Source organism: Zalophus californianus, chromosome 16 (genome assembly GCF_009762305.2).
Source record: "Zalophus californianus isolate mZalCal1 chromosome 16, mZalCal1.pri.v2, whole genome shotgun sequence".
NCBI classification, from domain to species: Eukaryota; Metazoa; Chordata; class Mammalia; order Carnivora; family Otariidae; genus Zalophus; species Zalophus californianus.
This window is the reverse complement of record NC_045610.1, coordinates 28,431,147-28,572,617: the sequence shown is the minus strand read 5'-3', so window position 1 is coordinate 28,572,617 and position 141,471 is coordinate 28,431,147. Positions and strand designations below refer to the sequence as shown.

Sequence of the window (141,471 nt, the reverse complement as noted above, 5' to 3'; positions counted from 1 at the left end):
CAGTCCACAAAACCAAAAGACAACCGACAGAATGGGAGAAAATATTTGCAAATGACATATCAGATAAAGGGCTAGTATCCAAAATCTATAAAGAACTTATCAAACTCAACACCCAAAGAACAAATAATCCAATCAAGAAATGGGCAGAAAACATGAACAGACATTTTTCCAAAGAAGACATCCAAATGGCCAACAGACACATGAAAAACTGCTCAACATCGCTCGGCATCAGGGAAATCCAAATCAAAACCTCAATGGGATACCACCTCACACCCGTCAGAATGGCTAGAATTAACAAGTCAGGAAACGACAGATGTTGGCGGGGATGCGGAGAAAGGGGAACCCTCCTACACTGTTGGTGGGAACGCAAGTTGGTGCAACCACTCTGGAAAACAGTATGGAGGTTCCTCAAACAGTTGAAAATGGAGCTACCATATGATCCAGCAATTGCACTACTGGGTATTTACCCCAAAGATACAAATGTAGGGATCCGAAGGGGTACGTGAACCCCAATGTTTATAGCAGCAGTGTCCACAATAACCAAACTGTGGAAAGAGCCAAGATGTCCATCGACAGATGAATGGATAAAGAAGCTGTGGTATATATACACAATGGAATATTATGCAGCCATCCAAAGGAATGAGATCTTGCCATTTGCAACGATGTGGATAGAACTGGAGGGTGTTAGGCTGAGTGAAATAAGTCAATCAGAGAAAGACATGTATCATAGGACCTCACTGATATGAGGAATTCTTAATCTCAGGAAACAAACTGAGGGTTGCTGGAGTGGTGGGGGGGGGTGGGAGGGACGGGGTGGCTGGGTGATAGACATTGGGGAGGGTATGTGCTATGGTGAGCGCTGTGAATTGTGCAAGACTGTTGAATCACAGATCTGTACCTCTGAAACAAATAATGCAATATACGTTAAGAAAAAAGAAAAAGAAGAAGATAGCAGGAGGGGAAGAATGAAGGGGAGTAAGTCGGAGGGGGAGATGAACCATGAGAGACGATGGACTCTGAAAAACAAACTGAGGGTTCTAGAAGGGAGGGGGTGGGGGGATGGGTTAGCCTGGTGATGAGTATTAAAGAGGACACGTTCTGCGTGGAGCACTGGGTGTTATGCACAAACAATGAATCATGGAACACTACATTAAAAACTAATGATGTAATGTATGGTGATTAACATAACAATAAAAAATTTAAAGTAAAAAAATAAATAAATATAAAGAACAATTTGGTTAAAAGTAAAAGCATGGAAAAAGATACTAACACTAAACAAAAGAATGCAGGAGTTGCTATAAAATATCAGACAAATTTTAGAGCGGGAATATTACCAGGGGTAAGGGTCATTTCATAATAATAAAGGAACAAATTCATAATCATAAATATTGGTACAGCTAACAATAGAGCTTCAAAATACATAAAGCATATTGCCATTATTTCCAGGCAATAATACATAGAACCCCCCAAAAGATGTAAAGAAGAACTATTAGAATATGTAATATAAGTAATTTACCAAAGTCACTGGATATATAGTCAATATCTGATCTCTTCCATTTTAGCCATTCTGGTAGGTGTACAGTAGTATCACATTGTGGTTTTAATTTATATTTCCAGGATGACTTTTTTTTAAGATTTACTTATTTATTAGGGAGAGGGAGAGCGCATGCATGCACGCACAAACGTGGGAGGGGGAGGGGCAGAGAGAGAGGGAGACAAGCTGAGCAGGGAGCCCGACGCGGGGCTTGATCCCATGACCCTGATCATGACCTGAGCCGAAATCAAGAGTCAGACGCTTAACCGACTGAGCCACCAAGACACCTCTCCAGAATGACATTTTAATATACTTACTGACTATTGAGAAATTTTCTTCTGTAATGTACAAGTCTTTCGCCTATTTTCCTATTGGGTTGTCTTTTTCCTGTATTGATTTGTAGGAGTTCCTTTTGTATTCTGTATATGACTCCTTTGACAGCTTACATATGACAAATATTTTCTTCCACCCTCTGTGGCTTGCCTGTTCACTTTCGTTCCAGTTGTAAATTTACTACCTTTGCGATTGCTTTGCTCTGCTTGGTGATTCTGGAACTGGACTCTAAAGATGATATTTCTCCTTCGCCAGTTGGCTTGATGATATGTTTTGTCAGCAGAAGATACTGGAGGCTCATTGCAAGGCTGGAAGAGGAAGAATTATTTATTTTCTTCTGTTGTTATATTTTTGCATGGAACACCAAATGGAACAGTGTACAAAGGCCCTGGCATGTTTACCACGGGGGTGAGTACTTGCCAGCCATTCCCTTTGTTCCTGCAGTAGTGGACACGGTATTCTTGAAGCAGCCATGCCCCCTCTTCAGAGATCTGAATCTTAGCCTTGTGGGGCTCTCCGTCTAAGCTTTTTTTTTTTTTTAAGATTTATTTTATTTATTTGAGAGAGAGAGCGTGCGCATGAATCGGGGGCAGAGGGAGAGGGAGAAAAGCAGACTCCCCACTGAGCAAGGAGCCTGATGCAGGGCTTGAATTCATGACTCAGAGCTCAAGACCTGAGCTGAGATCAAGAGTCAGACACTTAAGGGACTGAGCCACCCAGGCAGCCCAAACACAAAATCTTAAAAAGAACAAAACTGGGGCACCTGGGTGGCTCAGTCGGTAAAGTGTCTGGCTCTTGATTTCTGCTCAGGTCATGATCTCAGGGTCGTGGGATTGAGCCATGCATGGGGCTCTATACTCAGCAGGGAGTCTGCTTCTCTCCTTCCCCCTCCCCCTCTGCCCCTTCACCTCCCACTCATGCTCTCACTCTCTCTCTCAAATAAATAAATCTTTATTTTATTTTTTTTAAGACTGTATTTATTTATTTGACAGAGAGAGAGAGACAGCAAGAGAGGGAACACAAGCAGGGGGAGTGGGAGAGGGAGAAGCAGGCTTCCCACTGAGCAGGGAGCCCGATGTGGGACTCGATCCCAGGACCCTGGGATCATGACCTGAGCCAAAGGCAGCCGCTCAACGACTGAGCCACCCAGGCGCCCCTAAATAAATCTTTAAAAATAAAAAAGATTTTACCTTTAAGTAATCTCCCCACCCAATGTGGGGCTCAAACCCACAACCCTGAGATCAAGAGTCACACGTTCCACTGACCGAGCCAGCCAGGTGCCCCGAAGAGTTTAGGCTCCTTCCTTGTTCCCTTTTCCCTCAGCCCTGAGGTCACAGCTGCTTCCTGCGCTGACAACCTTTCTTATATCTTAGTGCTCTCTTTTACCTTTTTAAACATTAGATCACCTTTTTCTTTTTCTTTACATTCTATTTCTTTATATTAAATATCCCTGCTCATATTATTAGTATCATTTCAGTCTCCTGACTGGATTCTGACTCACACTCTCTTGATAGTGGCATTTGGTGAATAAAAGTTCTTAATCTTAACATGCTTTGACAGCTTTGTTGGAAAATCAATTGGTCCCATATGTGTTGGTCTAGTTCTGGGCTTTCTATTTTGTTCCATTGATCTATACAGTCATCTTTACACCAGGAGCACACTGGCTTGATTACTGTAGCTGTATGATAAGGTCTTGAAATCATATAGTATAAGTTTTCCAACTTTGCTCTTTTCCCATGCCATTTTGGCTCACTAGGTCTTTTGAATTTTCATATAAATTTTAGAAACAGCTTGCCAATTTCTATAAAGATGTCTTCTGGTATTTTAATTGGAATTGTGTTGAATCTCTAGGTCAATCTGGGTTGAACTTTTTTTTTTTTTTAAGTAGGCTCTACACCCAGTGCGGGGCTTGAACTCACGACCCTGAGATCAAGAGCACATGCTTCACTGACTGAGCCAGCCAGGAGCACCAAACTGACATTTTAATACTATTGAATCTCCTGATCCATGAACATTGTGTTAGTCTGCTCAGGCTGCCATACCAAAATACCATCAACTGGGTGGCTTCAACAAAAGAAATTTCTTTCTCACAGTTCTGGAGGCTGGAAAGCCCAAGATCAAGGCACCAGCAAGGCAGGTTTCATTCTTTTTTTTTTTTTTTATTTTTTTAAGATTTTGTTTATTTATTTGAGAGAGAGAGAGAGATAGCACGAGCAGGGGCAGGGAAGGGCAGAGGGAGAGGGAGAAGCAGACTCTCCGCAGAGCAGGGAGCCCAATGCGGGGCTCGATCCCAGGACCCTGGGACCGTGACCTCAGCCAAAGGCTAATGCTTAACTGAGCCACCCAGGCACCCCAGCATTGTCATTTTAGAACATCTTTCAAAATGTTTTCCGTGAACATTATAATGTCCTTTTAAAACCAAATAATCATGAACATTTTTATGTCATTATTTTATTATTGTTGGACATTATTTTTAATGGTGATGTAATATTCCATTGTATGAATAACCACAATAAAATTAACTTCACATTACATTTACATTTATCTTTTTAATTTCAATCTTATAGCTATCCGTTCATTGGAATCTCCTTTCCAACTTTTTTTCCCTTTGTTCTATTACTTTTCCTCTCAGTTTAGGGTAATCCACGGATTTACTTGGATGAGCTCTCCATCAGCCTCCAAGATGTAGACATAAATGTTTTGCAACTCAGGCCCCAGATGGAGTCCTGGGGTCTGCTCCTGGAGCTATTCCTCCAAATAACAGCCACTCGTTCCATGTTCTTCTGAAATGTTTGTTCAACCAACTCTGCATCCACCTAAGTGTACTCTCACCTTTCTCCTCCAACACCGTTCTAAATACGTTGTGGGAAGCTAATTCATTTCACTGATTTCTTGTTGAGTTTGAGCCCTTAGAGAGCTGTCGGTATACCAGACTTGGCGTCTTCAATGGACTCCATCAAAACCCCTCCTGGATCCTCCAGGATCTGTTTCACCAGCTCCGCAGTCCCCCTCCCCACTGTGTGCACTTTGCTCCTAACAGCTTACACTGACGACTTTCAGAGGATTGACCCTGGGCACCAAAGCTGCTTCACTGTGGGAATTTAACACTTTCCCCTCGGTAGCCTATAGCCAATGACTGACTGATCTGAGAGCATAAACACCTGGTAACTTTGATTCAGGGTAGCAAGCTCTGAAGTGTAATTTGGACTCTGGAGCTCCCCATGGGATCAGGCTGAGGCTGGGATCTGAAACCTCACCGTTGCTTGGTTTCTTCCCTTCCCTATCCTGCTTCTGCTGTTGGCCTATAGGTCTCTTCTGACAGCCGTTCCTTTATAAGTCATTGCCGCCCAAATCCTTGGCCCAGGCTCTTCTTTTGGTAGAACCTCACCTTAAGACAGCACTCAAAAAGCACCTTAGGCATCACTCAGAGGAGGCTTCTCCCCGTCACCCACACTCCCATCTCCCACCTTCCAAACCCAAAGAAACTCGTTTGTCAAACTTCAAAACAACTTGACATCTGAACATCTATGCTCGCACTAAAAAAAATAATTGGTGTTTTTATCCACCTTACAAAAGAATTCACAACAGGGTTCTAAATATAGGGAACTCCACTTGCGCACTCACAATAAAATTACACAATTTTACCCCAAAAATTGACCCAAAGCAACTTTTCCAGAAATAATGTATTTAATATAAAGCATTGCCCTGTATAGCAGCCCCAAAATGGAGACTTTGAAATCCCTCTCTGTGAAAGTGGCTTTCTCCTGGGGCCCCCTGGTTAAGTTTCTGACTCTTTCCTTCAGCCCCCTCCTTCGTGCCCAGAAGGGAGTTGCCATGGTGACTGTTGGACATTGACCTGTGGAGTAGCTCTGGCTCAGAAGAAAGGGCTTCCTCCGGCCCGCGGCTAAGAAGCAGGGAGCTGAGATGCAAATGGCATTCTCCTTGGTCAACCACGCACATATTCAACTAGTTTAGCCTCAGAGATGTGAAGAAAGTACCCAAACAACTTCACAAGCGGGGAGCGGACACTGGGCTCACCCTGCTACTGCAGAGTAGAAGCATTAACAATACACCTTACCCTGAGTCCGATCCAGACAGACGCCTGCACGCAAAGAAAGGCCCTCCTCAGGGAGGCGGGTTGGGGCTGAATGGGTCTAATTAATTTATTATTGGAGTTCACTGATATAAAGAGAGGGTCACTACAAATGTAAATGATGCTGTTTTTATCCCAGGATCTAAAGCCACTTAACCAAGGAAATGAAAGCTATCTCACATTTGTTTAATTAGCTCATTTGAATAGAAGAGAGGCCGGGCAGGGACAAAAAAAGGTCTGAACTCAGGAGCTTGCCCACAGGAATCATTCCTCACCCCCATAACAGGGAAGCCCCGCTGAATGCCTTCCTCGGTACTTGTTTTTAAATGTTATTAATATTTGCAATTATAAAAGTAGTTTGTGCTCATTGTCACAAGGCAAACAATACAGAATTTATTTTAAGTTATTGTCTCCCCTCCGATTCCAGTCAGTTGAGGTAATCAGTGTTAACATTCTGGAGTATATAGCCTTCCATCGCTTTCTTTGTGACCATTTCAACGTACCTAACCATTCCCCATTATGGCCTCCCCCTCTGGCTCACCTGCTTTAATGTTGCTCTTGCTATTCAACATTATAACACGGTATCATGGAGACTTCTCCGCGTCAACATATATGGATCTAATTAACTCTTTAATACCTCCATAATCTTTTTTTTTTTTAAAGATTTTATTTATTTGACAGAGAGAGAGAGAGAGAGAGAGCACAAGTAGGCAGAGAGGCAGGCAGAGAGAGGGAGAAGTAGACTCTCCACTGAGCAGGGGGCCCGATGCGGGGCTCGATCCCAGGACCCTGGGATCATGACCCGAGCCGAAGGCAGCCACTTAATCGACTGAGCCACCCAGGCGCCCAATACCTCCATAACCTTCTATAAATACTATAATTTATTCAGCATTCCCCTGTTGATGGACAATTCTGATTATATCCAGCTTTTGCTACTATAAATAGGGTCCATCTTTTGTGTGTATATATACGTATCCTATTGTATATATACAATATTGTATGTCTCATTACCTACATTGAATATCTTATAAATATGTATATTGATGTTATTATTTCTATAAGATACAGTCTCAAAATTGGAATCAGATGATGTGTTCATTTTTATTTCTAAAAGTCACCTTGAGATTACCTTTTCAAAAAGGCTTAGCAATTCACATAGTTTCCCACGCACTTGACAGCACTAGATATTATCAATCTTTAATTTTTGCCAATCTGATGGGTGAAACCGGTACTAATTGTTGTTTTCTTTTGCATTTCCCTGACTACAAATAGAGTTGAGTGTCTTCTCATATGCTTCTTGGGCATTTGTATTCTTTCATCTGTAAAAATGCTTGTTCATATCCTTTGTCTATTTTTTTTTAAGTTTTGTCTTTTCCTTATCAGGTTATACATTCACAATATTATTTATTGTCTGTCACAAGTATTATCATTGTTAGTTTTGGGGCTTATAGAACTCGATCATTTTTGTCCCTTCCCTGTCAGTTTCACTTGTGAATGTCAGCTTTCACCACTTTTTCCAAGTTAATGGACGAAGGGCAGGACGGGGGAAAAGCATGCCATGACTATAGAACAGAACAGAGAGGAGGTTCATGATCAGAGCAGTGAGTTTGTGCTAGGAGGTGGGGAAAACCACGTTGGACAAAACTGAGCATCTATAATACTCATATGTGGCGGAGAGAGGTGAGTAGCTTTTCCAGAATTCAATCAATTTCTTTGTTTTGCTTTATTTTTTTTAAGATTTTATTTTATTTATTTGAGAGAGAGAGAGCACAAACAGGGGGAGCGGCAGAGGGAGAGGGAGAAGCAGACTCCCCGCTGAGCAGGGAGCCCTACGAGGGACTCAATCCCAGGACCCTGGGATCGTGACCTGAGCTGAAGGCAGACGCTTAACCAGCTGAGCCACCCAGGAGCCCCTGTGTTATTTTTTTTTAAAGATTTTATTTTTAAGTCATCTCTGCATCCAACATGGGGCTCGAACTTACAACCCTAAGATCAAGAGTTACATGCTCTACCTGCTGAGCCAGCCAGGCGCCCCTCTTTGTTCTGCTTTAAATGCTCCTCCTCCTCCTCCTCCTCTCAGAATAGAATCCTTCTCCCATACCCCTTTATCTAGCTCACTCCTATTCATTTCTCAAAACTCAGCTCAAACATCACCTCTTCTGAAAAGACTTCCTTCATCCACCCACTACTGACCTAGATGCCCCTCCTATGTATAGTTCTATTCTAGCTTTTGTCACATCATATCATAACCCCCTGGTCAGCTTGTCCGTCCCCCTCCACTCCAGGCTGATCGCCTTTAGAGCAGGACTCCCTTTGGAGCACCTGTCCATTCCCAGGAGCCAGCACCTTTGTGAGTGCTCTGTTTGTTCAGAGAATAGCTTGTACAAATTTAGCAAACTTTTCTTTAGCACCACTGTGCCAGGGGCTATGGGGGTGAGGGAAGAATTATAACACATGATCCCTGATATCAGAGTGGTTAAAATCTAGCTGAGACACAATTAACACACTAAAATGGAGATAGTAGCAATTATATTTCAGTAGAATAGTATGTAACCGAGAATAGAAATGGGATAGAAGCCCTGGTTGAGGGGGCCCAGGAGAAGAGTCATGGAGGATGTGGGATTTGCTCTGGATTGTGAGGGGTGGATGGGATTTGGGGAGGGAGTAAGAAGGAACCAGGGCAGCCAGGTAGGGGCAGCAATGGGCAAAGGTTGGGACTGGGAAAGAGTACATGGTGATTATGTAACGGCAGGGAGGCTCAAGTGACCAGAGCAGAATTTGTTTGAGGAGGAAGAAACCCACCTGGGACAACATCTAGCTTCCAGCAAGGAATTTCTGGATTACTATGAATGTGCATGTTGCCTCCCCAGATCTTGTTGGCTGATTATGGATGGCACTGCCACATCCTCTGAAGATGTGTTCACATGTCTCTATCACTAAATTGTAAGCTCCTGGTCTGGAGTGTGGTTTGCAGAATAATGTGTTCCCCCCCACACACACACGCACACAAAAAGATGTCCATATCCTAACAACCCCCAGAACCTGTGAATATTCTACATTATGTGGCATTATGTGGCAAAAGAGAATTAAGGTTGTTAGCTGACCTAAAAACCAGATTATCCTGGATTATCTGGGTGGGTCCAATATAATCACATGGGTCCTTAAAAATGGCACAAAGAAGCAGAAGAAGGGAGGCAGAGGGAGCTGTGACTCCTGGAAAAGGTCCGAGGGATGCAATGTGAGGATTCAGCTCACCTTCGGCTTTGAAGGTGGAGGAAGGAGCCAGCAAGCCAAGGTGCACAGGCAGGCTCTAAATGCTGGAAAAGGCAAGGGAAAAGATTCTCCCTAGAAGCCTCCTGAGAGGAAAAGAGCTGTGCAGGCATCTTGATGTTAGCCCAGGGAGACCCGTTTCAGACCTCTGACGTACAGGACTGTAAGGTAATAAACACGAATTGTTGAAGCCACGAAGTTGGAAGTAATTTGTTACAGCCGCAATCGGAAACTAACATAGGAGGGACCGTGTCTCGGTGAATTTACATACACAGGTAACCTGGCTCCGTCTATTTCAGTGCTCGATAAATGCTCCCTTGATGCAATTGCATTAAGAATTCCTGACTCAACATCCCTCCCAGAAAACATAAAGCAAACTCTATCAACATCCGTGGGCTTAGAGCCATGTGCTCTAGGTCATTGTGCTCTCAGCACAGATTTTGTTTTTGCTATTATAAAATAACACCAGAGCAAACATCATTCTTCTGTTTTTGAAACGGTTTGCTTATCCCAAGCAGATTTCCCGGGTGAAAGATAATGGACAATGTTTATGGCTCTTGACCCATTTAGCCAACTTACTTTTCCAGAGAGTGCGAGCTAATTCACGCCCTTACTTGTAACCAAGCACCACCCTCCACCACAACTGGGCCCAGCAGGGCCCTCATGCACAGCCTCCCCCCTGCCCATTAAAGATTTTCCTGCTCTGATATCAACTGTGTAAGTTTTGGCCCCTGAGACTCCTGGACATTTGGCTGCGGTGGCCTTCCTGGTGGCAAGAGCGACATTTCCACAGCTATAAGGAACATTCCTTAGGGATAATGCTGGTCCAGGAGGGAGCAACCTGACACATCCCTAGTTTATTTTTAGTCAGCAATTACAATGAGATAATTTTTTTTTTAAAGAGTTGCAAGAATGGATCTGCCTATGTGCAGGAAGCTGGTAATTTTCCAGTGTCCCCGAAGAGGTGGCCTGGGAATCGAGGAGAGATTGGCCCCAGAGGGAAAAGCTGGTTGATTTAAAGGTCTGATTCTTTTTTCCCCTTTGCAGTATCGTGGGTGGGGTGTTTTTGTTTTTGTTTTTAATGAATCTTTTGTTTACTATGCTAATAAGAGCATCATGGAAGCATTTTTGCACCTGCTTTGAGCCCACAGGACACAGACCTGCAGGCTTCATCTTCCCTTAGGAATGACTATCTTCCCGCTTTAGGAGAAAAATCACATGAATAAAACTTTGCTTGCCTCGACTTCTCACAGAAGCCTTACTGCACTTGGGTGTGGAGGCTGCTGTTCAAGCACGGGGAGGCAACCAGGTAGGGATGGGGCCAACGGGACCTTCCAGAGTGTTGGGAACTGGCAGCTCCTGGGAGAGTGGGCAGTTCCCATCTCAGGCTCTCGGAGTGGTCAGGCAGTCTGGTGGCTCTTCCCTCCCTTTTCTCTTTGGTCTCTGTTCTTTCCCCCTGCCCAGCCTCTACCTCTGATGTGTCCATGTGACATAAGGCCAATGAAGCCCAGCTCTTAGGAGGCCAGAGGAATGTCCCACTGCACCAGAGGCACATCCTGGGGCTCTGCCAGGCCCCAACGTACCTTGGTTTTGCCTGCAGATGCTTACTCTGAAAAATGGAAAAAGCCTTTGGACTCCAGAGATCGTCACTGTCGTCCTGCTCCTCCTCAGACCTTCCCTCATGACTTTGAGTCTCCGGTCTCCAGGGCTTCAGGTTCCCTCTCTGTGAAATGGCCAAACTACCTTGCTTCCCAGGGAGCGAGCACCCGGCGTGCCTTGGGAGAAAAGAGCAACAAATATTTATAACTCTATCACTGAGGTGGCAACTGAAACAGCTGACGGAGCAAAGCCCGACCTCAGTCAGGTCCCGGACCTCTTCGGGGCCTGTTTCTTCCTGCCGCCTCCCACCCACCCCCTGACAGAGCAGGGCTGACCTCCAGCCTCGCCTTGGGGCCCCAGGAAAATTCCCAGCCCATGAATTTCCTTTGGCACTTTGAGGCTCCCCCAGGAGGATTCCTGAGACCACAGCAGGAAATGAGGAACATATTTTTAAATCAGAAGGGGAAGCAATGTCTTTGTGTCAGATAAGTGGCCTGGATCCAGGGCTGAGAGACTGTGGCGCATTTCTCTTCACAGACAGCAGGTGCTCTTCTAGATGTGGTTATGGCAACAAAATAAATGATGGATAATTGCTTTTGTGACAACTTGCCAATTAAATTAGACTCAGCAGAATAACATAATGACAATTTGTTATGCTCCGGTGGGCACTAACATACCAATCATAATTAAATGCTATGACTGAAATAGAATACCGCTCAACGCAGGAATATATAACCCCAATTCCCTCTCCGTGAAACATTATAGGTTGAGGCTTGATTTTAATTTCGGAAAGATAATGGCATTAGTGCATATCCAAGTGGGCTTGTGGAGAAGCCTGTGGCGAGGGAGATGGGCCTGAGTGGGAAGACCAGGTCTGTGAGGAAATGCCCCCGGGGGCTGAACTCCAAGGTCATGGGGAAGAGCCGAGGAGCCCCTGGGTGTGAAGACAGTGCTTCACGGGCTACCGATGTGCCTGGGCCTGTCAGCCCAGCTGGGGAAGGAAAGGAGGAGGCCTTTGCCAACGGCGTCTGCTAACAGGGCCTGTGCTGTGGCAAATCCGAGGCCTCCACACCGGAATGTTCCAGGAGCAGGCACATCCTTGAATGAGAAGCCCCAGCTCATGCTTCCTGACAAAGGTGAAGGCCTACTTTATGCCCGGCAGGTATTCAGTACTCTTCATCCATAAGGCATTTTCTCCTCACAACCTTTAACTCAAGTAAGGAACCAGCCTCAGAGATGAGGGACCTACTGAAAGTCACAGTCAATTCAAACCCAGATCGTCTGCTTTTGAAGCCACTTCCCATTTCCAGGATGTTCTTCCTGGCTGATTGAGGCCGTTATGTCAATAAACATGAGGGAAGGAAACACCGGAGAGAAACACAGAAGCAGGCCCAGTGGAGGTGAAATGTCCACCCAGGTCCCCCCCGCAACACCTCCAATGACGCCACCCTCCCCCCTCACTGGGCCAGGAGGGAACAGCTGACCCAACGCGGGCCAATCAAAGTCTCCCTCTGGGAACTTGGCAATTGAGCCCCTGCAGTTCCATAAAATGGTAACAAATGTACACATCTGTCTCAGTCTGTTTGAGCTGCTATAACAGAACACCACAGACTGGGCCGTTTATAAACAACAAAAATTGATTTCTCACAGTTCTGAGGTCTGGGAAGTCCAAGATCAAGGTGCCTGTAGATTCAGTGTCTGGTGAGAACCACTTCCCTGTTCATAGACAGCTGTGTTCTCACTGTGGGTCTCTTTTATGAGGGCACTAATTCATGAGGGCTCCACTCTCATGATCTAATCAGTTCCCAGAGGCCCCCACTTCCAAATACCATTCGCACTGGGGATTGGGGATTGGGGATTTCAATAGATGAATGGGGGAGGGGACACAAACCTTCAGTCCATAGCAACATTGATTTTAAAAGAGCTTCTCTGGGGGGCACCTGAGTGGCTCAGTTGGTTAACCATCTGACTATTGGTCTCAGCTCAGGTCTTGATCTCAGGGTCATGAGTTCAAGCCCTGCATGGAGCCTACTTTAAAAAAGAAAAAAAAGAGCTTCTATTATAATATACACACTATACATGCAGCACAAAAAGGGCTACAACTCAACTATCAAAAACTTGACCAAAACTGGATACTCCGATAATAATAAATATTAATAATGTACTCAAGTTTTAATATCTTTATTGATGCATTAATCCCAAGCCATTCCATAAAAGATTTGAAGTGGCTTTTTTTTTTAAGATTTTATTTATTTATTTGACAGACACAGTGAGAGAGGGAACACAAGCAAGGGGAGTGGGAGAGGGAGAAGCAGGCTTCCCTCGGAGCAGGGAGCCCAATGCGGGGCTCGATCCCAGGACCCTGGGATCATGACCTGAGCCGAAGGCAGACACTTAACGACCGAGCCACCCAGGCACCCCTTGAAGTGGCTTTTAAAAAATCAAGTAACAGGGGCGCCTGGCTGGCTCTGTCGGTAGACCATGCTTGATCTCTGGGTCATGGGTTTTAAGGGGTCATGGTATAAGCCCCGCATTGGCCTAGAGCTTATTTAAAGGAAAAAAATCAAGTAACAATTACTTGTTTGCTTTTTTAAAATTTAGAAGGAGGTTCTGTAGAGGTAAAAGTGATGGTTGAGGTTTCTCAACCTGAGCTTCTTAAAAACTAAATAATGCAAAAATAAAACATGTAATACCAAAATGTTTATAATGAAACTCCACCCTCATCCGTCCCATTCCCCTACAATGACCACCGACATCAACTTCATGTGTATTCTTTGAGCCTTGCTTCCCTGCCTGCACCGTCCTTTGAATGTGGAAATGGACCTGAATATTATGGAGGCAATGATAGGCTATTTGGGATCTGCTTCAGATAATCCACAGGTGAAAAAAGCAAGGGAATGGGATGGAAAAAAAAAATAACCAAGAGTTAAAAGTGTTGCAACAAGGTGATGGGACTATAGAGGTTCATTGCACTATTGCTCTTCACTCTTTATGAACTTGACAATTTCTACAATAGGAACTTAAATTGTTAAATGCTGTTTATTTAACCGCTTAGAAAATGGACTCATGCTTTACGTAAAATTCAGTTTGCTTTTTTCTTTAACTAACAGCTTCTTGTGGACCTTGTTCCAAATCTATACAACATAGATCAGCCCTGTTCTTTCTAATGGCTTTCTATTGTATGGATATCCCATGATTTACCCAACCTCTCTTCCCCTGACGGACTATTCTCACTGTTGTCCTATAGCAAATGATGCCAAGTAAACCTACTTGCGCATACGTCTCTTCTCTCTCGAAGGCAGCTTCTGTATGATCAATTCTGAGAAGTATAATTTCTGGGTCAAAGGGTAAATATGTTTTAAGTTTGACTGATATTGCCAAATTATTCTTCAAAAACATTATTGCAAGTTTCAGTTCCAACTATATATCCCTTTTTATCTGTATCCTCCCAAACACTGAGTTCTAGCAATCGGGTTAACCTTTGCCAATTTCCATAGGGAGAATATATCTCATTTTCTGTTAATGTGTATTGTTCTAATTGTTGCTGAGGTTGCTCATCTTTTCACACTTTCTCTGCCACACGTATTTCCTCCTCGGCACATTGCCGGCTCATCGCCCTTGCTCGTTTGTCTATGGTATTTCTCTTTCTTATTGATTTGTAGCAGCTCTTTGTATATTATTGATGTTAACCTTTTATCTAGTATATATGTTTAAAACCTTTTCTTCCATTCTTTAATTGTTGTTTGTGGTATTTTTCATCATACAGACGTTGTTGTTGTTGGTTTGTTCATGTAGTCAGAACTGTCATTCTTTCCCTGCCATCTTCTGGGTTTTGTGTCATGCTCAAAAAGACCTTATATTTTCTTCTAGTACTTTCATAGTTTTACTTTTTATTTTTAGATCTTTAGTTCACTTGGGATTTATTTGAGGCATGGTATCAGATAGAGAATTAAATTAAAAATTCCCCTGAAATTCACAACCCATTCCCAGTACTATTTAACAACCTATCCTGTTCTCTCTGATGTCAAATGCTATCTTTGTCATATACTTAATGCCCATATATATATATATATATCAATTTTTTCTAGACTCTCTGTTGTATTCCCCTGGTCTAATTGCCTAATCCTATAACTCTATCATACTGTGTTAATTATTGTTGCTTTGTAATACCTCTGATAGTGAGTAGGTAATACTACATTCTGATATTTCAAAATTTTGTTAGCCATCCTCATGCATTTATTCTTCCAGGTGAACTTTATTATCAAGTTGTGAAGTTAAAAATAAAAACTACCATGGGATCTGATTAGAATTGCCTTGACTATATATATTAAGTTGGGAAGGATGGTCCAAGACTCTGTGTGAAAGGGAAGGACAAAAACTATGCATGGATTTCTCATATACCCAGGATGCCATAGCCAGAATCCAACAGGCTCAGTGTCAATTCTGGAATGATGCTGCCCCACACACCATGTCACCCTTCGCTCAGCCTGCTCTATAATCAACTCCTGCTTTTTCTTCCTGTTGGGCTCCAATTCTGATTCTTACTTGCGTATGAGTTATGTGTTTCTCTGGCCTTTCAACCACCTCTGATTCTCCTAGCATAGCATGGCTGGTCTTCTCTCCTGACCATTCTAGAATATGTTCCCTCATGCAGGGGAGTGGTCCCAGCCACTGAAGCTGGCCAGTAGGCTCAGGATTAGACAATGTCCTCAATGCCATGGTAACAAAAGGAAACTGAAGAATCTTCTAGTTCAAACTCCCTCCTCTGACTTCATTTCCATAACACAAAGATCATAAGGAAATGACCAGGGGCTTAGACAAACAAAGTTATAGAATAACTGGCTGGTTAGGAAAGGTGTTTTGAAATTTTTTTGGCAGTAATAAGAAGTAACACCTTTCCCTAGTGTCCACCTTTCCATTCTCTGAGGAGAAGTGGAAAGGAAATATTCTAGGACTATGTTGTCCAAGATTCCACCAGTTTCAGAAAAAGGCTGCCTTCATGGTAACTGGGAAGTTTATCCTGGTCAACCTGAAATGCCTACCATTTCTGATATTAGATTCCAATGAATGTCAGACAGGGCCCAGACTAGGGTGAGGCAAGTGCCAAATTTGCATTTGTATGATTTTGAGGATGAGTGATCCCTTAAATTTGAGCCTTACTCTGGACCCCGCCCTGGAGTTTGATCCCTTGAGTGGATACTGAGGTCCCCTGCCCAAACCTCCTCTGCACCCATTCTAGCTGCTGAGACTATCAGCTGATGATGACTCGTGGCTGCATCCCTCACTGGGGATCACTCTAGCCCCAGGGGATCACTCTAGCCCCAGGGAAAAAATTACATGCCTTCCAGGGGGCAGCCTATAGCCAAGGACTGACTCAGGTGGGGATGCAAATGCTTGGCCTCCTTTTCTCATTTGGAAGAGTTCTGAAGAGGTGTCCCAGCTCCAGAGTGCCAGGGCCTCAGCTCCCACCACCAATCAAGAAGCACAACACCTGGTAGGCCTCATCAAGTTCTGGAGGTAATCAAGGTCCACACTTTGGACATCTCCATAGAGAGGGAGCAAACTTACTGTGCGAAGCAAGTGAATCTGAACAGCTCAAAGGACAGTCTGCTATGGGTTCCATCTGCTGAGATCCCCCTCTTTGGGGCCACCCACTCATCCCCCAGGTGCTGAAAATATGGGCTGCTGATGGCTCAGAGCTTCATCCCTCTCTGGAAGTTGCTTTACCCAAGGTGCATCCTCTCCCAGGGGTGGCCCTAGCAATGACTAGCCGATGGAGGAGATGCAAAGGCCCAGCCCCAATACCTGGCAGGCCATCCTACTTGCAGAGTCCCTGTACAATTAGCTGAGGTCTCCATGGCAACCACAACAGGGGACATCTTCCCCCTCTGCCTGCTCCTGCCTGCCTTGCCCCCTCACAGGTGTATCTCCAGAGAATGCCCCTAACAAAGGTTTTACATGCAGCTCTCCATCTCAGAGTCTGCTTCCAGGGAACCCAACCCAAGACATCCTCAAACTCAAGCTAAGACATTGGGACACTCCAATGATGCTGACTTGGTTCCTTGACACAAGGAACCCCAACAGGTGTACAGTGACCTACTCATCAATAGTTAAGCCTTGGATCAATCTTCAGGTTGGTTGTTTCCAACCTGTCCCCTCTCACTGGGGTTCAAGGAGATTACCCAAAGAAAGGAGAATGCAGCCTAAGCCACACTTCATTGGTGAATTCCACTCATGTGCCCTTTTTCCTCACTTTAAACCATATGGCTCGAGAAAACTTTAAATAATAATAGTAAAGCCTTCAGCAAGACAAGGACAAACCCAGGGACATCTGCTAGGGAGCACAACCAAGCTTGTCCTTCTGAAAGGAAAGGAAGAGAGATTAGCATTTATGATGTCCACAGGGGGTTCAGTGTTATACAGGAATATTTTTAGTAAATGACAGAGAAAAACGTAGAAAACAGGCTGATTGATTGGCAGACCACCCAATTTTTTAATCTGGACATCTTTAATAAATTCTGCAATGCAGGATTATCAATCTTATCTCACCTGGATTTTTACCTTCACAAGGAGATGCCCTTGATTTTAGGGTGGCTAAATCAAGACCACCCTTTATTTATCAATAAAGAATAAATGCCTTCTTTATCAAAAGGTTTACAGTAAATGGCCAAGCCTGAGCAGCCCTGAGCTGGCCCCCAGGAGCCAAATCTCATCACCTTTTCATGGTAAAAGAGTTTTTCTGACTCGTAACACATAGGGAATCAATCTCCTTACATAAATCCTTCCTGGATTTAAACACAAGCAAAATGCAAATGCCAGCTTCACTTGGATGTGGTAATGCTGTTCCAAGAAGCTAAAGTCACAATGGCACGTTTCACGTGTCAGCAGAAAGTAAAGCTCTTTCCATCCAGGATCTTTCTTGGCTCCCTCAACCCTTTGATCAGGTGCAGTGCTATTATTATTTCCATTTTGCAGATGAGCAAACTGGAGCTCTGAGAAGTTAAGGAATTTGCCCACAATTACAAAATGTACGTGGCAAAGCTGGAACCCCAACCAGTCTATCTGAGGCAGAGCCTGTGTTTTTAACTATGATGTTTTAGTCCAACATCCTACAGATTTTTAGCAATGTCATCTATACCTCATAACATCATAGCCACCTACACTGCAGATTTTAACATTTACATATCAAATGTAATACATTTTCTATGATGATTTAAAAATGTGAGGTTGTATACTCCTCTTTCTTTTTGCAGGCTATGGGTGTGGTATATTGTCTGTTGTCTATTTTCAAGATGTTTCAGTCAACTTGCCTAAAAGTATTTACTTCCGTCTTCCATGTTAATCATAAATTTCAAATTGTAATTTTTTCAAGGCGCAAATAAAGGTCAAAAGGAAGTTCTGTGCTTGACATTCTTTGTTGAAAATAAGCATATTGAGACAGAACAATGCCTCTTCTCGTTTGCTTATTAATAAACCAAGTGAGCTTTCCATATTGAATTCTGCAGCTCAGAATTTCTTTCTTCTTTGGGGGATGGAGTGGGAGGGAAGAACAGTGGATAGATAGCTGCATATTTATCCTGTAACAACTTCTTGTTTTCTGCTCTCCGAAGATATCTTCAAACTTATCTTTTATTTATTTAAACATAGTAAGGAGGCAAAGTTATTTATTGTCTGTAGTCTGATGGCTTCAATATTGAAAGGCTTTATAGATCTGCTTTTATTGTCTGTTTTTGCTGGTTCTCACTCATGGAGTCAGGTTTCCTTGTGTGCCTGGTTATCACTGACCACGGTCCAATATATATAGGAATAATATAAGGCCTAAAGGTAAAGTTCCTATGCCCAGAAATCTGCTTCTCTAATGTATTAGAGCCATACCAGGCTGGGCCCAAATTAGATCAAGTGCAAGGCCTGCGATTTCCTGGACCAGGACAATCTGGTAATTGGAACCTCACGTTGTGATTCTGGGTGACAGTTGCCCCACTTCCAGATTGCCCTCCCCCAGCTTCCTGTGGAGAGAGACCTTCCTTGGGCTGTCTCCTGGCTCTCTCTTCCCGGTAGGCTGCGAGGCCACTGAGGATCAGTAACCCTCAAGGCAAAAACAACCTCTGTGCCCACTCGCCCCTTTGGCTCCTACTCTTCCCGTCCGTTGACCTCATCATTTCTTACTGTTTATCAGCAATTTAATACTATTTAAGAAGATGTCACAAGTTATTTTATGCTTTTATAGTTGTCTCTAATGGGAGAGTTGGTCCAAATCGTTTAGCCTCATCTTACGAGTTTCTCAAGAAATAACCAACTCAGAATACATTTGGGACCCAACAAATACCTGAGGTTTGACTCATGTGTCTTAAAACAAAATAATCAAATTTTCAACAAAGCATCTTTAATGGCACTCACTGAGGCTTGCAGTTCACAAAAGTGCTGGTTTAGGGTCCTCAAAGGAAGGGGGTGTGGGGGTGGGAAGGGAAGATTATAGGAGTCACCTGCAGCATCAGCCCCACTGGATCTGCCACCAAGCCCCTGTCCAACCTGGGCCAGTGATGCCTGCTCTTGCTGGTTTTCTCAGTTGGAAAATGAGGAGGCAGAGGAGGAGAAGGAGGGGGAGGAGGAAGAGGAGAAAGAGGAGGAAGCAAAAGAAGAAGAAAAAGAATGCCTGTTTGACAATGTTGTCATACAAACCAAATGAGATTAAATAATACATGCAACGTCTGTAGCACAATGTCAAATGTCTGAAAAACATGATTATTACTATTGTCCCCAAGACGCTGATGTCCTCAGACACACACACACACACACACACACACAAACACACACTCAGCAGACCCCCCCACAATCTTCCCCGCATGTGCACACGAGTCTAGTCAAGAACCACTGCCTTAGTTAATGATGATTTGAATAAATCACTCAATTCCCGTGGTCTGGTTGCTAAGGACAACATTCTGACGGCCTTAAAGCCAGGCCTCCTGGATTTTATCTCCTTTAACTCATTCTGTGACCTACAAATGGAAAAGATGACAGTAATTCAGACGTGGGAAGGGCCTGGAGGGCCCCCCGATGGACGGTACCCCTGCCACCACGTGGCCGGTTGTGCTGTTGTGATGGAGCGGAAGGCTGTTTGGAAATAATCAAAAATTCTCTCAGGAAGCCCAATTATATTTTTACATCAAGAATCAAAATGCTAGGGCTGCAGACTTCAGCCTATCATTCACAAACCTTTTATCCTGTAATTAAGCCAGATCTGCTGCTGGGCTAATTCTTCCCTGAATGACACCACCCTTTGAGCCAGCCCGTATGTCGGCATAAGACTTCACTCTGATGATCTATTACACCAATACATCACCGCGGTGAGCTGCCTCCTTAATGATTTATCCATAACACATCATCGGAGTGAGCCACACTCATAATATATTGCTCAATAAGTCTGCGGTGGCCAAGGGGGAAAGCCACGAACAGCGGCTGAGTGCATGCCCTTACACGGTTGGTGTCAGTGTGCAGGGCCCATGCTGGGCTCCCCCTTCCTAAACAAATGTTTATATAGGTAGGAGGGCTCTCGTGCCAATAGGCTTTTAAAACATGAAGAGCCATGACCTTAAGGAAGTCCTATAAATCCTGAGCAGCAAAGCCCCTCAGTGGGTAGTGGGGGTTGCCCTTCTAAGCCTGTCAAGCAGGTAGGAAACATTTGCTTTAAGCTCTTACTTGGAAGGCCGGGGCTAATGCACTGCACAACTCCAGCGGGCGCCATTCACATCGCCGTCTGTGCAAATGGTGGCCCCGCGAGTTGTGCAATGTGCAGCCTGAGCCCCCTCACACCACAGCCCTGTAGGAGGCCCTGGGTAAGAGTATAGATTCTGGCATCAGACTGCCTCATTGGAGTCAAGGTTCTGCTACTAATGGTCCTATTCACTGCATTGCTATGAGATGGAACAGGACGATGTATGCAGAGCACCTATTAGTAAGCACTCCACATGAGCACGACTGGTAGCAATCTTAATGAGCCCTGAAAGCCAGGAATCCTGGAGGTCCACAGTAGGCAGCAGGCAGTCCCTGAGGATTGTGCTCTTCATTCTGCGGGACCCTCTCTCATTTTTATGTATTTATATCCTGCATCATTCCAAAGAAAAAGGAGGAAGGGCGGAGAAGGCTCACAGAAGTCCATACTAGGATAAAAATAAGTAGATGGGGACATTCGGGCAAAAGGAAGAAAGATTTAGCCAAGTTTAAGCAAAAGTAGTGCACCAAAACAACACCAAGGACGGGCCAGGGCGAGGATCGTGCTGGAGAGCACATTCACATTGCCCAGAAAAGGAAAGATGGGCACACCATATGGCCCAGCAGTCCACTCCCACATGTGTGCCCTGGACCAGAGAAACTCTCTGGCACACATGCACAAAGAAACAGATAGAATAATGTTCTCTGCAACATCTGGAGACAGGGAAAAACTGGAAACATCCACCAGTAGAAAAATAAACATGCAACAGTGATAGCCAGGTCTTGAATTAGTGCACACTGTGCGCCAGGCTTATTTTAAAAGCTTCACATCTTACATCATTTAATCTTCACATAGACTGAGGTAGGCGCTATCATTTGCCCCATCCTATGGCTAAGGGAACGGAGGCCCAGAGAGGCTGATTTGCCCAAGGTCGTAGAACTAGTAAGTGGCAGAGCTGGGATCTGAACCCTGGCATTCTGGCCCCAGGCCCGTGCTTTGAAACACCCCATAATCATTTGTCTAGTCTTTGAGTGGAATACTACACAGCAGTGCAAAATGAATTAACTAGAGCTACATGTGTCAACACGGGGAAGTTTCAAAGTAAAATCCTCGAGTAAAAAGAACAAATTACAGAGCGATACATATAGTACAAAGCCACTTATAGAATGTTTTTAAATATGCAAAACGATACCATATGTTTGTTACAGGGGCATACGTTTAGAGAAAATTTATTTTTTAAATAGGAAGGGCTAGAGCAAGTCCAGGAAGAGACATCCCACAGGGGTGGGATGTGGGAGAACGGGTTCGGGACCTGGCGCTCGGAGGGCTTCAATCCGTCTTTGCTAAGTTTGACAGGGATATTTGTTTTATATATTCTCTGTAATTTTTGTAAGACTAAAATATTTCACAATTATCAAAACAAATACCATCATAAATTCCTGTCAGCTGCATGTGACTGTAACTTTAACTCTGAATTTACTCACAGCCAAAGCGAAGAGGGAAAGTAAGGTACCAAATTGACCAAGACCACGAGAGTAAGCCACCCCAGGTGTTCAGAACAAGTACAGGTTTTCTTTGCATCAGGATGGACAGGAATTTCACCCATGGGTCCTCACAGGGGAAAAGATGGTTAATAACATCCCTACAGAAAAGAAAGGGGGGAGGGAGCAGCACACAACCATGTTCTAGCATCTCCCTGTGCATGCCGATGGCTTAACGTCAAGGCAGGACTCAGAAGGAGCTGCTCTCTGAGGGGGGCATCTCTATGGCCAGTGTCTGGGGCCTTCCCACAGAAACTGGCCTATGTGACTCGGGAGGGAAGCAGGCGGATCCTGGAGGGGAATGAAATAACCTCGACTCTGGGCAGGACTCTCCCTCCCACGTCTGCTCCTGGCTCTGGGACACACAGTGTGGACACAGGCCCAGGCAGCCAGTGTCTCTGCAGATGGAGAAAATGGAACAGCGGCAGCCCTGGGATCAGAAGGCATTCACCCTCTGCCTTATGCTGCCCTCCATCACTTGCACTTCTCACATCCTGGGCCCTTCCGGCTGTGTTTAAACCTCTGGTTCTTACCCTCATCGTACAAAGCAGAGAGTCAAGAGGTAGTGGATGGAACAAGAAATAGAGGGTAAGTACTTTATGTGACTCTAATAGCACAATTCATAATAAGAAATACATGTTGGTCTCTGCCCCCAGCTCCTAACACAGAGCTCCTGAAACCCTCGTAATTTCTGATAGGAGGGATAGGAGTATCTTTTATTCTACTAAGGTGACTCTGGGTGGGTTCCTGGATGGCTCCTGGATGAGGGCTGGTCACTGGAAAATCCAAACCATAATTAGAAGCTTGGAATTTTCAGCCCCGCCCCCCAATTCCCTTGAGAAGGGAGAAGGGCTGAAAGGGGAGTCAATGCTCACTCATGCCTGCGTGATGAAGCCTCCGTAAAATCCCAAAAGTACAGGGTTCTGAGAGCTTCCAGGGTGGTGAGCGCGTGGAAGGAGGTGCTGGGAAATGACGCACCCAGAGAGGGCACGGGAGCTCCACACCCCTCCCACATACCTTGTCCCATGCATCTCTTCCCTCTGGATGTTCCTCTGTATTCATCATCATAGGCTTTAAGAAACTGGTAAATGTGTTTCCCTGATTTCCGTGAGCTGCTCTAGCAAATCAATTGAACCCGAGAAGAGGGCTGTTGGAACTTGCGATCTATAGCTGGTCGGTTGGAAGTATAGGTGATAATCGGGCCTTTCCACTGGCATCTGAAGTGTTTGCACGTGTGTGTGTGTGTGTGTGTTTGTTGAGGGGCAGCCTTGTGGGACTGAGCCCTTAACCTGTGGGATCTGACACTGTGTCTGGGTAGACAGTGTCAGAGTTAAATTAAACTGTAGGACAGCCAGCTGGTGTAGAAGACAAAGGCTTGTTGTGGGGAACCCCCCCACCCCCTGCCGCTTTCGGTGACCAGAAGTCAAGTGCTTTACGTGAGTAGTAAAGTCAAGTCATGGGGAGAAACGCAGCAGAGAACTGGGTTGTTCCCCGCAAAGAGGAAAACCGAGTTTCCCTTATAGTGATTCCAAAGGTAGAGGAACCATATTAGTTTCCTAGGATTGCTGTTAACAAACTGCCACAAAGCTTAAAACAACAGTAATGTATCGCTCACAGTCTGGAGACCAGAAGTCTGAAATCAGGGTGTCGGCAGGGCCAAGCTCCCTCTGAAGGCCCTGGAGAGGTTCCTGCCTTGCCTCTTGCAGCCTCTGATGGCTGCTAGCAAACCCTTGGCGCTCCTTGGCTGGTGGCGGCACCTTGCTCCAATCTCTGCCTCGGTCTCCACATGGCTGGCTTTCCTCTTTGTGTGTGCCTGTTTCCAAGTCCCTCTCTCCCTCTGAGGATGCCAGTTATTGGATTCAGGGCCCGCTCTACTCCAGCTTGACCTCATCTTCACCTGATCACATCTGCAAAGCCCCTACTGCCTAAAAAGGTCACAGTCACAGGCACCAGCAATTAGGACTTTGACATACCTTTTCTGGGGGGTGGGGGAAAGGGTACAAAATTCAACCCCAAACAGAACCTTAATTAGTGTTACTACACAGAGGAACTAAGGGGTAAATGCCGCTGTGGAAGAAGAGAGAATCGAAGTTACCTGTCATCTCTCCTAGCAGAAAGCCAGGAGGTGATGACAGCAGCTGGGGGTGTGAACCCATGTGCGAAGCTACTCACCAGAAGCACCAAAAACCGAAAGAGTTAACCGTGGTTGGCCCCAGGGATGGGCTGAGGTAGGAGGAGGCAGACAGCCTGTAAATTTGAATATGGACTGGTTATCAGGTAATATTACAGAATTACTGTTAATTGCCATTTTGTTAGGGTTAATAATGGTAATGGTGTTGATGTAAGGAAAGGTCTTATTTTTCAGAGAAGCAGGCTGAAGCCTTGGGTGAGAGGGGTCTTGTCTGGACGTATTTTAAGATACAGAAAAATATATCGATAAGCAAAATCTTCAGAGAACATCTAGATGAGCAAATAGAGCAAAATATTAATAATGGTTAAGTCTACATGATGAACATATGGAGGATCATACCATTCTCTCTATCCTTACGAGTGTTTCCATCATCAAAATTGACTTTTCTTAATTTAAATTCAGTTAATTAACATATAATGTATTCTTTGGTTTTGGGGGTACAGGTCTGTGATTCATCAGTCTTATATAATACCCAGTGCTCATTACAATTACCCTCCCCAGTGCCCATCACCGAGTTACCCCATCCCTCCACCCTCCTTCCCTCCAGCAACCCTCAGTTTGTTTCCTGATTAAGAGTCTCTTACGGTTTTTCTCCCTCTCTGGTTTTGTCTTTTTTCCTCTCTTCCCCTATAATCCTCTGTCTTATTTCTTAAATTCCACATATCAGTGAGATCGTATGATACTTGTCTTTCTCTGACTGACTTATTTCGCTCAGTATAATACCCTCTAGTTCCATGCACGTCATTGCAAATGGCAAGATTTCAATTTTTTGATGGCTGCATAATATTCCATTGTGTGTGGGACGGGGGGGAGGTGTATACACACCACATCTTCTCTATCCATTCATCTGTCGATGAACATCTGGGCTCTTTCCATAGTTTGGATATTGTGGACATTGCTGCTATAAACATTGGGGTGCAGGGGTCCCTTTGGATCACTACATTTGTATCTTTGGGGTAAATACCCAGTAGTGCAATTGCTGGGTCATAGGGTAGCTCTATTTTCAACTTTTTGAGGAACCTCCATACTGTTTTCCAGAGTGGCTGCACCAGCTTACATTCCCATCCATAATCAAAATTTAAAAGTGAGAAGGTTTGGGGGCGCCTGGGTGACTCAGTTGCTTAAGCCTCTGCCTTCAGCTCAGGCCATGATCTCAGGGTCCTGGGATTGAGCCCCAAATTGGGATCCCTGCTCAGTGGAGAGTCTGCTTGTCCCTCTGCCCCTTCCCCTGCTCATTCTCTTTCAAATAAATAAATAAAATCTTAGAAAAAAAAAAAAGTAAGGTTTTAAGTATTTAGTAAGTCTTGGAATGTGCTTGCTCTCCCCATCTTTGCAGCTCTTCTTGGACCAAAGACCCAGGTCTTGTAGTTCAACCCCCTTATTTTACAAATGTCTAAAAAGGTTGAATGACTTTCCAAAGTCACACAGCCAACAAGTAGATGAGTTGGGGCTGGGCCGGGATCTCCAAGAGCCTCATCCAGTGCCCCAGTGGCTCTCCATACCATCTTCTGCCTCAGTTGTGTACTAAAGGAGCTATTTTTAAATGTCAGTAAACAATGGAGGTACACTCAGTTTTTTTTTTTTTTTAATGGCAGACATTGCCTATGGGTCACTGAGTTCTCATATATAAGAAATCTTGATTATACCTGAAAGCTTTATTCTCTTCAACATGACAGTAAAGTACATTCAGGTCCTTTAGATCTTAAAGTAACCCCTTTGGGGTTTGGCAACACACACGTTAGTTGAGCAATAAACATCTATCATCTATCTTTCATTAGAATTATAATGTGGATTTCATTAGTATTATTTATTATTATATAATTGCGATTGTAATATATTATATTGTAATAATTTTATAATATAGTTATTAATTATGAGTCAACAGCACACAGGAACTAAGTCCTGCTGGTGAGATTTTCCTAAATTTGAGCTTCTTGACTTTACAGGTATTCAAAGTGGTTCTTTTAAGAAGCCACGCTAGGTGTGTCAATCAATAATCAAAAGGGAAGGAATAAACAGTTCCAACTTTGAGCACACGCTACACTGGAGGTTAGATCACCCAGAAGGCCAGGAGAGACACGGCAGGAATGCTGCAGGACTGTGGAACATTCTGGTGCCCTTGACCTGCCTGCTGTTCAGATGACCGGACCCCTCCAACTCACCTGGCCTGTCTTCCATGCCCCTTCGTCTTCTCTCACAACCAAAAGTAGGAAAGTTAGGGATGGTACAGGGTTGCCAAAGACAAGCTTTGCCTTCTTAGGATTTAAACTGAAAACTTTCTGGGATTAAGCTGGCTTTCTCTTGTTCTAACCTCAGCAGCCCCATGAGCGTGGCTGGACCGGGACAACCAGGAGCAGCCGAGGCCCGGGCACACTCGCCGAGGCGAGCCAGGCTGAGCCCCCCTTTCCCCAGCCTGAAAAGGAAGACCCTGCCTGCGCTACGCGTCAGCTCAAGGCTGCCGGCAGAAATGGTAACACAAGCCCACTGTCCCTGGAATTAATACATTTAAGGAGCTGGAAGCCTTGAGGAGCCAGAGGGACATTCGTGCCAGGGCAGGGGAAAATGGTTCCAGCAGGGAGCTGGGCCCAAGGAAGGGGATGAACTCCAGGGAGGCAGGGAGGCCATGACCCTCGCTGCTGAGACGGAGCAGGGCCATTTCACCTCATCTGGCAGGAGCCAAGGGAAGCTGGTGATAAAGCCCAGGATTCAATTCTCTTCGTGCTTAATATTCAAGAGATAATGCTGAGCACGCTCAGGATTTAAAGCAAGCACCCAGGAGGGGGTTTGAAGAACCCGGCATCTCCTGCAGAATTCCTCAACACGCAGAGACTAGACCAGCTGTCCTGGCCTGCTGCCATTGCTCTCCTGGGTCCGCAGTCCTGGGCTCCACTCTCCTGGGGCAAGCCCAGCACCAGCAGCTCCCAGGGCATTTGCTTCGGACCGGCATCTTTATTTTAGGGAATGGTAAACGGCTTCAGAGTTTCCAAAGTTCTGCCACAGCCAGCATCTTCTTTGGGTTCTGCACCCAAAAACACACTTGGTGCAGTACTATTATCCCTATGCTTAGATGGGGAAACCATTCATTTGTTCATTCATTCACTCAACAAGTACACTGTCAAGGATCTCTTAGGCTCCAGACCCTGTGCTGGAACTGAATGCAGCTCAGAAGGGTTAATGACCTGTCCAAAGCCACAGTCACACAGGGAGCGGCAGTGCCGGGATTGGAACCCAGTTCTTTGACACCTGAAGAGCAAAGAGGCCAGAGCTCTTTCTCTGTATTGTCCCTCAGTGGCACCCTCAGCCCTTGTGTCCTCTAGACTAGCACCCCAGGTGACCAGTGGCAGAGGGGTCCCACTGCAGACCGACCAGGGTCAAAGGGAGTGACAGGGGCACAGACAGAGGGAAAGACATAACTAGATCTTTTTTTCTTTCTTTTAAAGACTTTACTTATTTGAGAGAGAGACAGCATAAGCGGGGGGGCAGCAGAGGAAGAGGGAGAAGCAGACTCCCCGCTGAGTAGGGTGCCTGACGTGGGACTCAATCCCAGGACCCTGAGATCATGACCTGAGCTGAAGGCAGATGCTTAACTGACTAAGCCACCCAGGCGCCCCAGGACATAAATAGATCTTTCTGGCTTTCCAGACCTCACTCCCATCCCACCCACCGTTCCAACCCTGGCATCAACCCTGCCCTTCACCGGGAGGAGGACCAGAAGAAGTTCCAGAAACTCCTGCCCCAAGGGTTGAGCAGCCTTGGCCCCCAGGAACAATGCTTCTGGGGTTGGAGCCATTTTTTTCTGTTGGACCTCTAGGTAGTAACCCTCTGGCTTCCCTCCACAATCGGGGGGCAGGAGGGAGAAAGAAAGGAGCAAAAGTTTACCACAAGGAGGGCAAGGGGAGCAACGATGAGGAAGAAAAGAGGAAACAGAAGGAATGCCATTAAGGTATTGCTTTCTACACACACACACACACACACACACACACTCTCTCTCTCTCTCAAACAAAAGCACGTTTTCCGGGGAAACCTACCAACACTGGGTAAGCTCCAATAATAGATGAGTTCCCAGGTTGTTCTTTAGCTTTCTCCTCTGTCTTTTTAATTGTTTGATTGATTGGCTGATTGATTGGCTTAGTGCTAGAAGGTTGGAAAACGGTAAGAGATCGCAACTGCTGCGGGGGGGCGGGGGGGACAAGTACCTGGTGAAAAGGGACACTGTCCTAGTATTTTTGTTCCTTCTCTGTTTTTTTTTTAAGAATTTATTTATTAGTGAAAGAGACAGAGAGAGAGAGCGTGCACGCACATGAGCAGGTGGGAGGGCAGAGGCAGAGGGAGAAGCAGACTCCCGGCTGAGCAGGGAGCCCAACGAGGGGCTCGATCCCAGGATGCCAAAATCACGACCCCAGCCAAAGGCAGACGCTTAACCGACTGAGCCACCCAGGCGCCCCTTTTCTCCATTTTAATCTAATGTACATTCGCCTTCGCCCAGCAGGAAGCGACAGCTGCTGAGAGCCTTCCAAGCACTGAGAGCAAAGACAGACTCCGTGCCAAGAACTTTGTTCCTGCTCTTCTTTAACCCGTGTAGCACCTTGATGAAGGAGTTGTACTGAGGCTCAAGTTATTCACCTGCTCCCCTCATGTCACAAGACAAGGCAATCGATCAGGGCTTCAGTCCCAGGCCTGACCCGGCAAGGCCTGGGGTTTTTCCGCTACCCCACACTGCCTCTCTGCCCGCACCACTCCCCCAGTCCGTCCTCCACAGCAAATTCACAGATTTTGTCATTGACTGGAGAAGGCTGGGAAACGCTGCTCTGGGCAGTCTCTAGGGACTCAGCCAGTTAGCTCCTTCCTCTCCTGCTCCCACTGTGGTGCAAACATGGTCGGTTTCCCCCACAGGCCTTTGTCATTTGTCCTGTAGCCTATCAGCTCCCATCTTTACCCTATCCCAGGCACCCCAGGACCTCGGCTTCCTAAACCTCAGCCAGAACATTATTTTACAAGGACACTCACCAACCTTGAAAGGCAAGTACCCCAAGGCAAGGAAATAAAATTAATGTGGTTGAGCAGCACGAGAGTGCAGCGCCACCTAGCGGTTCTGGGGCCAAATGGTCCCGGGTGGTGACATTTTCAAACAATCAATATCTCATTATTAACCATAATCACAACCTGATGTTTACTTTTGGAGAAATGTTCAGTGGCAAGGGATGCACAAGCACTTTTCTGCATGTTTCAGAGGTCTGCGATCCTAAATGCCACAATGACTACTAAACAGTGTCCTGCCCATGAGCAAACAGGAGGGAGCAGAGATTGATTGCATATTTTTTTCATCTAAGCTACTCACCAAAAACAAAGCATCCGTTGAAGCCACTGACCTTTCACTAACTGCTGGAAGGAAAATGCTTGATAAATAATAAATAAACCACCACTTGATGTTGCTTAGAACTATCTTTTAATTAAAAGAACAGACCAACTAGAAGGTTAGGTGACTGACATTTAAGTTCCGGTCTCAGACAAGCATCAGTCGAGGGTAAAACTCTACCCCAAATGTAATTTGTCAGCCACTCAACAAAAATCCTCTGCCTGTAAGACATATGGATGGAGGGGACATAGCCTCCACTTCCTGCCTTTGCTTTCCCCTAGTGACCTCTTCATCTGAGTGCCAGAGCAAAAACAGTGTGGTTGAGCATCTCCACAGAAACTGCTCCAGTGCCGGGCTCACCCAATCACACGGCCACATGCCACACGGGGAGTGCTATCCTAGGATGTCTTCCCCATGGGAGGTGCCCTTCCTCCACCAGACAAGGTGACCTCAACCAAGTGGCTCACCGAACCTGCTCAGGCATCCATCTCCCTGAGCACCCGTCAAAGGCTCAAAACACATGACGAACCTCGCCAATCACACCTCCACCTTCTGGCTGTTCTGGAATAGAGCTCAGTAACACGGAGACCCTGAGCAAAGTACTAATCTCGTGCCCCCCCCGCCCCAACACACACCAGCTCACCGCTCCTCGTCCCTAGCTCCAAATTCCCGAGGCAGAGCCAGCACTTGCAGTCCCAGAGCCACGGCATGTCCCGGGCCCTAGAGCCCATGTAGTCAGGAAAAGAGCCAGCCTGGTTTTGAGTTAGGCCTCCTCCTAGCGGAGAGCCTGGAAGGATGGAAGAGGCCCCACAACTCCTGCGTGCCTGTCTGGGTTCCCAGAAGCAGAGGTAGGCACCAGTGCAGGGCTCAGAGAAAATCTTCTCCCACTTGAATGGCTTTTGTCAAAGAGAGAATCTGTGGAATGTTTTTAAGTGGCAAGCCATCATTTATTTACAGAGAAGGGTATCATTTAAAAAAAAATCAGGAATCCTCTGGGAGCATCAAATTTTCTATAATACTGCTTTCATGATGAGAGAACACAACACTAAGTATTACACAAAATTACAAAAAGACTTGGGTTTGCCTTTTAAGGACACATGATCAAGAATCAGGCCTCCTAAACAAAAGCAAAGGAAGAACTCTAAAAAACCTTGTGAATCCAGGACCACTTAAAAGAGCCTTGCCTTAGGGGTGCCTGGGTGGGTGAGTTGGTTTTGTCTGCCTTCAGCTCACGTTGTGATCCCAGGGTCATGGGATGGAGCCCCGCATTGCGTCGGGCTCCCTGCTCAGCGGGCAGCTGGCTTCTCCCTCTCCCTGCACCCTCCCACCCCCGGCTTGAGCTCTCTTGCTCTCTCTCTCAAATAAATAAAATTAAAAAAAAAAAAAAAAAAAAGCCTTGCTATATAGATGACGGGAGATGTGGGATCAGTTTCCTTTAACTTTCTTGTTCCTCTGTCCCTTAACTAAGAGCATTCACCTGGCCCAGCCCCCAACATCCTGTGTCTCTCTACACTCCCCTTGGAGAGCTTTCATTCTCCTGGCTCCAACCCTTACCCCTGTGCTAGGGACTTCCTCCCCATCTCCCAGATATCTAACTCATCTCTTTGTCTGCCACTTGGACGATGCACCATCACCTCTCAGTATGCTGAGAATTGAAGCCCTCTTCCCAACCTTGCTGTTAGTGATGCAGGTATTCTTCTGGTCACTCAGGTCGGTAACCTTGGCATGGCTGCAGAGACCAAAGTCTCCTCTTCCCGCCCTACCCCCTCCCTGCCGGCTCCGCCAACGCCATTCCTTTATCACATCTGGGTCAACCTTCCTTCCACACAACCACTGCTTTCACTGTTACTTCCCTGCTCAAACTTTCTGATACCCAAACTGAACAACCCCAGGTAGTTATTGAGGCCACCGTGGTCTGACCCCATACTACCTGTTCAAACCTGTTTTCCACTAAACAGAAGCATCTGTCACATATTACAAGTGGGCTTTGCATTCTGTCTCAATTTTCATATAACTAGAAGCCAAAGAGGCAAACATTATCCCTATTTTGTACTCTGAGACTGTCACAGGCACAAGGTCATACCAACAAAAACTGGAGTAACGAGAACTAGTCCCAGAACTTCAAACTTGTCTTTGCAAACTGCACTGTAACCTGGACACATGCCGTTCTCGGCTTCAGCTCAGCAAACCCACACAGAGGACCCACTCCAGAAAGGCTCTGTTTAATGCGTCAGTGGGTAAGAGTAAGAATTTCTGCACTTGTTTACTCTGAATGGAAAGAAGGTAGTTCCCTCCGGAACGGATGACGAGGGTGAGGCCAGAGTGCCAACAGCGGACCAGGTGTGCCAACTGAATGACATGCATGAGTGCAGCCCAGAAGGGACTGGAGATCTGATTTGAACATCAGGTAACATTTCCAAGCACGTACCTTTTTTTTTTGTAACCGAGCTTTATGCCCAACATGTGGATTGAACTCAGGACCCTGATATCAAGAGCCACATGCTCTACGAACTGAGCCAGCCAGGCACCCCTGAGCAGTTACCATTTGGAAATGGCAGTGAAAATACTTTCTCAAAACTGTGGTGGCAGGGAGGGTGCTCCAGGCAGAGGAAACAGCATGCCTACTTCAACTCCCCCTGCCTTTCAAGGCTCTCCGTGCAGTATTCCTGGACTAGTCTAGAGCTGACTCCTCCCCGCGACTCTACCATTATTTTGTATCATAACTTGAAAGAATTCCTGTTCATCTTGTTTCCAAAGTCACTCATCTTCCCAATTAGATTTTAAGGTCCTTGATGCAAGAATGAGCTCCCACTTCCATTCTGTCCAGGCATCTCTATGCCAACGATGGCTTTTGCCCACACCAACTGTGGGAAGGGCTCTGAATTCCCCAAAACACTTCACTTTCACTGTTTTGACTACTGAGATTCAACATAAAGGAAGTCTGCTATAAGGTCTCGTCTCTCTCCCTTCTACCAGGCTTAGGTTCTCCTCAGGGAAGAGTCTGTCTGGTTTAACAAGATGGAAAAGGAGGCGCCTGGGTGGCTCAATCAGTTAAGTGTCTGACTTCAGCTCCGGCAGTGATCCCTGGGTCCTGGAATTAAGCCCTGGGTCTGGCTCCGCACTCAGCAGCGAGTCGGCTTCTCCCTCTTCCCTCCCCCCGCCCAGTCCTGTGCGTGTGCATGGTCTCTAATAAATAAAATCTTTGAAAAAAAACACAGATTCTAACACGATCTGGAAGTGTACTGGTGAGGGTGCGGGGATACAGGCATCCCTGTATATTGCTGGCGGGAGCGTAACTGAGCAGCTTCTATGGAGGTCAACATCAAAATCAAAGACATGCTATTCCAGCAGTACCACTGTAAAGGATACACCCACAGCAGCACGGGCCTGTTTGCAGCCCAAGAAAACATAGAGCCACTTCCGTCATTCGGGCACTGATTAAACCACTAGGCATCCACACAAACGATCTGAGACATAGTAAATGGAAAAATGAGGTACAGGACAGTAAGCACAGTGTCCCCATGCCTATGCTCAAAATATTCCTGGAAAGGAAATGGCCTTGGGGGAGAGAAATAGGTGGCTGGAGATAGGTTTTGGAAAGGAGATCAGACCTTTAAATTCTGAACCATGTACCTGTATAATTTTTTTAAAAAATTATGCATCAGGGGCACCTCGGTGGCAGTCGGTTAAGCAACTGACTCTTGGCTTCAGCTCCGGTCCTGATCTCAGGATCGTGAAATTGAGCCCCGCGTCTGGCTCCGCAGTCAGCAAAGAGCCTGCTTCAGGTTCTCTCTCCCTTTCCCTCTGCCCCTCGCGCTCATGCTCTCTCAAATAAATCAATCAATCTTAAAAAAAAAAAAAAAAAAAATACGGGCGCCTGGATGGCTCAGTTGGTTAAGTGTCTGCCTTTGGCTCAGGTCATGATCCCAAGGTCCTGGGATTGAGTCCCGCGTCAGGCTCCCTGCTCCGCGGGGTGTCGGCTTCTCCCTCTGCCTCTGCTGCTCCCCCTGCTTGTGCTCTCTCGCTGTCAAATAAATAAATAAAATCTTTAAATAATAAAAATTAAAAAAAGTATGTATCAAACAACATTCTAAAAATGTCTTCATCATTATGGCAAAAAAACTGCCTTTTAAACCCCAGAAACAGAAGGTCTAAAAAAGTTAATGAGTGACACCCCCCCCCCAATTGTTCCTCTGAGAACAGAACCGTCTCTTCCCCCTGCTTAAGTCCTCCTCCCCAAGCTCGGCATTCACTGGCTGTCTATGGTTGTTGAATGGATGAAATTTACTTTCCCATCTAAAAGTAAAGCATTCCGCAAACAAGAGGAATTGCAAAACAGTGACAGGATCGGCAGGGAGATGCAGCGTGGCTGAGAATTGCTTTTGCCTCATGTACTATTCACCTTCCATTCACAGAGCACCATGTGCAAGGCCGTGCCGGGGCTGAGGTGTGGGCTCTACCCTTGGTCTACCAGGAGACAGAAGAGACTGTACACAAAGAACAGAAAAGCTACGTGAGTTTTAAAATCAGGAATTTCTGAAGCAGCTTATTACTAGTAGCTGAAAATCAGTGGCCTTAGGATCACAAATACAAAGGCTACAAGCTCAGAAGATGTCATTTATTCAGGAGAAGATATGAAAATGAAGAAAGCAGAACGGTTGGTAAGGTCTCATCACATCTCCACACCAGGGGGGGCAGGTGGATGCCAGTGGATCACGGCATCTAAATGAGCTGGCCCCCCTCCTGGCAATCCAGTTATCTACAGATGTCCTCTGAATTCAGTCTTCAGCTGGATGTAATCACTTATTCATTCAAATCTTTACTGAGCAGACTAGGTTCGGGCCTATGCTAATTGTCTCCAGCACTCTCAACCTAATCTATGAGATTAAAGCTATAGTTTTGACCTTTGTCTATCATCAATGATAGGTTCTCACTCTTACCACAAAGCACAAGTCAACTTCACCTCTCAAGTTGAAGATCAACAGTTCTATAGCAAAATGTGAAGATTATCTGCAGACAGAAAGTTGGCCCAGGGGACATACCATATGCACAAGTAAAAGCCTGATGGAGCCAGAAAAGAGAAAGATACCCGAGAATCAGATATAGCCAACCCACATGTTAACACAAAAATCCAAGCAGACCTACTCAGAACAAGTCCCATTCAAACCATACTTATAAAGGTTTCTTCATGCTATTTACAATTTTAAAGTAAATTTACTTTATAAGCAGCCAGGGAATTCTTTATTTAACACCATCCTAACATAAAAGTTCATTCAAACCATGAAACTGAGCTTTATGACAACCTAGAATTAGAAACTAAAAGAAAGCAAACATAATGCCTGAGAGACTGGGAAACATTTACACAGTCCAACTGTTAAAAACAGTTCAACATTCATCTAGTGAATACAGTTTGGATGTCAGTATACCCGGTATACAAGTTCTTCAGGGAGGTGAGAGACCTTTCGGCTGTTCTTCAGATGTCTCCAAATGCTGGTCCTGTGGAACTTCTTGCAGAGGCTGGTTTTTTTCCAATACCGTTTGGGGTTTGACACCCGTGGGTTCAGATTCCCAGGAAACGTGACTACCTTCCTTTTGCTTAAAAGACCAGACATAAATACATCACACAGATGTCACTTTCACTCCACTGACTGGCTGAAGCTGTATGACTAAACACATTCTATCATGGAGTCAAAACGTAACATTAATGTCCCAGGTCAAATTCTATTATAACAAGCAATACACATGATAAAAATCTCTAGAGAACCATAATTTCAAAAGCCCTAATGACAATTCATTTGTTCCAAGTAGCAGTCACTATCACAAAATTTTAGTGTGTGTGTACACTTTTATTTTTTTCAATTTCAGTATATTTCATCTACCAGTATTTGACCTGGTGTTCAGGGACATAAATCAAGGTTGGAGAAGGAAAACCAAGTCTTCCTTTAACTTTTAACAAATAGACAACTAACCCTAATAACAATTTTAATCAAAAAATACTCACAGTCCTTGCTTCTCCTACTCTTCTCAAAAGGACACCTGCTGCCAATAAAGCCTTCCCTGTTTCCACAAATAACTTCTCTTCATCTGTTTCTCCAAGCTTCTGTAGCTCAATGTACTTCTCCACAAACCTGGAATTCCAAGCAGACCACATCTGAGGGCTGTATATTGAGAGTCATCAAGACATGCTATTACACAGTATCAAGCATTCCCTTAACATGTCTTCCTAGAGGAGCGGCTTTTCCCTGCAGTGGAATTCAACAAAACTCCTCAAACCAATAACTAAATTCCTTAAAAAACAAAACAAAAAAAAACTAACCCACGAATTGTAAAATGGCTTACTGTTGACAGGTAGACTTGAAATTTGGATTGAACAGATCAAAAGCTTTCTGACCAGATCCATAGGCTGAATAAAATTTCCTGGAAAATACAAACAACACAATATAAATCTCCATTTACAGATCACGGCCAAGAACGGAGTAAAGAAAAATTACTAGTCCAAACATAAGTTTTTTTTTTTAATTAGTGCATGCACATGGCAAATAAACCAAATATTACAAAAAGGTACCCGATGGAAAGTTAACATTCCTGCTCACCTCTGCCTCCAACCCCCAGTTCCCTCCCAGGAAGCAACACTAACCAGTTTTTTGTGTATCCATCCAAGAATATTCTAACATACAAGCATATATGCATCTATCATTTCCTGTCCCCAGCCATATAGTTTAACTCCAAGGACAGAAAACACTATTGTACATCCTGCCTCTTCTACTTAATAGTTCTTAGAGATCATTTGAAATCAGCGAACTTAGATTGTTCCAATCCTTTGCTCCTTTCAACAGTGGTGCAATGATTAACTTTACCAATATTTCTTAGTACACTGTGAAAATGAGTCTGGAATAAATTCATAAAAACAGTATTACTAGCTCAACGTATGTGCATTTGTAATATGGCCTTCCAAACTGCCAAATACTCCCCAAAGTGGCTGTGTCAATTTACGTTCACACCAGTAATGCATGAGAATGTCTATTTCCCCATACCCGGGCCAAATTCTATTTTCCAACTTTTTGTTTTGTCCACTTGACAGGTGAAAAATTGTAACCCGTTTTATTTTTGCCTTTTCTTATGAAATAGAATGGACATCTTTTCATGTTTAAAAGCAAAGTGAATTTCCTTTTCTGTGCGCTACCCATGTTCTTTGCCTTCCATTTGGTGGGTTTTTTCTACTGATTTATAAGCAAACTATAGCAGTATAAATAGGAAATCAGCCTGTCATACTTGCTGCAAAATTTTTTTCCCAACATGTTGGCTGACTTTTGTTTCTGCTTGTGGTACGTTTTTTGGGCAGAAAATTTTAATATTTTCATCTATGGCTTCTGGGTTTTATGTTATACTTACAAAGGTCTTTATCACTCAGATTATTTTTAAAATTCTCCCATGTTTTCTTCTAGTACTTTTTTTTTTTTAAGATTTTATTTATTTGACAGAAAGAGCACAAGCAGAGGGAGCAGCACGCAGAGGCAGAGGAAGAAGCAGGCTTCCCACCGAGCAGGGAGCCCGATGCGGGACTCGATCCCAGGACCCTGGGATCATGACCTGAGCCGAAGGCAGATGCTTAACCGACTGAGCCACCCAGGCGTCCCTTCTTCTAGTACTTTTATGCTTTCATTTTTTACATTTAGGTTTTGCTATGTCCGGAATTAATATTTTGTTGTTATAAGTTCTTTAAAATTATTAAAAACACTAAAAAAAAGCTGCAAAAATAAAGTTCAAAAAATTACTTAAATGCAAGATATTATTATTTTGACATTAACAGTAATAAAAGAAGGAGCAGTAAAATATTCCACATTCTCCAATGACCTATCACCTAGCTCCTGCTATTCACACAGAAGCACAAATGATTTTTTTTTTTTTTTTAATTTTTAGAGATCAAGAGCATGGGCAGAGAGGAGGAGAGGGAGAGGGAGACTCCCAAGCAGACTTCCGGTGGTAGAGCCCAATGCAAGGTTCAATCCCAGGCCCCTGAGATCATGACCTGAACCAAAAACATGAGTCGAATGCTTAAATGATTAAGACACCCAGGTGCACCCACAAATGACTTTAATGTATAAATCCTGACCAACTGCATGCAATGAGCCTACCCAGAAAAGCAATGACAAAGTATTTAATGCCCCCAAAGAGCTCAGGAACTACCGTGAAAATTTCCAAGTAGCGCAAAAACATACTTTTCTCCTACCTCAATGAGTGTTGGGGGCCAGGGGAGGAGATTCCTCAAATGAAAGGGGCCTAGACCTCAAATGAGAATATAATGACTTCATAAATTGTTTCCTTACATCCAGAAATAGAGAATAAGGGGACGGGGGCACCTGGGTGGCACAGCTGACAGAGAATCTGACTCATGGTTTTGACTCAGGTCACAGTCTCAAGGTTCTGAGATCGAGCCTCGCCTGGGGCTTCATGCTCAGCACAGAGTCGGCTTCTCTCTCTCTCTCCCTCTGCTCTTCCCCTGTGCTCTTGCGTGCACGCGCGCATGCTCTCTCTTAAAAAAAAAAAAAAGAAGAAGAAATACCTGTTACCCTGAATAACATACAACCTCCAATCTTAATATTTATGAAAAAAGAATCATACAAATTCTGGGTACTAAAAATTGACATCAGTATTTGAGGGAAAGAGCTGTGCCACTGCATTCCCAGTGAACTGACCTCCTTGAGCCTCACAGTCTTCACAAATAAAATGGAGAAAATATACTCATCTTGTAGGGTCAGAATAAGGCCTAAGTTAGAGAATGTTTTTTAAGGGCTTAGCATAGTGCTAAGAGAGGCACAGAAACGGGTAGCTATAATTGCAATTATCAGTCCATTGCTGGCTTCCAGATTCTACTTCCCAGAACCTGTTTCTGAATTCCTAACTTGGTAGATACACAAGACCTTCTCCACAGGGCAGGCCCTGGCTCGACTCCCACTAAAGTTACCAGACTACTAGCTAAATCCTTCCTTCTGAAGTTCTGCTGTCTCCTGTCCATCATGTGGGCTTTGTACTCACGCTCTAATCCTATCCTCGGGGTACAGGATGTCCTGGATGGCAGCTTTGGCCTTGCCATATCGCAAGCGGGGCCTTCGGAAGACAGGCTCTCTCAGCGGGGGAAAAGCATTATATATGTCAAACCAGAGGGGCTTCTCATTCAACACCCCAGCTCGAATCAGGTCCCGAGTCCTTAAGGAAGGAAAAATAACGAAGGACAGTCAGTTACAACAGCCTGTCTAAGCCCCTGAATCAGTCTAGCACAGTCTGGGGCATCAGTGGGATCACGGAGTCCACAAGACAGAACCGGAAGAAGGCCACAGCAGGGGTGTTCCCCACCTACACTTATTTCCATATTCCAGAGCGCCCTAACAAAGCTCAGGGGTTAAGTCCTATTTTTCTCATGTGCGTCCCACTCCCCTCGCCCCATCCCCGTCGCGTCGAAGAAAAGACAAAGATGGCCCAGTCGGGCCCATCATCATCTTCCTAGAGAACTCCACTCGGGCAGGGGAGAGGTGCACTCTTGAGCGGGAAAGATACATTCAGGTAGTGGCGCCGTCAAGCACACCTATTCAGAGACAGGAGAGAGAGCACGAGCGGGACTCACCCGGCTCAGACTCCCGCACTCCGGAGAAGGCCTCGCCCTGCTCTGACCCACCCAGAAGGAGCGTGAGCTGTCGAGGGCCCCCGTCCGGAGGAGGCACCCTCAGCCCACACCGGCTTCGACCACGCACCGCGAGAAAACGCTCCCCACGGTCTCCAGCCGGCTCCTCGCCATGGCGGCCGCCTCGGACGCTCGCGGCCTGGGACTACCGGAAGCGGAAGCGCCAGCGGCAGGCGAAATGGGCGTAGGCTGCTGGCCGAGCCGAGGATCGCGGCGGTCTCTCCGCAGCCGCCGCCGGAGAGCCGAGCCAGGCAGAAGCAAAGGATGGGCCGAACTGGCGCGGCCCTCGCCCCCGGCCAGGCTCAGACGGGAGCACTCGACAGCCGAGCCGAAAGGGCGGGAGCGGGTCAGAGCCGGGCAGAAGCAATAAATGACCGAGCTAGAGGAGGGATTCACGCTGGCGCTGGCGTTAGTTACCCTTTCGGCTCTGGCGGAGCCAACTCCAGTCGAGAAGGTGGGGCGGCGCGGAGGGAAGATTGATGGGGAGGAAGGAGGCAGGCGCAGCCAACTAGGTCAGGACACAACGTAAAGGCAGAGATGACAGGTCACACCGGGGCTAGGTCCGGACTACGCCTTGCGTTGCTTGGAGACACAGGCTGCGCAGAAGGAAACCGAGGCCGGGGACGGGCAGGCACTGGCCCAAGGTCACACTAGCGCCCGAGCCTCCGTCCTCGGTGCCCTGCTGTGCGGCGCGCCCCGGGAGTCCGTTGGCCCCGGAGCTGCCTCCCGCATCCGCTGCCCTCGGGGTGCTGCGGGGCAACTAGTAGTTTCTCCGCGGGAGACGTCTCAGGCTCGCTCCTCCTTGGAGCTGAAAAAGCAAAAGTGAACAGAACAAATTCGGCGATGGGGACTCAGAAACCTGGGGAAAGTAACCTCTCAGGGTGACCTTTTGGTCCAATAATCATACTTTGGGTAGAGTACCCCAGAGAAATCAAAGCTCAATTTCCTTACTTGTGCAAAGATCGTCATTGCAGCATTGCAGTGGGGAAAAAAGTCGAATGGAAGGCTATTGTTCATATAGCCTATGCAATCCTATGCAGCTATTACAATGAACAAGTTATGTCCCTGTGTGTTTACCTAGATGCATACCCATGACTAATAGTTAAATGAAAAAGGAAGTCGCAGAAAAACATTTTAGTGGGATCCTAACCTGTTCAAAGAAAAAAGAAAACACCTTTATATGTGTGTGTATGAAGATAGAAACTGTGTGGAAGGCACACAAGACTGTGAACATTGGTTATCAACAATCTTGAGACTGCAAGAGAAGATTTTTTTTTCCTTTAGATATCCCTCAGAGTTTGACCTGTAAAGAGTTTTTATTCATATTTGAACTTTTTAAGCCAATGAAATGTTTTGAATCACATACACACAAAATAGCTCCTGGGAGCCCATTCTCACCTTCGTCAGCCAGAAGGAGCAGCAAGTCATCCCAGAGCCTTCCCACTCTATGGGAGGCTGGTAAGGAGGAGGGAAGTAATGTTTGAGGAGCAGTTACTGCTTGTTTGTGTTATCTTGGAATCCACACACCTACCCAGAAGGCAGCTATTATTAGTCTTATTATAGATGAGAAAGTGAGGCCACAGGGGGTGAAGTAACTTATCAGATACCTGAGTGACAGAGCCAGGCTTCCAGCACAGGTTGGGCCCTTTCCAGAACCCACAACCCTCCTTAGTTATGCCTCAAGCTGGAGACAGGTAGACCTACGGAGGTGGGACAAAGCTGGCCCCAGGCCTAGGGGCCAGGGTGACCCAAGGCCCAGGTTTACACTAAACGGTGGGTTTCACTGTTGCCACAAGGCCCTGTGACACAGGGAAGAGAGAACACAGTTCTGGCTGCTGGGCCAAATGTAGAGATTCCAATCTCCCAGTCGTAGGAAGGTCTGGAAGACTCTACTTTAGGGAGAGCAAACATGCTCCCAGCTAAATATAGTCTTCCCAGCCTCATAACAAGTTTCTAATTCTGTCTAAGTCAGAGCTAGCCACAGACACACTTCCCCTCCCCCACTCGGACCTCCCCCCCCAACCTCCTGACCTCCCCCCTCCCCAGGCCACTGCAGTGACTGCTGGTAAAGAAGTAGAAGGCGGGCGCCTGGGTGGCTCAGTTGGTTAAGCGACTGCCTTCGGCTCAGGTCATGATCCTGGAGTCCCGGGATCGAGTCCCGCATTGGGCTCCCTGCTGAGCAGGGAGTCTGCTTCTCCCTCTGACCCTCTTCCCTCTCGTGCTCTCTATCTCTCATTCTCTCTCTCTCAAATAAATAAATAAAATCTTAAAAAAGAAGTAGAAGGCTTTATTCCACAATCAGGGAGGAGAGCCAAGAACCCAAACCCTCAACAGGGGAGGAATTGCAAGGTGGGAATTTTTCTTCTAGATCTTCTTAAGAAAGTTCCTTTCTCTTCTGAGCCTTGAAAGTTTCCCCTCCGGCATCCTATTTAATGCCTCGGTGACTGAGACAGGGGAATGCTGGTGCGTAGATAGGAGGACCACGGGGATGTGGGAGCAAGATGAATCGGGAGCCCTCTGAGCCTGCAGCAGGAAGTGTGTGCCCCAGGGAGCATTCATTCATGAAAGGGAAGAAGCTGTCAGGCAGCTGGGGGCAGGCAAACTGGACCTTAGAGGCTTCTGTCTTTTCACCCAGGACCTCTCAAGGCTGCAAGGGACTGATGCGCTCGTGCCAAGCACTGCACCAGGAATCTGGATTCTCTCGTTCAACTGTTCAACTACCTGATACCACCACAGGTAATGTCCTGGCGATCTTACACAGAAGGAAAGAGAACCTATAAACTCTCCAAAAGGCCATATGCCTTCCACTACACTGCTCGACCCCTATACATGTGCCCACTAAGTAGTGTCAACTCTCTGCGTGGCTTGCTGCAAGAGTAGAAGCCTCCATTCGTTAAAGCCCGAATCGTAGCCCCGGGCACTTAGTGCTGGAACATGACAAGTCTGATGGCAGTTCCAGCATCATTGCTGCTCTTGTGCCCCGTAAGCCACCGACTGCCACCTGGGACTGCAGCATTTTCGTATTCCATCAACTGCCACTGTTGTTTTATTTTCTTGTTATATGACCCATTTCTCCCACAAGCATTTAAGCACCGACCTGACCCTGTGCTGAGTCCTGGAGAAGCTGACCATCCAGTGGGGGAGACAGAGAAGCAAATTCATAATGGATAAGTTAGGTGCCGAATAGCATGTGGATTATAGTAGTCGGCTAGGGCAGCCATAACAAGGTACCACAGACGGGGTGGCCTCGGTACCAGAACTGTATTTTCTCACAGTTCTGGAGGCCGGAAGTCCGAGATCAACTTGGCAGGGCTGGTTGCTCCTGAGGCCTTCTCTCTCTGGCCTGCAGATGGCCACCTGCTCCCTGTGTCCTCATGTGGTCTTCCCTCTGTGTCTGTGTCCTCTTCTTATGACACTGGTCATATTGGATCTGGGCCCAACGTAATGGCCTCATTTTAACTTCAATATCTCTCTCTTTTTTTTTAAGATTTTATTTATTTATTTGACAGAGAGAGACACAGCAAGAGAGGGAACACAGGCAGGGGGAGTGGGAGAGGGAGAAGCAGGCTTCCCGCGGAGCAGGGAGCCCGATGTGGGGCTCGATCCCAGGACTCTGGGATCATGACCTGAGCTGAAGTCAGATAGTTAACCAACTGAGCCACCCAGGTGCCCCCCACCTCTTCTTTATCTATTCATCAATGGATATCGGGGTTCTTTCCATAATTTGGCTATTGTCCATAGTGCTGCTATAAACATTGGGATGCAGGTGCCCCTTTGAATCAGCATTTGTATGTATCCTTTGGATAAATACCTACTAGTGCAATTGCTGGGTCGTAGGGTAGTTCTATTTTTAACTTCTTGAGAACCCTCTATACTGTTTTCCAGAGTGGCTGCACCAGCTTGCATTCCCACCAACAGTGCAGGAGGGTTCTCACAAGGTGGCCTCTTCACACACAGCTCTGTCCCCAGCTTCCAGTCCCTGTTCCCTCCCCTGCCCCCAAAGGCCTAGTTTCAGCAAACTGTGCCCCTCTGTCACTAGCCAAAGGCTCTAGGCCATCTTTTATGGCTTCCCGACACTCTGCCCACCTCTTTATGAAGAGTGCCCTTATTTATATAGTGCCTGGGAGTGTGTCAGACAAAAAGAGAAAAAGCACCCCCACCAGCAGAACGGCCTTGGTAAGTAAAAATCCCAGCATATTGATGAAATCATTAATACTGCTACTCACCTTTGGCAGAGGGCCAGGGTCAGGGAGAAATTAGCTGCTTGCCTTAAAAGAGGAGGAAAACAATATATTCAGTACAAAGCACTGGGACCAGGAGGATGAAAGACAAGGGGGGAGATGTTCAAGGAGGAGGCAGGAGTACCATCTCCCCACCCCCCCACGCTGTTGTGCGCTCTGTCTTCTGGCCCAGCATGCTCCTCAGAAGCCCACACCTCCCCTTCCTTTCAAGAGTCAGCCAGCAGGGCACTTAATCCCCCAGCACACATTCTGCCAAACTCTGCTCCCTCCCTCCCTGAACTTATCCCTCTCAAAATGTGGTGTTGTGACTCTGTTTACCTGTCTGAGTCTCTGCCTGGGCCTCTCTGAGGGCAGGAACAGGGTCTCCTATCTCTGCCTCCCCATACCCAGCCTGCTGCTTGGCCCAGAGCTGACTCTCAAGAGTTTTCTAATGAACAACATGGATGAATAAAGCCAAGTTCGCACAAATGAGGATGGAGCCATCCCAGCCCCCCTTCCTGGAGGCCTTCCTCAGATAGACTCTGGGTGTATGGGCAAAAGCTGTGGTTGAATGGAAATAATCCTCCACACCTCCCCCCGCCCCCATGAACCTGGTCATTTCTAGTTCTGGCTATCCTCTGTACCTCACTGACAGATCCATTTTACAAACCCCTGGGCCTCAGCTTTGTCATCTGCAAAATGGGCATAATCGTAGCACCCACCATAGAGCCTTGTTGTGAGGAGTCAGTGGGTCATTATCTTCAGAATATTAAAACAGTGCCTAGCATATAGGCTCAGTAAATAAGATGATGATGTTTTCTGACCATTCCACATTTAAGAGCAACGAATCACAATTTATTAATCACACCTAACAATTTGCAAAGCATGTTCACACAGCCGCCCATTCATTTCTTCGGCCAACAGTCTTGCCCACAACAAGAATCCAGTTCGAGCAGAGGAAAGAGAAGCACTTTATGCCTTTACCCACTCTGCATCACCATGGCTCCTTTTGTAGCCAAGAAAACGGGAGCCAGCTGGGCCTGAAGCAACAATCTGGCCTTTTATTATTAGAATTAAAGAGCAATTGGAATCACTCTGGAGCTTTCCCAGCAGAGGATGCGACCCTTGAAGGCAGATGTTTCAGGCTGCTGTGGGCCCCTCTTTTCTTGTGGAAGGCAGAGCAACTCCATCCTCAATGTGCACCTGAACCTCCGAAGATCTTGGAAAGTGCAGATCGTGACTCAGGAGGTCTGGGGTGAGGACCCAAACTCTGAATTTTGAACAATCTCCCAAGTTGATGCCAATGTTGCTAATCTGCAGCTAGGGCAACGGACTGGCCCAAGTTTGCCCAGGACTCTCCCAGTTTTAGCACTGAAACTCGCACATCCGAGGGAAGCTTAGACCTGGAAGACCAGGACAGTTGGTCACTGTGTCCACAGAGCACACTTTGAGTGAGAAGGACGTAGCCAGCTGAGTTTGTGCTGAGCTTTGCATCCCCTCACTCCAGAGTCCCTGGAATAATCCTCTTGACCTGATAAAGAATTGTGACTCTTTAATCTCTAGAAATGACAAGGGTGGCTGCTGGTTTTGTGGGGCCTCAAGCTTATGTAATCTTAGTGGCTCTTTTAAGGAGAAAAAAAAGCACAAAAATATCTTTGTTTTGCAAAATTTGCAAAACACATAACCATGAAAATAGAGTAAATTCCCTTCTGTCTCTTTGGTCTCTGGCCAAACAGGTGCTCACTTCCTTCTGGGAGCATGATGTAGGCTTCTCAATGGCCAATTCTAAGAGACACCACCAGGTGGCAGTAGATTTACACAGCCCTCTTCAACCCCCGCCAGGCCCCCGCCCATCTCCAGAAATTTCTAAATCTTCCTCCAGATGGCCTAGCCAGCTAATCCAACAAATTAATCTGTGCTGTGATAATGGGCAAAAGAGTTCATGTGCTTCTCTCTAAATAGCATATTTTCCATTTAATGGAAATGCTAAGAGATTGTTTTTAAAACCAAATAAAGAGTGCTAATAGGTGAGTTCCAGGCACAGTGTTGGATACACATCACTATGGAAATGTTTTTAATCAGGGAGACCTTTCTGTGCTCAAAGGATTGCATCTATGGAGGAGTTCTAGGTCTTATCACCTGTTCCTCCGCCCCAATATATAGCTTATTATGTACCAGTTTGGGAGTTCAACTGCCTGCGTAGTGAGTACTACCACTTACTGAGGGTCATGTTGAGTAAGGACCTTAACATCTCTGTGTCTCAGTTTCCTGATCTGTGAAATAGGAGTGATAATACTGATTTCACATAATAGTGGTGGGGATTAGGTAAAATAATGTATATAAAGCACCCCCAAAAATTTGCATACAGAGGCCACTCCATAAGCCACTATCGTCTTCATCATCCCATGCCTTGCCTGCCTTCTGCAGACAAAATTCTCCGTCCTTCCTCCAACCTCAACCCCCTACCAGCTGCCTCAAGGGAACAGAGGGAGGGTTGAGCCCCCAGCATGGTAATAATCAGGCCAGTTCTGGGCACAGCATTCTCCAGACCCATGATCTCCTCGAAAGCTGGGGCTCAGCCCTAGTGACACTGAAGCACACAAAGCGGTAGGGGCACTGGCTGGGCCAGAACTCCAGATAGCCCAGCCCAGCACTTTTGCAGGAGGTAACTCTCCAAGTATCACCTTGTGGATACCAAGAGCCCAACATCTGCCGATGAGCCTGGCATGTGAGGGCAGATGGATAAGGGGGTCTTCTGGTGGAGCCGGACTCCCTCCTAGATCCTAGGAGGACACTGTTCCACACGGAGGGACTCCTCGTGGAGCAGAGGCTTCATCTGCTGTGCATCTTCATCTTCCTGTTGGATCTGGGAAGCTCTCTTTGCCTCTTCTCCCCACATCCCCTCTCTGGTTACAGTCACCTTCAGTCAACTACACTAAAAGGCAAAAGGGTGAATGGTTATCAAACTTTGCTGCGTATTAGAACCACCTGAGGAGCTTTTGCAATCTGATTCCCAGATGTATGATCTAAATCCCAAACCAATGAAATCAGAATCTTTTGAGAATGAGACCCAAATTTGAGAAATAATTCCAATATGAAGCACCTGGCTGGGTGAGTCAAAAGAGCGTGCAACCCTTAATCTTGGGGTCATGGGTTCCAGCTCCATGTTGGGTATATATATAGAGAGAGAGAGAAAGAAAGAGAGAGAGAGAAAGAAAGAGAGAAAAAATAATTCCAATGTACAGCAAGTTTGAGAACCAGTATTGTAGAGTGGTGTTTCTCCAGCCTCAATGTGCATTCAAGGCACCTGAAGAGTTTGTTAAAACGGACATTCTAATCCAGTAGGTCTAGGGTAGACCCTGAAATTCTGTGCTTCTATCAGGCTCCAGATGATACAAATGCTGCTGGTATGTAGCACAAATTTTGAGTAGTAAGGTTGTAGAACAGTGCTTCTCAAACTTGGCATGTATCAGAATCATCTGGAGGGCTTGTTAAAATATTCACAGTTTCAGATTCAGTAGATCTGGAGTGGGGCCCCCGGTATCACTGATGCTGTGGGCGCATGAGCCCACTTTGAGCAGCAGGGCTAGAGAGCACAGAACAGAGGTTTTGGAATCAGGCTGCCCGGGGCCCTGTTTCTGGCTTCACACCTTGCTAGCTCTGCAATACTGCCAGTTATTTAACCTTTCTGAATTGTCATTTCATCATCCATAAAGTGGCCATTATTGAGTAAGATTAATTGAGCTAATATGAAACACCTACCAGACTTCCCAGTGTGCTGGTCCTCCAACTTGATTGCAAATTTAAATTACCTGAAGAGCTTTAAAATAAATCACTCCATGGTTGTTGATTTAATTGGACTGGTGGACTGGGGTACTGAGCATCAGGATTTTTTTTTTTTTTTTTTTTTTAAGCACGCAGGTAATTCTGTGCGGCCAGTACTAGGTAGTGGCCTGGCTCTGTGTCTCCCAAACACAAGAATCAGATTGCTGGGCAACACTCCCTGAGTCTCCGACTCGGTATGTCTAGGGTAGGGCTGAGAATTGGCATTCCTAACGAGTTCCTAGGTGTCAGTACCATGCTCTGGGATTACACACCTATCAGCATAGGGCCAGGGTGCCTGGCGGGCTCAGTCAGTAGAGCATGTGATTCTGGATCTTTCGGTTGTAAATTCAAGACCCACGATGGGCATAGAGATTACTTAAAAATAAAATCTTTTTTAAAAAAGCGTACAGAGTAGGGTTAGGTTAAAGAATAAGCTTGGTTTGTCCACCTGCAAACAGTAGGTATGGAGAGCATCACCTGTCCCCCCGAGGTCCGCCTGGGGGTGAGGGAGAAACTCTTTTTTTTTTTTTTAAAGATTTTTATTTATTTATTGAGAGAGAGAGAGAGAATGGTAGAGAGAGAGCATGAGAGGGAAGAAGGTCAGAGGGAGAGGCAGACTCCCTGCTGAGCAGGGAGCCCGATGCGGGACTCGATCCCGGGACTCCAGGATCATGACCTGAGCCGAAGGCAGTCGCTTAACCGACTGAGCCACCCAGGCACCCGGGAGAACCTCTTTCTAAGGAGGGCAGGAGGGACCCGCCATTGTTCCTCCAGACACTGCGCTCAAATGTGGCATGGGGTAAGAGAGGTGGCCTTGGCCTGGGTGACTGGGAGCCCAGAAACAAGATGTGTGGGTGGAAGCCACAAGGAAACCTTTGGGCTCCACACAAGGAAGAACTTTTTAACCTTGAGAACTGCTGTCTGGAAAGGTCACCAGCTTCCTCTTTTGGCGGTGAGTTCCCTGGCACGGGAGGTAGTCCGGCAGAGCTGCGGACTAGGGTAAAAGCTAGAGGTACTTGCCGGGGAAGATCTCTGCGGGCCTTTGAAGTCTGACATTGCACATCCCTGCAGCCTCCCCTCAGCCTCACTCCAGAAGCTTTCTGTTTATTTGGGGAAGTGACGGGCTGGAGCTTTCCCGACAGACCGGCTTTTCCCCTTGGTGTTTTCCTTCGCCTATCAGCTAGCGGTTTACTTTCCCAGGGCAAACAGGAAAGCGCCTGCGCTTAGCAGAGCCAGCAGGTTGGCGAGGTTGCTGTGCGGGTAGCAGGTGTCGCCTCCTGAGCTCACTGTGGCCAGGGCTGAGCCCTTGGGGCCTTACACACGCTGCGGGTTAACCGGTTGGGGGGGGGGACGGGGAGGGGGGCGAGGCAGGTGGCCCTCGGGAGGGACAGGGGCTCGGGGGGCAAACCCTGCCCAGGGCAAGAAGAGAAGGGTCCAGCCCACACCGCGGGCCACATCAGAGCACCAAGAGAACACCAAGTCTTTATTACAGGAATTCCTATGAAACAGCTCCAAGAAAAAACCCACACATAGGAGAAAAAACGACTAACAAAGCAACACACACAGACTTGGGGCTGGGGCTTTCCCGCCATGCGCTGGGAGGGGTCCGGGCCACAGCCCAGAGACCTCTCCTCTGCCCCCGGGGCCGGACCGTCCGGAGCTCTGGCTGGCGGCCCGGGGGCTCCTCGGGGTCGGGGGGGGGGGGGCAGCACGGGGCCGAATCGCAGGGAGCAGCGGAAGGCGGGCGGCCCCGCGCCAACGCCCCAGGCCCCGCGCGGCCGCCACACTTGGTCAGGCTCCGCGGCGGCGAGTCCCGTCCCCCCAGCCCCCGGGGGCCGCCCCTCCGCCGCGCGCGCCGGGGAAGCGGGGCCTCGGCGTAGGCCCTGGCCTCCGCGGAACGAGGTGCCATGGCGCTCGCCACGCCCTCATTATCTCGGGGTGACGCCCGGGCTCCCGCTCCCAACCCCCCCACCCCGCGCTTGGGCTGGGCTGGTTCCCCGCTGCGGGGGGGAGGGGGCGGGGGCGGGGACCCCCTCGTGCCTGCCCAGGCTCCCCGGCTCTCCTCCGGAGAGGTCAGCGCGCTCCCGTCCTGGAGGCTGGCCGGAGAGACCGGGCCAGCCGCCTCCCGCTGGCAGTGCTTGGTGCCCGCTAAGGCTTGTGGAACCCGAGAGCGCGTCCTCACGTCATTGCCCTTCTCGTTCTTGGCCAGAGGCACCCAGCAAACCCGTCCGCCCCGGGTGCCCCCACCGCGGCTGGCAGCCTTATCTCCTCGCTCCTCAGTCCTGCACTTTCTCAAGGGTCACCTCAGAACCTGCTGCTGCCCACCCTTAGTGACAGCAGGACTTCTATTCAGAGCCACCCCCCCCCCCCGCCCCGCCGTGAGCCCCCGCTGTTGAGTGACTGCAGGGTCCCATCCAGAACAGCCTTTTGTCTTCTGCCACAGTCAAGAACACTCCTGCCTAGCCATACTCCTCCAGCTCCGGGGTGGCCCCCTCCCCATCCCTGCTGGGGGCCGTGCCAACCCCTTAACGGAGGCAGCTGGTGGGGCCCTGGCAGGGTGGTCCGTTAGGAGCTAACTCTCTACAGGGGCCCATCACTCCTCAGAGGGAGCCTGAGTGACTGCCCGGCGCTCTCCCACCCAGGGCTCTGTCCAGGGCTCGTACCAAGGGTCCGCAGCCCTGGGGGGGGGAGGCTGAGATGCAGGAAGCCATGGGAATAAAGGGCCCAAGGTGCCCAGAAAGGAGCTGGGGATGGGGATAGGGGGTCAGGCAGTGTCTGTGACCCAGGAGAGATGGGGAAAGGAGAGGGGGCAGGGGCTCCACCTTCAGGGGCTTCACCATCCTGCCCTTTTGGGTACTCCAACCTTCGCCTTTTTTCTGGGATTTTTTTAAGAAGGTGGTGGAGGTGGGGAGCGGGGGTGGGGGGGTGGGGGGTGGGGTGGGGGAAGGTGGTGGGAGTTCCTGCACTTCCACTCATTGCCCATAGAACAGCCTGGCTACAAAAGGGGCTAGGACTGGCGGCTGCCCCCAGGGCCCCAGGTCCTTCCTCCGATCACAGCACAAAACTCCAAAGTTCTAAGTCCCCTGGAAAGTGGCAGTGACAGTGGCAGTGCTGGGGCTGGACGTGGCTGAAGAATCACCAGGCCTCAGTCCTCGGCGCCATCTGTCCGGCGGCAGCTGGGCCCTTACGCCTGGGGGCCGGTTTGGCTCTCCGGCTGCCCCCACCGGGTCGGACCATCTCCGGCAAGGAGGAAGCACTGGCAGCTGGTGGGGACAAGAGATGGGAGAAGCCTTTTTCAATGGAGCCCAGCGGTCTTTCCTTGTCAGCAGTCCCTGTAGAGATGGTTTTAGGCAGAAGGTCCCAAAGACAGGCGCCCTCTCCTTCTTCCAGGGACTCTATGCCAGCCTTGGAACTCTGCCCGAGGTCATGTCCCGCCCCCCACATCCAAGCTCCAGGAACAGCAGGAGCAGGGCCTCTGGCAGCCACAGCTGGAGTTGGGGGCTGGAAGTCCAGGTGGAAGCAAGCGTACAGGGAGGGCTGAGAGGTGGGGAAGTGGCCAGCCCGTTCTGGGATGCAGCAGTGGCTCAGAGGGGCTGCACCAAGGGCACCCGTAGGGGCAGAAAACAAATTAGGGTCAGAGTTTGGTAGGCCCCACACACCAGGCCGAGGAGTTAATAAGCCCCTACTAGGAGGGCTCACTCCAAGAGCAAGGGCGAAAGGGCAGAAGAGTGGTGCCCGGGGGACGGGTGAGCAGAGTCAGGGCCGTGAACCACACTAGCAGCTGCGAACCAGGCGATGCGAGTCTACCAGCGCAGGGTGGAAGGGAGAGGAGAAATGAAATGGGCAAGTCTGGGGAAGATGCTGTCTGGCTTCCAGTGACTTCAGACCCAGGGCTGGGAAGACGGTCACGGGCACAGCTGGGATGCGGAGTGAATGTGGAGGACAGCCTGAGAGGGAGGGGCCCATTGCACGGGGGTCCTGCTGTTGCTAGGAAAGAGGGTGGTGAACTGCCAGAGAGCGGGAGCGAGAGAGTCAAGGCCAGAGCCCCCGGAAGAGCTGGGACTGTGGCACTGGGAGGAGCCCCGGGAGAAGCGCGGAAGAGGAACAGCAGAGAGGAAGAAGGCCCCGGATTCCTGGGCCACAGCGGTGGGCGGGGAGCAGTCCCAAGAAAGACGGTGGGCGTGGCATGCACAAGAAAGACGGTGGGCGTGGCATGCACGAGAAAGACGGTGGGCGTGGCATGCACGAGAAAGACGGTGGGCGTGGCATGCACAAGGGAGCACCAGAAGATGCAGAACGGAAGGCCCTGGCTCTGGGGTGACCTTCCTGCATCAGTCTGGGGGTGGTGGGAGGGCTGCCGACCTGCAATGGGTGAAAGAAGATGCCATGTTTTTTGCAAGTTGGGCAATGAAGGAAAATAGCGAAACCTCTTGGTTTTGAAGATGGGGAGGGGGAGGAGGAGGAGGGTGTAGACTTGAGGAAGGAGCTGGAAAGGGAAAAGCTGGACAACTCGGGAGAGAGGAATGATGGCAAGGTCCTGATGTGTGGGCGGCTTTGGAGCAGACACGTTTTCCTGGGGGAGAGGGGCAGTGGAAAGGGGAGGGAATGGCAGCAACCGAGTGGGAGTGGGGTCCTTCACCCCAGGCGGCTGTATCGGGGCATCCTGGGCCAGCGGGGGTCGCGGGTGCAGCTCCGCGCCCGAGGACGGCCCCAGCTTCGGCGCTCTGGGGGATGTGGGAGGTAGTCAGCTAGGAGGTGTGAGGGCCAGCTGCCCGGGCTGGTTGATCCACCGCCACAACAACAATCTCGAGGGCAGCAGCTAGCCATCTCTTCATAGTGTGAGACAGGGCCACACCTGCCACACCGTCCGCTCAGCAGGGGAAAGCCCTGTAGATGCTGGCCACTGGGACCAGGACAGCGGCCTGGGGAAGGGTGGGCGGGTCGCCTCCTGATGGGGAGGGGGGCCGGAACAGGGAACAGGTTCTACTGAGCCCCGGAGGGGCTGCTGACATTCCCTGCTTCGCCCCCAGGGATGCACAGGAGAAGAAAAGGAGAAGCAGCCTGAGGGCCCACGGCTCCAGCCAGCAACAGAGCTGCCTGAAGGGAGACTCTTTCTTCATGTGGTTGTGGCAGATCCTACACCATCCAACCCAAGCAGGCAATGGGACAGTTCTGTGTGTGCACAGCTGTGGGGAGGCCACTTCAAGTTTTCCTAAGTCGTCCCCTTATTGTGCAGTATGTGTCCTGAACTGTCTTCCAAATGGGCTGTTAACTCTCAAGGTCAAAGCTGACTTTTCCCCCCTTGTTCCCAGGATCTGGCACAGGCAAGTGTGATTACTCTGCTAAATGAATAACCAAAAAAAAAAAAAAAGGAAACGCCAAAAGGCTGGTTTTCATGCAGAAGACCATGTCCCCTGCCACAATGACAAGGGAAGAAAACCCGGATCTGTGCCATCCAGTTGCCTGAGCCCAATGCCTCTGGATCCCTGGGAAAACCCCCGGGGTATTGGGCATGGCAGGCCCAGCCTCAGGCAGTGTCTGGGCAGCTGCGGCTCCAGGCCTTACCTCTTACTGTCCTTCCCTTAGGGTTTCCTCCACCTTGGGTGCCTTGGGTGCCTCGTGTCGCCGTCCCCGGAAGTCTTCATCTGAAAAGCAGAGGCAAGTTGCCTCATGTTCCACCGTGCAGGGCCTCATGAGGCGTGCCCCTGGGCTGGGCGAGAGCTGACCCAACACTCTCCATCCCCTTTGTTTGCTGGGGCACATGCTGAACCTGGGGTGGGGTGGGGTGGGGACACGTGGGTGTGCTGAGAGGCACCAGGGCACAGTGTGGGGTTAGGACACCTGGCTGCTGGCCTGGCTCCATCACTGAGCTCGGACAAGGTCTTCCCTCAGCTCCTCATCCTCATCTGTAGAATGGGTGGGGAAGTGGTACCCTCCATATGGCCTCTAAAGACCCTCCTAGCCCTTGTTTCTGGATGTCTCCTGACCACCAAAGGGCCCTTCTGCTCTGAGGCATGAGGATCAGCTTCAGCTGTGGGCCTGCTAGAGTCTAAGGCAGTGTCTTCTGGCCCACATGGCCTTTGGGAGGAACTGGATGAACGCCAAAAGGCCTCTGGGCCCAGGGACTGAAACTGCACAGCGCTTGGTTGTCCAGGTGAGGCCCCTCCACGCGGGTAGGCCTGACTGCCCCCGCCCACCTCAGAGAAGAGACCCAGAAACGGCACCTGACACTTTGTTCTCCAGGGAGAGATCTAGGTGGAGGTACAGCTGGGGCCCCCTTTTGGGAGTGGAAGGAAGGGAGAGGCAATATGAACCAAGTGGGAGGGCCCATTTCTTTGGGTCACCTGCCCACCTACCCACGATGTGTCCCCCAGGTTGGGTCCACCCACGAAATACCCGGGCCCTCCTCTTGGGAGGGTCACTGATGACAAGCAACTTAGAGCTCGAGCTCCCCTGCCCTCCTGGCCTCACCACAAGTGTGGCCCTCCACGTCGTCCAGGAGATTAGCTGTTGACACCGCAGCTCCCAGCCTGCCGGGCCATTCAGGAAACCTGTCTCAGGGACGGGTGGGCACTGCCAGCATCCTCCCACCTCCACCAGTCCCTGTCCCTGGCCTCTAGCGCCCACTCCCAGCTCAGGAGGCTTCTAGCATTATCCCCCAACCCTCCCGAAAGCCTCCTTTCCTCGGGATCAGGTGAGCAGCCAGGTCCTGACTTTATCACCCAGTTCCCATCTCTGGGCATGGAGAAGGGAGTTCCTCCCTGTTCCCCTCTGGCTGTTCGGCTTCTAATATCCTAGGCCCGTGTAACAAGAATGGATGGGAGTCTGGGTTAAAAGGTGGAGAACCTTATTTTTACTCAAGAAATGAAAGCAAGAAGGCAGGGCCCAACGTGCTTGAAATGGGTAGGCAGCAAGATCTATGGATCAATTCAACTCGAGAAACTAGGGAAAGGTTTGCCGATTTCAGGGGAAGAACCACGTCTTCTCCCAAGAGTAGATGAGCCCAGCCAGAAAGTGAAGATGTCGTGGGACAACTCGGGAGCCCACGGAAGGGAGTGGGAGACGCTGGCCTGCTCCCCAGCCGGGTCATGGGGCTCCGGGCCGGGCGGTGGGCTGGCCTCAGGGCGCACGGAGGAGGCAGGTGGCTGCAGAGCCTGTCCCAGCCCCAGCCCCTGGGGAGGGCGCAGCCTCGAGAGTCCGGCCAGGGGGTCAGCGCCCTCAGCACCCACGCCCCTGCCCTGCGCCAGGCCGGAAAGGATACGACTGGTGCTTGGACAAGTGTTTCCTCTTTGACTTCCTCATCCTGGTCTTCTCGGAGAAGGCCCTGGCCAGCTCGAACAGCTTCCTCCGGGTGGCTGGGGCAGAGAGACGCGTGAGCCACAGCTGCAGGGCCGCCCGGGGTGGGGGCGGGGGGCGGCGGCGGGGCGACAGGAATGCGGCGGGGAGGGGAGCGCACCCCCCCCCGCCCCCCCAGCAGTGGGGGCTGCCATCTGGGGCTGGCCTGCAGGGGCAGCATAGGCCACCGAGAGCAGGGCCGGCCTGGGCAGGCAGCCCGAGATCCGGGTATTCCTGCCCCAGCAGCGACAGACAGCAACGCGTCTTGGCTGTCTTTCCCGCCACCTCCCCCGCCCCCTTCACCACCTCCAGAGTTGGTTCTGGGATTTCCATGACTAATCCGAGATTTTCCCTGAAATGGAGCCTGGAAGGATGGCAGCCCCATTCACCCATGATTGTGTGGTCGGGCGGGGAGGAGGAAGGGTAGGTGCGTCCCGGCTGGCAGGACTTTGTGGCAAGAGGTCACAAACCCTCGGGCCTCCTGCCCACAGAAAGTGGGCTTAGCACAGGCCTCCCCACTCATCAGGCCTGGCCAAGTCCCCTCAAGCCACAAAGGACGTGAACTCTAAAACGGGGGTGGGGGTGGGGTGCAGCACATTCTTATTTTTCTGCAGACAGCTGGCTCAAGAGGATTTAAAACTGAGTTCAGTATCCAGACTCGGCTGCAGGGGGAAGTGAGGCAGGAAGGCGGAGGGAGCCAGCCTGCGATTAAAACGTCACTTTGGTTCACCCAGAGTCCACTAGGTGTTCAAAACTCCTGGTGGCTCCCTCCCTCCCATGAGGCCACAGGGCCTGTCTTAGAACAGATGGGGACGGGGCATAGGCTGGACTCACATTTTCCCATGTGTTTCAACTTGTCCCTGAATAAGGCATCTTCAGACACAGCAGGATTGGTGTCACCAGCTCCTGAAAGGGGAAGACACCCCTGAGGGCCGGCTGGAGAGGGAGAGCGGCTGCTCAAGCCCCCCCCCCCGGGGGGGGAAGTGGGTCAGGGCTGGCGCCCCACCCCGGACAGGGTTTTGGCCCAACCCTTCCATCTGAGGAACGGGGCAAAAGATCAGGCTTCTTCCCTAAAGACACTGAGGATTTGAGGAGTCCTTCTTTCTCCACCAAGCCTTGCTTGCCTTCTTTGTGTAAAAAGCAGGACAGTGATATGGTCCGCTGTATGCATGGAGGGCCGGCTCACACCGGCTTCCAACTCTCCGCTTCTCTGACCAACTCCGAGTTCCATGAAGTCATGCTGATAGCTTGGAATCAGTCGCGGTGGGAGTATTTACACCATGAAGTCACCCGACGCTAAGCACTGGGGCTTCCCCTGCACCCTGAACTTGGTTGGTATATATTCGCCAGCACGCGGTGGCTGGCCTGTACCCTGACCCGGTGTGAGAGTTAACATGGGAATGGAAGGGAGGTGCGGGCACAGAGCAGGCCTCTGCCCGTGACAGTTCCCTTCTCCTTCCTGCCTGGCTCAGCCCCTCTGATACTCCCTCCAGACGTGACGTTTCTGACTCATTTGACAGAGGAATGAGAATAAACCCAAATGGCCCACCTAGAGTCTCCCCGCTCACTCAGCACCCACTTACGTCTCTAGCTGCGCTTCTAAAGCCCCTGCTCCTCACCCTGCAACTCGGCTAATCCCAAGTCACCTTGCCTGCTAAGTCCCCTGTGAGTCATTATGATCCATCTCAGCAGCCCTGGCGTGTCTAGTTCACTCAGGATCAAGGACGAGAGACTGTCGTTAAAACTCCCAGATGCACATCTGGTGGGGCCTAAGCTCCGAGCCTGCTGCTTATGAATCAGTTCCACGGGATTTTCTCTCTTTGAGCTGGGATCAGCTGAGCTCCCCATCCTTCTGCTCCTCCACCCCACTCCACTGCATGATGTAAGGTCTGCTTCGGGCAAAAGCTGCCCCTGCTGCTACCTTCTCTGCAGTGGGCAGCCTAGTATGGATGGAGGCATTGGCTGGCTAGGGGCCACGAGGCACACACAGGGACACGTGAGCAGGTTATCAAGTATAGAACCCAGGCCTTCTGGCCCTCTCTGCCCATGTTCCCAGCTCCAGCTTAACCCTTGTTCGTGCATCCCAATAGGCTGCTGTCCATTCCTGGCCCTCCTTCAGTGGGTTAGGGCTCCTGGAAGGGCCTGGCCCTCTATTGAGGCAATTCTTGCTTCTCACCATCTTGGACGTGAAGCTCAAAATTCTCTTCCTCCAGCACTTGGGTGGGGCCCGGCCAGGGCAGATACAGCCTCAGCTAATGAATGAACAAAGCCTGCCCTTCTCACCGTGAGCAGCTGCAATCATCAGTAAATAATGTCCTCAGCTTTGCTGGTTTGTTCTAGCCATCTCTTGAATGTTTCTCCTGCATTCCCCAGAAGACCATAAGCTCCCCCAGGGCACAGATCAAGCCTTGGAAGTCTCTGAGTCCTTCCTGAGCCCACCCACCATGGGACATGTGTGCTGTGGCACGTCCCCTTCTTGCCCATGCTCCAGGCGCTTTCTGAGCAGTTCAGCCAGCCTCTAGCCAATCCCAAGGGGGCTCCAGCAGCCGCTGGATTGGCAAGAGTCCAGGTCTGCCAAGTGGAGGGGCCACGTCACTCGCAGGAGCGCGGTGGTGGGCTGGGCGGCGGGCTCAGACCCCGCCCTGTCCAGCCTGTTTCCCCACCCGACCCCCAAACTCCAAATACGCAAAGCACAAGGGGGGGGGCATCACAGCGTGAGCCTCTCTACCCTCCAGGCCTCCCTCCCAGGAAGGCAAGGTTACCTGGGGCAGGAGAAGGAAAGCCAAAGTCGTTTCCCACAGCCACACTGCTGCTGGATTTGGATTTCTGGGACTCGTATTTCAAACGATCTGGAAAAGGATCACATTCCTGTCAGGACAGCGAGCTCTCTCCCAGTGGCACCCTGGGCCGAGATGCAGGAGGCTGTTGGGGGGCCAAGCCCCCAGATCTCACATGACGCACACAAAGTATGTGCACACGTGTCTTCCAGCTCTCCAAGAACCAGCTGTACCATAGAAACTACAGCCTGACAGGCACCTGGAACGGGAGAACATCACACTTAGAAGGACACTGAGAGATCACACAGTCCAGTCCTTCATTTGAAAGGAAAGGCCCGGGTGGCTCAGTCGGTTCAGCATCAGACTCTTTCCACTAGGGTCATGATCTCGGGGTTGTGGGATTGAGCCCCACGTCCGGGCTCCATGCTTGGCAGGGAGTCTGCTTGGTATTCTCTCCCTCTCGCTTTGTTCCCTCCCTTGCACTCTCTCTCTCTCAAATAAATAATCTTTAAAAAATAAAATAAAATAAAATAAGAGGCGCCTGGGTGGCTCAGTCGGTTAAGCATCTGCCTTCGGCTCAGGTCACGATCTCAGGGTTCTGGGATAGAGCCCTGTGTGGGCCTCCCTGCTCGGCAGGGAGTCTGCTTCTCCCTCTGCCCCTCCCCCCTGCTCCTGCTCATTCTCTCTCTCTCTCAAATAAATAAATAAAATAAAAGGAAAGGAAAGGCCAGGCCCTGAGACCCCCAGCACCTGTGCTGCAGAGCTGGGGCCAGCCTTCTGCCTGCACACCTTATTCTTCCCCAACCATACACTGTCAGTCACATACACACACATACACACTCCCACCGGGACCCTCACTGTACCCCCCCACCCAACACACTCCCACCCTGAAGGGGAAAGGCAGCCAGGCTGGGGAGGAAGGTCCCCAACCAAAGACAGCTGAAACTGCCACAACACCTGACAGCCCCTGTCCTGACATCCTCTGCTCGGGGAGGCACCCACGGACCCAGCTCCAGACACGTCGGGCCAAGGCCAATGCCTGGCACACAGCAGATGTGCAGGAGCGAAGGAGAGGGCCCACGAAGGCACACCTGTCTTCCTCTGAGTCCCGGGGGGCAGGGGGAGGGGAGAAGGGTTGGCTGGTGACTCGTGTCCCTGCTGGCAGAATTCTGGGGTTCCCACAGGGTAACTTGGTGGGGGCCGTGTATCAACAGGACCGAGGCCACGTTGGCCTCCAGCTCAGTGCCTCTTCTGAGCCCCAAGGCTGAAGCCGACTCCAGCTCCCTTCCCCAGCCACAAAGGAGTGGCCGAAGTGCCCCCACCCAGGGCACCACCTCTCTCCAGGGCCAGGAGGAAGTCCCGGTTGCGCTGCAGCTCCTTCATGAACTCCTCGTTCTGCAGGAAGAGCGCAATTCTCTCGTCCTCCAGGTACTGCTTCCAGCGGTTCTCCTGGTCCCGGGTACCGGGCCCAGCCACAGAGGGCAGGCCTCCCTCTCCGCTCCTGGGCTTGGAGCTCCCGGGGTTACCCTGAGGAGGGGAGCAAGAGAGTTGAATGGCTGCTCACCAGGGCACATGCTGCACAAACATCCATGCATATCTGGGTGCCCACATGTCCTTTCCCAGGATCCTCCAGCCACGCCCTGGGGCCTGGGCCTGCACCTGCTATCGGGCTCTAGTGGTCAGCCAAAATCTAACTTAGCAGGCCAGAGCCGTCTCTGCTGGGGAAGCGGAAAGGGCTTAAAAACAATGTTTCCTCCCCCTCGGACCACCCCAGCCCTCATCTACAACCTGAACAGTCCTGAAAGTGATCTGTAAGCCGCTCAATAGCTTGGCTAGCGCCACATGGAGGCCCAAACTCAAAACTCTCCCTGTCCTAGCTGTGTCAGGGTGAGGCCCCCTTCCTGCAGGGTCCCTCAGGCCCTGCCCACATCAGGGGGAGAAGCTGCCCCTGTCCCTATCCCATGGGAGGGTGGGGAGGCGGCCGGCCCCTCTGCCATTGGCTTCCCCCGTGCCCACCTCCCTCCAGCCTGGGGCGATGGCTGCAGCCACAGACTCCTCCTTCCAGTCCCCTTCCCTGGGTGGAACAGGAAACCTCCAGGCCCAGACAGGAAACGAGGCTTTCGGTTCAGCGTTCTTTCCCTGCGAACCCAGGGCAACAGAAATAGCCCGGCGCAGGCTTAAACATCAGGAAGTGAAATGGGCTGGCACAAACTGGGGCCAAGCAGAGATGCCGCACAGGCAGCTGGGGGCTTCCCCCATTACCTGTATGCTGTCCAGCTGCTGGGGCAGGATGCGGAGAAAGTCCTCGGGGAGGTTGCCCAGCAGGGGTGGGTTCCAGTTACGATAGCGCCTCTGGCTCGACACGGGTCCAGAGCCCAGCACGTCGATGCTGGAGGGTGAAAGGTAACAACGAAGAGGGAACAGTCAGGCCCAAACACAGGAGTCGCGGCCCATCCCACCAGGATCCTGCTCAGAATGGCATTTCTGCTCTGAAGCTTCCCACGGCCTCCTCGGCCTCCAGGACAAAGGCCTAGCACTCTCTCTCATCTTCCAATCAGGCCTCTGCTAACCTCAGCCTCCGGCCGCAAGGCCCGGCTCCTCCAGCTCCAGGACAGTCACTGCTCTCCGGCTACTCCGGGCCCTCAAGGTCTCTAGGCCTAGAGCCCTCAGTGTTCATGGCGCTCGAGCTGGCTGTCCTGGGTTTACATGCAGATGTTTACGAATGTCCTCTAAAGACAGCAGGTGTGTCCCTAGCACCCAGCACAGTGCGAGCTCACGGCTGCTGAGGAACAGGTGCGCTCCCCATGACCAGACCCAGCAGACACCAAGCCCGGCCTGCCTGAATGTTGGTTTGCTGGGGTGGGGGGACATGGGGATGGCGGGACCCCTACAGAGTAGAGCAGATCCAGGCTCTAGTTCCGGCTCAGTCACAGCCAGCTGGGTGGTCCTGGGCAAGACCCTGCTCCCCTCTGGGACGGAGTTTCCTCGGAAAAACCGTCTCCCTGCCGAGGTGGGCAGGAGCCCCTCGTGAGGCTGTGTCTCGGGCACTGAAGGTGGGGATGGAAAGGTTCCTGTTGCAAGGGGTGCTCAGGAGCAGCTCTTCATAAGCAAGGTGCCTGGCTGGAGGTCCGTGGGCCACAGGCAGAGGCCATGGGGGGGCGGGGGGAGCGGGGACAGAGACAGGAAGAGAAGTGGTGGCAGGAGCCCTCCCTGACCCCCAGGCCCCTGCCCTGCCATCCGGGGCCTGAGGGCAGCCCGGGGCCAGGCCAGGAGCTCCCCACAGCGCCTCGGCAGCCTGCAGCGTGGCAACCGCAGGACACGTGTTCTGCTGAATCAGGGAAATGACACACGCAGAAGGCAGCGGGGCCGGGGGCGGCGGGCCGGCCGCTCTCGCCCGGCTTTGATTTGTCTCCAGCTCCAGGAATCCCGCCCGCCCCCTCACTGGAGGGGAGCTTTTCCGGGCTGCCGCTGACTGTGGAAATAACTTCCTTTCCTTTTCTATTTTGGGCGGGTGGCCTGGCAGGGCGAGGGGGGGCGGGGGCGGCGGCAGACGGGGATAACAAGCTGCTAAGTGCGTGGTGGGAGCCAGGGGAACCCGCCCGCCTCGGCCACCCTCCCAGGGCACAGGTGAGGGAAGGCTCCAGAAGAGCCTGCATCGTAAACGCAACCGGGACTCTGTGAGTCCTAGGCAGATCTCTCTCCACATCACTCTGCCGCCTTCTGTCACTGTCGGAGGCTTCACTTCTCCCAAGCGCCCAAGGCGGGGGAGAGGGTGCCCCCTCTCTTAGGGACTCGGGGACCACCCGTGGTTGGCCCCAGCACAGAGAATTCCTCTCCGGGGTCTTCCCCTAGGACCCGGGTACCCACTCCAACTCAACCACACCTGGAGCCACCCGGGAAAGTGCGGAGGGAGAACCCCAGAGTTGCACTGGGACCCCTCTAGCCATTTGTTACTGAGTCCAAGAGGGGAGGGGGACAAGGAGAGGGGAACCCCTCCTCATCGTTTCCCTGGCGGCTGGGACTGTGGTCCCAAGGAAGGTCAGGCCCAGCCCCTCCCGGGCCCCGGCAATGGCAAAGGCAGAGATGAGGTCAGCCACAGCTGCAAGAGCCTGGGGGGGGGGGGGGGGGGGGGCCTGAGCCCAGGCGGCCCAGGCAACTCCATTGTGGTCGGAAAGGAATGTCAGAAATGAGCTGAGAGACAAATAAAAAACTTCCAAGACTGTAATTTCAACAGGAAAACGGCAGGTGGCCTGTGCTGAGGGGTAGCTCTGGGTCTCAGAGACCTCCTTCATTCCGGAAAGAGAGGGAAGGGCAGGCTGGGAGGCTCTCCTGGCCCACAGCCTGGACACCAGGACCCCAAAACTAAAACTTCACGCCCCATCAGACCCCCAGGTTTACCCATGGCACATCAGACCCCAGAAGGATTCAGACATGAACCTTCCAGGCAGGATTTTTGGTAAAGACTGGACACTGAGGCCCAGAGAGAGTCAGGCCCTGTCCAGGGACACACAGATCGTGCAGGCAAAACCTGGGCCCAGGGGTCCTGACTTTTCAGGCACTCACTCCTGGGGTCACCCCAGCTCTCTACTGTCTTAGCAGGGCAAACTCCCAAGCCCCACGCCATCTGCAGTCCCTCAGGCGATGGGAGGTGGCAGAGGGGCCTGGCCCCCAGTAGCCAGAGATTCTAAAACACTAACCGGATCCTGTCACTCTCCAGCTTAAGCCTGCTGACTGCAGGATAAAGCCAAAGCTCCTCAGAGGACCCACAAGGCCCCCATGATCAGCTCGCCTCTCCAGCCTCACGGCCATTCCATTTCCTGGAGTTCCCCAAAGCTCCTGGATGGTTCCCCCTCTTCTGCCTCCTGGCCTTTGCACATACTATTTCCATTGCCTGAAATGCCCCCCTGTCCTCTGCTTCACCAGGACACAGTGTGGACATGAGTTCCTCTAGGCAGACTTTCTTGCCTCCAGTTCTATGCCTCTGCCCAGCCTCTGATGTCCTCAGGGGGGCAGGGTAGTATACTCATCTCAGCATCACACACATCGTTCAGCACCTGCATACTGCAGGAGACTCAGTAAATGCTGGAAATGAATGTTCTGGATAGAGAGACTGAATGAGGCCCTGGAAATGGCCTACGAGTGGACCTGGCCTAGCAGGGCCATCCTGGGGCAAAGGGGCACATGCTCAGAGCCTGGCCCTGCTTCTTCTGAACACTGGCCTCTGAGGGAAGCCTCACCACTGGTCTCAATATTCCATGTTAGAGCTCAGAGGCCAGCTGCGCAGCCTGGGGTGGGAAGGAGCAGTGAACCACAGGTGACAGGTCTGATCCCTGCCTGGGACTGTGCTAAGTGCTCCACGCATAGTATCTCGTTGGATCCTCACAGCACAGCACTGCTGAGCTGGGGATTAGTATTCCCATTCCACAGGTGAGGGGAGAGAAGCTCAGAGAGGTTAAGTAGTGAGCCAAAGGTCACACAGCCAAGCACCTAAAGCATCAGAAGCTGGGCAGCTGAAAGAAGGGGGTAGGAGAGCACTTTTCTTTTTTCTGACTCTACAACTCAAGTTCTCTGCCCTGTATCCTCCCCAGGTCCAGCAAAGCTTTCATTGCCAGGTCAGGGTCCCGAATCTCAGGCCTCTTAGGCCTTGATCTAGGGCTGAGGTCACCCTGCCCCCAACGGTGGCTTCCATCCCCGAGCTGCACTGCGCCTGACCTCACAGCAGCTGTAACACCCAGCCAGAGGGGCAGAGGGAGGACGGGGCCTGGGTACCCATGCCAGGTTCACCCTGGGATTCTGTCTCTTATGGCCTCAGGTTTCCCTTCTGAAAAACAGGCAGAACCACTTTGCCTAGTAGAAACTGGAGGTTTTGTAAAAGCATCTTGGAATATTAAAAAAAAAGTAATAATAAGTCAAAGGTAAACCACTTAGCCCTGGGCTCCATGACCCATGCCAGGCCGCAAGTCCTGCCAAGGCCTCACCCAGACCAACCCATGCCCTCCCTGCCTCCCACCCCACTGGAGCCTCCTGGTACCACCTGCAATAAAGGAAGGACCCCAGGTCTGCTCCTGTCCCCGACTTAAAACATTGTTCCCTCTGTCCTGTGACCTTCTAGGCCTCCATCAGCTCCCTGAGCTGCAGTCGCAGAGAATTTTCTCATTAGGGAGGTGACAGACACAGCAGCGAAGACACTGGTTTTGGAATCAGAACGGCCTGAGTTCACAGCTCAGCTCTGTGGTGTTGGGAAAGTTACGAAACCTGGCTTAGGCTTACTTTCCTCATCTGTGAAATGGGGACGCTGACAGTGCTCTCATAAGCCGTTCAAGGATTAGAACATGACAGTGTATACATAAAGAGCCTCACTGGTTCCCAGCACTTGGTAGCTGGTGGCTGGGGTCATTACCCCTACCTGCATAGCAGAGGTCTCCACTACCACGGCCTGAGGTGCCCAAGATCCCCAGAAGGAAAGATCCACTGGGACTAGTCCCCTGTCCCATCATTTCCCCCCAACTCCTCAGCACCCCAGCGCTGAGCCATTCGAAGGAACTGCAGCTCTAGCACAAAGAGACGCCCAGGCCCCAGCAGTCCCACTACAAACATGAAGCACAGAAAAGCGCCTCAGAGACCACGGGACCTGGCTGGCAACTGGCTTCGTGTTAACCCTCCAGATTACAGAGCCCCTCACACCTGGAAGAACTCTCCCAGGACCCTGCAGTCTATTCCTCTGCCTCCACTTATCAAACTATCCTGGAAAAAAGACTTACTTGCTCCCATTGCCTAAAAATCCCCACAACACCCCTAGACCAGGGATGGCAAATAGGTATCCATCCCGTCAATTACTGCTGACTGTCTGGGAGGTGCTGTGTGGACGGGGACTCTGAAGTTCTGTCTCCACTGAGCAGGAAAGAGCCCAGTGGTCGATTAGCAATGTGTTCCATGGGCTCAGCGCGGGAAGTGTCTACACACTCCCTGTGTTCACTTCTCCCACTTGCATGGGCCTTGACTGTGAGATCCCAGAAGGCAGCGCCACGCCTTATGTAACTCCGTGTCCCATATCATGTTCTGCAAAGCACCTAGCAATATTCAGCGAATGTTTGCCCTGGCGATCCTTCCCATGTGGAAGTTCTCCTTGGTATCTAGCTACAATGTCTCTTGCTACAGCAGAAGCCTGTTCTTGGTGGAATAATATCCTGAGGGGTCCAGCCAAGTTTTCCACGGCGTTTGTACTCAACCCCAGCCCCTGATCCCTTTCCCCCACCGACCTGCGCTCCGAGAGGAGCCGGGTTCTCACCGGGGAGGTGGTGTGGGGGGAGCCAGAGGGTAAGGCCTGTCGAACATGTGCATGTGATAGGCTGGCGGGGAATAGACAGGTGGGGGTTCTTCATCAGAGCTGTCAGGCTCCAAAGTCCTTTCCAAGATCTAGATCAGAAACAACAACAAAAAAAGACATGTTAACAATCCTTCTCTGAATTTAAATAACATTCAGACAAAAGCCAGGGCGGGCAAGGGTGCGTCGTAAGGGAACTCTGTGTTGCCGTGGGAGTGTAAATGGGATAGGGCCACCACTTTGCCAAATTGTTTGGTTTTCTGTAAAGCTGAACGCATGGCTGCCTCTGACCCTACAATTCCAACATACTCAGTGGGCATGAAAGCACACGTCCCCAAAAGAATGTTCAGAGCAGCATTATCCATCTGAGCAAGGTTTAAAAACAGGCCAAACAAATCACGGGGCTAGAAGTGAGAGCAGGAGGACCTCTGTGGGGGTGCAGCAGGCCGGGACGGGACACCAGGGGGGATTCCAGGCTCTGTGGATGTTTCCTGACCCCGGGCGCTGGGGCAACTTCATTGAGCTGCACACGTATGGTTCGCGTACTTTTCGGGACATGGGTTACTTCTGATAAATAACTTCAACATCATTCGCACTCTCTCTCAAAGTACCTCCACGTCAATTATCTCACCTGAAGTCAAACAACTTGGCAAGGTAGGATAGAGTTCGTTACTCCCATTTTATAGATAAGGAAACTGAGGCCCAGGCTAAGTGACATGGCAAAGCCATATGCTCTCTTTAGAACTCAGTCTTCAAATTGGACATGGTCTCCACAACAAGGATCCGTCCTTCAAGCACAATCCCCACACACCCTGGTTGGATTCTTAGGGCGGACAGTGAAAAGGGGAGTACCCAGGATGCCTCTCCCTCCTGGATGATTCTCTTCATCCAGAAACCAGAAAGAGGGGCAGGGAAAAGCCAAGGGCTGGGCAAGGCCCAGAGTTCCTGCTCCGTGGACTGACCTGGATCCTTCCCCAGGGAACCACAGAGGAGTCTGGGGCAGGAGGCAGGAGGTGACCATCAACCAGGAGATCCCAGGTCGGACACACCCCAGCTGGCCTACACCTTAGCTTCCTGCTCCCTGTCCTCTGCTCCCCACTTCTGTGCCATCTCTTCCAAGACCAAAGAACACGGGAAGGGCTCAGAGGCTGTCAGTGGGCCCCAGAGTCCCCAGGCCCTGCATCTTAACCCCGAGTGAGTTAGTGGAAGTCATGCTAAACTCCTTCTGCAAGCCTGGGCGGGGCCGGGCCGCACTGGCACCTGTCCGCCCTGAGCCCACCCCACCCGGGCACCCAGGTCTCGCAGGGACACCCTGGCAGGTGGGCAGGTGGGCGGCACACACACAAGAGCGTCCATGCTCTCACACACACTGCCACACTTTGTGCATACGCAGCCAGCCCAACCCAAGGAGGCCTCCCGCCCCTGGAATGCACTAACGTTCTTTCCTTTCAGGCGGAAAGTATTTAAACAGATGCTTTTGCAGAAAAAGAAGAATGTAGCTGCTTTGTGGGCCACTGCTCTGCTCAGCCCAAATTTCCACAAGAAAAAAGAGAGAGAGAGAGAGAGAGGGAACACTGCAAGCTCCAGTCCAGTTCACTGGGGAACGTCGGGTGCCTGGCACAGGACAGGGGCTCAGCAACTACCTGGCGCACAGTGTTGTTTCTGCTCCCAGCCCACACTCCCTGCCCCTCAGACCCTGCAGCTCTGAGGGACAGGGTTCACGACTGGGGCCTTGAGGCCAACTTCTCCTTCAGTGGCTGGTGTGAGGGAGATGGGTGAGGAGGGGAGAGCTGTTTCCTGGGTGAGGAGGGGAGAGCTGGAGTCTTAGGCCGAAGGAAGCTGCTTGGGGTTTCCTAGGCCGCGGCCTGTAGCCTTCTGCCTCGACTCAGGGAGATCAGGCCTCTGTGCTGCTGCCCCAGGAGGCCCCCCTCTCCTCACGGCCGCTCCTGTTCCTCAGAGCAGCCTCCTGGGGCTGCAAGAACCAGACGTTCATCAGAGGCTCCTGGAGCAGAATGAGGAACCGCCAAGGAGGCAGGCAGCGGGCCAGGCACGCTCCAAAAAGGCTGATCCCGAGTCTCCAGGGAGAGTAACCCCAGCCGTGTTCCTGGCCTCCCTCAGCCTCTCTCCCCACAACCCCGCCAGCCACAGTGAGGTTGTTCTTCTGGCTCTAAGGGTGCTGAAGTCTTTGGCTCTGTGGCCCCTCGGCTTCACTCAGCATGGGTGATGGATGCCTGCCAGGTGCTCCAGGGACTAGGGTCCAGGCCATGGATCTGACAGGAGCTATTTCTCTGTGGCAAGGATGCTCCTCGGGCCAGCCCACCATCCATCAGCCGCCAGCGAGGGGGCTTTTTCCAGTCAGCAGTTAGTGTCATTCCAGCTGCTCATAAATCTTCTGAAGCACTTCCCGCTGCCTCAGGAACTGCCTGCCGATGTGCCAAGCAGAGCCCCAAAGGTGGGCGTTTGGGGCAACAGCCACGGAGGGATGCTGAGAAGGGGCTCAATTTGGAAAGCAAGAGTCTCAGAAAAACAGGAGCACGCCTAGTGCAGGCCTATCAAGGGGATGGTGAAGACCCGTGGAGATTCACAGGCCCGTGGGTGCCATGGACAAAGGAGGAAAGATTATTCTACCCTACCTGCCAGACTGCAGAATCAATGAGATCGCAGAAAGGGTCAGAATATGCAGAATACTTTCCTTCCAGCTCACGCTTAAAGGATGTATTTGCAAACACACACACACACACACACACACACACACACACACACACACACACACACACTCACCCCTCCTTTCCACAAAGAGGATCTGGGTTTTCTGAGACTCCTTCCATTGGCTAATCCAGGCCGTTCAAAGGAGTGGTCTCCCAAAGAAAGAGACTAAAGAAACCTGTGCAAAGACAGGAACAACACTTATTCACTCAACGAGCGTTCCCTGGGTGCCTGTTACGTGCCAGGACTGTCCTGGGTGCTGTAGGTGACACGGGGAGGAGGCAGATGTCATCGCCCACGGAGCTTCTCCTCCACCTGGAGGGAGAAATCGCAGGCACCACCAACTCAAGGAAGAAGGGCCAGTGGCCTCGCCCTGCAGGAGGACTCCGGCTGACAGAGAGTCCTCGCTGCCTGCAGGGCTGTGTTGACCAGGAATGTGAGGGCATATCTGGGTCTAGGTTTTCCTTGTCAACGAGGGTAATAATAATAATAATAATGCCGCCTCACAAAGTGTATGAGGACGGATACATCCGAAGCCTGTAGGATGGTGCCTGGCACAGGATGGGACTCAGTGAAGAGCAGAGTTAAATGCCATCTGCTGGGCCCTTCCGTCCTGTCCATGGCCACATGTCCCACGTGTACCTTCTCACTGCCCTGCAGGCAGTCACCCGACCACAGAAAGCCTCTGCGCGCCCCTTCTGCACCCAGCACGGCAGGTCCTGCGGAGACCGGGGGTCACACATTTACTGGACTCCTGGAGGGGCCTGAGGCAGCAGGGAGGTCCCTTCTCCCCCAGCGACCTCGCTGAGAAAGGAGGGAACTGCTCGGGCACTGCCTGCTGCCGCCTCCATCAATGCCTTGGTCAGAGGAATTTAACTAGTATGACGGAGGTCCCTCCTCTTTTGGTGGCTCCCTACGCTCTCTCTCCACGGCCTGGCCTTCTCAAGTTCCCAGTCTCTGCCGGCTCCGGGGATCCTGACAGATGGTCCCGCTGCGGGCTCCCGAAGCGGCCGGTGCTCTGTCTCACCTCTGAGGCTTTGCAGGAGCGCTTCCCTCTGCCTGCAACCGCCTGTCCCTCACTCCCTACTCTTTCTCTGGGCCTCAGCTTGGCTATCCCTTCCTCCGGGAAGCCATCCTCCTCTCCTCCCGCTTCTCCCACTGTAAGCGTTTACCACTCTCCCAGCTACCACTGCCTGAGTCTTGTGAGCTCTGTGGCCACGGCGGACACCCAGAAGTGCAAAAGGAGCCTTTCCAGGAAAATACAGGCTAGAGGGCCCCAGCCTGGAACTGGACTTCACTATGTTGGGGTAGGGCCTGAGTGTCTGCATTTTTAACAAGCTCCTCAATTCTGATGACCCCTGAGCAGGGTCTAGTACCATGCCTGGCACACCACCGAGTAGGGGCGCCGTGTTTGTTGAATGACTACATGATCTCTGCCCATAAAAGGCCACTGACCGGCTTGGGTACGGGGTTCCTACGAGAAAGGGGCTACTGGCGAGTTAGAAGTCAGGCAGGGCTAACAACCCAAGTCCCCTAAGAGGTTCAATCAGCGCTGGGCCTCCCAGTGAATGATGGGGGTGGGGGGCCGCGCCCCTACCTCCGGGGGGATGCTGTCTTCCGAGTCGGAGCTGTCCTCGTAGACGCTGCCGCCACCGCCCTCCAGGTTCATCTGCAGCAGCTGGTCGATGGTGGCGTCCACGGCGCCGCTGTTGGCGCGCAGCACGCACTCGATGATGTCGTAATCCATGTTGGGGAACATGGTCTTGAAGTCGTCCATGGCCTGGTTGAACTCGAGGCGGCGCACCTGGCGGGCGGGCCGGCTGTTGTTGAGCTCCTGCGAGGCGGCACCGGTCCCGGCCCCGGCCCCGGCCCCGCGCGCCCCCGCCGAGCCGCCCCCGCCGCCGCCCCCGCCGCTGCTGCTCCGGCGGAACAGGCTGGTCATTTTGCCGAGCCGCTGGGGGAGAATGTTTGCGGCCGGCGCCGAGCCCCTGCCCCCGGATCCCTGCGCCGTGGCCGCTCGCTCGGTGGGCTCGGGAAGCTCCCTCCCGCGGCTCCCGCTCCGCTGGGCGGCCAGGCGGGGGCGGGGCGCGCGGGGTCGCCGGGTCGGGAGGCTAGGGCGCGGGGCCACCGGCGGCCCTCGGGGAGCGGCCCTCGCGGGGCGGCGGCATCCGGGCCCGGGCCTCTGGTCATCCACACCCCCGGGGCATCCTGGGGCCGACGGTCCCACCTGAAACAGAGGGAGGGCAGAGTCAGGGGCGGGATGCCAGGGGCATTAGAGAACCCGAATGCACGGGAGAACCGCTTCTTTGTGCTTTCTCTCCAGCTGCAATAGTCAAAACAGCCAGGGTTCTGTCCTAGCACAGGACTGCTACCTGTGAGCGAGGGCTTACTCCGGACCGGGTCCTCAGTGTGCTGGGTGGGCTGAGTCCTGACGCCACTATGAGGTAGGTGCTAGTATCCCCATTTCGCAGGTAGTAAAACTGAGGCATAGATGTGGAGGAATTAGGATTTGAACCCAGGACTATGGACACTGGTCTCAGTCACTACTCCTACTGCCCAGGAGCCCTGAGGACCTGAGGCAGGAGGGGCGCTGTACAGGCCCCAGTCTGCCCTCTGGTCTCCAGCCCACCCCAGTCTCTGCTTCCCACATCACCGTCCCAACTTGATGATGCCAACATCATGGCCTCCAATTTGTGGAGAGTGCCATTAAATCTGCGACAGAAAACTGTCCAGCCTGCTCACAACTAAGCACGTAAATCACTACCAAGGTCACATTTTGTTAGTGCAGTCAACTGAGAGTTGAATGTGTCTAAAAACCTCAAATTCCGACTTTCTCGTGCTTATCCCAAAATTAGTAATTTTGTTAATTGTAGAAAAGTGGCAGCTTTAAGGCACCGTTCCATCAAAGGATGTTTCCTAAGTTCCAAAGTTTGACACAACAGGTGCAAAGCTATTTTCCCTTTTCTAGGACTTGGGGTCATCATCTTAACAGCTGACATAGAACATTCGTGTGAGCAAATCAGCATGATGCTCGTGCTTGCCATGATCTCAGCCATCAAACAGCTGATGGTGTAAGAAGGACGAGAGCAGAGGAGTGTGGAAGGTGCAGCAGATGGGCGCTCACTCACCCCAGGGTCAGAAGATCCAGCGCTACCATTGATTCCCTCCGTCTCTTTCGGTCAGTCCCTGCCCAGGTCGAATGAGACTGCATATTGTTCCCCAGGGCCACCATGCTGAGATTCTAACCTCCTTCAAACCTCTGACTCCTTAGAGGGATGTGGAAATTGTCCAGGGCTCCTGTTCTGGGGCTTGTTGGGTGGGCGTCTGCCCAGTCCCAGAGAGGTGGGCTGTATCGAAGAATGGAAAACTAGGGGCGCCTGGGTGGCTCAGCGGGTTAAGCAAATGTCTGACTTCGGCTCAGGTCATGATTTCAGGGTCCTTCGATTGAGCCCTATTGGGCTCTCAGTGGGGAGAAGCAGACTCTGTGCCAAGCTGGGGCATCTCCTCCGCTTGGCAGGGAAGTGCCCCTATCCCTGCTTGTTCTCACTCTCTCTCTCAAATAAATAGATAAAATATTTTTTTAAAAAAGAATGGAAAACTAGAAGCACTTGGGCCCCATGCAGCCTCTGGACACTGATGTTACAGAACTATAATCCCTCCCAGCTTCTGGAAAATACCTATTAATACTCTGGTTTATCTGTCTACATCTAGATACTTTCTCTATGCATCCACTACCGTATGTATGAATTTTTTTACAGAAATTCTATGCAACTTGTTTTTCCACTTAATAATTTGTTGTAGACATCTTCTCGTGTCAGAACATATAGATCTACTGCACCATTTTTCATGCCTGAGTAGTATTCTGTTGACTGGGTGAAGCATGATTCATTACCCAACTCCTTCCATTCCCCTGTCTTCCCAAATGACCAACTCACAGCCCAGGGAAGCCAAAGCCATTTTACAAGGAGACATAGAGGGGTGACCTCAAATGGTCAGTCCTAGAACTGTGATGAAAATGAGCACAGGAAGGTAGCCAAGTATGACATGGCGTTCCACAGCCGGCTTTAGACACCCCAACCCCCACATCCAAACCCCTCCACGACCCCTGCCACATCAGAAGTTCAGAGGATGCTCTGATTCTGCCAGAACTCTAACCCTAGAGCCGTCGCCTTTGTCCCGGGCTCCGGAAACCTGCGCTGCGGCCTCTGACCAAGACCTCGGGGGCACGAGGCCCCAGAAGCCAGTGCCCAGGGCTGCCATCTGCTATACTGATGTCATCATACATACAGGTCAGTGCCTTGTGCTAACACCCTCTCTGGAGTAAAGCCACCTTCTCGCTGCCCTGCAAGTAATTTAAGAAGAGATAGAGGGACTTGGCTCTCACTTTGCCAAGGGCAGACCCTGGAGAGAGAAGCCAGCACCTGACCCTCCTTCTTCTGGATGAAGAAGAAAGATGATGGGGTCCATATTTCCCCCATGAGCAGGCCCCTGGATCGGCCCCTCGGGCTGTGAGTGTCAGGAAGGCCCTGAGAGGCATCCTCCCCCCCTGCCGTTTACAGGAAGCGCAGGGTTCAGAGCCAGGCTGCTGTCCCTTGCTCTGCCCCTCCCTAGCTGTGGGACCTCGGAGGAGTGTCCTCCCCTCTCTGGGCCCAGTGCCCTCACATGTATTTATGGGACTTCGATGAGAATGAAACAAGATCATCCCCCACACAGTGCCTGGAACATGGCGAGCTGCCTGACTGGTGTTGTCGCTGCCCCAGAAGGCTGGAGAAGAGCCAGGAGCAGTCGGGACACCGGCCAAACTCTTCCCCAGAGTGGCTGGGGTGGGCGAGTCCTCCAGGCCTTAGAAGAAGTACTGATCCTCGAAGCCCCAGGGGAGGCTGGCTGGCCTGGGCAGCTGGAGACACCACAGGTCAAGCCACCTCCTCTCCCATTACCCCAGGTGCGAAGCCTGGAAAAACAACCTGTCCTGTGTGCACCATGATATGGCATGGCTGACAACTCTGGGCCAGCCCCATAGCCTGCTCTGCACGTCAGACGAAGGCGCTGACAACCCAAGACTTGTCAGAATGACTCAAAGACATACGGCCGGTAGTGGCCAAGCCTAGACCTTCCCATCACAGCTCATCCTGTGGATGAGGAGCAAGTGGCTCAGAAACGCTAATGGGAAGTGCGAAGAAACAGAAATACCATCTCCACAGGACTCTGCAAGAACGCACAGACCCCAAAGCCAAGCTGCCTACAGTTAGCACCAGGTGGGGCGACACAGCACCCCCGCCCCCCTTGAGGACCATCCCTTGCTAAGCTCAAGTGCAGAGTGTGAGGCCAGGGTTGAGGTGGGCCAGCATGGCTGGAAGCAGGGAGAAGGGCTGTCCTCGGGGTCAGTGTCATCCATGCCAGGCTGCCTTTTGCAACCAGCATGGCTCAGATGAAAAGCAATTTAAAACACACGGAAGAATTAAGGCAGGCAACTTCGGTTTACGAGCTTGTGCCAGGCGCTTTCACATTTAATCCTTATTACAACTCCAGAGATAGACATTATTGTCTCCGTGTCACAGCTGTGGAAACCAGTTCAGAGAAGTCAGGTAACCTGCACAAAGTCACACAGCCAGTACGTAGAGAGGCCAGAATTAGGAACCCAGCTCCTAGGAGCCAAAAGTGCCCAGTCAGGCTTGGAGGGCTAGGAGCCAAGGAGCCTCAGAAATGCAGCCACGTGTAGCCCAGGCTCAGAATACTGGGCACAGCCTGGCTGACATTCCAGCAAGAGGAGATGTGACCTAGACAGCACTGGGGGAGGGGTGTCTGTTCGCCAGGCCCCAGAGCCGGCTCTGTGACCTTGGGGAAACCGCTCCACCTCTCTGAACCCCAGCTGCCTGGTGCTGGCAGGACAACAGAGGGAGATAACCCCTGACCCACTTCTGAAAAAGGAAGTGAATGAAACCCGTTGAGCCTGTTAGATGTCTTGGTCTTGGAGGCCAACTCCGCAGCAATCCCCAACTCTGGGCTGTGAGTGACCTGGGGACTTGGAAGCAGAAATCCCACACCTGTCCACCCCCAGGTCCCAGGGAGCCCGGCCTTCCGCCTCCCCATGAAGGAATCCGGGCCCGGGAGGAGGAGCACAGCAGCCTGCCAGTCCTCACTCCAAGTGTGAGGAGACGGCCAAGGCCTGAGTCACTCCTGGCCTGGCCCAGGGAGGTGGGCCAGCTGCCCGAATTCTGTTCTCCTGACCTTGCCCAAGGTCAGTCCAGCCAGTCTCCTGCAGGACCAGGTAGGGTCCACCCAGGAGATGTGACAGCCCTGGAGCCGGAGTCCTGGGTTCCCCTTCTGACTGGGCCCAGGAAAGCCCAGTAAGGCTGTGTGGCTTGGAGAAATCACTTCGCTTCTCTGAGCCTCAGCTTCCTCATTTGTAAGAACAGGTGTAATACCACCTGGAAGGGATGTTGTGATGGAACTTACATGGGGGCCTAGAGCACCCGAGGAAACAGGTTGGTGTGGCCTCAGGCACAGGCCTTGGTCCTTGGCTACACTCACAGCCTGAACGATCTTATCCAGTCTGCTTTAAATACCATCTACAGCCGAATACAGGCTCCCAGATTTCTCTTGCCCAGAGGCCTCCTGGGAACACGCCCTTCAACTCTACAGTTGCACCGCTGACCTGCTGCCCCCTCTTGGATGTCCAATAGCAGCTCTGACATAAGGGGTCATCCGACCTCGTGGTTCCTTCCAAACCCACCCTGCTCCTCCCACCTTCCTCATCTCTGGGAACGGCAGCTCCACGTGACTCAGGCCCAAAGCCAGGGCGTCTCCTTGAGTGCTCGAATTCTCTTACACCCACACCCAGTGGCAGCAAATCCCATCCTTTCCTATCTTCAAAACCATCCCAGAACCCGGCCGCCCCTCACCACCTCCCCTGCTGCCGCCCTGCCTGTCGGCGTCCCCCGTTGCCTTCCTACCGAAAACTCACCGTGGCGGTCTTGTCATTCCTCTGCTCCAACCCCTACCTTCCCTCCTGCCACGCCGCCCCCGTGGCTCCTCATGTCCTCAGGACACAACCTGCAGCCTTACTGTGGTCTGCCAGGCCCCACACCGTCCTGCCTGGGCCACCTGCCTTTGCCGTCAAACCTCACTCTGTCCCCTCCCCTCGCTCTCTCTGGGCATCCTGGATCCTTGCTCATCCACTTGCAAGCCATGCGCGCTCCCATCCAGGGGCCTCCATCTCCTCCCAGATCTGGACATGCTGCCTCCCTCCCTTCCTTCGGGCCCCTACTCAAGCATAATCTTATCAAGCACCAGCCCTATCTGCCACATTCCCTCACCTCCTGCCCTGCTTTGTTCTCCTTAGGGAACAGACCACATGAGAGATTATTATATACTTCCTTGTCGTTGACCATCTCCGTCACCGGGAGGTAAGCTCCACGAGGGCCAGGCCTATGCTTTATTCACTGTGCTGAGTACAGCACCTTCCCAGGGCCTGGCACTGACAATGGAGATTTGTTAGGGGGATAAAGAAGGGAAAGGAAGAGGCAAGAGCACCATGAAATGTGGGTCGCCTTCCCTTCCCTTCCTCCTCTGGCTCATAGCAAGGCGGGCGGTAGTGGGAGGACTTCTTTCCGTTTCCAAAGCCCTTTCTCTTCTACGGTCTCACTTAGTCCTCATGAAAAAGCTATCGTTTCTATAGGGGGCATGCGTTATTATCCCACTTCACAGATGAAACAACTGAGGCCAAGGCAGTCAGTGCCATGGTAAAGGTCCCGGGAGCCTCCTGCTGCCCGGCCTGAGGGCCTCCTCCCTTACGAGGCACACAAGGCTGATGGCAGGATGGTCCCCTCGCCAAGTCAGCGTCAGCTCCAGGGGACAGGAAGTCAACCCCCTCCAAGATCTGACTTAACATTCCTCCTGCCACCCCAACCCTCAAAGGTAGGGGTAGAACAGGAGGCCTCAAGAAGAGACGTAGGAGGCCAGAGGTCCCAAATTGCCAGCACTTTCCTTTCCCCAACCCTCTCTCGTCTGGAAGGAGGAGGGACCGCCCGAGGCCAGCTCTGTCTCGGCACACCTCTGACTCCCTCCTCTGAAAACCCCCAGGGACAAGCCACACACCAGAGCTTGTGATCCGTCTGTAATTGCTGTGATCCCGCCCTGCAGAAGGGGACTCACTGTCCCTTCTCGCCTCAGGTCTGGGCCCAGCCCAGTGGCACCGCCAAGCCAGGCCACTAGGTGGTGTCCCAAGGCTCAGGCCCCTGCTGGTCCCAGGGAAAGGGCTGGCAGAGCAGCTTCCCTCTGAGAACCCAAGAATCTGCCCCACCCCCACCTCGGACTAAAAAGGAGAGGAACCCCAGCGGCCCAAGGGTCTCAGAACCCAAGACTGGAAGGGTTTCAGAAGAACTTATTGTCCAAGTGGGAAACACAAGGCCCACACGTGCCACCAAGTTCTAGCCCCCGGCCTTGGCAGACGTGGCGGATCTATGCAGGTATTACTACTGTCCCGTGGAGCCCACAGAGCCCTTTAGCGGGTGATTGGAATCGGAAAGCTGGATGCACCCTGCTCCCCAGCCCTTTCTCTCCCGTATGAGAAGGCGACGGCCGGGCTTGCTTGGCCTCAACAGGAATCCCGGCTGCAAAAGCCAGCGGGGCCAGAATGAGGCCCTATGGCCCCTGGGACGCTTGTGTAGCCATGGCTAAGTGCTGGCCAGACCTCAGGTGGGTAGTGGCAGCGCTAACGGGGAGGCTGCCGGTCGAAGGGCGGCTGCATCCTTGTCCCGTTGTCACCTCGGTCGCCACGGGGGCAGGGCGCAGGGAGGCCGGCTGAGCCGCTGGGCTTCTGAGCTGGAGAGGCCGCAAAGGGGAAGGAGAAGGGAAGGTGGGGGCCCAAGAGACAGACAGAGGCCCTGGGGGTCTGCGCGTGGGTGGGCACGAGCGTGTGAGTGCGCGTGCGCGAGCGGCCGGGAGGGGGAGGGGCGGCGCTGACAGAGCCGCCTTGTCCTCCTGCCCCTGCACAGGCCTGTTCTCTTCCCAAGCTATTCATGTCGCCGCAGCTTCAAAAGCCGGGTGACCTTTAAATGCCGAGCCTCCTGCTCCTGCCCAAGGCGCGGAAAAGGCTTAATGGAAAACTCAACCGGCCACAGCTGCTGGGGTGACGGCGACAAAGCCAGCCTCATTCTGAGGGGACCAGGCTGCGGGGCAGCCACACCTGTGCCCACCTCTGGGGGCATGATGGGCACAGCCGGCGCGGAAAGGAGGCCTGGCCGGGCCTGAGAGGAGCAGGAGGAAGAGGGGGAGGCACCGTCTCAGCCCTGCCGTGTCCTGCTGTGTGACCTTGGGTTGCCCACTTAACCTCTCTGGGCCGTACCCCATCATTTAGTCCAATCTAAGCCTGGGGCAGAACAAAAGTCCCCCTTCCCAGAAAAAAAAAATCTTTAAAAAATCTGTCGAAGAAAAAACAAGGAAAAGAAAGACATTTGCTTTCCTAATTTTTCTCTCTCTTTGCCTCGACGTCCATGGCCAGGTGTGTAGACAACGGGAGCTCTACGGTAGGGCCTAGGGCAAGAGGTCTCGAAGGAAGTTAATAAGGTTCCTCATTCCAGTTGAAACCGTCTAAGATGAAGCTCCTCGAGCATGAGTAACGTGGCATTCGTTTGGCCCCTCTTGGGAGGATACTGGTGATAGTGGTAATGATAACCTAACCCTGTTGCCCGTTTCTTTCCGAGCCAACCCTATTCCAGTGCCTTCTGCATGTTAACTCTTCTCATTCTCTCCCTGCAGCCCTGCAAGGGGCGTACTGTCACTGCGATTTCTACTTTGTGGATAGAAAAAGGAAGCACAGAAGAGTCCAGGGACTTGTGCAGGTCACACAGCTAAGTGGCCAAGGGAGGTGTGACTCCAGAATGGACGCTGTAAATCCATCCAGCTCCACTACCCCTCTGTGTTCCTCGAGCTGAGCACAGAGCCAGGCACGTGGCAAGAACTCAGGTAACCATGTATTGAATTGAGTCCTCCACGGGGCACAGCTGCCCTGGGGGAGGCTGGGGGTGCATGGGGCCCGTGTTGGGGGAGCAAGGGAAGAGGAAGGAGAAGTTTGCAGGCAAAGCCTCATCCTGAAGGAGGGACCATGGCTGTTTCCTTACAAAAACCTTTTCCCCACCCCCCAAGGTTGTTTAGTTGCCTGGACGACCAACTGTTTTCCACTTTGACCTGAGCCGCTTCAAAACTATTTCCACAACAATCCCTCTCTCCATCAACACATTCTATCAGCTTAGCCAAGACGCTCAACCCAGGAGCCTGCGAGGAGATCAAACCTCAGTGGACAGAAGGGGTGCTTCTCCCCACTGCCCTTACCCAGGGGCCGTAGCCCTGAGGAGCCCCTCTGGGCTGGCAGCAATGTGTGTCTACCTGGGAGCAAGTCAGTGGCCCAGAGTCAGGGAAGGGAGTTCCTGGCAGCTCAGGTGCAGGCCAGTAAACCTGGGCTGGTTCCAGGCGTGAGCTCATGCTGGCCCGGGGCCAGCTCCTTGGGAAAGGGGGGCCAGCGGCCCCTCCCTGGGCCTCTCCTTCAGGCAGTTGGGCTGCAGGTCCCTCCACAGGCAGGGCCTGCATGGTCTGGGGCTGAGCTCTCAAGTCTGGACAGTCCCAGATGTCTCTGGGCCCCTGGGACAGGTGCTCAGTCAAGGATGCCACACAATTTAGTATCTGAGCACGCCCAGGGAATCCAGGCCAAGGAACCAAGATTAGGGAGGGGTGCTCAGGGTGAGCAGGGGAGGGTCCTGGGAACAGAAGTCCGACTCTTGCCCCCTTCCCCTCACACTAACACGCACTGTGCACCCACCCACTGATCCATGAATCCCACTTCCACGGAGTTCATATAATATGTATCATGGAAGACTATACAACAGAGAACAAAAATGAGGCCTCTGTATATGTCTCTCTGCCCACGACCTATGGCTAAGGGGAGCAATGCAAGGCCGTGCCGTACTATAGTGCGTTATGGTATGTGTGTGTCAGTATGTATGGAGAGGACATTCATAAGAAACTGATCCTAGAGGTTTCTGATGGAAGGAATTAGGTCATAAGAGACAGATCAGGGAAACTTTTCTCTGTAAATCTTTGTATATCTTTTAAACTTTGATTCATGTTCATTATCAATTTAAAAGGAAAATAAGCAGGGGCGCCTGGGTGGCTCAGTTGGTTAAGCGACTGCCTTCGGCTCAGGTCATGATCCTGGAGTCCCGGGATCGAGTCCCACATCGGGCTCCCTGCTCGGCGGGGGGTCTGCTTCTCCCTCTGACCCTCTTCCCTCTCGTGCTCTCTGTCTCTCATTCTCTCTCTCTCAAAATGAATGAATAAAATCTTAAAAAAAAAAGTAAAATAAGCAGATAGCCTATAAAGAATAGCAAAATGAGAGCAATGCCAGTGATTTTTAAAATCTTTTTGCATGTGTATATTATCTACAACAGACATGAATCACTTTTGAATAATCATTATAGCAAACGTCTATGAGCGCTAACCATGTGCCGTGGACTTTCTAAGCACTTGGCATGCATTATCTCATCCAAGCCTCAAAGTAAAGCAATTATAATACCCATTTTACAGATAAGGAAACTAAGGCCCGGAGCGTTTAAGTAACTTACGTGAGGTCACACAGTCAGTGATGGAGCCAAAATGTGAATCCAAACGGTCTGGCCCCAGAGCCCATGCTCTTCTTAATCTCTTCCTTATCCTGTTTCTCTAATTAAAACAAAACAAAACAAAAACTGAATGATGACAGAAAAAAGTCTTAAGCAAAAAGCAAACTACAGAGCCTCTAGGACTTTAGAACTTTTGTAATCCTTAGAGTCCCAACTCCATCCTTCCGGCCTCTACTAGTCCAACAGGCCTTTGCCAGTCCTGCCTCAGTGGGAGCCAGGCACCACTCCTCCCCCAGTGCTACCTCCTGCTCAGGGGCCCGCCCACCTCCTGGTGGCCTCGCAGGGGAGAATGAAGGGCCGTGGGTAAGGTGGTGGCCGATGCCACATCTGTTCCCGAGGTCAGACCACAGCGTGTGGGGTCCTCCGGGGCAGGGCAGGGCTGGGTCTGGCCAGGCAGCTCCTTGCAGAGGGGAAACCACACGTTGGCTGTGAATGGTGCCGCAGTCTGGGCTAAGAGGCTGCAGAGCACAGAGGTTACAAGTGGAGCTTTAGCTCTGAGCCAACCTCAGCTTACATTCTGATCACCACTGCTTGGGTGAGTGGAGCTTCTCTGAGTGAGTTTCGTCATCTGTAGAATGGAATACCTGTTCCTCTGAGGACGGGTTCCTCTCCAGGGGGATTCATGCACTGGGCACACACAGGCTCCACACACACGCCCTCAGCCTGGGGCAGCTGTTAGGATCTCCGGGGCTGAGTCTAGAGCCTGGCCCAGGAGTCAGGCCTGGGGTTACGATCTTGAATCCAGCCCTGAAGGGGCACAGTGTGCAGCACAAAGGCTTCCCATCAGGGGCCTCCAGGACCTCATGTTGGGGGGCTCTGGGGCCCCTGAGTGGAGCAGGGAGCTGGACCAACAGCCCCATTCCTGCCCATACTCTACTATGCATCCTAGGGGAGAAGCGACTGGAATATACTGGGGCCTGGGTTGCCCAGGCCTCCCACTCCTCCTGGGGGCCTGCCCTCTTGGGGAGGGGCTCCCCGCCATCCCGGGGGGGTGAAGGAGCACAAGCACATAAGCTGAAGTGCCGGCCTCTGGCAGCTGAGGAATGCAGGCCCAGGGCTGGGGAGCAGGGCCTTGGGGAGGGGGTGGTTGGCCCTGAGCTTCAAAAGAACAGGCAGCAGCTGTGGCTGGTAGGGCCTCGGCCCTCCCCCTCTGGCAGCCAAGACCCCATCAGAAATTCCACCCCAGCAAGAAAGGCCAGCCCAGACAGCAGATGGGATTGTTTAGAGCCACTTACCAGGCCAGCTCCTTTCCCCAACCGCAGGCTGCTACCCCCTCCTCGCCCTGGCCCCTTCTCAGTCTGTACGGCCGCACAGCCCCCCCTCCACAGCCAGGGGAGCCCCGGAGCCAGCCGCCAGGCACCCCCTCCCGGCCTGAGGCCCTCCCCTGGCCACACCGCCTCACCAACACACAGCCACGTGCCCACCCGTGCCCTCTGGAGAGGCTAGGTTTGGACGGCAGGAAGAAATGTTCTCACTTCCAGATGGTGCCTGTTGCCAAAGGTCACAGAGCTCCTTGGCCTGCGATTTGATCCCAGCTGGGATTTGAACCCAGACTCCTGGGCCGGTGCACACACTAGCAACTCCAAAACAGCTCATGCGTCTGTGTGTGCAACACGCACCAGCTCACTCAGACCCGTTCACTCGCAAGGCCACGGGACACAACCAACCTTCATTAGGTTTCTCCTGAACACTCCCCTCCACCCCAGGTCCTCAGTCCGTTCCCCTCTCCACCTAACTCCGAAGCTGGGTTTTCAAAATTAACAGCCACGCTCTCCTCCCCACTCATTGACTGCACTAACAGCCCACCGTGTGAGCCACTCCCTGCACTGGGCTGATGGCAGGGCCACTGGAGGCCCCCAGCCCTCTCTCTCTTCCCCATCCGTGCCCAGAATGTCTTTCACAGTGTCTGGGGCAGCAAAGGTGAGTTGAGGTTGACCTGACCCGCAGCAATGCTGGCCAGAACCAGAGGCACCGCCTTCCCAGTTGCTTGCAGGATCAGCGCCTGGAATGGAGCCCAGGGAGGGGCCTCGGGCTGGCGGGGCTGCCAGCCCTGGCCCTCAAATCTGACAGCGGAAGGAGGCGGGAACTCTTGAGGGTCCCATAACCAGCCTCCTTTGCCTCCAGGAGTCTCAGTCTCCACCTCTAGAAAATAGAAACAGCCCCTAGTGAGTCTCACCCTTCCCATCACTGAAACCCCCCAGGGATGCAAGGACATGGTGGGGTGGGGGGCGGATAAGGGCCAGAGAAAGGCACCACTCTACGAGGTACAGACCCATGACGTCTGCAGAAGGAGGTGGCCGTATCCCAGTCCCCCAGGGCTGGAAGGACTTGTGCCCTTTCTTAGCTACAGAACCAGAACCCCTTTCCACCCCCTTCCTCATATGAGACCCTCAGCAGAAGTCCCTCAGCCCTCCCCTCCCCCAGAAGTTACACATAATCAGAGAACCTGCTATTTACCGAGTGCTAGGCCATGCTGCCCGGGCATGGTGTTGGTTAATCCTCACGAGCTTCTAGCACTGTCCATCACTGCCTCCTACCAGTATCAGAGCCATTTTACTGAGTCATGTGTGACCCAGAGGTTGTCCAGGGCTGGGCCACATCCAACCCCCATGGCCTTATGTGGCAGAGACCAGTGCGCCTGTCAAATCTCCCGACACACTGGGTTCCTCGCAAGGGTTTTAAAGCCTGGGTTCAACCTCCATACTCTTGTCTCCTGAGCTGTTTATGTCTCTGCCTGTTCCCCCTCCTGCTACCAGCCTGCTCTTGGGAAATGTTAATGTGCTTTTCTGTCAGTCTCAGAAGCAAACACTCTTTGCATTAAAGCCGTGTATCTCAGAGGGTGGTGAGACTTCATCAGACTCCCCCGAGGTGTTTGCTAAAAACACATATTCTCCACCCCACTATTAAATCAGAATCTGGGGGGGGGGGCTGGGAATCTGCTTTTTAACAAGCTCTCCGGGTCATTCTGATGCCCAGTAAAGCATGAGGACTCCTACCTCACAGGGTGATGCAATATAGAACTCTGGATTCTAGTTTTAGCTCCATCACGAACCAGCCGGGTGACCTTACGCAGGTCATTTTACCTCCCGGGCCTCCAGCTTCCCATCTGAAAACTGGGCAAGGAGGACTAAAATGATCTCCAGACCCCTCTCCCGAGTGACAGCCTCTGTGTCTGCCCTAAGTCCTCAGATAGTTCCCAGGTGTGTAACTGAATTTCCTGGCCTGCACACTGTAGACATACATTAAAGAGAGTCCATGTTGGATTGACTTAGTGAGAACTGCACAAATACCTTCTCTCTGGCTCCAGGCCCTAAACAAATGACTTTTGGATTATCCATGACACTTCCCCCTCCCCTGAGCATCTACTTGCTTCATTCCAGCCCAGGACGACCAGGATTCTATAAACACTGGGTCTGCGCACCTGGGCTTAGTCAACAGTCAGCAAACAAAGGCTCTGCCAAATCACCCCACAAGCCCAAACTCGCACCCACTCTGTCTCTCAAGGGGAAGCACCCAGCCTAGGATGTGCAGACCCTGCATGCCCTTCCTCCCATCACAGAATGGGCATGAGGGGCTGGGTCGGACAGAAGGTATGGATAGAAGGCCCCAGCCTACAAGTGGGTTGCAAGGTTTATCCAGACTTAAGGGCTGTGAGGCAACAGCACGGGAAGCACCCAGCAATCGCTGGGACGGTCGAAAAGCAGCTGGACATTCTTTAGTCCCTGGGTTCCTTGATGATCACCCCTTAACACACAATGTACCTAGCAAGTGTTCAAGCATTGCTTGCTAGCGGTAAACATGCCTGATTTGTCCTTCAAGGTCTATGTATACTTAACAGTGGAGCTGTGGGGATTCTCAGGCCCACAGACACAGGGTGACTTCAGATTCCTGCTACCTTTGCGGATGGTGAAGCTATGTGTGCTCCTGCGAAATTAACCAAGGGGTAAGGACGAGCAGGAAAGGCAAGAACGGAAACCCAACTTCTACAGTGGGACAGAGCCGGGAGTTCCAGCCATGGTCTGCTGATCCAACTCGTTGAAGGATACTGAAATAGATCATTTCCTCACTCTGAGCACGCCAACTGGCCCAGATGATGGTGCTTTACGTGTGCATCGCACCTCACAGTTTACAATGACCAGGGAGGGGGTTGGGGGGTGGAGTCCACCAGCCCTTTCCATTCAGCCAGGCTCCAGGCCAGGCACGTCCCCTGTGGCAGGGACCCACTCTGGCACTGCGTAAGGGCACTTCCCCTACACGGAATCCTCGAAACAATCCCACAGGGTAGGAAGCAGATTATTTGGGAGATGAAGAGACTGAGGCAGGCAGAGAGGAATTAACTTCTCTGCGGTCTCACAGCCAGGAAGTGGCGAGTCGGGATTCCTCCCCAAAGCCCACACTCCCAACCACTTACTGCACTGTGCCTGCACTTCCATTGATGGGCCTCTCTGATCTCTGCGTGGGCGAAGGGAGGAACTAACTGAGGCTCCAGAAGAGCTGGGCCCTGGGGTCGGCCTGGTAATGGTCCCCCCCGCCCCCCGCCCCGGCCTATCCAGGTCTCCTTGAGCAGGGAAGTAGAAGAGAGGTGGGCACACCCCAGCTCAGAGCTGAGCCAGTCCCGCCACAGGCCTCCACTGCCACAGCAGCCCCAGCCCGGAGGGGCCAGCGCCAGGCTCCCTCTCCCACCCCCAGCAGGACCTCCCTGTCGGGGCCTGGGCTGCCCTCAACACTCAGCTGCAGGCCCCAAAGGAGGAAGCGGCCACACTTGAAAATGATTGCCATGCAGGGCTGAACTTGGGGCTTTTGTTCTTGAGCAAGGACGGTAACATTTCACTTTCAGGAAGGAGCTGGGAGGGTGGGGCCGCCTCAAGAGTTGCACAACCAAAAACACAGGCTCAGACACACACAGGTCCCACGTGGAACTCTGCTTAGACAAGCCCCCTGCGGACTTGCCGAAAAGGCCTCTCAGCCACGGCGGGTCCGCACAGAGGCCAGACACAGGCCGAGCCCTCCCCCTGCTTTTTAAATCAGGGCTTTGCGTCAGTCATCTCCGCAAGCCAAGTAAAGGAAGGAGTAGCAAGGAGGCAGAGGCGGGATGGGAACTCGGGCCTCCAACTGCCCTGGGGGGCGGACGGGGGAGCCTCAGGTGCGAGAGAGGGACCACAGGGCCACATCTGGCTGGGAGGGGCAGCCCCAGCACTGGGAAGCCTGCCTACCCGCGCCTCCTCCCCTTCCCGGGGCACAGCATCCCTCCTCCAACCACACAGGTGCCGCGTGGCCCCTGCCGTCCTGCAGATGCAAGGGAAGGACAGCAAACAGCCCTCACAGGCACCCCGGCAGTGTCTAAGGCAACTTTGTCAGGTGGCGGCTTTTCCTGAGTCACCTCTTGCCCCCCCTTCCCTGGGGCGGTGGTGGGAGAGAAGGGAGAAAAGTCAGTCAACAGGGAAAAACTTGTATTTTGAAAAAGTAATACAAGAATAAACCAGGTTTTTGGGGCGCCTGGGTGGCTCAGTTGGTTGAGCGGCTGCCTTCGGCTCGGGTCATGATCCTGGAGTCCCGGGATCGAGTCCCGCACTGGGCTCCCTGCTCGGCGGGGGGTCTGCTTCTCCCTCTAACCCTCCCCACTCTCATGTACTCTCTCTCTCTCTCATTCTCACTCTCTCAAAATAAATAAATAAATCTTAAAAAAAAAAAAAAGAAGAAACCAGGTTTTGAGCAAGTCCCATAGCCCTTGGAACCAGGGCTGTCCCTAGATCCCCAGGAATGGGCCCCTGCTCCCCTCCCCACCTTGCAGGGGTCAATCAGAGGCTAAGCCTTTCACTTGCTCCCCTCCTGCACCTCCAGGCCCCCAAGGAAACTGGTAGAAATGGGATGCTTGTCCTTTGTCAAAGTAAACAGCTCTCTGGGGGTTCGCCCTCCTTGGCGGGGAGGGGTCCTCTCACTCTCAAGCCACCAGGAGCTCCCACCCTCCCTGAGCTCCGCTGGGGGCGGCAGCAAGGAGTACAAGAGAATGGGCTGGTTTGGGGCCGGCTGGCAGGGGCAGGCCACCCACCAGGTCCAGCTCACCCCCCTCAAAGCCGCTCTGTTTGTAAAGGGCTTTCGGGGACAGGAAGCAATAAACAGAGTCAAGCGGCCAAGATGCAGGGGCTGATTATGCAGTTTATGGATTTTCCAGGCCGCTTTGTACTCTCCCACCAGCTGCCTGGGGCTCTGCAGAAAAAGGTGCTGGCAAAAGACGGGTTGGTCCTTGGCTTGAAAGGTGGACCTCTGCCAGGCCTGAACTGGGTCTTTCCTAGTGTGGGGGGGCACTGCATGCCTTGCCAGCCCCACAAGCACCTTCTCGGTGCCACACACCACCAGAGCCCAGTCCCTCTCTCTCTGTCTCTCTCTGTCTCTCTCTCTCTCTCTCCAGCTCACTGCTCACCTCTCCATCCCGCTCTAAGTTACTCGACTCCCAGGAATTCCCAGAGGAGAGGGCGTGCCAGACCAAGGCTGCCTCTGCCGGAAGGTGGGTGGCCCTCCTTGACAAAGCCGCTCACAGCTCAGCTTAGCTTGGCTTGGCTGCCCTGGGCGTGGAGAGCAAGTTGGGAAAAGCTGAGCCTGGTGGGGAAGGGGTTCTGGGCTGCAGGGCCTCCCCAGTACCAAGCTCAGCTCACATTTTCCCCCAAACAGGCTGGGATCTGGTGAGATGGTGGCCCACGTGTGCAAGGCAGTAAGTGCAGAGTGGTTCGCAAGAGCGACAAGGGGGAGCGCCCCCACTTGTCTCTCAGTACCCACTAACCAATAAATAACACAAGATACACCCCCAGAATGGAAAAGCACGCAGCCGAGACCTTCAGGGGCCAACACGGAATGACATGAAAAAGCCAAATGAGCCGGCGTGGCGCTCGTTTTGCTGAGGCGTCTGAGTGTGGACTCGCGTATCTGGACACACATGCGCGTGCACGCACACACCAAATCCTAAGTAGCGGTTATCTTAGAGGTGGGGCTGCGGGAGGGGTCCTGCTTCTGTTTACTTCATGCTGTTCTGCATCCTTTGAAGTTTTTCCACAAGCAGGCATTATCTCTGTAGTTTAAAATTAAGATTTAAAAAAAATAATAAGGTGCACTGCCGGTGGGAATGTGCGCACGTGGGGGAAAAGTTTGGTAGTTCCTTACAAAGTTAAACACAAAATTACCCTGTGATCTAGCAATTCCACTCCTAAGGCATATACCCTGAAGAACTGAAAGCAGCGATTTGGACAGATACATGTACACACCCATGTTCATCAGAACATTATTCACAATATCCCAAAGGCAGAAACCATCCAAGTGTCCATCAACAGATGAGTGGATAAATAAAATGTGGTGTTCACATAAGGGAAAAGGGGAGTATTCTTCAGCCATAAAAGGGAATGAAATTCTGACAGATGCTACACCATGGACGAGCCTCGAAAACACGCTGAAAGCCAGACACAAGAGGACAAAGGCTGTATGATTCCACTTCTCTGAGTTCCCTAGAGCCGACAAATTCCTAGAGACAGAAGCTAGAATAGAGGTTACCAGAGGCTGAGGGAATGGGGGAGGGAAGTCTTTGATGAACACAGTTTCTGTTTGGGATGTGAACAAGTTCTGGAAATGGATGGTAGTGACTGATGATTATACAACACTGTGAACAGACTTACTGCCACCGAATTGCCCCCTAAAAATGGTCAAAATGGTAAATTTTGTGTTATATTTATTTTTTACCACAAGAAAAAGAACTAAAGGGGCGCCTGGGTGGCTCAGTCAGTTCAGCGTCCGACTCCTGATTTCAGCTCAGGTCATGATCTCAGGGTCAAGAAATCAAGCCCTGTAGCCTGCCTCAGGCTCCGCACTGGGCACGGAGCCTGCAAGGGATTCTCTCTCTGCCTCTGTCCCTGCTCCCTCTCCCCCCACCACCCCAGCTCTCTCTATCTCTAAAAAAAGAAAAGAAAAAGAACTGAAGACTTAAATCAGGCAGGAGGAGGCACTGAGGGGTAGAATCACCAGAATCACCAGACAGAAGGGGGCGCTACTTGGGCTTTCCGGACAGAGGGCACCGAGCACACAGGAAATCCTGCCTGCAATGGGGGCTCTGTCCCCATTGGCACGGAGCGGCCAGCGGCCAGTGACACCCCTGTCGATGAGGACATGTGGCCTGCAGAGTCCCACAAGCCAGGGGGCTGTGGGGAGATGGCAGTGCAGGGGTACTTTCTGGAATGTTCGGAAGAGGTGGGTTATGGCACACTAGGAAATGGTTAGTGTGCTGAAAAATGAAGCACGCATCTGAGAGCCTGGTCTAGAAAGGGAACGGGGAGGGGAGATGGCTTGCCGGTACTGCAGGGAAAGAGGAGGAGAGGACAGAAGGAAACTAGACACAGAGAATAAGGAGAGGCCTGTCCTGCGGGGTGCTCTGGCAGGCAGAAATGACTCATTCGGGGGCGCCTGGGTGGCTCAGTCCGTTAAACGTCTGCCTTCGCTCTGGTCATGATCCCAGAGTCCTGGGACCAAGTCTCGCATCAGGCTTCTGGCTCTGCAGGCTTCAGGCCTCTCCCTCTGCCTGCCATTCCCCCTGCTTGTGCTCGCTCTCTCACACACAAATAAATAAATAAAATCTTTAAAAACAAAGAAAGAGAGAAAGAGAAAGAAAGAAAGAGAGAGAGCGAAAGAAAGAAAGAAAAAGAAAGAAAGAAAGAGAAGAAAGAAAGAAAGAAAGAAATGACTCATTCATTCATCCGGCAAACATTACAGGGCGTTCCCAGGCGCTAGACGCTGGGGCAATGGAGGCCGGGGGTAAGGGGGTAGGAGAACCATCTCATCTGATGAATACCTAGTGCCCCTTCAGCGCCACCGCCAATCTTGCTCAAAAATATATATCTAGATAAAGCCAAGAAACCCAAAACGGCCCCCAGCCTCCACCTTCTTCCAGAAAGTAAAAATGCTTCTTACTTGAGGCCAAGCTGTTCAACTAGGAAGTAAGATCAAAACTGCCAGTGTGGGCCCATCACCCCGGTGACCGGGCCTCATTCACACCAGCGTGCCCGTCGGCGAGCTACCAGGTGCCGACTGGGACCGGGTTCTTTCCCCCTCGAGGGGAGAAGCAGGGAGCAGCATGGGCATGCCAGGGTGGGACCCTGGGCTTTGAGGCCTGTTGACGGCTGGACTCAGACTGCTCAGGTGCAGGGTTTCTGGAGGCCTTACCCTGCTTAGCTCTGATGGTGCAAGGACAAAGAGAAGCCGTGCATGGGGGTGCATCTGAGGTCAGCAGCAGCTCTGCATCACTCGAGATAAGAATATTTAAACAGTGGACTTTGTTAGAAAAGGGCATTGTATCTAGGGCCTTCCTGAAATGTGTAATGTGTGTATGTGGACGCGGAGGAAGGAGGGTGGCAAGCAGTTCTGAAACATCTCGACTTGGCCACTGTGTCCTTCTCAGAGACCCACTCCTTCTAGAACTGTGCTATCCAATAAGGTAGACACTCATCACATGTGCCAATCTAAATTTCAACTGTAATTGATTGAAATGAAATGGAATTGAAAATTCAGTTCCTCGGTCATATTACCACATTTCAAGTGTTCACTAGCCACTTAGGCTAATGGTCATCACATTGGACAGGACATATTTTGGAACGTGTCCAACATTGCCAGAAGTTCTATCAGACAGTGCTATTCTAGAACCTAAAGGGGAGCCCCTCCTCCTTGGCAGTATGAAGCCCTGGAGTGCTTTATGACAACTGTCCGGGGGAAACCAGGGACTGCAGGCCACTGATCCCCAAAAGAGGAGCCCCTCCACATCCTTCTGGGAAAGGTGGGTAAGGGCAAAGACCCTTTTCTCCTGAGCAGGGCTGAGCACTAGTTCCTCTCCTCACTGGGGTCCTCTGCCTCTGCCAAGACCAGAGCCTTGGCCCGGTTCTATGGAACCTGCCAGTCAAGGCAGAGAGAAGCAGAAGTCCAGCTAGAAACCCAAGTCCCAGTTCCAAACCTCACAGCCTGGGCCTCGGAAGGCCAGGTTCAGAAAAATCCCTCCCATTTGTTTGCCTGAAGAAACTGTGCTGAGGTCACAGGGCTCCTCCACAGTCTCCTTTTCTAGGTATGCCCCGTGGTGGCCCTGGCACTGCCTCCTTGGGCCTGTCCAGAGCAATGGGAAGGAGTCAGAGGAAAGGGGGGCCATGTTGTGGGAGTGGGTGGGGAGGGTAAGGGCTTATAAAGACAAAAACCGGTATTTCAAGGAAACAGATGGACCAGGCTAAGGAAGGAGATTCTGAGAGGGGAGCGATGTTGGGTATTTGGGTCTGGATCTTTGAACAACCAGAGAGGGCAAGACTGGTCAAGGCATCCCCCCAGCCCTGCACACGCCACACACGTGACATGGCTGACACACTTGCACTCCTACCCTGACCGATCTCCTTCAGAGCTTCCCCATTTCAGGCAAGGGCCATCCATCACCGTTCTCCCCACAGCACATCTCAGCCTGGCCCTCAAAGTCAACCAAAACGGAACCCATAAATCTGAAGTTGTTGGGGTGCCTGGGTGGCTTGGTTGGGTGTCTGCCCTCGGCTCAGGTCATGATCCTGGGGTCCTAGGATGGAGCCCTATGTTGGGGGGGGGTCCCTGCTCAGCAGGGAGTCTGCTTCTCCCTCTCCCTCTGCCCCTCCCCCTGCTTGTGCTCTCTCTCTCTCTCAAATAAATAAATAAAATCTTTAAAAAAAATCTGCAGGGCGCCTGGGTGGCTCAGTTGGTTAAGCGACTGCCTTCGGCTCAGGTCATGATCCTGGAGTCCCAGGATCGAGTCCCACATCGGGCTTCCTGCTCAGCAGGGAGTCTGCTTCTCCCTCTGACCCTCTTCCCTCTCGTGCTTTCTATCTCTCGTTCTCTCTGTCTCTCAAATAAATAAATAAAATCTTTAAAAATAAATAAATAAATAAATAAAAATAAAAAAAAAATTAAAAAAATCTGCAGTTGTTGCAGCAAGTGGCAGATCAGGGGCTGGGGACCGGGAGGTGGGCGAGCAAACAACGCACAGAGTGTGGGAGCAATGGGGATCAGAGACCCAAGGGGAACCTCTGAGCCTGGGTTCAGCCCCTGGCTCTGCCACATGGATCCTTGAGCAAGATCTTCTTTCTCTTGAACCTTTTTTTAAAAAAAATAAAACTGAGGGGCGCCTGGGTGGCTCAGTAGTTAGGCGGCCACTCCGCAACCCCTCCCCATGCCACACGCTGACTTCTGTCGTAATTGCTCCTTGCATTCCTTTACTGTCCAGATGGACATCCCTGGACACTGGACTTGAGTCGTGCATGTCATTTGTCCTTTAGGACTATCTTAATCTACGGCTTCCCCCATCATCTTCTTTTTTTCCTTATAATTTGTGAGTTGACGTGCCCAGCCATGTGACTCTTGCCTTCTCTACTGTCTGAAGGTCATGGACCAAATTCCCTTTTCTCTCGGGGCCTCACTTACTCCTTCCTTACCAGCACCGCCCTGGCCAACTTATGGGAGCTCCTGTGACAAGAAGAAGAGACAGCCTGAAAGCACATCAGGAAATGCTTATGATATTTTGTCAAGCAAAGAATGCAGGATGCAAACGGATACAGAATGCTCTGCTTTCAGCCCCACCAAGGGAACATGCAGAGGAAAAAGGGCCAGCAGGAGACGCTCCGTCTGTCGGCGGTCATCTTGGATGTGGTGGAATTCCGCCCCCCTCTTTGCTTCCTTCTGTCTTTACCTTGTCCCATGATCAGCATGTAACAATGTGATAGGGCACACGTCATTTTTAAACATTTTAAAGAAAAGGGTACACGAGACCAAATGTGCCACCAGGCCTATCCGCTCTCCCGTCACAGGACCGCTTGGCTTTGCTCTCTGTTCCCAAGGCCACCACCAATCCGGCTGAGATCCGCAAACCTCAAGTTCATCCCATGCCTACTTTTCTTTTTTTTTTTTTTTTAAAGATTTTATTTATTTATTTGAGAGAGAGAGAATGAGAGATAGAGAGCACGAGAGGAAAGAGAGTCAGAGGGAGAAGCAGACTCCCTGCCGAGCAGGGAGCCCGATGCGGGACTCGATCCCGGGACTCCAAGATCATGACCTGAGCCGAAGGCAGTCGCTTAACCAACTGAGCCACCGAGGCGCCCCTCCATGCCTGCTTTTCTGATGCCTCCTAGCCGCCCTTCCTGTCCCCATCCTGTCTTCTCTCTGGTGCCACCAACAGAAGAACTCATGTAAAATATGCTGGGTCGCGGCCACCTGGGGGGTTCAGATGGTCAAGCGTCTGCCTTCGGCTCAGGTCATGATCCCAGGGTCCTGGAATCGAGCCCCAGGTCGGGCTCCTGGCTCAGTGGGGAGTCTGCTTCTCCCTCTGCCACCCCCCCCCCCCGCTTGTGCTCTCTCTCTCTCTCTCTCAAATGAATAAATAAAATTAAAAATAATAATAAAATAAAATAAAATATGCCAGGTCACTTCCCAGCTTCCCCGTCGCTCATGTGAGGCTCAGACTCCTTCCTTTGCCTGCATTAGTGCTCACTACATTCAGTGAGCATCAGGATCACCCGCAATGCTGGCTGAACACACATTGCTGGACTCTAGCCCCAAAGCTTCTGTTCCCTAGGTCTGGGGGTGGGGGAGAGGGCCAAGAATCTGTGTGTCTAACAAGTGCTCAGATGATGCTGGTTCAGAGAGCATGCTTTAGAACCCTCTCCTCTGTCCTCAACAAGCCCTGTCCAGCTTTCAAGAGCTAGTTCAAGTTCCCCCGTCCATGTGGCAGTCTCTTCCAACGGCCAGTATTGATCTCCCTCTGTTCTTCCAGACCACCCCTAGCACTGACCATGTGCTGGTGGTCTGGAAAATGGAAGAGAGCCCTCAGGGACCGTGGGCTGGGCAATGTGGCACTGTACCACTCCCTGCCTCCCTGGCAGCTCTTACGGGCAGAGCCTGGGAGGAGCACTTCTTCGGCAGCCCTACATTACCCAGGAGGTCTTCTGAAGGTCCCAGGTAAACGGAACCTTTTCCTTCACACACAGACTTCTAATTATTCACTCACGCATTCACTGTCAGTCTAAAACAAAACAAAACAAAACAAAACAAAACAAAACACTTAGTGCGCACCTACTGTATGTCTGGGTGTACAAAATGAAAATCTTTTTTCTCTATGGAAACCAAGAATTACAATAGCATTAAGTTACCAGAGAAGCCTGCAGAAAGGGCTCCTTCCAAAGGCAGCCAAAGAGCCCACCCCTGCAGCCCCAGGGACCGCTACCCACACACAGCCATGGCCGGAGAGGCAGGTGCTGGTGCCTCCTGGCGAGCACGCACAGTTGTGGTCACGTCCACATGTAGCCATGGGGAAGGTCTGGTCGCCAGTTGCAGGCTTCGTTTGTCCTCAGCTAAGCCACCCAGGACTCGGAGACAAGATTTATGGGCAGATATTGTTAGGAGAACAGATGTCCAAGTAAGCGGGCAGAGCAAATGGGAACAATGGTTGTGAGACAGGGAAGCTGAAGGGACTCCATTTTAGAAAGGCACCATTTACTCACGCTCTAATTTTTTTTTTTAAGATTTTAATTATTTATTTGAGAGAGAGAGAGAGCACCAGCTGGGAGAGAGGCAGAGAGAGAGAGAGAGAAGCAGACTCCCAGCTGAGCTCAGAGGCAATGTGGGGCTCAATCCCAGGACCCTGAGATCATGACCTGAGCTGAAATCAAGAGTCAGACGCTTAGCTGACTGAGCTTAGCTGACAGGTGCCCCTCATGCTCTATTGTTCACCTTGCATCTAGGTAAACCCAAAGAAGCTCCTTTCCCACTCCAAGGGGGGAGCAAGGAAGTGAATTGTTCTCTGAGTCTCGTCCTGGCCCCAGAACACCTGATAACATCTAAGAAGAAGGGGATCCCAAACATGTTCCAGGACATTAGCTTTGAACAAACCTTGGCCCACACTGGCATCGACACCCCTACTTTCGGTGATTTATGGAAGAACACCTCTTGTTCAGTTGACACTTCCTGTGATTGATCCCTACCCTGGATTCCTGGAGGAACACCCTGGACCCTTTTCCTGTATAAACCCCTAACTCCAGCAACAATGAGACAAAGTCTCCTCACCTTTCTGAGTCTTTCAGACACTCTGTCTGCTATACTCTATCATTATGCTATTCAGTAAACTCTGCTCTCATTTCCTCCTGGCTTACATTTGATTTCTATTCTGCACAAAGCCAAGGACCCTCTTGGCTGGGCCTGTGGGGCCCCCTCTGGGTCCTTGGACCTGTCTGCCTATGTCAGTTGTAATGGTGCAGGCCTAGAACCTACTGGAGGGAGGCAAGAAGATACCACCTCCTAATAAAAAGGCAGCAGATATCTAAAGAGCAGACCCTTGTCCCATTTCTGCAAACATCTGGGGCTCTGGACACTTGGGCCTTCTGCCCCAGCAAGACATTCTGGGCAGGCTGAAGACACTGCAGATTCTCCATTGGGGGTGTTGGCTTCTCTGTGACCTTGGGCAACTTTTAATTCTTCGTGCCCCCATTTCACTATCTAACATTATCTTTTAAGAAGGTAGTAAAGCCCAAAACAAGATGATAGGGGTCCCCATTGGAAGAATAAAAGGAGAGATTTAAAAACAAGCAACAGGGGCGCTGGGTGGCTCAGTCGGTTAAGCGTCCGACTTTTTTTTTAAGATTTTATGTATTTATTTGACAGAGAGAGAGCACAAGCAGGGGGAGCGGCAGGCAGGGGGGAGAGGGAGAAACAGGCTCCCCGCTGAGCAGGGAGCCCTATGACCCCAGAACCCCAGGATCGTGACCTGAGTCGAAGGTAGACCCTTAAATGACTGAGGCACCCAGGCACCCCAAGCGTCCGACTCTTGATCAAGACTCAGGTCTTGATCTCATGGTCGTGAGTTCAGACCCTGCATTAGCCTCCATGCCCAGCATGGAACCTACTTAAAAACAAAACGAACAAACAAACAAGCAACAATAATGCCATCTGTAAAAGTAAAAGAAAGAAACGGCAAGGAAACCAGGCAGGGAACATCCTTCAGTGCCTCAGTGGGGAGAGACTGCATGCGTTCGGGCCCCCTGGAGCAGGGATTCTGGGCTGGAGGGTGCAGCAGGGTCTCTGGGGAGCTTCTGAAAGACAAAGGTCTAGGGCCCCCTACTGAATCAGAGTCCCCCCCCCCCCCCCCCCCCCCCCCGCCAGGAACACGTCATTTCCATTCCCTGCCCCCCACAGCAAGTCAGAGAGGCTCAGGGTATTCCGGGGACTTCCAGACTTGAGATACCACCTCAGAGGTGAGAAGCAAATCATTATCTAAGAGGGGAGGAGGGAGGGACAGTGGCCGTAGGGAAAACCCCAAGGGAACCTAGAGACCAGCTGGAGAGAAGGAATGTCAACATTAAAGGTGCCCAGATCTGATTCTGGAGAAGGGATACCACCCTCCCAGTTCAGGCCAGCCAGTCCCCCAGGGACCCGCTGCTTTAGCCAATGCACGTCCGACTCCTGGGCCGGGCTTTCCTCTGACCACCACAGATCCTGGCACATTTCCCTGTGCTCTCCACACCTTGGCCCCAACAGCCTCACGCTGACCAGCTGTGACTCTTTATTTCAGGATTCAGATCACGGTCCTCCTCCTCCAAGAAGCCTTCCCAGAGGTACTCTTTGGCACACCTCCACACAGCCTTGGCCTTTTAGATTCTTGCCGCACCATCAACGTGGCAGCACTGATTACCTATCACAATGACCGGTGTGCAGCTGGTGGCCCCGGCAGACAGTGGATTGTTTTGGTCTCATTCAGTTCTTCGACCCCAACACCCAGGTCAGTGCCCAGCATAAAGTGGGCGAGCAATACAGATTTTTATGCCGACCAGGAGAAAGGGAAGGAAGGAAATTTTACATCAAACAGTTGCACTAGGCAGATTTTTCAAAACTCTAGAGAAATTACAGCAATTTTTTTTTTTTTTGGCACTTCCTTTGTGACGCGGAGAAGCCCGAGACCCAGGGAGGCAGAGATGGACAAGCACCCAGGCAGAATGGCTCCAGGGTCCTTGTTCTCCACTAGTCGGCTACGATTGATGTAGTCCATGCAAAGGAAAAAAGATGAACAGCTAGAAAAAAACTAGCTCCCTCTGAAGCCCTTGCTCCCAGTGGTTTAGGGGTCCCAGCGGCTCGAAGCATCACGTGCTTTTGGACAAAGCCCGAATCCAGGTTGCTGTCCACAGGAGCCATTTGTCCCTGCTGGTAGCCCCTTGCAGTCAGGTACCAGGGACACTGCTGCAACCATCGGGGAGAGCCCAGGAGTCAGCGGTCCCCACTGGGGGCAGACCTCCGTTGAGAGACAGTGACAGGGACAGTACCACTCAGGGCCTTGGCATGGAAAGGCTTTTCTCCCCCCACGCCCACGTCTCCTGGCCCACTGGCCCGGAACAGCAGAGGGGTGGCCTGCACCTGCCCCACCTGGCCTGTCTGGGCCCGGGAACAATGGGGAGGATGTTCTACAAGCCCAGGGGCTTTACTGGAGAGATGCTGCGAAGAAAGCGTCACCACTCAGGAACTGTGAGAGGTGTCACGGGAGGCGGGGAATAAAATGTATTCAGGGTCAACTGGGGTGACTAAAGATGAGCCATGACAGGTACGTGGTGAGGTGTATCCCCAGAGCCTTCATTTGACTTTCACACCAACCCAGTGAGACGGCTACCATTCCCCTTGTCTTACCAACAGAAAACTCAGGCAGTGTTCTGCCGGAAGGAGAGAGAGTGAGAACACAACCCTCAGAAATGGGGTGTGTTTGGCCAAGGCCGAGCAGAGATTGAAGGGTCTTTGAGTAAAGCATTAAAGATACTTGCTCTCTGTTCTCTATCTTTCTTAAGTCAGGACAAAATGAAATGGGACTTAAGTTAGATTCCAGAAGAAACCTCGTGGACTATAAAGAGGCGTGAGAGAGTTCACTTCCCAGGATAGAAACCCAGAAGTTGCAGCTCCATCATGTACCCATTCTGCAGGCAGGAGACTGGACAACTTGACCTTTGCCCCCACGACTGCATCACCTAACACACTCAGCGGTCTCCTCGGGCAATTTCACTCCAGGTCCAGTGTGGAGGCAGGCTCTCGGACAATGCAAATCTGAGGTTAAATACATCCTTTGCTGCACTTAACAGGCAGATGGGGAGAGAGTTCAGATATTAAAATGAAGTTTACAGTTTGCTGATTTAATCAATGAGGTTAAAGTGACTGCATTAACGTTCGCATGAGTGCAGTATTGTTAGAAACCTACTGGGTCGCCGGTAGGATAACGGAATTCGTCAAAGCTGCGGTGCCCGAGGTGACTATATTTTCCAAACACACCGCTTCGCCCCCGGAAGCCCCGTCCCTCGGGGGCTGCCCTTGCCCACTCACCAATGAACTTCTTTCTGGGAGCACCACAAGCCACAGAGCAGATCTGCTGTTGCCCCAGGCTGCTCAGCCCAACACCTGTGCTTTGGCCTGGAACAGAAGGCTCCCTGAGCAGACTGTGATCGGCCAGGGACGCAGGATAGCCTGGGCCAGAGGAAGGGGCGCCTGGAATAGGAGCAAGATGCTCACTCTCAAGAGAGGTTCCTGAATCTGAAGATTCATCTCAAACCAGGTAACCCACTGGTTGGAATCAAACGCAGGGTGTACTAGTGACCATTGAACAAGTTTGTGACAATAACTTAGCAGAGTTTACCCAAATGTGGGGTTTCCTGAAGGTCAAAGGAGTCACATTACCAAAGAGGTTTAAAACCTCTCAGGCCCTCGGGAGAAACCAGGGCCCAGAAAAGTCAGAATCCTCACCCTCAAGGTCCTGCCAAAGGATGAGCGCAGATGTCAGCTTTTCTGACCCAGCCTCCCGCCCCCAGGGGCGAGCAGCTGTCTGCGAGAATGCAGGGGGCCCAGGAGGGCTGAGTGTCTACAAACTGCTGCGCGCTCCCCTCCATCTGATGGCCTCGTGATGCACGTGTCACAACCCCGAAGGGGAGGCCAGGCCAGGCACCATGCCTCGGAGTCCGAGGCTGGACGACTCACAGTCGGCTCCCCCACCCCGGGCGCCCCAGGCCACCAAAGACCTCCTGTCGATTCCTGCGCTGCCCCCACCTCTCTCTTTGATGCCAAACTGGGGAGGGGGGGTAGACAGCAAAGAAAAATCCCCCACTAGGCATTGATTTGCCCAAAGCAAAGGCAACACAAAGGCTGCACCTGTTTCCATGGAGACATGACTGGCGAAGCAAAGGAACAAAACAGAACGAGGAACACAAACCCGTCACCACCTTCCGGGCCGGCGTGATCGATGTTGGCGGGCCAGAGCCCTGACAGGAAGACGGCGGAAGGATTAAAGGTAATCAGAAGATCTAGAAGCCAGAGCCCGAGCCCTTTCAGTTGGTAGAGCAGGAGGCGAGGAGCCTCCCTATCCCCGGGGCCCACAAACTAGCCTGGCCCCACTCCTGAGAAAGCTCCTGAACAACAAAAAAACTCCTGGACAGAAATCCAAAGTGAGCAATTATTCACTTTACAAAAGGATTCTCTGCTTGACAAAGGAATTCCTTGAAACAGCAAAATCCCATGGTGGATTGGAGCATCTGTTTTATTATTTACTTCTCTGAGGCTGACGACAAGGACAAGTGAGTAGCTTCCAGCTGAAAGTTTGTAAGAAAAGATGACAAAATTCCCAAGGGGAAGGGATGGAGGGGTGGGGACAAGACTCTTCATAAAATATCTGCTGGGGCGGGGGTGCACTTGGGTGGCTCAGTAGGTAAAGCATCTGCCCTTGGCTCAGGTCATGATTCCGGGGTCCTGGGATCGAGCCCCGCATCGAGCTCCTTGCTCAGCGGGAAGCCTCTTCTCCCTCTTTCTGCCCCTCCCCCTGCTTGTGCTCGCTCTCTCTCTCTCTCTCTCTCTCTCTCAAAGAAATAAATAAAATCTTAAAAAAATAAAACATCTGCTGAGGAGGCCCACAGGAAATTGAGACGGGGCAGCTTTAAGACAGAAAGGTGAGTTAGTCGGGCATCTGTGGCCTGTCCACCATGGAAGAGCACAGGAGCCCACAGCGGGAGGAGAGGCTGGGCAACAACAGGTCTCTGACAGGGCCCGGCAGGGTGGACCCCAAAAGCAGGGCACTCTCGAAGCTCTTAGCTAAGGGGAGATGCGGGGAGCCTAAGTGGTCAGTCCTCATTCCCCCAGGACAAGAAGGCCAGAGGCTTCTGGCTCCCGGGTGAAGGCCAGAGGAACATGCCAACAGTAGGCTCGGTGGATGGCCGGGGCTTAGGGCAGTAATAAGAGCCTCGGCCCTTGCTCTCGTCACTCATCTGGTGACATGTATTGCCTCCCCTCCAAACGCATTGCCATCCTGGGAAGGAGACAATGCCACACACCAGCCCGGCCCTGCCCTTGGAGAGTCTCAACCAGGACTTCACTCCACTCAGCTTTTCCCGGACTATAATTCCTACGGAGAATAAAAAACAAGCATAACAACAACAATAACATTTACTGAGCATGCTGTGTGGGCCAGACACTATATAGTCATTGTTTCGTTGACCCTCTCAACCAGCCCAAGAGGGAGACACTATCTTCATCCCCGCTTACTGATGGGGAGACAGGCACAGAGAGGCAAGTAACTGGCCCAAGGTCATGCAACTAGTAAACGGCAAAGCCAGGTCTGCCCAACTTCAAAGCCTGTGAACGCTACAGGCTAAGTGCTCGCCACATCAGCCCATTTAACAGACAAGCTGAGCACAAGAGAGTCCAAGCGACTTGCACTGAGGCAGGGGATGGACATCTGAAGACCAGCTCTTCTGACTCCCTCAAGGCTTTTTTGCCTTGTGATGCCTCCCCTGGGAAGGCCAGCGGCTTTCTTGGTGGGGCACGTGGACCGACCTGTGGCCTCCTGTTCTGGGCCTCCATTTACCTGTAACAGGGAGGCATCCGGACAGTGTGAGCTCCTGCCACCTCACCGGGAAGAAACATGGGACGTGCGTCCAAGGTGTCACCAGGGAGCCCACAGGAGAAAGACCCAGTCCCAGCTCCAGCAAAAGATCCCCAAAGGCCCACAGTTCTGGAGTGAGCGATGTGATGTTCACAGAGCACAATCTGGGTGGCATACCCAGTGGACACGTGGTTCAGTGTTCTTCCTGCCCGCACACGTGTGGGAGATGCAGGCACTTCCAGGGGCTGCTGGGACCCAGCTGGCTTTCAGAGGGTCAATTTCCCAAACCTTCACTTCCACGGGGGGTCCTTTCCTAAACTGCCGGACTGGCAGCCACCTGGCTCTACAGTTCTCTTTACATAATGGCCCCTCCTCACCATTTCCCCAAAGAGAGGCCCACCTCCAGCCATCCTAACTGTACCCTGGTGCTCTCCCCTGGGGTGTGAAAGCCACCAGACAAAGGGACAACTGGAGACTGCAGCATTCCCGGGGAAGGCCTGGGAGGATGGGCATGGAGAAGGGGGCTGGCCATGGGGCGCCTGGGTGGCTCAGTCACTAAACGTCTGCCTCCGTCTCAGGTCATGATTCCAGGGTCCTGGGATCGAGCCCCGCATCGGGCTCCCTGCTCAGCGGGGAGTCCGCTTCTCCCTCTCCGTCTGCCACTCCCCCTGCTTGAGCTCTCTCTCTCTCTAATAAATAAATAAAATCTTTTATTTTTATTTTTTTAAGGTTTTTTAATTTATTTATCTGACAGAGACACAGCGAGAGAAGGAACACAAGCAGGGGGAGTGGGAGAGGGAGAAGCAGGCCTCCCGCGGAGCAGGAACCCTGGGATCATGACCTGAGCGGAAGGCAGACGCTTAAGGACGGAGCCACCCAGTAGCCCCAAATAAAATCTTTTAAAAAGAGAGAGAGAGAGAAGGGGGCTGGCCTTATTTTACTAAGGCCTTATCTATCTTACTTACCCGTCTGTTTGTTTTTGGGTTACAATCAGGGAGCAAGGAAGCTGACACAGGGACACCTGTTTAACACATTTATTCAAATCGCAAAACGGAGTCTGACTTTTTCTGACACAAAGTATGATTTGGCTGATGGCTCGAACCACAAGGTCTAGCTTTGCCAATTAAGAATCATGACAGAGGGGCGCCTGGGTGGCTCAGTTGGTTAAACCGCTGCCTTCAGCTCAGGCCATGATCCCAGGGTCCTGGGATCAAGCCCCACATTGGGCTCCCTGCTCATGCAGGAAGCCTGCTTCTCCCTCTGCCTGCCGCTCCCCCTGCTTGTGCTCTCTCCCTCTCTCTCTCTCGCTCTCTCTCGCTCTCTCTGTGTGTCAAATAAATAAATAAAATCTTAAAAAAAAAAAAAGAATGACAGACATCGTCCCTAACTGCATGGGCCGAGTTTGCTGGTTTAAGGCTTTGACAAAAATATATTTGAAGCGAGTATATGACATACCATCAGTCTGGAAATACATTCTACTTAAAGTTATGATAACAGGGTTTTCTTTTTTCCCTTTTTAAAGATTTATTTATTTATCCTACAGAGAGACGAGAGAGTGAACACAAGCAGGGGGAGGGGCAGAGGGAGACTCTCCAGCAGACTCTGCGCTGAGCCCAGAGCCCGACGCGGGCCTCGATCCCATGACCCCGAGATCACCACCGGAGCAGAAACCAAGAGTTGGGCACTCAACTGACTGCCACCCAGACACCCCAAAGTTCTGATAAAAGTTTGTATATGTGAATTTTAAAATGTGTAAGAGGATACAGTTTTTCAAAAAATCTTTTGACAGATAGGAGAGCAAAACAAGTCTGAAGCCTGTCGCTTTACTTCCCTGGAACCGCGCGCTCAGGGGCTCTAGCTTCCAAGCCACCAACAAGCGAAGTCAGCTGTGGTGTATACAGACCTAGCACCTGGGTCTAAGTTTGTTTCTGCTACTTCTTAGCTGCGTGGATCTGGTTAAGTCACCCAAACACCCTGAGCCTGTTTCCTCATAAGAGAAAGGAAATAAAGCATATAAATAACCTGATGACGATGGCGCCGAACGGATAATGGAGAAGTACATCAGCCTATGTAGCCCCAAATAGTAGCCAAGCAGTCAGCGTTTCCTGTTCAGCTTGGACAGCTTTATGGTATTCGTCTCTAGATCGTACTAATGACTTATATTTATTGAGCGCTCACTATGTGCCGGGCTTCACAGGCCCCAGATCATTTTGTTTTCACAACAATCCTACGGATGAGGTGTGCTTCTTATCCCCGATTTACAAGCACAGAAAGCTTACACACTTGCCCAGCTCAGTCAGCTGGCAATTAAAGGCCCAGCAGGTGTGTTTGAGTCCAGAGATGATGCTCTAAACCCTCCCCACTCAAAGTGTGGCCTATAGGGCGCCTGGGTGGCTCGGTTGGTTAAGCGACTGCCTTCGGCTCAGGTCATAATCCCGGGCTCCTGGGATCGAGTCCCGCATCGGGCTCCCTGCTCCGCGGGAAGCCTTCTTCTCCCTCTCCCACTCCCCCTGCTTGTGTTCCCTCTCTAGCTATCTCTTTCTCTCTGTCAAATAAATAAAAATCTTTAAAAAAATAAAAATTAAAAAAATTAAAAACAATGCAGTTGTGTATTGGTTTAAAAGGAAAGCATGTTTTAAAACACAAGCACCGGGGGGTGCCTGGGGGGTGCAGTCGGTTAAGTGTCAGACTCTTGGTTTGGGCTCAGGTGGTGATCTCACGGTCCTGAGATCGCGCCCCACGCTGGGCTCTGCTCTCAGCACGGAGTCTGCTTGAGATTCTCTCCCCCTCTCCCTCTACCCCTCCTGCTGGTGCATCCTCTCTCTGTTTCCCAAAATAAATAAATCTTGAAAAAAATAACATAAAACACAAGCAAGGGGCGCCAGGGTGACTCAGTTGGTTAAGCATCCGACTCGATCTCAGCTCAGGCCTCGATCTCACGGTGGTGAGATCAAGCCCCCGCATTGGGCTCCATGCTGGGCATGGAGCCTACTTTAAAGATAAATAAATAAATAAAAGTAAACACAAGCACAGATGACTGAAATTGACTGTATTTTACGAGCTACAATACCCAAGGCTATTGACAGCTTCCAGCCCCGCACTCTGGAAGGCCCAGGGAGGGGAGTCAGCAGAAAAGCATTGGTGGGCCACAGAGAGTGCTGTGCTTGGAGTCCGAAGACCCGGATTCGAGGCCTGGCTCGGTCCCAGTTTGCTGGGGGACCTCAAGGCTCCCACTGAGCATCTGTGGGCCCAGGTAACCTCTGGGATATAATGTGGGTCGCCCCACCCCCATCGCCTCACCCCATAGCGCTGGTGCAGGGTGCAGCAATGCCATGACGTGCCTAAAGGCCCCTGAGGACTGCAAGGTGCCACAGAACGTCAGGGCGGGGAGTTTTCTTGAGAAGAAAAGCGATGAAAAAAAAAAAGGCAGTGAAACATCCACCCGCACTCAACCCATTCCCTGAATGCAGCTCTTCCATGACTTTATAAGGAAGATGCACACAGTAACCTGGATTTAGATTCCGTGGGAGCCTCAGGCTGATTTTCAAATCCTTATTCGAACTTAGAAGTTGGGTTTGGACATGGTTCAAAACACAAAAGAAAGGGCTATTTCTCAATGTCTGGCCCGTTTTCTTTGCACTTCTCGCCTGCTTTCTTCGCAGGCTCGAAAGTCCTGGAGAGGTTCTGCTTCAGGGTTCTGTGTGCTCCCAGTCTGCTGTGCTCCCTCTGATTCCCCACAGCAACCAGCCCCCGGCGCCGTGGCCTCCGGGCTACTCCCCGAGCAAACGGCTTCGGGGTCTGCGGTTTGGCTTGCTGCTGGCCAATGCCTCAGTTTCCCCACTGTTATCTTAGATTTTGCAGAACTGGAGAAAGCAGCACGAGTTCTGTCCTCGCTCATCTGGGGGAGCATGGGGTTTGGGTACAGAGGGATAAAGTGACTTTTTCCAACCTACAGACTAGCTTCAAACAGACAGAGCTGGGCTGGGGCTCTCCGACCTTTGAAAATTCCTTAAAGTTTATCATTCGTTTGCAACTTGTCTGTTGCTCACCTTGACCCTCTGTCCCTTCCTTCTAGGGAACACATGGATCTCAGGACTAAACGCCGCTGTGATTTTCCTCAAACTCAACGGTCCTGAAACCACACGGTCTGAAAGTATCCTTGAAACTGAGCCAGAAAAAAATCCCCTCCCAGATTTTACAAGGAGAACGAGACCCATCTAAACCATTATGAGCTTCAGTTGCAGCGATGGCTAAAGAAGCATCTGGGCAGGCAGTCCCAGCCCCACTTCTCTGTGGCCTTAGGTGCCTTGCTTCACCTCTGTGAGCCTCAGTTTTTTTCAAATACGAGACAGTGACAGGGCTACCACCTTCAGGTTTAAATGAAGATTCCAGACAAAGGTAAGGACCTTCACGCAGGATTCTAGATAAGGGTGATGACCTTGATGCAGAGTAGAAGCTCAGTAAGCAGCAACTATTACCATCGTGATCATCTTTTGGGACATATATCTCGAAGACAGGGATCCAAATTAATTCCCCACTCCAGCTGCACATTAGAATCATCTAGAATGTTTTTCTTTTTTAATCCCAGTGCCCAGATCTTACCCACAGTGATTCTGATTCATGGTCTGGTGTGGGACCTAGGAAAACGGTACATTTTTTACACCTGATTCTAATTACACCTGGCTGAGAACTGATCCAAATCAGTGCCTCCCAACATTTAACATGCACATAAACCTCCTCGGGATCTTGCTAAAATCCAACTCCTGACTCAACAGGTTTGATCCGAGGCCAGAGATTCTGCATTTCCAACTAGCTCCCACCCAGGTGATGCCGACCCATGGCCTCTGGAGGTATGGCATCCAAAACTCAAGGTCTTGGGACGATGGCTGGAAAATCTGTAAGATTCTTCTCTGGACAGTCTCAAGTGCTAGCTCTGTCTAACCAGGCTAGAGTTCACTGCCTCCTGGAAGCAGTCAACTCTGTGACCTTACCACGGACCTAGCACCAAAGCCTGTCCCCAGATGACTCTCGCTTTGGTTTCCTGTTGGCTTTTTTAGGTTCTAACAAGAGCCTGCAGACAAGTGTGGCCACAAAGACATACTTGCAAATTAATCAAGACGCCACACCCTGCATTCATGTGGAGTTGCCTTCTCCAGACTGGCCAAGGAAAAAGCCAAAAGGAAAGGGCCCTCGTTACTTTCACTTGGATGAGCAAGGAAGAGGAGAACAGGGCCTGACTTGGCAGGATGTCCCAGCCAGGAGCTGAAAACAATGTCAACTCTGGTCCGCCATACTTCTCCGATTAGCCAAACAGGAAAGCTTCCTGCCTAGAGCTGGCGAGGTAAGCGCACAGTTGAAGAGACTCCAGGAAAACGTGAGCAGGGAGGGGGCTGGGCGGGCAGGTCCCTCTGGCTTTGAGGCTGGTGCGTTCTGTGACCCTGAATAACATCCACAAAACAACACTGACTGGGTACCTACCACATCACAGGGAATTTTACAGAAACATTCTCATGTGATCCTCGTATCAACTTCGCAAGTCCCACTTCACTGTCTTCACTGGATGCGTGGGTGAGGAAACGGGCTCAGTGGGTCAGCGACAATGGAACATACAGAGGTCAGAGCCAGGATTGGAACCTAAGCCTGGCCAGTCCTCCCTGCCTCTTTACACTGCTATTCCAAACTGTCAAATCTCTCAACGCCTCAATTTACCCCTTCACTGGGGCAGGAAGAAAGGGAAAAGGGTATAAATCAAGACAACTGAAATTGGCTTTGGGTCTCAAGCACAAAGGAGCATGCTTGTTATCATTATATCTGTTATGAATCATGATCACCATCAGACGTGTCATTAAGACACACTGGGAGAAAAGGCTGGTGTCTACCCTGACATTTAGAACAAGGCTGAACAAGGCACTGGCCCTCGACAGCGTCCAGCAGCCCAGGCCACTGCCGTCCCCAGTCCCTCGGGGGGCGGGGTGGGGGGTGGTAAACAGCACCTGATGACTCCAGTGTGAATACCCTGGAAGCTCGGAGGGGAGGCTCTGCTTGTGGGACAGGGCAAGGGTCCAAAACAGTTCAAGGAAGGAGACCAGGCTGGGTCACAACAGCATGTTCCTGGCACCTGGGGCCACCATGGCAGGCCCAAGGCTGGAAATGAGACTCAACCAATTCCCTGACGGGCTCTGAGAGCCAACCTGAACTTGTGTCCCCTCGCCTTAGCCCTGCTGCATAAGCCGCAGAAGCTTCCTGAAGCAGCCAAAGGCCACTGGAACGAGTGCCCCACTTTAAGGACCAGGAAGCCGAGTACTTAAGAGGCCGTGCTAGGAAGCTCTGTCCCCTCCAGACCTACCCCATAGCCAGGCCCCTCCTCCCAGCGCCTTGGCAAGAAGAGGCCTTGGCAGAGGCCCCAGCTCTGGATTAATATTACACCAATACAACCCAAACAAATGGCTCCTGCCTGCATGTCCCATAAAGTTCTGAGGCTTAAAACAAAGACAAGTTGGGGAGGGGGTGGTCAACAACAGGGAACGAGCAAGTGAATGGCATTATGGCCATGTGATGAAATATTATACGGCCGTTTGAAATAAGGTTTTAAAATCATGCCATTTCATTAAAAACCCTCCTTGTGCAGTTACATGAAGAAGCTACTTACAAAAGTTGGTAATCGGTAAGATTACAACAATTTTTTTACAAAATCTATGCACATTTAAAAAAGAGCAGGAAATACAACCAAATGTCACGGTGGCAATTTTTAAACGATCGGGGTGATCATTCCTGTGTTAGAAACGAAGTATTTTCCAGTTTTTCTTTAGTGAGCACATAAATTGCCCAGGAAGAAGGGGAGCACATTCTGACCACAGTCTGGGTGTCTGAGAGTTGGGATGAAGCCCTGTGGGGAGGCCGGGGGCCTAAACCCCACGCAGCCCCCAGCAATGAGATGGAACACGTCCAGCCGCCCCCAGAGGCCCACAGGGTTGTCGCGGTGACACCTGGACATGTAAGCCAGTGGGGGACCCTTCCCAAGGAGCTGAAATTCTCCAGGGAACAGAACAAAAAGCCCATTAGCCCCAAAAGTGCTTGTGGTGAGACACAGCCCAGTCAGGTGCCCTGCCCCAGGCAGAGAGGCAGACGACAGCTCCTAGGTCCCTCGGAGACCCCCAGCAGACACGGATTCCTGCCCGCGCCGCTCCCCGCCCCAGCACAAGGTTATAAAAGAGACAAGCTTCACCATATGGGGCTCAGCAGCCTCGTGGGAATGTCGGTGGGAGTGAGAATGGCAGGTCCCTAAGCCGTGTGCAAATGTGAAGGAAGGGGGTTTAAAGCGGAAAAAACTGCACCAGCTGTCTCTTAAAGAACACTAATTACAGGGGCTGTGCTGCCTGAACCAGGCGTGGTTCTGCAAGCAGAGATCCTCCCGGGCGCCCCCTCCCCCCTCCCCCCCCCCCCCCCCCCCGGCCCTGCAGTCACCCCGCCACCACCTGAGCTCCACTGCCTGGTGGCTGGCCTGGGGGCTGGGGGGGTGGGGCAGAGAGGGCATCTGGCTGGGGCCACGGGCCTATTGAGGCTCTGTGCTGGGCAGGCCGGCCCTGGGCCAGAAAGCAGGTTCTGCAGGTCCTGCTTCCTGAGAAGTTCACATCACAGGGTCAGGAGGCTGGTGCTGAGTGCCAGGGCCGCCGGGTGGCACTGGAATGTGGAGAGGGCTAGAGAATTTCCTTCTCTGGAGATTTGAAAGACCTAAGCATCTGGAACAGCTCAACGCTAAAATGGAAAAAAAAAAAAGTGACGGCCCCATCCCTGGAAGCTGGGGAAGGGGCAGAGTCAAGTGGAGAGATGAGAAAGGCAAGGTCTCAGGGGTCCCTCACTTGCAGCTCAGGGCAAGGAGCTCGGGGTCACCCATCACCAACGGTGCCCCTCCTGGACGTCCTCCCGTGGCCGGCATTTCTGCTGAGACACGGGGGGGGGGGGGGGGGGGGGCGGGAGGCCTGAAAAAGGGCCAGGCTCGTGAAGCCAAGGAGGCAGGAGCGCCTGGGCGTCAGCCCAGGGTCTCACCCCTGCCCTGCAGCTTTCTAGCCCCCTCACTGCCCCAAATGAGGTGTCAGTGGTGCCCAACCTGGCCACTGTACACAGCCGTTCCCAGTCAGTGAGAAATGTATGGGACTGCGCTCCCTTTATTTTTTTTTTTAAGATTTTATTTATCTATTTTTGCGGGAGAAAGAGAGAGAGCATGAGCAGGGGGGAGAGGCAGAGGGAGAGGGACAAGCAGGCTCCCCATGGGGCAGGGAGCCCGAACTGGGGCTCGATCCCAGGACCCTGAGATCATGACCTGAGCCGAAGGCAGCCGCTCAACCGACTGGGCCACCCAGGCGTCCCTGGGACAGCACTTCTTAACAACTATCAAATTCTAAACAGATGGAAGTTGTCGTTATGATTAGTGGGGGTGTCGTTATGATTAGTGGGGTGTCCTTATAAAGTGGGGGCATTTACTCCCCTCCCACGACAACAAGCAAAGCAGCAGCAAACGGAAAGGAGCCCATTAACGGGTTTTTCCCCAGCTCACTTCCCCACCTGCTCTAAGCCTGGAGGGCCGAGGCGCGTGCGCAGCCTGGGCGGTGGGCCTCCCCAGCCAGAGGGGGAGGAATGGCTCAGGGAGGGCGAGGGAGGAAACAAAACCAAGGAAGCCAGGGAAGAAGTAAGGTTAGCACTGAGATTCCGCCCTCCTGGGAACGTGCCCCGTCCCTGGGAAAGAGGCCCAGATGAAAGGAGGCGCAGCTGGGGGAAAACAGGCCGTGAGAACAGAAGGGCAATTGTTCGGGGCCCGGCCAGGCGCTGCACCCGGAGCAGCCTGCCCGCACTGCCCCTTTGTGCGCTAATGTCATTAAGGGCCCGGTGGGGGCCAATGTTTGGAGTCCTTTAACTCCTTGCCATTCTCACACGACAGCTGAGCCAGAGCAGGGGGGAGGGGGGTGGCCCTGGCTTTCTGGGCAGCTCAGCTAAAAGGGGGCAGCAAGGGGTAGGAAGGCCAGGGCAGCAGGAGGCGAAGCCCTCCCTGGGGGCCTGAGAGGCACTTCCTCCTCCTCCTCCTCGGCACTGTCCCCAGGAGCTCCCGGAAGCCCTGCCACTGCCCTGACCCCAGTTAACACTCCCACTAATTGCTGGGGCTGCAGAGAGCCTGGGGAGCAAAAGAGCCAGAGTTAATTAAGGGGAGAAAAAAGCGACTCTGCTGCTCCATTCTTCATTTCGACTCCTCCCACCCCTTGGGGTTGGGCGTCTCGTTTCAGGGACGCTCCTGAGGCAGGGATCCCCACCAACAGCACAGGGCCACTATTGACCAGGGGCAGCTAGGTCTAACAGGCTTCCAGGAGCCTGGCTCCACAGCTAACCGGCCCTTCAAGTTTCCCAGAAGTACAGCAAGGGGTCTGCTCCCCACTCTTTCAAAGGAAAGCCTCACGTTCTCAGTCCTGATATGGATGCTCTGAAACAGGAGCCGTGTGGGTTCTTGCTACCGAGGTGCGACTCCTCCAGAAGGCAAGGGGACATTCCGTAGGCTACACAAGAATGCGACGGGAGCATGTGACAAATGTTACCTAGTCTAATCTCACAACTACCCTACTGAGGTAGGTACTGTGCTTATCCCCACTTTATAGATGGGGAAACTGAAGCTTGGAGGAGGTAAGTAACTCACTCAAGGTGAACAAGCTAGAAAGTAGAAGAATGATTCAACCCTCAGAACTCGGACCCCAAAGCCCATGCATTTACTCCCTCGTCCCACGCTTCAAGTCACTTAGATATTCTAGTCCACGAGAAACAAGCCTTGTGGAGTTTACAACCTGGTACGAGATTCTCAGCCAAGGGTTCTTGAGGTCCGCGGACTGCTCCCTCCCGCAACACCCCTCAAAATCAAACACACGATTTATGGTGTTTGTGTGCGTGTTCACTTTTCACGGTGGAAGGGAGCGTCCAAGTTCTCTTTAGATTATCGAAAGGGTCTGGGACTCAAAAAGAGGTTAAGAACTGTGGGCCAATGAGGTGATGCCTTGCTAACTAAACTCTAGAACACAGATCTTTTGACTTGAATCCTCTACTTCACTTCACCTCCTTGCTCTGAAGAAACAGCCGAGAGGGCAGCCTAAATTTCTCCAGAAAGGGAGGATGCAGAATCAAGGAACTTGGCACTGAAACTCTACCCAGCCAGCCTGGGAGAGGGTGTCCCAGAGATACACTGTGGCCGAGGCGGGGAAAGCGTTAACAGCAAGACCCTGCGGGATGACAGGGATTTCCTACAGCGTTTATTACTTCTTTCCATCACTTAAAAACAAGCTCCAGCACTGTCTCAATTCTGATTCTGGATTTTGCTTGGATCCACACAGATGCAAATTCATGATCAGCAGCCCTACACTATCAGAAGTTAGCAGGGGGGAAAAGATTCTGTTCCGAACAAATTTGCTAGTTTTAAAGACCACTGTCTATCCAAAAACAAGGACATGCATTTACAAGGGCTACTGTTTTCATTGTCAGATGTTCCAAGACATTAAACAATGACAGTGGTACCATTCGATTAGCCAGTGTTATCAAGCGTGCCTTCCGTGCACTGGGCTCCGGGCCTTACCCATGCTTATCTCAGTGAGTCCTCATCTCATCCTACGAGGTTGGGGCCTTATCATCTCTCATTTACAGATGACAAAATTGAGGCTCAGAGAGGCTAAACAGCTGCCCAAGGACACACAGCAAATAAGTGACAGGAGCCAGGGTTCGAACCCGGGTCTAGCTGACCCTACACATGGGGCTCTAGACCATGTAGCCACCACCACAGACCATCCACAAACTGTTAGTTATGGGTCCCTGGCAAGATACGTACAGGAAAAGAAAATAAGTAAGGATTTAAAGACATTTCTAGGGGTGCCTGGGTGGCTCAGTCGGTTAAGCATCTGATTCTTGATTTCAGCTCAGGTCATGATCTCAGGGTTGTGAGATGGAATCCTGCGGTGTTGGGCTCCATGCTTAGCAGGGGTCTCTTGGGCTTCTCTCTCTGCCCCCTACCCTGGCATGCGCACACGTTCTCTCTCTCTCAAATAAATTAATAAACCTTAAAAAAAAAAAAAAAGGCATTTCTAGAATCTGACACTGCTCCAGCATCCCAGCATGTGGTGGGCTTGCCTCTTTGAACAGGGAATGCACACAGACCAATTCAGACACCATCAGACTTGTGCAGGCTGGTCCTACTCATTGGGACCACATACCCATCCCGGAACGAATGAAAAACACAAAACCCATCCTTCCCCTCGGCTAGCTGAAGAAGCCCTGTTCTAAAGGTAGTCTGCAAAGACAGGGGCACAGGTGATGCTCAAACGAGCTCCAGCCATCCCCTCCATTGTCCCCTCAGCATGCAAAGTCTTCTAGCACAGCGCTTCTCAGACTTGACTGTGCACATGAACCTGGGATCTTGGTAAAATGCAGACTGACTCAGGTGGTCTGCCGGGTGGGGGAGGTGGCGAGACCCCATTTCGAACCAGGTGACCTGAGGGCTCCTGGTCTGGAGTCTGGACTTCGAGGAGCAGGGTTCTAACCACACAAACGCACCAGGGCGCATGAGGCTGGGGCCAGAGACTTCGCCTGACAAAGCCAGCCAGAGTCCAGCAAAGGGCCCAGGAAGAGGCTCACCACCCGGGGCCTGGCCGTGAGGAAGGCAGAAGGCCTTGGAGGGACTGGGCTCAGTTCAGAGGCAGCTCTTGCAACACACCTTTTCCCCCTCCAGCCTGAGCCTGGGACATCAAGGGGCCCCTTTCCCCTGCACTGCAGAAACAGAAACAAGTCCCAAGGGCTTGACTGAAGGCAGAGCAAAGCAGCTGGGAAGCATGGGCAAACATTCGGAGGACTACTCCCTCTGAGCATACCTGAAGAGGGGAGGCGTTCTGGGGGCACTCTGCTTACGGCCTTGCTCTGTGCGTGCCAGATGGCTGGCCAGTGATGTCCAGCAGGCGGGCCCCGGGAGAATTACTACACTCACATGTTCGGACCGCACTTTTTACTCCTTATCAAAGGATATTCAAGTCTACTGTGAGAGCTCAGAAATCTAATTAAGAGCTGGAAGCCTCAGAGGAAGGAGTGTAATGTGGGTCACCCCAGAAGGGCAAAAATGGCCCCTCCGTGGCCACTTTGGCAGCCAGAAAGGGCCACGAGCCGCTCCCCTCCAAATGGGAATGGTCTCCACTTCCCTCAGGTAACCCTCAGGTTACGTGTCCCACTCCCTGGAAATTCTTACAATAGAGACCTTCCTCCTGATGGCCAATGTCAGTCTCTCCTAATTCAATTTACGGCACAAGGACAGACTATGTGCTTATCAAAGGGGCAATTCATAGAAGGTGACCCAGATCTTCCATTCATTCAAGGATTTACTCATTTATTCAAAAACACTACAGACCAGGGGCACCTGGGTGGCTCGGTTCGTTAAGCATCTGACTTTTGGTTTCAGCTCAAGTCATGATCTCAGTGTCCTGAGATGGAGCCCCACATCAGGCCCTGCGCTCAGCGGGGAGTCCGCTTGAAGATTCTCTCCCGCTGCCCCGCCCCTCCCAAATAAATAAATAAATCTTTAAAACAAACAAACAAACACATGGACCAACTGCCATGTGCCAGGACCATCAGGAAGTGGGCTTACAGCAGACTCAGCAGACTAGGGCCTTCCCTCCCCTTCTCTAAGGAGCAGGAACACATGAAAGAAGGCGCCCCATGCACGAAGCCATTGCCTTAACGAAGGCAAAGGGCACTGCCTGTTCCAGCGCTGGAGGGAAAGCGAGCAGCCCTCCCACATGCATGAGCTTAGGGAAAGCCAGCCCCACAGTGGGACTGGGCATTTGAAGCCAAAGGTAACTGAGAAGGGCTCCTTCACTCACACAGAGCGGAGAGAGGCCTGACAGTTCCCGACACGCACAGCCAGCAGTCAGAGGGCCTGATGTCCCAACCAGAAGTCCCTCCGCAAGATGCAAGCCCACCTCCGGGGTCATCAGGCTGAAAACGTCCTCTGCGTCTCAGATGACTCTCATGAAACCACAAGCATCTTTCTCCCTTTGCAAAAACCGAATCACATTCTCCTGCCTCCAAACCTTGCCATGTGCATTTCCCTACACGATGCTCCCACCTGGCTCCTTTCCACCCAGCCACCTGTCCTTCCTTCTCTCAGAATCCTGCTCAACACAAATCTCCAGACAGCTGGTGCAGGCACAAGAGCAAGGCGCCTTAACCTTGGGCACTACTGATATCTGGGACCAGATCATTCTCCGTTGAGGGGGTCTATCCTGTACATTGGCAGATGTTTAGCAGCATCCCTCGAGCCACAAATGCCAGGGGCACCCCCATCCCCAGTTGTGCCAACCAAAAATGTCTCTGGCACACCCAGGGTCTCCTGGGGGACAAAATCATCCCAGTGGACACTGCACTGGAGGGATGGCCGGCAACCCTGGTGGTACACGAGGAACACCTGGGGAGCTTATAAAACTCACCCATGCCTGAGTCTACCCTGCACACACTCTGGTTCTGGTCTCAGATTCCACGAGGAGACAAGAATGTCCGTCACTTTACTAGCCCTTAATGTTCTTCTAATGTGTTGGTTGGTGCATCCGTTAGACTGGATCTCTCCAGAAGCATGAGCTATACTTTTTTTCCTCTCTCCACAAAGCTCCATGCAGTTCCTCCTATTCTGTGCTAATCATAAAAGTTTGAAAAGTTCTTGAGCCCCACCTCCACTCCAACTTCAGATGAAGAAGCCATTTCAAAAAGCACCATCTCCCCCAAACTCAACGGCATATGACAAGAAGAATTTACAACCTTTCAAACTTCAAGAGGAAGAGGGTCCATGAGAATCTAGCCAGCTGATTTTGCTCCCAGTGTCCAACCTGTGAATGAGAACACTTCGTGCTCTCCCTTGGGTGGGAGGAAGCTTGGCTGAGCAGCCAGGACGCCCGCCTCTGTACACTCAACTTTGCGGAGGCCCACCCCTCTGGACCAGAATGGAAGGTGCGACGCTGGGGGTCCGTAGCAGTACCAGACATTCCAGTCTACCAGACTGGAATCTGTGGTCCTCAGATAGTGACTTGACACTAATGTCAGCAGACCCAGAATCAAGCTGTTTTCTGAGCCTGAAAGACTAGGATCTTTCCTCACACATCCCTCAAGGATCCCCAGGAGGATCAGGAGAGCTGACAGACAGAGAGAGCGCTGGCGATCATTAACAGTTAACAGACATAGATCTACGTCCTCTGCCTCTTCTCCTCCCCAAACCTGAGGCTGGCCCTGATGGCCACCTCTTCAGACAAGGTCAGAGAGGAATGCCGTGCCAAGGGAAGAGATCTGGTTATAAACCGCACCCTTCCCTAAATGGAAATGCATTCACCACTCACTCATTTGGTAACCAAACATACAGAGGATACCTCATAAATGATGTAGGTGCTTAGGGAGCAGCAAGCATCCTTCCCGGTTGTTTTTTTTTTTTTTTTTTAAGATTTTATTTATTTATTTGAGAGAGAGAGAATGAGAGACAGAGAGCATGAGAGGGGAGAGGGTCAGAGGGAGAAGCAGACCCCCCTGCTGAGCAGGGAGCCTGATGTGGGACTCGATCCCGGGACTCCAGGATCATGACCTGAGCCGAAGGCAGTCGCTTAACCAACTGAGCCACCCAGGCGCCCATCCTTCCCGGTTTTTATACTTGGGTTAGCTTAAAGACAAAATGATGGGAGGGGAATCCAGGGGGCCAGGCTCCCACCCCCACCCCACCCCCCCCAAGACAGTGAAGGCTATTCAAGCTCCCAAGATCAGCCTCCTCGCAAAGATTCACCGGCTCATACATAAGAATACAAATTGCTAATGAGATTACATCACATTTAATGAATGATTTAATGTTTTCTGGGAGATTATAGTCATTTGATATTCATGGCCAAAAAGGATGAGCAAGTCTTAAAGATCTGCTTCCTGTGGCTCTGGCTAGCTTGCTGAAATCAGTCTAGGGCACCGAGGCCTTCCATTCTGAGGTGGCCAGCGGGATAGTGATTTTTTTTTTTTTCCCCAAGCTTCCTTCCCTCCTCTCAATTACACACACACCCTGTGGCCTGGAGACGGAACGCATTCCTGACGCTTACGCTTCTTTTCATTCCCCAGAAGCAGGAGCTTTGGAAACCGGGGCCTCCAGGAAACATGCCTGGGGCGGGGGAGACGGGGGACCCGAGTGACACTTCCTCACTCATAGGCCCGCCCCTCCCCACTGCCCTCCCTTTCCTCCCCAGGACTGAAAAGCCCCAGCGGGCTGGAACTGAAGGGCTCCCGCAGGGAACAAGGCCCCCTTTGAAAGCGCGTGTTTACCGCAGCCCCGGGCAGGGGTTGCCATGGCCACCGTCCACCTTGGCAGGACCCGGCAGGCCCCAGCGCGGGGACACCCGGCCCGGCCCCCGGCACCCTCTCCTGGGCCCCGCAGCTGCTGGAGGTGCTGGAGGCGCTGATTTTCCGCAAATCTTCGGCTCAAAACATAATCCGGAAAGAACCGAAAGAGGATTAGGGCTCGCCTCCATCCCCCAGCAGCCCAGCGGCCGCCCCCCCTCGGGGGCTCCCCGACCCGCCCGCGCTCGGGGCGACACCGCCCGCCGGCCGCTAATGGGGTGACTGCTTTCCGTCACTCATGGTCGCCGCGCCGGGGAGCCGAGCGGGAGCGGCGAAGCCAGCCCCGGAGGCCGCAGCCGAGCCGCAGCTTGAGCCCCCGGGGCCGCCGGGCTGCGGGAGGCCACCGCGGCGCGGCCCCCAGGACAAAGGCGCAGCCCGGGCCTGGCGGCGGGGCCCTGCGAGCGGCCCGCGGCGGCCCCACGTTCCTGCCTCGCCCCTTCCCCCGGGAGCGGCCGGCGGGGGCGCAGCCTCTAAATAATTCAGCCCTCACACTGCTCTGTGCTCAGACAGGTGCTTTCATCTCGTTGGTAGCTCTCCCAGATCTGCCGTTTCACAACGGGAAGCACTGTAATCCCAAACCTGGGCCTGCTGTGGCACCCAGAACCTCCCCAGCGCCCCCCACCCCCACACCCGGGGCCCAGGACGGAAGGGAAGGAGCCACCCCGACGAATTCAACGAATTGCTGGAAGCAGATGGGGCGCGGGAGGAGAGGTGGGCGGGTGCGCGCTCCAGGGGCTGGAAGCTTCACCTCGCACCTGGGCGGTGCTGGCAGAACTGAATTCATAGAAGGACCTGAGCGTCCTCGGGCTAGACCTGCCTCTGTCAGCAGTCTCCCCACCCTCCCTCCAGCTTCCTAGCTTCTCGGGGCTTCCTCCTGCACGGGGCGCACCACACGCCTACACAGCTCTCCTGTTCATTCTAAGCAAAGGGCCTGGGCACGCAGAATCACCATGCCATAGGTCCCTGTCCCTGCAGTTGGCCCGCTTTGGCTTCTATTAATAATACTAGCTGATATTGTATTGAGCACTCATTTCATGTAATCCCCACCATAACCATATGAGGAAAGTACTACAAATATCCCCATTTCACAAGTGAGGAAACCCGGACTCAAGGAGGTGAAGAAATTTCCCCAGGTCATATAGCTAGCAAAGCGAGAACAAGGGTTCGTGCCCAGCTGTCTTAATTCCAGACTCCAGGCCTTAACCCCACGGTACACGGACACATGCGTACACTGCACTGCAGTCTTCAGAGAACTAAGCCCAGAGAAGTGAAGTGACTTGGTCACAGTCACACAGCCAGCTGGTTCCACATCACAGTTTCAACTACAGAAGCATCCATATTTACACAGCTGAGAGCACACTCAAGGTACTCTCTCTTTTTACAGTGTTATGGTCTAATGGCCTGTAAACCTAGCTTGACCCCGGGCAATGCCCCAAGCTAGTCCTGTCATTTCCTCTGGTCCAGGCTCTGTGTGATCTTCTAACAAACAGCTCCTCTGCCTCTAGAAGAGTTTTATTTTTCTGTATTTATTTATTTATTTGTTTGTTTTTTATAATATATTTTTTTAAGATTTTATTTATTTGAGAGAGCGAGAATGAGAGAGAGAGAGAGCACATGAAAGGGGGGAGGGTCAGAGGGAGAAGCAGACTCCCCGCTGAGCAGGGAGCCCGATGCGGGACTCGATCCCAGGACTCCAGGATCATGACCTGAGCCGAAGGCAGTCGCCCAACCAACTGAGCCACCCAGGCGCCCTTTATTTGTTTGTTTTTTAAGTAGGCTCCTCCAGGCACCTGGGCAGCTCAGTCGGTTAAGGGTCTGCCTTTGGCTCAGGTCATGATCCCAGGGTCCTGGGATCAAGTCCTGCATCTGCTCCCTGCAGAGTCTACTTCTCCCTCTGCCCCCCCCAACTCATTCTCTCAATCTCTCTCTCTAATAAATAAATAAAATCTTTTTTAAACATAAAGTAGGCTCCTCTCTCACAGCATTACAATCTCTCCCATCCCCCTTCAGGGCAGTGCAATCTCCAAGATTCCTAACGAGAACTCGCACACCAACATGCCAGCTCCCATTAACGCGCCACTTTACAGTTCTCGAAGCTTTCCTCCAGATATTACTACTCCACAGTCCTTGAACCAGGTAGCATGGGCCCCTTTCTGAGGACTGTCTCCATCCCCATGCACAGAGGAAAGCCCCCGAGCCTTGGGGAATACCTTACGGACCACGTGCTCCTGGCTACAGCTGATTGGACCAACGGGAGACAGCTGACACAAATGGGCCAATCAGATTCTTTCACCAGGAATTTGAATCAGGGTTCTGAGCTACCATTGAGCCTGATGGTTCCTGGAACCAGAGCCGGTCTAGTTGGAAGCTGAGGCCACGACATCTGGCACACATCCACAGAAGCAGGGGCATCCTGCCGTTGTAGGCACCTGGGAGGCCAGTCGTATTTCCTGCCCTTGATTCTTCCATTCCCCTGAGACTTCAAACAGCTCAAGCTGGTTTCTGTTACTTGCCATCAGTGGAGTTGGAACTAAGAGATGGGCTGGGTTATTATCCTCCTTTTACAAATGAGGAGAGAGGCTCACAGACTCACGGAGGTCAAGCGACTCAGTGAAAGTCACATGGCCAACGTGTAATAAAGGAGAGGTTAAGGGGAGCCTAGCTGGCTCAGTCAGTGGAGCCTGCGACTCTGGATCTCTGGGTCCTGAGTTGGACCCCCGCATGGGGCATAGAGATTTTTTTTTTCAAGATTTTATTTATTTATTTGACAGAGAGAGACATAGCGAGAGAGGGAACACAAGCAGGGGGAGTCGGAGAGGGAGAAGCAGGCATCCCTGCGGAGCAGGGAGCCCGACGTGAGGCTCGATCCCAGGACCCTGGGATCAGGACCTGAGCCAAAGGCAGACGCTTAATGACTGAGCCACCCAGGCGCCCCGGGCATAGAGATTACTTAAATAAATAAATCTTAAAAAGAAAAGAGAGAGAGAGAGAGGTTAAAATCGCTGCTGTGAATCTCCTTCAGTGCCATCTCATGCCTCCTTCTCTTAAGGGATTAAAGGAAGTGACAGGTGTTCCCTTCCCGTCAGTGTAAAAAGAAAACGGTAACTGAGGACAAGTGATTAGGCCAGAGGCACTCCAATGGGCTAAAGCCACGGACAAGAAATACAAAATGCTCGCCTTTAAAAGCACGAAGGCAGCCCCTTGCTCCCCTATATTGCCCAACCTCCCTAGCAGTTAGGTTGAAGCCATGGGACTAGTTCTGACCAATGAAATGTGAATGGAAGTAAGGCGTGTCAGTGCCTTGCAAGGCAGCTAAAGCCAGGGGCTGCCTCCGTCTCTGTCTTCCACTCCTGTGGTAACTCCAAAGGCCTCCTATTTCAGACGGTGTGGCTACAGATGGGGTAGGACTGCCTAACTGCATCAGACTTTCCATGAGCACAAACTAAGCCTCGATTGTGTCAAGCCACCGGGGGGGGGGGGGGTGGTCGTCAGCGTTCCATGGTTACCACAGCATGGTCTAGCCTCTCCTGACTGAAGCTCACAAGTTACTCAACCTGTTTCCCTCAGCCCAGTTCCGTGGTCTGCAGGATGCTCCCTCTGTTGGTTTCACAAATATTTCCAGAGTGCCAGTGCCAGATGCTGCGACAGGGAGAGCCAAGAGCACCGTCGTCAGAAAGTCCCCTTCCCTCCCCTCCAGAAGCTCCTCATCTGGTGACCCAAGGGCCCCACTCTGGGCCTAAAAGGAATAGTTCTACAGGTGTGAATGCAGGCCCTCCCAGCCAACCACTGGCTGAACTGAGCGCTGAGGGAAGGTCTGCCGCCAGGAGGCAAAGGCAGCTTGTCCCGGCGACTCCAGGGGGCTGGCAGCCAAGAGCGAGTTCACACCGGGTTTTCACACCCCGCACGCCGCCAGCCTCGTGGCCACACACGAGTGCTTCCTGCGCCCTGGGCACAGAACACAGCAGAGAAGGCATCAGGGAGGAGTTATCAGGACAGCCGGTGGCGGCCAGTAGGAAACAGGAGCAGCAGAAGACACGACTCATCTGCCCTCACCCTCCTCTGCAGAAGTACCTCCTCTGAGAATCACACCGTCCCCCCAATCCCCGGCTTAATTTATTTTAACCCAAGATGTCCCCAACGACTGAACTTTTCTCCCATGACCCCACATAGCTGAGGACCAACCAGAGACATCATCACTGTCAGGGACCGGTGGCTGGCTACAGTCTCCTTTCTTCATGCCGAAAACTAGATGAGAAGTTAGCTGGCACGGTCGCCGTGCACAGTTGTGTGAGCTGTTCACTTCACAAGGTGTCCATCCAAGGGGGCAAGAGGGGCTGGAATCTAGCCTGGGCTCTGCTTACCAAGCTCTGTAGCCTGCAGAAAGAGTCCCTTCTTCGAATTCACACAAAGGTATCCTGCTGGATGCTGAAGCCACAGAAACCTTGGGGTCAGCGCTTCCCCATAAAGAGTGAAGAAGTCTGATGATGGGAATGCACTCTACGGGTCTCTCTACTTTCATGTATATTTGAAAAATTTCACAATAAAAGTTTAAAACCCAAAACCATTCCACCCAGCAAACGGCTGTGTTACTTGGACAAGTGACATTACCCCTTAGCCCTCTGCCTCAGCTCCCAGTCTAAAAAGACAATAATCCCTGGTTCATAGGGTTGATATAGGTACTAAATTGAATTACTTAAAGTGAAACGCTTGACACAGAGTCAGTCCTCTTACAAATGGGAGCTATTAACAGTAACTGCTGCTGATGGCCCGGGCAGGAAGGAAAATGAGGCAGAGAGGCATTGTTGAGAAAAGCCAACACTGTGGGACATGTGTGCCATGAAGCCAGAGAGAGTCTGAAAGCACAACCACCCTCTCCACATTCCAGGGGGCTGGTGTGAGGAGTTTCCTTGCAAACCCCTTGCAGATCCCCGCAGCCTTCACATTCCCCTGCAGACCCCAGCCTCAGCTCAGAATCCAAATTAAGGTCCACAGAAAGGTCACAAAAGATGTCTCAGAAAAGGAGATGTTTGTTCCCCAGCCTCCGGGCGAACTCAGAGAAGAAGAGGGTAACTTGTGGGTGGGGCTGGGCGGGCAGGGAGTGCTCACCCCCTTCGCCCCCTCCCCAAGACTCCTACCTGGAGTGTCCCGGAAGAGAACAAGAGATCCCCAGAGGGTGATCTGGATGACCGAAGGGATCAAGCATTGTCAACAGGGAGGGCCCCGGCCACCTTCACAGGATGGGGGTGTAAGTAGCCATTCACATCCCTGAAGGTCAAAAGCTATTTTTGAGTTGTCTAGTTTTATGTAATGAATTTTTATGTGAATGTCTTCAAAATTATCACTGCTGTGTGTGAATTTGACCGGTGGCTTGTCATTTAAAAAGGGCACTTTACATCCCCTATCCATTTCCCCTTTAAGGCCTATTCGTTCCCCAGAGCCTCACAGGGATAGCAGGGCGGAGGGTGGCCGTGAGGGGAAGCTGAGAGCCCTGGAGGGACCTCGGCCTCGGCTTGAACCTCCAGGACCCGCGTGGCAGCCTGGCCTCTGACCTGGGAGACCGCCACAGAAGGCTTCTGGTTTCAGTCAAATGCCATCCCACTCACTTGCTCTCTCCTTTCTTCTTTTCCAGGATGCTAGCTAAGAGGATGATTCATTCTCTTATTAAGTCAGTTCACGAGAAAAAAAAAGAAGTCACGCAAGTTTCCAATCTTCTCTTCACTGAACACAAGCCACTCTGTGGTGCATCCCGATATGCACTTCATAGAAATTCCACGAAAAAGCCCATCCTTCACCTTTCCTTTCATGTCGCAAGAATTCACTATCCTTGCCAAGTTTTCTAAGTTTCTAAAGCTGTCATGGCTGAGGGCCGAGTTGGGATTTAAAGACAGGCTTCCAGATAAAATGTGATAAGAAGAGGAAAGAGGCACGTGGCTCTTAAATCCACAGACGGTGCCCTCCCTCATGGCAGATAGTAACAATCCACCCAGAAAATGTCCTTCTCTGTCCCTGCCGCTCTCCTCAGCTCTGTCCCAAACTTAGAAACAGCTGTTTCCCTATAACTCCAAAAAAAGCTCTCATATGCTCTGTCTCCTCATTCTTTCCAACACCGTGATCTGTACACTTAATCTACCTCCAGGCTCAGCTTATCCGTCCCTCAGCTCTTCAAATACTAAGAGGAGCCGTCAAAGAATAAGAAGCCCAACACTACCACGGTACAAAGCCCTCTTGTAAACACCATCTACAGACTCAGCAATCTGGCTTTCTGAGTTCGGATCCCAGTTCCTCAACCCGCTGTGTGACCTTGGGCAAGTGGACTCAACCCTCTGTGCCTCAGTAAAGTGGTGATAATACTACACTCACATAGGGCTGAGTAAATAAATTAGGTGCCTGGCAGGGGTGCTTGGGTAGCTCAGTTGTTGAGCGGCTGCCTTCGGCTCAGGTCATGATCTCAGGGTCCTGGGATCGAGCCCCCGCATCCAGCTCCCTGCTCAGTGGAGAGCCTGCTTCTCCCTCTCCCTTGGCCTGCACCCCCCCACCCCCCACCTATGCACTCTCTCTTCCTGAAATAAATAAATAAATAATCTTAAAAAAAAAAAAGAAGAAGAAGGTGCCTGGCATGCAACAAGCCATGTAATAAATGTTCGCTATTATTACTAGACCATTGCAACGATCCGCGGTAGGGATTATTATTACCAGCTCTGTTTAGCAGATGTGTTCAATAGCCATTTATTGTTATGGATATAATATAACAGCTTAACGTGAAGAAAAGTATAAATTTTAAAGTTAGGTGATCTGGGACACCTGGGTGGCTCAGTCAGTCTTAATCTCAGCTCGGGTCTTGATCTCAGGGTTATGAGTTCAAGCCCCACACTGGGCTCCAGTTAGGTGATCTGCACAGAATGACACAGTCCATACGTGGCAGGGGTGAGACTGGATCTTTGGTCTTGGGACTTCAAATCACAGCCTCACAAATTTCACACTTTCACATGCTCCCTCCCTTAATTGGGGAAATCTGAGAAGTGCCATGGATCAGCATCAAAAACAGATTTCAATTCTGTAACCCCAGAGAGTGGCAGTATCTTAAGGGAATGTTGCATGATATGCCACATAAAATTAATTTCCATTTGTTTCCACATTCTAAGAAAACATACCAAAGCAGCCATACAGAAGGTGCCACCCCATCAAAGGTGTCAAAAGACCCCCTCAAGGCAGAGGCTTATACCAGCCTCAACACTGTTCAGACTAAAAGGACTCCCTCGGGAGGCTCCTAGGCTGTCAGCAATTTGCAAAAAAGGTCAGCGCAAATCGTTTGGGAGCACATTTATGCAGGCCTGGCCTAAGCCATGTGGACTTCTGCCAAGCCCATAGTTTTTTAAAACACGCACTGTCTTCACCCTTGATAAATAGCAGCCAGGCTACAGAAACATTTCCATTACACCCAAAAGCCTGCTTGCCTCCACAACTCATCGAAATGGATGTTTCCAGCTTGAGAAGAACTCTTCCATAAAAACATCAAAAAACACCCCAAACTTTCCAGCAGAGGTAACCAATCTGGCATTTAGGGAACCTCTAAGCACAAGTAAACGGTATTTGTGGAAACAAATTATGTGGTAAACATACGCTCCTGCCCAAAGTCTAATTTCTATCTAATAAATGGATTAAGCCCATCTCTTCTAGCTCTGTTGTGAACATTCATCACGAGATTTCTACACACATGCTTCCATAAATGTTCTTCACGTCGTAGATCAAGCCTGATGAAGTCACCTTCTGGCCACGCTGGAGAGCGAGGGATGAAGAGCGTTCAGCATTGTGGCCCTGGCCTGACCACCAACAACCACGTGATTTCAAGAACCGATCAGAAAAACAATGACAGATGGCAGAAGCAACAGCGGCGAACATTTATGGAGAACTTACCAATATGCCAAGCACCGCGCTAAGGACTTCATAAGTATTTGATTCTCATTAGCAACCATTAGGGAATCTCAATACTCTCATTGTGTGGGTCAGGAAACCAAGACTGAGAGACTGAGTAACCCGCCCCCAGAACACGAGAGCAAGGTACTGGAGGCTGCATTCAAACTCATGTGCTCAACCACATACCATAGGGCTTTTCGAGGTGCCTGAACGACCCAGGATTACAAATTCCTCTAGGAACAATCTGCGTGATCTTCAAAATCCTTTCTGGCTTTAAAATTCAGTGATTCTCGGGGCCCCTGGGTGGCTCAGTTGGTTGGGCGACTGTCTTCAGCTGGGGTCATAATTCTGGAGTCCCGGGATCGACTCCCGTATCGGGCTCCCTGCTCAGCAGGGAGTCTGCTTCTCCCTCTGACCCCCCCCTCTCATGTACTCTCTCTCTCAAATAAATAAATAAAATCTTTAAAAAAATAAAATAAATAAAATAAAATTCAGTGATTCTCTCTTTTACTTATTATTATTTTTTGATTTATTTAAATTTTTTTTTAGAAAGAGAGCAGTCGAAGACAGTGGGGGGGGCAGGGAGGGACAGAATGGAGAGCAGAGGGAAAGGGAGAGAGAGAATCCCAAGCCGATTCCACACCCAGCGTGAAGCCCGACCTGGGGCTCAATCTCACAGCCCCCGAGGTCACAGCCCAAGCCAAAAATCAAATGTCGGTTGCTGAAACGACGAAGCCACCCAGGCGCCCCTTATTTACTTATTTTTTTTAAGATTTTATCTTTTAAAGTAATCTCTAGGAGCACCTAGGTGGCTCAGTCAGTTAAGCGTCTGCCTTCAGCTCAGGTCATGATCCCAGGGTCCTGGGAGGGAGCCCCGCATCGGGCTCCCTGCTCAGCGGGGAGTCTGCTTCTCCCTCTGCCTCTGCCTCTCCCCCTATTTGTGTTCTTTTTCTTGCTCACTCTCTCTGTCAAATAAATAAATAAAATCTTAAAAAAAAAAGTAATCTCTACACCCAACGTGGAGCTCGAACTCACAACTCTGAGATCAAGAGTCACATGCTCTCCTGACTGAGCCAGTCAGGCGCCCCAGTGGTTCTCTCTTTTAGAGATAAAATGAATTTATGACTTGGACAAATAAAATGCAGTGACGCGCTGGGACTGCTAAGAGGGATGAAACATCTGTGTGCGCCTCCCCCAGATCCAGTCGGGGCGGGGGGGGGGGGGGGAGAACCGTGGATTTTCTAGGATAATGATGCCCCGGGAAAGAACCAGACTGGCCCCAAACCGTCTCTGGAAAAACGACAGCTTGACGTTCTTACAGGATGCCCCAATTTGCGAGGGTCTGCAAATTCTCAACTGTCAGCTCACAAAACTTAATTCGACTTCTTTTTTTTTTTTTTAAGGAAAGTCAATTGCAAGGAAATGTGCACAGTGGGGGCCAGTTTGAAGGACGCCAGCCCACGTGGGTCCTGCGGCATACTTATGCCTTCCCCTCAGGTCTACACCTGCTCATGGAAAACCCACCTCATGCAGGTACTGTGTGTTTGACAGCTTCCCTATGACCTCCCAGGCCGTGGCTCAGCAGTCACGGAACCGTGCGTGCTTGGGTCCTACGTGCACCCGCGGATATCCTCCCATGCTCCCTCCCTCATCACCCACCCCAGCCTCCAGGCACACAGACACTCCACAGCCTCCTCGCCCGACTCCTCTGATGCATCCCCCCCCCCCCCCCGCCGCAGCACAGGAGTTCCCTGCCTGGTGGGGCTGGATGGGGAGACTCTGCCCCAGCTCGTCCCTCCCCGCTCGCGCCCCAGCTCGCTGGCTTGCTCAGCTCCTGGCACAGCCTGAAACCGAAACTAATCTCAGACCTGAACAAAATGAAATCATTTCCTATGCCTGATCGCCCTACATGACCACAGAGAATCTTCCCCCAACGGAGCGCCGAACCAGAGCTCTGTCAGGTCCCCTTAGAACCTACTGCTGCCTTAACAAACAAGGGACAATGGGGTTAGAGGAGGAAGCGGACTCTTTTCTGCCTCTGCTTTGCTTTAATTGGCCCAAGTCCACTTAAATTGACCCCAGCAAGTAAAGCCCACCACCCGGGATTTTAAACCCACTGTTCAGCACCAGTTCATGATTGGCTCCTTCTTAATCAGATTGTCTTCCGAGAGCAAGACAGGTTCTCTTCAGAGATCTCTGTAGCCCTCTTGCCAAAGGCAGTTTAGAGCACTGTATCTGGGCTTTTCCCACATTTGAAAAATGCAGCCTTTACTTTCGTGCTAGGAACCCCAACAACAAACCTAAAACATTATAAAGGAACAACATTATAAATGAACATAACGTCAGCCCTTGACGATCTTTCAAAGAACTGTACGTTGTGAGGAAGATCCGAAACTGCATTGTGTTCATTCGTCTTGCCTGCTCCCCCTCCCCGCCCCCGCCCCACCACGCACACTTTGGTACACCTTTCTCTGTGGCCGGGGGTATTAGATAAAGATTCTGCTGCTGGCTTAAGCAAAACCCACGATTGGAAGGACAAAGGCACCAGCCCAGCAAGTGTATGGTAAAAGAGTAATAACTTTTGGATTGTCTGCGATTCACTTTTCATTCAGCAAACTTTACTGAGGGTCCCAAATGTGCACCCAAAGCCCTTCTAGGGGTCAGGCCAGCAGGGTGACGAAGATGACCCAGTAGCTCCAACAGGGAACGTCATTCTCAGAAACATCTGAGCGGAGCTGACGCTTTCTCCAGCGCCAAGATCCCAAAGATCAACCACTTGCGGGGTTTCCTGCAGCCCTCTTCACAGGGCTTGGCCCCCACCCTGTGGGCCCTCCCAGGAAGCATCCCCTCTGACTGGGAGCAGTGTAGGGCAGGACCCCAGCTGTTGGGCAGATGTGCTTTGTGTCTTGGCTCACTGGCTAATGGACGAGCCGCTCCACGTTACGGGGCTTTCTTCAGTCACTTCCTTGGTAAAATAAGGAGTTAGGCCAGATTTGAGCAATCTTCTAGCTCAAAAATTCCAGCTCCTTTTACCCTCTTATGGCTGAGCTGACACAGACCTCTAGGGGCCTCTACTTCATCTTCCTGTCTCCAGATGAAACCTCTTAAACCACCAAGACAAATGAAACTTGTTCCCATTTCTAAAGACCTTCAGGGGAGGCCATTCCCCTCCGCTCCTATGAGTCACTTTCTTCTCACATCTCACATCCGATCTGCAAGGAACGTTTTCCTCATACCTTATTTGAGTCCTTCCTCTGCAGCTTACATGCATTTGCCTCTAGTTCTGCTTCTAAGTTCGGAGACAAGAGTGAGTCACTGTGCTCTGAGCAGTAACTTTTTTGAAAAAAATTTTTAAGTGATCTCTACACCCGACAGGGGGCTCGAACTTACAACCCTGAGATCAAGAGTCGCAGGCTCTACGGACTGAGCCAGCCAGGCGCCCCTCTGAGCAGTAACTCCTAGGAGATTTTTATTTCTTCTTCAGCAACTTCACTGCAAGCATTACAGGAGGTGACTCTTAAAAACCACAAGACATCAAGGAACCCAACTGCACTTCCCGGTTCCTGCCTCATCCCGGCCAGCATGTTGCCAGATCCAGAACATTGACCTTCGGTTCTAATCAGAGTTCACAGTGTGATGGACTCCATGGCCAGATCAAAAGCCCTGGAGACTGGAGCCATCTTTACCTTTACTCAACTCAAGTGCCCCTCTTACAGGAAGCCTTCCCTGCTCCAATTCTTCTGGCTGGCAAAGCGTCCTCTCTGCAGTGCATTGTCTCACAACAGTACTTGCCATGGCAACTGGAGTTCTAGGCTAACATATTTGTGTCCCCTACTAGACCACAGGCATCTTGCGGGCAGGGGCCGTGTCATAACGACCTCTGTACTCGGGGTCAGGCCCCAGTAGAGTGCCTGGCCCTTGGCCGGTGGTTCTCAGCCAGCTGAACATTCCAGGCATGTTCCAGTGATGTTTGAACGTTGCACGGGCAGCTCTTCAAGCACAGCATGAACCCCTTCAACCTCCCACCCACCCTCCTCACCTCTCCACCCCCAGCCCAGGAGCGGTCCCTCCGAGAATTTCTCTAAGGATGTAAGCTCTGTAACCAGGCCTCTTGGATTCAAATCCTGCTCTACCACCTTCTAGCCATGTGATCTTGGGCAAGTTATTTCACCGCTTTATGTCTGTTTCTTTTTTTATTTTTATTTTTTAAGATTTTATTTATTTATTTGACAGAGAGAGAGAGAGACAGGAGAGAGGGAACACAAGCAGGGGGAGTGGGAGAGGGAGAAGCAGGTTTCCCGCCGAGCAGGGAGCCAATGCGGGGCTTGATCCCAGGACTCTGGGATCATGACCTGAGCCAAAGGCAGACAACGACTGAGCCACCCAGGCGCCCCAACGTCTCTGTTTCTTAACTGAAAAAATAGATATACCATCTCATAGAGGCTTGTGAGAATGAAACGAGCTGATCCATGAGAAGCACTTGAAACGGGCTGACCCATTGCCAGCACTCAGTGAATGTTGGAATGACCATTCCCCAAATCTTTTCCTTCCCAGAACCTGCCTCCACCGTGCAGCTTCCACTCTTGACTGCATCTCGGGCCCGTCCCCATCCCCACTAGACTCCCTTCCTCCAGGCCCTCTTTGCCCTGTTCCTCCAGGACCAAGGTTAGCATCAACATAAAAGCAATGCAACTCTCCTAACTTATTGCGATCCTTCCCCCCTCCCCGACCCCCACCAGCTTACAGGGCAGAGTCTCCAAAGAGAAGGGGGATGAGCTGGTTCCACAGCAGGGCTACGGATGCTGAGTCATTCGACACCCAACTATGCTTCTCTCTTGTCACCCTTGACATTTCAGGCTCCCCGTCTCCCCACCGTGCAGTCCCCTTTGCTCATAATTCAAAAACCTCACCCCACTCCATCTGACCCCTTCTAAAGCCAGGCTCTGCCACTACAGTCTTTACCAAAGATTTTCCTTAACAGTAAGACGCCTCAGAACATTAGCACCCATGTGCGGAAATAATAATAATAATTGATGATCTTTCTCCACTAAAGAATTACACCACACTCCTTGTCTGGTATACGTGTTAGATCTCCTTCCACACTTTCTAAAGCTGAGAGACTGAAGCATTTACAAAATCAGAATGGAAGATGAAGGGCTGGGCCTCTCACTTCAGATCCGACACTCTGAACACTGAGCTTCGACAGGGAAGGGCACAGAGGGGCCCCATTACCTCCTGGGGGGAGGAGGTTAGAGGGAGCTGGAACTTTTTTCTCCCACCCATCAGTCCTCAAAGACACTGGGTGCCACCATCACAGAAATGAAAAGGTCACATTTTACAAGGGAGTTTATGTTTACAGGCACTGTTCTAGCATTTCTCATTTACGACCGGTTTTAAAAAGTAAGAGTCATAGCCCCACGATCAGGAGCACGTATGCTGCTCTGACGCACAGGAGGTGCTCCCCGGGAGGAGTGAGCCACCGCAGACAGCACCCTAACTTCGCCAACAGGTGCTGTCCACGGCAGCGGCAGACAGACAAGTCCTGGCCACTGAGGAACGTGAATTTTTAGTCATGGCCACAGGACCCTTACATCTCACCAAGACAACCTCCAAGTCCCAAGTTCAGGGACTTGGACCACCGCCTCTCCAAGGCCCTCTATGGCTCTTACTTCCGGTAGGCATACGAGCCAACAAAACGGAGGCCCCGCCTCCTCCAGGGCATCTTATATAGTCAGGGGTGGTCCCTGTCTGACTCCCAGTTTCCTGCCCCCAAGGCTTTTGTCACTTACTGCTAGGGTAGGGAAAAGGCAGAATAAAGGTTGGAAGCTGTCAAGGAGAACGCAAGTGCGAGCGCTACTATATACCAAACACTGTGCAGGAGAGTTAAACAAAGCAAAAGCCCCATGAGTTACCTCTGTCTGGGGGCACTTGAGTCTACGAAGGGCTTCCCAACACCAAAGCAGAGAAGTCAGAGATGGCCGACCCTACTGAAGGCTCTCCCAGATCCCCAGCAAACGTAGATGCCACAAACACGGGAGCAGCCAAACTAGGGGGCTCTGGCTAAGAAAGACAAGGCAGGCCACGCCTCCTGGGGGTGCCGTGGGATTGGTGACAACCCTCTCCTCTAGCCCCCACTTGCCTTTTTTAAGTCCAGAGGGATCTAAGGAAACTACAGTACCTAGATCCTGGCCTTGGACAATTCTGCCCCAAAACCTCCTCAAGAGGAGGAGTGTTTTCACACTTACACTCCCCACTGCAGCTCCTTCTCCCACCTCACCCCCACTTCCCCAAGAATAAGCTGGGGCTCTTAAAGCGCCTGGCTCCTATACCCAGTAGAAACACCAGAATATCCATCCCATACTCTAACCCTCGTAGTTGCCTCTAATTCAACAACACTGTGGCCCCGGCCCAGGGCCCAGAGCCCTCCCACCACACAGACAGCAAAATCAGCCCCTGGAGATGCCCTCCACCCCAGATATCCGCCCCCATCCTCTGGCTAACTGTAGGGAGCTGGGAGCTGGTCCAGAGGTCCCGGGTCTCTATGGCCACAAGCCCAAAGTTGCATGAGAAGCTCATGAGAAAAGACCTCTTGGGAGGTCTACTCTTCACACTCTGGGATTCTTCACTGACCGGCTACAAAGGAGGGAACTGCTCTGAATGGCCTATGCTGGACCAGACTGCAGATCAGGGATCTTGAGAGGGGTTCCAGTTCCAAAGGGTATGGTAACATTCTGAGAGTGCCTACAAAACGTGTCCCTGCACACATGCATGCTTGAGGCAGGAGGGGCTGGAGCTTTCACCAGATTCCCAAAGGGGCCCGTGACCCCAGCCTCTGGCCCCGCCCCCATCCCCCCCCCCCCCCCCCCCCCCGTCATATTATCACTCCTCGGGGCATCCTAGTTGACCAAGGTCTCTCTCCTGTTTGAGGACGTGCCCGGGCCTGAGGCACCACTCCTGTTTCCTTGGCTCCTGCTCCTTCCAGCTGCAGAAAGGGGATGGGAGTGTTTCCGACCCAACCCTCCTGCACACACCTTCAGCCTCCTGGTGACTTAAGCCAGGTTTCTCTCTCCATTCCAGAGAGGCCACTCCCCCATTCAAAATAGAGGTCCCAATGACATCGACCCTCGACAAGAGAGAAGGCCCCGTTTCACACTTGATCCCTCAAGGGGGCCAAATCTCATGGTAAGATGACTTCCTCCAGGAGAGAATTCCCGTGTCCCTCTCCTTTCAGGCATACATGGCTACCCCCGCGCCAGGCTGTAAAGATAAGCCTGCCTGCCAAAGAAAAGGGATGAGAGGCCCTGAACATCTCCCGAGTCCTTGCTCCTGGACCAGGTGGCTCAGGACACTAAGAAAATAGGATAACCAACAGGAAGGGTTCTTCCCCACGCGCTCAGTGGCACTGCTCCCCCGGGGCCAGGTGGGGAGCGAGATGGTCTCCCTGCATCCGGTACCACCTCTAAGACATCTTATTTCTAAACTCCCAGTCATTCCCCTCACCCTCCACTCTCACCAAAAACAAAATAATAAAAATAAAAATAATGAAATAAATAATAAAGGAAAATCTAAAACCTCCCTCCTCCTAAAACAAATTCCTCTCCGGGAATTTATTTTCAGTATAAATTTCCTGCAGCCCAAACTTCTTTCAGTAGGAAAAGAAATGGCCAAGCCAGTGCTGGGTGTAAGGCAACAATGCAAGGAGAAACTGAAGAGCAAAGAATGAACAAACGCCAACACCAACCCCCTGGAGCTTAGAGCCCGGGGCACACCGAGCCGGAGGGGCGGGGGAGCAGGGGCGGGGACAGCGCGTTCTGAACTTTCCCTAGCGAGCCACCGGGAGATGCAGCTCCCAGGGGACCGGGTGGGACCAGAGAGGGCTGAGCCGACCTGTGACATTGGCGGGGACAGGAAGCCAGCCTCCCCTCCTCCTAGAAGGAGCTCTGGCCCCCGGCAGGCGCCCCCCCACCAGCCAGCGCCCCCAGGCCCAGGCAGCGCGGCGAGGGGCGCCCACACAAAAGGGGGAGCGGCCGGGGCGGGGGCTCAGCGCGGCGCTGGCCCGAGGAGGCCTCGCTGCCCTTCCCCGCGCCGCCCGCCCGGCCGCGACCACCCCGGAGCCCCGCGCCCCGCTCCCCGCCCCGGGGCCCGCCCGGCCCGCGCGCCCGCGGCCTGGGCGAGGGGAGGGGGCGAGGGCCGGGAGCCGGCCGCCTGTGCGCCCGGGGCGGCGCGGGCTCCGGGGCAGCCACGGGGGCAGCGCCGGGAATCAAACTCGCGCCCGCCCGGCCCGGCCCTCCCAGCGGCGCGGCGGCGATCGGCTCCCGAGAAGGTGGGGCCGCCGGGCCGGGCCGGAGGCGGCTCGCGCGGGGGAGCGAAGGGAGGGTCTTACCGAGCAGCAGCCAAGCGCATCGGCTCCCCGCGGGCCGCAGGGGCCGGCGGGGCCGGCGGGGCCGGCGGACGGGGGAGGGGCCGCGATCCCGCGCCGGCGGCGGTGGCAGCGGTGGCGGCGGCGGGCCCGGCGCGGCGGCGCGGCTGGGGCGCGGGAGGCGGAGAATGCGAGGCGAGGCCAGCTTCCTAGCGGCGGGCGGCGAGAAATGCAGCTGTCCCTGCGCGGCCGCCGGCGGGGCCACAAGTGGGCCCGCGCGGGGAGGAGCGGGGCCGCGGGCGGGGCGCGGGCCGGGCCGCGGCGCCCCCAGACCCGCTCGGAGGACCGATCCCCTCCGAGAGAGGAGGGGAGCAGGAATGGAGTGGAGGAAGCGGGGCAATCGCGGGGCTGGGGGGCGCCGGGGCCAGGTTAGCAAGTTCCCCCGCCCCCGGTGTCCCCTCTCCGCGCCAGCCGCCGTGAGTCCCCGCTGGCGGGCCGGAGGGCGGGAGCGAGGAGCCTCGGTCTCCCCCCCGCAGAGCGGGTTGCGGGGCGCCCTGCCCCTCCCTCCCTCCCTGCTTGGGGACCGGCGCCGGGAAGGCTCACCCGGAGATGCGGGGGGGGGGGGGGACGGGGGGAGGGAGGAGGGGAGGGGGTGGGGACCCGAGCCCTCGACGAGCAGGGGAACCTAAGAGCCGGGCTGCCCGGGCTGGTGCGGAGTGTGGACGCACATCTGGGCCCGGAACGGCTGAGGTGTGGGGGAGGGGCGGCCCCTGGGAGTCAGGACTCGGGAAAGGAAACCCAGTGCTGAGGTCAGAGGAGGAGGGGGTCAGGAAAGGGGGTCGGGAAAGGAAACCCAGTGCTGAGGTCAGATGGTGAGGAGGGGGTCAGGAGATCGAAGCTGTTACCCGTCACATCATCAGATCCGTTCTGCCGTCTCCCCAGCTCCTCCCGGCATCCCCGGTCACTTCAGGGGCTCCCGAGCCCCGAGATTTTCCACAGAAGAACTTGTTCAATAAATGGGAAATCAACTTTGTTCTTTTCCCACGTGGTTTGGTTTCAAACTCCAATTTGAGGATGGGTAGGGTGGGGCAGGGGGCAACAGCCCAGCAGCCTGCATTGAAGAGGAGCTATCTAGGAGCTCTGAAGACGGTACAGTTCCGGGTCTGCATCCTCCTCGGAGACAAGCCGGCCTTAGAGACCCACTTCCCATCTGGGCCCAGACTCCAGGGAGTAGCCCCCCTCTCCTCTTCTTCTGAGGGCTTGCAATCCCCTAGCTCTGCGGAGACAGATCAACCCGCTCAGCCACAGAGACATCTGATGGTAAAAACCACAAACCAAAGTGCCCCAGCCACCATGTGTTTCCATCATTTGCATGTCAAGGGAAAGTTTCTTCAGCGCGCTGGGAACCTGGGAGGGGGAGAAACCTCAGCACCACACCCTCCTTGGGGACATCAGACACCAGGTTAGCCTGATGAGCGCAGCTCCAAAACTGGGCTCCCAGACCCTCTGAGGATCTCCACTCTCTGCCCACCCCCTCTCCTCACGCTCCTTCTCTTGGTGATACATTTGATTTCAGGGGGGCCCTTGAAACCCCAGAGGTAGTCCCCTAGACCCCTAGACCCCAGTTTAAAGATCCTTAATCTAGACGGACTGACTCACGCCTCCATGCTGACTCCTGGCTCTAGTCCTGAAGTTGTAACCGGGGGCTTGGGGTTGATCCTCCTTGCCAGTCTTCTAGATCATGTACGTCATCACAGGTGTTACCTTGCTCCTATCCACAGTGCAGTTGGTCTGCCACTTTTCTGCTGACTTGCAAGATCCTTCTACAGTTCCTCCCTGTCACCTTGGCATTTCAGAGCCCGGAAAAATGCATGGGCAGACTTGGAGATAGCCCTGTTTGCATTCCCCTCTGAGTGTTCATAAAATCTTTTAATATATTATTAATAGAGTCATCAAATGAAACCAGTCACTCAAATGGATGCTCTTCCTTGAAGGACACTTCTTGGGCAGTGCTAACCTACTCTTCCGTTCAGGGCTGTCTTCCTGGAAGCTTTTCCTCAGTCCCCTCCCCTGCCTCTCATAGCCCCCTGGGTAACCTCCCTCACTCCCGCCACTGCCTCTGAGCTGCAAGTTCCCCGGGTTCCCAGGCCAGGCCTGCAGTTCCCCTGGACATCTCACAGGTAAGGAGCCTGGAATCCAACTCAGAGCCCTTCCCTCCCCAGGCCTGCCCTTCCTCCTCTGGCTTGGCAGCTGGAGACCTCAGTCCTCAGTTTCCCTGGCCCTGTGTTCTTTTGATTATCGAGTCCTGTCCATTCTTCCTCCACCCCCACCCCCAGCTTATTCCCCCAGCTTCTGCCCTGGGTCAGGCCCCTATTGTCTAAGTTCATCTCAGAGGATGAGACGTCCCTGCCATTTCAAGCCCAACCCTCCTGCTCCAGGAGACTCCATCAGTTCCTTCTTTCTCCCCTTCTCTCTGCTTCATACCTACAAACCTGAAGGATGCCCCCCTTTCTAAGAAGCCCTTAACCGCCCCCGCCCGGCCCTGCCCTCAGGCCACACCCTGGTTCTCTCTTGCCCATTCCGCAATAGACTTCCTCTAAAAAGAAACCAGACATACTCTGTCTGCTTCCTCAGTGGCCCCTGGGTCCTGCAGTCTGGCCTCTTTCCCCAGCATTCTGGGGACAGCTCTCAACAGGGAGCACCAGCCAGCCCCCAGTCCTTTCCACCCAGGGCCTCCTCCCTGCCCCACTCTGCCCCCCTGTAGCCCTGCATGCCCTTGAAATGACTCAGTACACTCCTGGTTTTCCTACCAGTTCCTTCCTTTCTACTGCTCGGCCTGCCCCAAGAGCTTCTCCGGGGCCCAATCCTCTTCAGTTTCCCTTAAATCGTACAGTTCCCAGAATGTTCTCCCAGTGGGGCTAGAGTGGAGTGGGTACCAAGCCCTGGCTGCTCCACTTGCCTGTGGCATGTCTTCGGGGCAGTTACTGAACTTTCTCCGTGCCTCCGTTTCCTCCCCTGTATCTGGAGCTCACAACAGTGCCTACCTCAAAAGATGGTGGTGAGAATGAAACCAGTCCACACATGTGGAGTGCCGAGAACACTGCCTGGCACATGGAATGTTCAAGAATGGCTAGCGTCGACGTCACTGCTGACGGCATCTGCTGCCCGGCGTCGGTGGCGTGCCCCGTTCCGGTACCGGTCCCCCTCCCTCTCCTGAGCCCGTGACTGGAAGGCGTGGCTGCGCCTGGACAAGCTGGCCCCGAGCCACCTCACCTCCAGCACAGCAAGCCTGGAACCCATGACCTCCACGTCCTCCTTTGCCAGAATGCTCTGTGGGAGGTGTCAGAGGACACCTCCCACACACCTGAGCTACCAGCCACACAGGCTGCCTTCCTCCTCTCCCACTTTAAACCCCTGGGTAAATTCAGGGCCTTCTCCTTCCTGAACTTCCCTGGAATCTGCCCCCCTCTCCATTCCCACCCTTGTTCTGGCCACGGGGCTCCTGCCTTTCACTCCATCCTCCCCAGTGCTCACACTTACCTGCTGAAGCAGAGACTGCTGATGTCTCTGTCTTGTTACTAAAAGGTAGGGATGACTCGCCATGGGTTGGCGAGTCAAATCTGAACTCCTTCAAGAGGCCCTTCCCAGCGCCCCTTACCCTAGGTTCCACGCCCTCCCCTGTCCGGCCCTCCCCCCTCCCCCCGTGCTAGAGCAGTCAAGACTGCTTGCTGTTCCCACAGAGCCAATGGGAAGGTGAGGACAGCTTCTGGCCAAGTCTGTGGCTATATTAAGCACAGATAAATGGGAGCCTATCTGCCATGTCTCGCTTCTGCTGTGAGGCTGAGGCGGCTGGAGGGCTGCGGGGCTCAAGCTTGGAGAGAGCGGGTTCCAGTTGGACCACAGGCAAAACGGGACGTTTCCCTTCTGGGACTCCTGCAGACCTACACAAATGCTGGGGCACACATTGAGGAAACAACCACATTGTCTCAGCCACCAAGAGACCCTCTCCTTTTAGAATCACCAAAAGCAGCTTAATCAGGCCGGAGGTGGAAAAGAAAGTGGTGTAAACGTCCAGATAATTTAGGTAATCCTATCTTTTTCTCCACCTTCATGGATCTGACCAAGAAACTCAAGGGACACTAATAAACAATTGGTGGTAACACGTGGGAGTTTTGAAAGAACACATGGGTGAAACGTGGGAACAGTGGAAACATTTTTTACTTAAAAAAAAAAATGTGTAAACAACCCCCTCCTGGGATGGTAACTAGATGGAGGCCTGTGGGATTGTCAGTCCGACTTCCATCTGAGAGAAGGACCCCCAGGGCCCCTCAGCCCTTTCCCAGAGAGCCAGCACCAATGTCATTCTTGTCGCACTTTCTGTGAACCCTCCTTCCCTTGCATAGCGAACTGCTCCCTGGGGGTCCCTCTGCCCCCTCCACCTACATATAGCGCAGGGTCGGGGTATTAATAGTTACTCTCCACATGAGCTCTTGGGGGGCAAGCGGTGTCTTCTGTCTCAGTGACTGCACCTCCCAGTCTGGCAGGCCCCATGAGCTGAGTACAGATTTTCCGCAACTTACAGTGGAGTTCCATCCTGACAAATGCATCATAAACTGAAGCTATCATAGGTCAAAAACGCATTGAATACATCTAACCTACTAAGCATCATGACGGCCTAGGCTGCCTTAACTATGCTCAGAACACTGACATTAGCCTCCAGTTGGGCAAAATCATCTTCCACAAAGCCCATTTTATAATCAAGTGTTGACTATGTCATGTAATTTATCGAACACTGTGCTGAAAGTGAAAAACGGAATGGTTGTGTGGGTCCAGAATGGTGATCAGTATATCGGTTGTGACCCTTCTGATCTCGGGGCTGGCTGGGAGCTGCATCCTGCTGCCTGGCATCACTGGAGAGCATGTACCGTATATCGCTAGCCCGGGGAAAAAGATCCAAATTTACAATTCGAATTACAGTTTCTACTGAATGCATATGGTCTTTTCACCATCATAAAGTCAAAAAAATCACAAGCTGGACCATCAAAAGTCAGGGACTGTCTGTAACTATTTGCCGAAGGACAGACCTCTGACGGGTGAGAGGCTTGCCCTTACAAAACCGCCTGTCTTCCCTTCAATGGTACCAGTTCGTACGGCTCCAGGGGTCCTGTCCTCCTGTACGGCCGCTGCGAGCTCATCCTCTGCAAGGTGGTGGGGTGGAAATCAGGCATACATAAATGGAATTTTAGGTAACCATTAGGATTACTTGTAAAGGATATTTAGTGTCTATAAAAATGCTCATGAGGGGCGCCTGGGTGGCTCAGTCGGTTAAGCATCTGCCTTCGGCTCAGGTCATGATCCCGGGGTCCTGGGATCAAGCCCCGCATGCATCGGGCTCCCTGCTCAGCGGGGAGCCTGCTTCTCCCTCCCCCTCTGCCTGCCACTCCCCCTGCTTGTGTGCTCTCTCCTCTGTCAAATAAATAAATAAAATCTAAAAAAAAAAGTTCATGATATGTTATGGAAAAGGGAGGCTACAAAACAGTTTATGTAGTATGAGCCCATTTATTTTTATTTAGTTAGTTATAAACATGGAAGAAAATATGCCAACTTATTAATAAGTTCGAGGATGAGAGTTTTATATATTACTTTTATTTTATTAATAATTATTATTAATTGGGGGTGCCTGGGTGGCTCAGTCAATTAAGTGTCTGGCTCTTGGTTTCAGCTCAGGTCATGATCTCAGGGTCTGAGATGGAGCCCTGTGTGGGGCTCCCTGATTAGCGGGAGTCAGCTTGGGCTTCTTTCTCTCTCTCCCCCTCCGCCCCACTTGCGCATGCCACGTGCTCTCTCTCTCTAAAATAAATACATAAATAAAATCTCTAAAAATGTAATTATTATTAATATTTTTCTCAACTTCCCAAATTTCCTACAGTGCCCATACTTTCCTTTACAATCCTATATATGCATATGCCTGTACTGAGCCTTCAGGATCACTGTGATGGGAAGGAGGAAAGTCAAACATAAACACCTTTCTTCCAATAGTTATACTTAACTTAGGCGACCCAGTTCCAGGACCATTTTCCCCCACCTCCTGTGTACTTCTACTGAGACCCCCCAAATGAAGAGTATATCGCCCCTCCTCACCCCCCAAGTCTAAGAGGAGGTTAGATGGGGAGCCGCCAGCAACTAATACAATGCAGCGTGTGACAGGAACATTAAGGTGCGAGCAGAGGGCTCTGGGCTACACAGGGAGGGAGGGGTGCATTCTCATGGGGGGGGGAGGGCAGAGAGGGCGCCTTTGATGAACTGGCTTCTGAGCCAGGCCTGGAAAGCTGGAAACCATTGTAACTGGGGATAAGAGCATTGCATCTGGGGGCACAGCTCGAGCACGGGCCCGGAGGTGGGAGTGCTGCGGCGGGTTTGGATGTGGGTGAATACCGCTGTGGCCAGAGTACAGAGTGGATGGGCTGTCAACAGCGGCAGGTGTGTGGGGCGGGGGGGAGGGGGGGGGTGGAGGGGGTGGGGGCGGGAGGCGGGTGGGGATAACACAGCAAGATGAGGCTGGAAAAGCGAGCAGGGTTGACAGTGAATGGCGTGGAACAGCAAACTAAGAAATCTACAGAGAAGGACTACGCTACAGGCTCAGGCCTGGATTTCAAAATAGAATATTAACATGTACTTTGATTTTCCCAACAACACCACAAGTTGAGGTGGAGAGGTCCCCGGGTCCTGCACCAGGCCAGCTCCAGCAGAAAGCCGGCCTGGAGATAAACATTTGGTATAAATATTTCACAGAGGCTAGAGGTTCAATCCTGGCTTGGAGCAGCAGATTCCTTCTTCTTCCTAAATTCTCCTTAAACCTGCTCTGCATAGTGTAGCACGGTGAAGCACCCGGACTTTTGAGTCAGTCAGACCAGGGTACAAATAAATCCCTGTTGTACCACTCTTGACCAGTGACATACTTAACCTGAGTCTCAGTTTTCTCAGCTCTAAAATGACAATAAGAATATCCCCTTCCTCCTCGCTAATAATAGTATGGGCGGCCTGACTGGTCAGGTCAGTAGAGCCTGCAACTCTTGATCTCAGGGTTGTGAGTTTGAGCCCCACGGGGAGATTACTTAAAAATTAAAAAAAAAATTTAGATGATAATAGATGAATAAAGTTTTGCAAACATTCACAATCTGTCTGACCCTGTTTTAAGCACTTCTGCACATTTTAGCTCATTTAATCCAGAAAAACCCTAAAAGGCAGGCATTATTTTTCACTTCTAGTTTACAGATATGGAAACTGAATCGCTTCTCAGCCTTTCGGCTAAGATCAAGTGCAGATGTGGAAACTGAGGCACAGGAAGGTCAAAAAGCTTTGCCCAGGTTGCAACGATAAGTGGGAGAAGCAGAATACAAACCCAGCCTGTGACTCCAGAGTCCATGCCCTTCTCTACATTCCTGGGGAACAACTACAATTATTATAAAAGCAAACACATAATTGCTTACACATAATGTGCCAGTTAATGTTTACATTCTTCTTAAAAAAAGACTTTATTTATTTATTTAAGAGAGAGAGAGAGAGAGAGAGAGAGAGAGAGAGAGAGAGAGCATGAGCGGGGGGAGGGGCAAAGGGAGATGGACAAGCAGGCTCCCAGCTGAGCGGGGAGCCCAACGCCGGGCTCGACCCCAGGGCTCTGAGATCATGATCTGAGCCGAAGTCAGATGCTCGACCGACTGAGCCACCCAGGTGCCCCAACATTTACATTCTTTTTAGAAATTCCTTTTGTTATTATTATTTTTTTATTTTAATTTTTTAAAGATCTTTAAAAATGTATTTATTTGACAGAGAGAGAGAGAGAGAGAGAGAGAGCACAAGTAGGGGGAGTGGCAGACAGAGGGAGAGGGAGAAGCAGATTCCCCACTGATCAGGGAGCCAGATGCAGGTCTCCATCCCAGGACCCTGGGATCATGACCTGAGCCAAAGGCAGACGCTTAACTGTCTGAGCCACCCAGACGCCCCAACTATTATTATTTTTTTAAAACTCTACTTCCAACGTGGGGCTCAAACTCAGGACTCTGAGATCAAGAGTTGCAGGCTCCACTGTCTGAGCCAGTCAGGCGCCCCCAACATTCACATTCTTACCTCATTTACTCGTCAACAGCCCCGCGGTAGGTACTACCATTAGGCCTTATTCACAGATGAGGAAACTGAGGCACAGAGAAATTAAGTGACTTGTCCAAGTTTCTTTGCAGAGCTGGGATAGGGGCGCAGGTGACCTGGCTGCAGAGTCGGTTCCTCGTCACTTTAATACAAAGAATGATGCCTGTTTTGTTTATTGTCATTCTTGTAATTCTCAAGAGGCCTGCCTGAGATCAACTGAGTCCAACATGTTTTAAATCTGGTTCCTCCCAGCAATAATGATTCATGGAGGAGCTTGGGGATGGGGCAAGATGAATAATCCTGAATGGGATTTGGGGAGCTGAACCACAGGTGAAGGAACATTTGGGGAGGGCTCCTTCTTGCTTGGAGGGAGAGGCCCTGAGCCTGCCCCGTCAGTGGCCAGGAAAAGAAGGAGAGGAGGCTGACACTACATCATCAGCCCCTGAGCGAGGCTCTGAGCACTAGTGGAAAGGCCCAAATGTCTTATTCTTTGGCAGGAGAGCTTCCCTGAGGTTGTATCACAGCCAGTTCCAAGGTGGTGGGCAGAGGACCCTAGAGGACCCAGTGATGTCTTTGAGGGAGATTCTACTTACTGGGTGCCTCTTTAAAAGGGAAAACAGAACCCTCTGGCAGGGCTGAGCCCTTGGGACAAGGGGACCCTGAGCCTATGGCAGGACTGGGTTCCCAGGGTCCAGACCCTCAGCCCCAGGTCCCATCCTTGAGCCTGCAGGGCCTGCTCCCTTGGGTCAGGGGGAGGTAGAGGCCAGGGCTCATTTCAGCTCCATTCCCTAGTCAGGAAAGTGTCACATGATGGTGGTGGGTCAGAGGAGAGACAGGGCCAACATAATAGCACAGAGGGGCACGGCTACCACCGCAGGGTCGGTTCACTGGAAGGCTGCACTGAGGTTTGTTTGTTTATTTATTTATTTATTTAAAGATTTTATTTATTTGAGAGAGGGCAAGAGACAGAGAGCACGAGGGGGGTAAAGGGCAGAGGGAGAAGCAGACTCCCCGCTGAGCAGGGAGCCCGATGCGGGACTCGATCCCGGGACTCCAGGATCACGACCTGAGCCGAAGGCAGTCGCCTAATCGACTGAGCCACACGGGCGCCCCTGCACTGAGATTTAAATGAGCAGGAGGATACAGGCATTTCTTTATTGTGGATTCATGGATTATTACTTTCCTTCAATGGCTTATAACTTATTAGCATTATTTATTTGATGCTTAGATTATTCCAGATTTGACCATTTGCTTGCTCCTATGTTCTTTCAGTATGTTCCCATTTTCTCTGGTACATGCCCATCCCTACGTTCTTGTGCAAAGAGATGTTTACACCACCATGGCAAACATTGAATGAGACCATCAATGGACACTAAATCTAGGGGGAAATTTTGATGAGGAGCAGGATATTTAAAGGGTCTTAAAGTGTTTCCCCACAGACTGCTTATTAGTTGCAAGGGGGAGAAAAGTAATTATACAGTGGAGAAACTGGGCAACACCTTGACTGGATGATCGAAATTAACATTGTCTATGGGGGACAGAGGGACATCATGTGCCTCCAGATATGATATCCTGAGGACACATTGCCTCAGCAGTACTCCAGCTGAGAAATGCATTATCTCAATGTAGCCAAGGGGGGATAAACACAAAATAGGAATATTCTATTAAAAAAAATTCAGGGATCTGTAATAATAACAATAATAATAATAAGTTATGTAAATGTTCCAGATTTAAGGAGTCTAAAGAAATACAACAAATGGGGTGCCTTGGTGGCTCAGTCGGTTAAGCATCTGACCCTTGATCTCAGCTCAGGCCTTGATCTCAGGGTCATGAGTTCAAGCCCCATCCTGGGCATGGAGCCTACTTAAAAACAAACAAACAAACACGACCACTAAGTGCAATACCTGACCCTAAACTAGACCTTGTACTGGAGGGGAGAAAGTGCTATCAAGGATGGACAAAATTGGAATATGGAGGGTAGATTAAATAAAAGTATTATGTAAATGTCAGCGTATAAAGTTCATAAGAGTGTAGGAGTGTAAGTCAATTTTTAGGAAATACAGAAATATTTAGGGATAAGGGCCCTGAGGTATGAAACCCTGCGATGGTTCAAAAAAAAGTTAGAGAGAGAGGCCATATGTGATGAAGCAAGGGATAAAATGTTAACAATAGGTGAGCCTGGGTAAAGGGCACACAGGTGTGTCTTGTACTATTTTCATTTTTGCAACCTTTTGTAATTTTGAAATTATTTCCAAATAAGTTTTTCGAAAACGTTCCAGGCTCACTTTACGTGCTCCGTGCCCAAGCCCTGCAATCTGCTTTTTCTCCAGAGGATCCTAGTGAGCAGGAGTATTTAACCACATTAAAAAAAAAAAAAAAAAAAAAGAATGAGAAAGAAAAGCATTCCTAACATATGGAACAACATGACAGAAGGCAACGAAATGTGAGATATAAGTGGAGGCGGTAGAAAGGGCCTGTTCTAGCAACGGCGAGTCTTCTGAAAAGCTACCCCGGCAAAGGGCATCCCAGGATGAATCGCGGCCATTCCCGG

The 141,471-nt window shown here is 51.7% G+C and overlaps 3 protein-coding genes across 6 annotated transcripts; all 3 read right to left on the bottom strand.

The window, feature by feature from the left end:
- Window positions 1-34,230: 34,230 nt before the first annotated feature.
- Window positions 34,231-39,528, bottom strand: MRPS23 (mitochondrial ribosomal protein S23). Its single transcript, XM_027625588.1, has 5 exons — window positions 39,376-39,528; window positions 38,663-38,833; window positions 35,966-36,043; window positions 35,628-35,754; window positions 34,231-35,221 (listed from the first exon to the last, which is right to left on the bottom strand). Exons 1-5 carry the CDS (start codon window positions 39,417-39,419, stop codon window positions 35,069-35,071), a joined length of 573 nt encoding a protein of 190 aa, XP_027481389.1. The 5' UTR covers window positions 39,420-39,528; the 3' UTR covers window positions 34,231-35,068.
- A 1,456-nt stretch (window positions 39,529-40,984) lies between these two features.
- Window positions 40,985-50,587, bottom strand: LOC113939079 (wiskott-Aldrich syndrome protein homolog). The gene is made up of 3 exons (XM_035724414.1): window positions 50,490-50,587; window positions 49,002-49,632; window positions 40,985-41,005 (listed from the first exon to the last, which is right to left on the bottom strand). The coding sequence occupies exons 1-3, from the start codon at window positions 50,585-50,587 to the stop codon at window positions 40,985-40,987; spliced, it is 750 nt and encodes a 249-aa protein (XP_035580307.1).
- CUEDC1 (CUE domain containing 1) lies at window positions 48,814-134,417 on the bottom strand. Of its 4 annotated transcripts, none has more exons than XM_027625586.2 (13): window positions 134,316-134,417; window positions 131,681-132,051; window positions 79,111-79,207; window positions 69,090-69,719; window positions 64,751-64,878; window positions 59,725-59,851; window positions 58,797-58,989; window positions 57,448-57,534; window positions 55,520-55,591; window positions 54,612-54,705; window positions 53,822-53,880; window positions 52,916-52,995; window positions 48,814-50,613 (listed from the first exon to the last, which is right to left on the bottom strand). In XM_027625586.2, exons 4-12 carry the CDS (start codon window positions 69,432-69,434, stop codon window positions 52,919-52,921), a joined length of 1,182 nt encoding a protein of 393 aa, XP_027481387.1. In that variant the 5' UTR covers window positions 69,435-69,719; window positions 79,111-79,207; window positions 131,681-132,051; window positions 134,316-134,417; the 3' UTR covers window positions 48,814-50,613; window positions 52,916-52,918. The 4 variants fall into 4 exon arrangements, with proteins under 4 accessions (XP_027481387.1, XP_027481386.1, XP_027481385.1 ...); XM_027625585.2 differs by lacking the exon at window positions 134,316-134,417 and adding an exon at window positions 133,820-133,941; XM_027625584.2 differs by lacking the exons at window positions 131,681-132,051; window positions 134,316-134,417 and adding an exon at window positions 130,800-130,938.
- Between the last annotated feature and the right edge of the window lie 7,054 nt (window positions 134,418-141,471).

Excerpts from the sequence above, each read along its gene's own strand:
- MRPS23 (XM_027625588.1), bottom strand. The coding sequence starts at position 39,419 with ATGGCGAGGAGCCGGCTGGAGACCGTGGGGAGCGTTTTCTCGCG. Across the intron at positions 35,755-35,965 it reads TTCAAGTCTACCTGTCAACA|GTTTGTGGAGAAGTACATTG; the intron begins GTAAGCCATTTT and ends TTGGAATTCCAG. Across the intron at positions 35,222-35,627 it reads GAGTAGGAGAAGCAAGGACT|CAAAAGGAAGGTAGTCACGT; the intron begins GTGAGTATTTTT and ends TGGTCTTTTAAG.
- LOC113939079 (XM_035724414.1), bottom strand. The coding sequence starts at position 50,587 with ATGGTCCGACCCGGTGGGGGCAGCCGGAGAGCCAAACCGGCCCCCAGG. Across the intron at positions 49,633-50,489 it reads GCGCCGAGGACTGAGGCCTG|GACTGAGGAGCGAGGAGATA; the intron begins GTGATTCTTCAG and ends GAGAAAGTGCAG. Across the intron at positions 41,006-49,001 it reads GCCAGCCAGAGCTCCGGACG|GTCTACCTGTCTCCAGCTTG; the intron begins GTCCGGCCCCGG and ends CCACCTCCGTAG.
- CUEDC1 (XM_027625586.2), bottom strand. The coding sequence starts at position 69,434 with ATGACCAGCCTGTTCCGCCGGAGCAGCAGCGGCGGGGGCGGCGGCGGG. Across the intron at positions 59,852-64,750 it reads CCCCCCACACCACCTCCCCG|CATCGACGTGCTGGGCTCTG; the intron begins GTGAGAACCCGG and ends TTCACCCTCCAG. Across the intron at positions 53,881-54,611 it reads CACTTGTCCAAGCACCAGTC|GCTGGGAGCTGCGGTGTCAA; the intron begins GTATCCTTTCCG and ends ATGGCCCGGCAG.